Raw genomic sequence first — 144179 nt, 5'->3', positions numbered from 1 at the left:
GTTTCAATGTTTGTAGGCGCTTCGGCCGCCTCTTAGGGGTTCTCAGCAGGTCCCCCTCTGCTGTTTCAATGTTTGTCGGCGCTTCGGCCGCCTCTTAGGGGTTCCCAGCAGGTCCCCCTCTGCTGTTTCAATGTTTGTCGGCGCTTCGGCCGCCTCTTAGGGGTTCTCAGCAGGTCCCCCTCTGCTGTTTCAATGTTTGTCGGCGCTTCGGCCGCCTCTTAGTGGTTCCCAGCAGGTCCCCCTCTGCTGTTTCAATGTTTGTCGGCGCTTCGGCCGCCTCTTAGGGGTTCTCAGCAGGTCCCCCTCTGCTGTTGCATTGATTGTCGGCGCTTCGGCCGCCTCTTAGGGGTTCCCAGCAGGTCCCCCTCTGCTGTTTCAATGTTTGTCGGCGCTTCGGCCGCCTCTTAGGGGTTCTCAGCAGGTCCCCCTCTGCTGTTTCAATGTTTGTCGGCGCTTCGGCCGCCTCTTAGGGGTTCTCAGCAGGTCCCCCTCTGCTGTTGCAATGTGTGTCGGCGCTTCGGCCGCCTCTTAGGGGTTCTCAGCAGGTCCCCCTCTGCTGTTGCAATGTTTGTCGGCGCTTCGGCCGCCTCTTAGGGGTTCTCAGCAGGTCCCCCTCTGCTGTTGCAATGTGTGTCGGCGCTTCGGCCGCCTCTTAGGGGTTCTCAGCAGGTCCCCCTCTGCTTTTATTTGTGATTATTATTGTTTTATTTATAAGTACAGTGCGTAAAGTAATGTATTACTGTACAAATAGATTATTTATCACTGTCATCAGTTCCTGCCTAATTGGAGCTTGCACTCTACGTTCACTTTCTAAGAATGTATACACACTAAGGTATTGAGTCCCAACTCCAGTACACAGGAACCTCATCAGGGCATGTTTTACAGATATTTTCAGTATCACAAGTGAAATAATTTGCACCACTTGTGTGAGCCAGTAATTAATACACCTGTGCACTATCTAGGAGATCCATAAAACATGCACTGTCAGGGGCCACTGAGGAATGGAGGTGGGAAACAGTGCCATGGGGTACATTTGTAAAATACCAGTATGTTTTTGGTATGTGGGAAGAAACCAGAACAGCCACAGGAAACCCTTATATAAACACAGGGAGAATATTCAAACTCCACACAGATAGGGCCCTGGTCATCATAGTTTAGTAATGTAGTAAGAGGTGTTATGTTTTATTTGTGCTACAAAAAAAGAGGTGAAGTATATCCATCTTAATTATCACAGCTGAGCAGAAGGCTATCTAAAGCTATTTTAATATGTATCCTAATGTTTTGGGAATGGTCAGCCTTCAAGTACAATGTTATGACTGTTACATGAAATGTGCAGGAATTTCCCGGCTGCATTCCCCAGTGGAAGTGGAATAGATAGACAATCTGAGAAATAACAGATTCTTGGAAATGTCATACATGTTATGCACAATATAAGTAACTACTAACTATATTTTGCAATATTTATAGTAGACAGAAATTCTGTCTTACAGTCATTTTTAAGACTATAAATTGTAATGCAAAAGTTCACATATTATTAAACGCCCTCTGAAATGGCAAATCAGTCAGGAAAGTGAGTGCAAGCTCTTGGTTCTGGGACCCGAATAAGGGTTTGAGACAATTAGTTTCCCTGTAAGAGGTCACATATTAAAATTATGAAAATACAGAAGGATAATTATGATACACATAGTAACAGCTGCAATACAATTGCAATTCTTATTCTGTCCGATTAAAGATATACTCAGGATATCACAGATAAATATTAGAGATGAGCGGTTCGGTTATCTATCGGATCTTCCCCCCAAAATCAGATCTCAGAACGAGGCAAAATGTCATATTTCACGGACATCTTGGCACAGAACATAATGTTTTGCCTCGTTCTGGACTTAGCGGAAAGACACTAGCAGATGTACCCGGGTTTTGCATATGTAGCTATTTACTGTTTCCATTTCCAAGATGGAAACAGACCTCTCCAGTAACACATTAATCCTAGATGTGTGGTTCAGTTTTACTCGGATTTTAAAAACGACATCATATTGGCTATCCAGCTGTCACATGTTTTGGATAGCCAATAACATAAATCCAAACTAATCAGAACTTGCGGTAATGTGGCAAAAAGAACCGAGTAAATCCGAACCTGCACATCTCTAATAGTAATGTATCATTGCCATAGTAAGACATTACCCTCCCTCACCTATGTACTAACACATTCCACTCCCTCACCGCTGTAGTAACACATTACCCCTGCTCACCCCTTTAGTAACACATTCTCCTCTGTCACCCATGTTGTAACTCATTCCCTTCCTTGACCCCGTAGTAACACATTTGACATTTGCCTCTCACCTCTGTAGTAATGCAATCCCTTCCCTCTCTGTTGAAGTAGGGGAGCCACACCAACTGCCAGTGATGTTTAGCAGCAGTTGGAGTGACAGTTGGTGTTTGAACTCTGAACTGTGCTGCATACTCAATGATATATATATATATATATATATATATATATATATATGAATGTTTCAAACATGTGTATCGTATCACATATACCCCTTCCCGAATTACCCCAGCCTTTCAACAAGAAAGTCCCTTACTGGTCACTAGGTTTACATCAACTAAAAGATTAGTACATATAGTACAATGCACATATCCATACAATTATACAATTAATTGTCAACAAATTACTCTTAAGTTACAAAATACCTTTAGTGCAAAATTAACAATTGCGTCATCCTCACAACACTTTACAAGAAATAAGTTGCCTGATACACCAATTTACCTCACCACCAATAAATGAATGTAATACTGTAATAGAAGTAACCTTGCTTTTACCAAAATGTGCGCTATTTCTCTGTTTCCTCTAGTAATATACATAGAGTAATGTTTGACTGACGAGTGTAAGTGTAAGTGATGTAAGCCTGATTCACATTAGAATAAACTGCTGTTGCACGTCAGTGTAATGTTAGGCTTCTCCAATGAGTTTCTTAGTTACACAGCTGTTACTATAGCTAATGGTTTATACAATGAGGATAAGTAACTGAATTTGGGCACTGTACCCGAGGTGCGTCTCACAGCCGGAAGCCGTCCTCTTCTGTCTGACCACTCATCAGCGTTGATAGGGCCCAGTGTAACTTCCAGCACCGCCCCCTCAGTTGCCAGATATCTCCGCCCACAGCCTGTCACTCTCACTGGCTCCACCTCAAATCCTGCCCTCACAGCTCCGACACAGCCTTCTCCTGCGGGTGACCTCTTGAAGGATGGTGGTTCCCTATACAGCAGCGCATGCAGCTGCCAACTGCCGCCCGTGTGCTGAGAGTTCCGTCTGCTGCCTGCCCACTCAGGTCTCCCGCAGCTGCTGCAGCGCTTGCACAGTGGTGTAAAAGGAGCATTGGGTACTACCATTAATAGTATGGGGCAGCTCTCATAATTCCTATCCATATGAACCCCTTTTTAGTACAATTATATTATATACTACGGCTATTGGGTCATGATTCCAGCCGCAGGACAGATTAGATCTTCATTTGTGTATTTGTAAATTCATTTAGACAGAAAAAAATGCAAACAGACCGGCTCTTTTTTTGCCAGGTTATCACCCCCCCCCCCCCCCCTAATGATAAATTACCGGGGGGGAAAATCGTAAGTTGCATATTTTGGGCAAAAAAAAAAAACGTTGAAAAAAGATTGAAAGCTATTTTTTTTACAGGAAATGACTGTTCCACATAAGTTGGGGGTATGTGAAAATGGGTACAAGTATATTTTCGTGTTGTAAAATGTAAAAAACGCCTGCTGCGACTGCGTGCGATGTTTAAAACACTTTACGCATCCATACCGCCCATCAAAAAATCAGACCCAATACGTTAAAACCATTTTCAACTATTTTTTTTTTCAGCCCACAATTTGCGCTTCTTTTTTCACCAAAGTAGGCAACTTACAATTTTTTTTATGGTAATTATGATTAGGGGGGTATCCAAAGGGTTCTGAAAGAAATCCCCACATTTTTAGGCAAAAAGACACTAGCAGATGTACCCGGGTTTTGCATATGTAGCTATTTACTGTTTCCATTTCCAAGATGGAAACAGACCTCTCCAGTAACACATTAATCCTAGATGTGTGGTTCGGTTTTACTCGGATTTTAAAAACGACATCATATTGGCTATCCAGCTGTCACATGTTTTGGATAGCCAATAACATAAATCCAAACTAATCAGAACTTGCGGTAATGTGGCAAAAAGAACCGAGTAAATCCGAACCTGCACATCTCTAATAGTAATGTATCATTGCCATAGTAAGACATTACCCTCCCTCACCTATGTACTAACACATTCCACTCCCTCACCGCTGTAGTAACACATTACCCCTGCTCACCCCTTTAGTAACACATTTTCCTCCGTCACCCATGTTGTAACTCATTCCCTTCCTTGACCCCGTAGTAACACATTTGACATTTTCCTCTCACCTCTGTAGTAACGCAATCCCTTCCCTCGCTGCTGAAGTATGGGAGCCACACCAACTGCCAGTGATGTTTAGCAGCAGTTGGAGTGACAGTTGGTGTTTGAACTCTGAACTGTGCTGCATACACAATGATATCTATATATATATATATATATATATATATATATATATACATATGAATCTTTCAAAAATGTGTATCGTATCACATATACCCCTTCCCGAATTACTCCAGCCTTTCAAGAAGAAAGTCCCCTACTGGTCACTAGGTTTACATCAAGTAAAAGATTAGTACATATAACTGGGTATTCAATATGAAACGTTAACTTCACTATCGAAGTTAACGTTTCATATCAGAGTTTTTACCTGCATTAAAGTATCGGGCGCGCTCCCGCTTATCCCCGTATTCAATATAAAATTAACGAAAACGGGTACCTCCGAAGTTGGATTTGCGTAAAGTTACGAATTTTTCCTTAAAAAAATTGTAAGACCCCCCTAAAGTTGTAAATACATGGGGGATCACTATGGGTACCCCCATTTTAGCCTTTAAATGAAAGTCGGGGATTTAAATAGCCGCAGCAGGTGTTTTTTTCCCGACATTGAAAAAGTGTTGCAGAAGAGCACTTAGGTTATTTTTTTCGTTTTTTTAAGTGGTCCCATCAAATTTGGGGTACATGAAAATGGGTACTAGCATATTTTTAAGTCTCTAAAGTAAATTTTAAAAAATTCTGCATTTGTGCACCTGCCGCTATAATTCTATTCTTCAAAACACCTGCCGCATACTTGCAGAATAGCCCTGAACCTATTTCCCTATTGTTATACAGTTTTTTCCCTTTTTTTTTTTTTTTTTTTTTCACCCCAAATTGTAAATTAATTTTTTGGGGTGTCCCTATTTTTTTTTTAAACTTTTTTTGACACAGTTCTTTTTTAAATGTCATTCCCAGGGGTGCAGGCTATTTTTTTTAAGCCTGCACCCCTAAACCCCAATTCTGCACTTTTTTTCGACACCTATTCAATGGTGAAAAGTTATCCCCATTTAAGACTTTTCAAAACTGCGATAAGTCTTTGAAATTGAATACGGTGTAAAAGTAAAACCTGCGATAATGACGTCATACCTCCGATATTAACGCAAAAACGATGTTTTCGCTCCCATATTGAATACCCCTCATAGTACAATGCACATATCCATACAATTATAAAATTCAATGTCAACAAATTACTCTTAAGTTACAAAATACCTTTAGTGCAAAATTAACAATTGCATCATCCTCACAACACTTTACAAGAAATAAGTTGCTTGATACACCAATTTACCTCACCACCAATAAATGAATGTAATACTGTAATAGAAGTAACCTTGCTTTTACCAAAATGTGCGCTATTTCTCTGTTTCCTCTAGTAATATACATAGAGTAATGTTTGACTGACGAGTGTAAGTGTAAGTGATGTAAGCCTGATTCACATTAGAATAAACTGCTATTGCACGTCAGTGTAATGTTAGGCTTCTCCAATGAGTTTCTTAGTTACACAGCTGTTACTATAGCTAATGGTTTATACAATGAGGATAAGTAACTGAATTTGGGCACTGTACCCGAGGTGCGTCTCACAGCCGGAAGCCGTCCTATTCTGTCTGACCACTCATCAGCGTTGATAGGGCCCAGTGTAACTTCCAGCACCGCCCCCTCAGTTGCCAGATATCTCCGCCCACAGCCTGTCACTCTCACTGGCTCCACCTCAAATCCTGCCCTCACACCTCCGACACAGCCTTCTGCTGCGGGTGACCTCTGGAAGGATGGTGGTTCCCTATACAGCAGCGCATGCAGCTGCCAACTGCCGCCCGTGTGCTGAGAGTTCCGTCTGCTGCCTGCCCACTCAGGTCTCCCGCAGCTGCTGCAGCGCGTGCACAATAGTGTAAAAGGAGCATTGGGTACTACCATTAATAGTATGAGGCAGCTCTCATAATTCCTATCCATATGAACCCCTTTTTAGTACAATTATATTATATACTACGGCTATTGGGTCATGATTCCAGTTATACAGAAAAAAATGCAAACAGACCGGCTCTTTTTTTGCCAGGTTATCACCCCCCCCCCCCCCTTAAGATAAATTACCGAGGGAAAAAATCGTAAGTTGCAAATTTTGGGCAAAAAAAAAAAATTGAAAAAAGATTGAAAGCTATTTTTTTTACAGGAAATGACTGTTCCACGTAAATTGGGGGTATGTGAAAATGGGTACAAGTATATTTTCGTGTTGTAAAATCACAGTTTTATAAACTTAAAAAAACGCCTGCTGCGACTGCATGCGATGTTTAAAACACTTGACGCATCCATACCGCCCATCAAAAAATCAGACCCAATACATTAAAACCATTTTCAACAATTTATTTTTTTCACCCACAATTTGCGCTTCTTTTTTCGCCAAAGTACGCAACTTACAAATTTTTTTTATGGTAATTATGATTAGGGGGTATCCAAAGGGTTCTGAAAGAAATCCCCACATTTTTAGGCAAAAATAGGGATTTTGCATTTTTTTTTGCCTGGTCTGGGATGGAGAAAACTTTTCTCCAGTTTTTTTTCGCCTGTTGCCATTTTTTTGGCAGAAACGCTCGTTTTCACCAATGGCGAAAGAAACGTTTGTTTTCGCAACTAATTGATTCAGGCCCTGAGTGTCTATTACAGCATATTGCAAATATATATTTACTACTGCATCCTGGCACCCAATTTCATTTTTATATTTGGAAATCCTTAAACAGGCGGCACTTGTACAAATAAAAGAAACATGAGGCAGGGTAAAGTGAGTTAATTTGCCTCATGTTTGTTTTATACTTACAATATACCACCTATTTAAGGATTTTATTATGTCCTGTCACTATGTACAGTAGGAGCAATAAGACGTCACTATGACATTAGAGTATTGAAGGAGAGTACTGCTGATACAACATATTCTGTATCTATCGATATATACATATACAGGGCTGCTTAACTGGAAAAATAGGTTCAGGAAATGGGGGTGGAGCTATAGAAAGTTTTTCTATAGATATTATATACAGGACCAGATTAACAATGGGGCGGTTAGAGCTACAGCTCCAGGTCCCCAATGAAAATAGGCCCATATGAACGAAAATGCCAGTGCTGACAGTTTATTTCTTTTTTTCTGTCCCATCTGCTTTAGCAACATTGCAAAGTCTCATTCCTTCTGTCCCCCAATAGTCCTTAGCCATGTCCATTCAACCCACTAACCCTGGCTATCCTTAGCTTATACCCTGCCCATTCACCTCACGGAAGTCCCAAGCCTCATCTATTCAACTTCGCTGACCGAAGCCCGGCCACCCATGGCAACCGAATCCCCGCCCCCGTGGCTACCGAAACCCCGTCCACCTCTACAGGTGGCAGGCAACTGCGCTGAACCTTGGCAGCTGGGCACTGAAATTATTATTGGAGCCACATAGGCTGAGCTGCTGGTGGAAATACCAGGCAAAAGGACATATGGACACATGGCAGCTGTCACGTAGATCTACAGGTCGGTGTAATGTTTGTAAACTATACAGTATATATGTGTATGTGTGTGTATATATATGTATGTATGTATGTATGAGCATATGATGTGTATATATGTACACACAGATGCTCACACAAATACTTCCTCTGTCCAGCTCCAATATATTTATTTAGAATATATATTAAAAAAGATGGACGCTTAAAGTTGGTCAATGTCGATATAATTTACATGATGGGCCTGACAAGATGGATCTCTGTGGTGAGTTTTTGCATTGCAGTACATGCGCATATGTTAATTTATGCTTTATTGCGTATCCCATCATATCCTGAGTCAGACGAAACTTCGCTATCTTTCTGTGAAATAGGGTATTATAGGGCAGGAACTAAGCAGTGACAATGCACGTAACCTCACTGATATGTGGGAGTGTTATAGTGTTATGGGCATGTATCCGGTGCAAGTGCAGATGCTAATTAAGACAGTTGCAGAGGTTGGCATAAAATCAATGGGCACTATGTGTGTCCTCTTGTAGATGCACGAACTACCACATTAGTGCTACAGATTGTTTACTTGTAAAGTGGATGTACAGCCAATATGGATATGATGGGATACGCAATAAAGCATAAATTAACATATGTTTTGTGAATTTTCAGATCATGTCTTTGCAGCCTTAATGGAACTTGTGAAACCGTAAGGTTTTTTGTCTATGGAATTTCATAACTTTTTTAAAATGTATTAACTATCACGGTTTGGATGAGCAAACTGGGCCACCTGCAGGGGAGAAGGGCAACAAAATGGTACACTAACAAGTGGAAGAGGGGACAGCACACAGGAGGTTGGTTTGGGAGGTGCAGAGTGCGAGACGGCTGTAGGCATGTGGGGTAGCGGCAGCAGCAGTGGTGCAGAGCAGTGGCAGCGGTGCAGTGCAAAGGGGGCATCAGTGGGCGACAGAGGGCTCACTGGTAGTGCGTATGCACCTGAGAAAATCAAATCAATAAGTCACAGATGGATGAATGCAGCAGTGAGATCTACGCATCTGTTAAAAATTTAATGTGTAAAAGAAACAAAAACGTAGCCCCACCCCCTAGAAAACAACCAGCACTGGGCTTTGGAGCCCCAATATTGGTTTTGCTAAATACAGGGGACAAACAACATAGAGGTCCCCCGTATTAGGCGCAACCAGCACAGGGCTCTGAGACGGTCCTGGTTCTGGAAATACAGGGAGAAAAAAATCATAGGGCCCCCCTGTATTTCCCAGAACCAGACTCCGTCTAGCGCGGGGGGGGGTGATGCCACAGCCAGGGGAGCCCTTTCACCGGGCCCCCCAGCCGCAGCATCACCCCTGACCGCTAGATTCCTGGGGAGTTGGTGACCCTCCAAATAAAGGGGTCCTCCTCCTTAGGGCACCCCAGGTCCAGGCTGATAGCCCAGGGCTATCCCCAGCACTCCTGGGCAGTGGGTGCTGGGTTAATTGTGATCTGTGGTGCATAAGAAAATATATTGTCTTTTGCAGTAGTACTACAGGTCCCATCAGGCATCTCCGCATACTGGTACTTGGAGAACCACAAGTACCAGCAGGCGGGGCATTAAGGGCCTGCTGGCACCTACAGTACCCCTGCAAAAGAAATATTAAAATAAAACTAACACCGTTTTTAAAATTATTTAATTATGCCGCACCTTCGCCTAGGGGGCGGCAGCCTTTAAGCTTTTTTACATGGCTGCCACTCCCCCAGGACTTATACAGTGTCTTCACCTGGAGCGCGGTGGCCATTAAGCTCTTTTGCGCGGCCGCCGCCCATCCAGGGCTTCCCGGCGTCTTCTTGCTTCAGCTGGTCTCTCCAGTTCCCCGGCTGTTGGCTGAATGTGGACAGGGCTCGCGCTGGCTGTATTTAAGCCAGCCAAGGGGGCGGGGCGATGACGTCGCAAGCCATGTAAGGCTCGTGGTGGCCATCTTTGAATTTCAAAAATGGCGCTGAGGCGCCATTTTTGAAAAGGGTACGCTCACTTCTCACCATTGAATTCAATGGTGAGAACCGCTCATTGGCTGAGAGGCGGAAGGCTCGCTTCTCTCAGCCAATGAACGCTCCGCAGCAGGATTTCTGTACTGAAATCCCGGGCGGAGCTGTCATTCGGGTAGTAGTGTCCTTAGAGGACACTACTAAAGTTCGTGGGTCCGTGGAATCTAATTTTTTTATTTGCCAAGACCCTGGATTGTGTGCAGAGGACCTGATCCACACATAGGAGGAGGTGAGTATGAAATTTTTTTTTTTACAGGTAATCCATTTGATTGTCTACTGGAGAAGAGGACAGAATGGCTTCAGGGATACTAGGTGAGTATGTGAGATAGTGTGTATGCATGTGTGTGTGCATATATGTTTTAATAAAATTATACTTTTCTACGGTGTGTTGTGTGTTTTTTTTTAATATTGCTTTTGCTGTGGAACTAAAAGTACAAACAAGCCCGTAATGCCCCGCATGCTGATACTTGTGGTTCTCCAAGTAGTTCCACAGCAAAAGACAATATATTTTCATGTGCACCACACTTTACATAATCTGTATTCTCCAGGACCAGCACCGGATTCTTTCTAATGGGGGGCTGATGCCACAGCCAGGGGAGCTCTTTCACTGGGCCCCCCACTGCGCATCAACCCTGACCGCTAGTCAGTCCAAGCCATGGATCCCTGAGGAGCAGGGGACCCCCCCAATAAAGGCTCCTCAGGGATCCATGGCCTGGACTGACTAGCGGTCAGGGTTGATGCATGGTGGGGGGCCCAGTGAAAGAGCTCCCCTGGCTGTGGCATCAGCCCCCCATTAGAAATAGTCCAGTGCTGGTCCTGGAGAATACAGATTATGTAAAGTGTGGTGCATATGAAAATCCCAGGCCTAGGCTGATAGCCCGGGGCTATCCCCAGCACCCCTGGGCGGTGGGTGCCAGGTTGATTGTGTGATGTGGCGCATTTTAAAGAATATTTTCTTTTGCAGGTGAACTATAGGTCCCACCACACCTCCCTGCATGCTGGTACTTGGAAAACCACAAGTACCAGCATGCTGGGCATTAGGCCCCACTGCCACCTGTAGTCCACCTATAAAAAAAAATATTAAAATAACACAACACACTTTACTATTGTAATATTTTATTTTACAGGTCTTCACCTGGGGGAGGGCGGCCTTTAAGCTCTTTTACATGGCCACTGCCAACCCAGGGCTTCGGCTTATTTGCCTGGCGGATGCCAATCCGCCAGGGCTTTGGCATTTTCGCCTGGCAGATGCGCATTCTTGAGGTAATAGTTTAAAAACTGTAACTTTCTAATTTACCTGAACCCCAAAAGCACGTACCCTGGCACAATAGCTACCTAATAAAACAAACCCCAAGTCTAAATTCGCCCCCTACCCTACGTTTTGCCTTCCCAAAAAAAACCCATAGACTATAGCAGAAAAGTTGTCCTAATTGAGAATGTCAGAAAAATGTTACAGTTGGAGCTCTAGATTACTCCCATGTCCTCATTTTTTATGTTTTTACCCTGAAATTTGGCATGCAGCACCGTGCGACAGCTCTACCCACCCCTACCAAATTTCAACTCGGTACCGCCTATAACTTTTGAGGTGTAGCCCCTTAAACACCCTGCCCCCCCTCCAGAATTCTCTATGAAGAAATCTATTTTTTTAGATGCAGCCTTAATATAAGGGCACGACTGTGCCCTTATAATATATGAAAGATATATTGGCCAATCAATTGATCGGCCAATATAGCGTTACCTGATCGGCAGGTGTATACCAGAGATATGTCTGTGAACGACGTTGTTCACAGACATATCGCGTTGGCTCTGCTGCACAGCCGATGCCCAATACATTTGCAGATATATTGGTGCATTGTGCTGTGTGTATGGCCGACCAGCTGACCCACGATTGGTTGGTCATTCAGCGTGTCACCTGGATGGGCCGGGTTATTCAAGTCATTTTCCTGGAGTCCATGTGGGAACAACAGCAGCAGCTTCTGCAGTGCAGTGTGCAGATAGGATCCAGCTGCCATGACAGGTGAGTTTACATCCACATGGGGCCGGGACACTGTTGGAGGTGAGGCAGGTGTCGAGAAGAGGAAGCTGTCAGTGTCAGGCCCGGCCAGCAGGAACCGTGAACTGTGGTCACGGTCAGAGGGAGCTGTCTAGTTCCAAACAGCGGGGGCAGTGAGTCTCGTTCTTATCCTGGGCCTTTTTCAAGCATGGCTACCCATTGCCTGTAGTGTGTTCATGTCTCGGTGCCATATCCTGATTGTTTTTATGTCCAGTACAAGCCTGTAAACACCCGTCTCGGAGATTACTTTAAAGCCGCGGTCGCGCTACCAGAGGTGTTTGTGGGGGGAAATGTTATATCGCTTCTAAACAGCGGATTTCTCCGGAACAACTATGGTGTAGTTATCCACTCGTGGAGTTCAGTGGTAAGTTGTATAGCCGCAGCCGGATCCGGCGGCTTGTGTCCTTTATTTCCGCTACCCATAACGACATCGAGGGATGACGCAGCCTATTAGTTTGACGGATAAGCTCTCCCACTGCTCCACTCAGGCTTTCAGCTAAAACAGCACCGATATTCCTAAAAGTAAGCTGTGGGCATATTGTAACCATCTACAGGTACTATTTATATCATGATAGAAACATTCTTTACTATATTGTTACTCTAAGGCAACTGGCTTTTTACATTATATCCGAGACACACTACTCCTCAAAACTTTAAAAGGACATTACTAAGAGTATAATGAATTAGTAGCAATATTTCTATTCAAGTCGCATTATACTGAATTTGTGTTATTTCATATGGTCCATATAATTTTGTTGTACTTACTTTTGCATGCAATAAATGTGTATGTGTGCATATATGTACATGTATATGTATTTTTTATTGTAATACATCATTTATGGTATATGTATGGCCCATTTTCTATATTACATACATTTATCTGAATGGTTTTTGAAATAGATTTTATATATACACTATCGTGTACCAGCGCGGTCATTTTTCTCGTGTTGCCTGCACTCTTCGCAGTCTTTCTTGAGACAGGAGATAAGCCGGAGGAATCCAGCTCCCCACGCCCGACCCTGCCCATCCGCTCGCCTCCTCGTTCCCCCGGGCTGTCCCTGATGCCTGTCACCTGACCCCCCGCAGGGCTGCAGCGGGAGTCTGTGACACCCGCTCAGATCATGCAGCCCTGTCGTGTAGATCCCCCACTGCTGCTGCTGTACCCTCACCCTTGCTCCCGGCTTACAGGAGGAGAGATCAATCTGCTGTATTGAATGCTGTACGCCATCTCAGGGTAGCATACAGTATCACTGTCAATTCGGGACTTGATGAATGACATAATTTCCACATTCCCATATTATAGTATGGGGACTGTGGAATTTATCGAGGTAGAATTGTAACCAGTGATATCTCCGGCGTTACAAGAATAATGAATAACCCTAACACTTAATTTCTACAAAAATAGGTGAAAATCCTAATATTCCCCTACTTTTGTAGAAAGGAAGTGATGATGAATAGAGTCCTATGACACAGATGCTGAATCAGCAGCAGATGATAACAGGAGAATAGAGGACCTATTTCCTTTCCCTGTGTTTCTCTTTCTCAATAGGCCAGCCCACTATGTATATTACATGAAGATTTGGCACATTTCACAAAGACGATCTGCCAGTGTGTATGGAGTAAAAGAGTAATTGGCCAATGTCCTCACAACAGATATATCTTTAGTAGGCAGCGACGGTTGTTCAGTGTGTATGAACAACCATCATCTGCAGACAGGGCCGCCACCAGGGGGGGACTACCGGCACTGGAGTCCCGGGCCCGGTCTCAGCAGTCACAGAGGGGGGCCCGCCCGCAATCCCAATATCGAAAACAGTACCTATAAACCCCCCTAGCCGCCGATCCATCACCGCTGCTGAAGTGAGGGGGGGGAGCTGATGCAGTGCCACAGCGCTCCTCCCAGGCAGTTTCCTGTTATTCTCCCAGGCAGTTTCCTGTGCGGTGGTGATTCTGGTCAATCACTGCACTCCAGTCCTCCTTCATCCGGACGGCTGCAGGTAAGACACCCGCATCACCTATATAACTGGCACATGTTGGGGAGAATCATCTGAACCAGTAACTGTGGAGTATGTGTATATATATATATATATATATATATATATATTATATAGCAGTATGTGTGTGTGTGTGTGTGTATATATATATAGTATATATGTGTATATATATATATATAATACACACAGTATTTATGTATATATAAATAAATGTATAAATTGTGTATATATATATACAGTGTATATATATATATATATATATATATATATATATATATATATGAAGAGAGAGAAAATTGGAGAAGCGGCGTCACCCATGGGTACTTTCATGTAAGATTTCAAATGACAAACAGTGTCTGAGCCCAAAGTTTCAGTCCATGTGGACTTTTAGCAAGAATGTTATTGATAAAAGTCCGGATGGACTGAAACGGTGGACACAGACACGGTTTGTCGTTTGAAGTCTTAAATGAAAGTACCCATGGGTGACGCCGCTTCTCCAATTCTGTCTGTCTGTCTGTCTTAAAAACCCTATTGCAAATCCTGCATTTGCCCCTGCAATCTTGCTGCCCTCCCACTTCACCACTCTTCCACATTCCCGCCGTACACCGTGCCCCTAAAAAGAGAGGAGCAGCGTTGCATGGGGAGTAGGTCTAGGAGCAACAAAAACAAGGTAAGTGTGGGGATGGAGAGACAGAAGGGGGGATTGACTAGAGACACACCAGGAGAAGGGTGCAGGCTGGATAACCAGAAGGGTGACAGGGTGGGGAGACACAGAAGGGGTGCTGGCTGGGGAGACATAGAAGGGGGGCTCGCTGGAACTGGCTAGACTGCATAGCTGGAGTTGCACAAACACTGTAAGGGGGGGCCCTGCCTATTTTGACAGTCCCGGGCCCCACAATTTCTGATGGCAGCCCTGTCTGCAGATATATCTTTCAGGTGTGTACCCAGCTTTAGGGGCAGAAAACAGTCTGACATAGGGGTGTATTGATATGTCTGACACTGCAAATATATCAAGCATGCTGAGGATGAACTATACCAAAGATTCTCTTCTCTTTATCCTTTGTTATGTGACTGTGGTAGCCATGGTGATTGCACGACATTTAGCAATCTGTAAATCATTAATAGTAGCTTGAGGAAAACACTAAGGAAAAACAGAACAAATGAATGTGTCTTCTAAAACCTTTAAAGGAACTGCAGCTTTAAGATGCAAAGTATTCAAATAAATATATAAGATAATCCAGGTCAGTTAACATATTGTAAATATAGTACTGCTGCAAGACCCATCTAGATCTTACAGCTCATGAAAAGCTTAAATTAAACTATGTACATCTTGATGGTCATAATACTACATTGCACTGCACTGTACACACAGATTCAGCAGCCCATAACGAACATGTAATTGGATATTGTACTGAAATGCTGGAAAATGTTTCTCTTCACTAAATGGATGGCTAGTTAGGTTGGTCTAATGATTGTGATCACAGAAAAAAGAAATACATTTAAATAAATATATACGTATTTGTATTGCATGTACACCTTTTTGCTATATCAACTGATAGAAATAAGGTTCCATTCTTGTATGAAGCCTAATTGCTCATCAAAGAGTTCTGACAGTTGTTTCTTTCCAACTGTTTTTAGTAAATAAATAAAGAAATATTCTCCAGCACAATGTGTATGGTCAGGTACAAATGTAGCAGCTCATGCAAAATTTTATTTACTCTAAAGGGGCCTGTCGAAGCTGGATGATTGGCTGAGATCAGATCTTTGAAAATATCTGAAGACGCCATGTTTGCGTTGTCTGCACGACGCCATCTGGCATAGTCAGTATAATATCATTGTATACGGCGCTATTTTAGCGTTGTGTACATCTGCCATGTTACTGCACACTGTTAAAGTCTTTACATTATAAATGCGCACGGATACACATATATTTAAAGACTATATATATATATTTAAAAATGGAAGGTTTGGTCAGTGCTGGGGGACAAGTCTTGTGGACATGTCTATGACTAGTAATTGAAAAACACACACATATTGTGAGGTGCAGACGAGTGTTTTCAATGAACCATTGTCTTTAAGTTTGGCTATCATTGTATGCCTAAAGGAACTAGCATTTACAAATAGGCTGGAGAGGCCTTTGATTACATTGTGATTCTGTCAAGTATCTGCTGGCCATCTCTGATCAGAACAACTCCATTGTCTGTCATTTTTGAACTTAGGTCCTGATTCAGAGCAGGACGCTCTGAAAGAGCGCTCGCTCTGAATCTGGGCGGTTTTTTTTGTGCGGCCACCCACAGCTATTGCGAGCGGCCAGGATGATGGTCGCGATGGTCAAGACCATCGCGACCATCGGGCTTGCGACGAGACCCTTGTGGTAGGGTCTCGTGGCCGCAAGCCCCAGAGAGCTACTGGCTCTAAGAGAGCTGGAAGCTCTCCCACTGACATCACTTGTGATGTCAGTGGGGCCGCCCACAAACGGCAGGCGTTTGCTTGGGAACGCCTCCGTTTGTGAAGCCACCCCCGGCCACGCTTACCAAACGGGGCGAGCTGTCAATCACCATCGACAGCTCGCCCCCTTTGGTGCGAGACCCGTAGCGACGGAGCACCCGGCTCTGTCGTGCGCATTCCCAGTGGGCAAACATCGACCCGGTTGCGCGCGCTCAGCGCGCGCGACCGGGTTTGAATCAGGCCCTTAGTTCAGACAGAGGTAATGTCAATTACACCAGTTACTGGATAAAGCTATATATGTGTATATATATATATATATATATATATATATAAATCCATGACACTGATGCTCATTTGCACACACACACATACATATATATATATATATATACATACACTTAAACGATCGCATGTGTATCCACAATGCGTGCACACATATACACAGTTGCTATTGTAAACATAAACACACACAAATACAGCGCATGTTTGCGCTGTACACAACCCTTGCACACAGCGCACCTTTTACGCTGTGTGTAGACGCACAATGCATACTTACATATAATCATAAATATACACGCACTCATAACAGGTTCCTTCACATTAAACGTAATATTAGAGGTTTTTAGTAGCATATAATTATGTTGTGAAATGTTTGTGTATGATATTTAAGGTATACAACATGGTAGACATGGCATGTTTGGTACTATACTGACACTCTGTTTATTTCCAGATATTCTAATCTATCAGCGAGAGAGTCGCGTCTTGCGTTCTATGGTTATGGATTATAGGAAATTATTGGTTAGAATGTATATTCTGTAATGTAGTGCCTTTAGCTAGTTTAAACCAATTAAAGAAAGACGATGTAATCTCAAGAGACTGTGGAGAATTGGGACATACCCCTAGTGAACTGTCCTATGAACTACAGCGTACTACAAAGACCAAGAGCAAGAACCAATGGAATTATGTTTGTCTGTCTACATTGTTGTTATCATGATCTGTTAGGGTATATAACCTGTGTCCCGGTCCCAGTCAGTAGCCAATCTTCTTGGATGACCACAGGCTTCTGGAGTGACGACTGTTTACTGGGACCAGTGCGCATACGTATGTATCAAGCTGTACCTTTTATATTTAGTTGTCTTTGCGCTACTTGTGATAGATCAAAGCGTGTAACTTTTTGTTGCAATAAGAACTTTTTGTGCTTTGGAAAGAAACACAGTTGGGCTGGAAAGCAATTATTTCTTATGCAACAGGTAACGCTAAATAGCATCTTGCGATTATTTAGGGGTAACGACAATACGGTATTCATAGGCCCACACACGGTGCCATATACCAGCCGATCCGACGGATTGGTTTGATATCGCTGCTATATCGTACCGTGTGTGGGCATGGTATCGGCCAGTGTGCTCTCCCGTGGGATCGTACATCGCACCTCCAGATCTTACATGCTGCACATAAGATCTGGTGATGCGATGTACGATCCCATGCAGCACTATGTTTGCCAGCATGTCGGGCAGCGGAACGTTCCGTGTGTGGGGAACGCCTGATATGTCGGCCGTCGCAGCATAAGGTGCCTATAGCACCGTGTATGGGCTCCTTTAATTCTTCATAAGGTGCTCTGCTTACAAATGCTGCACAGTAGATGTAATACGTTTCGAGTTAATGGAACCACACAAATTGGCACATTGGTAATTAAAAAAAAAAAATATATATATATATATATATATATATATATTTATTTTCTTCTTGCAGGAGTCCAGTGCCTACTCTCTGTGACCACAGCTCCTCACTATCACAGCTCTCAGATAGGTGGTGTGGATGCTGACCATACGTTTGGAGTTGGTGAATACTCAGAAAGGAGGTGTGGAGTTTAACGTCCCTTCATGAAGGACCCCCCCCCCCTCCAAGGGGGTTTAGCCTTCGCTTCGCCTGAGAAGAAGGTCAGACCGAGTCAGACCCTCTGACTGAGTTCCATAGTACAGGCTGGTGGTATGAAGGAACTGAGACAGGCAGTGAGACTGGTCACTGTGAGGCGAACTGAAGTATAGTTGACTGGTATGGGTCAGAACCACACAGGCAATGCGGTACCAGGTGATTATCAGGATCGGGTCATAGAAATAGCCATGGCCAGACCCAGGAAGTCACAAGAAGCGATACCAGAGAAGCAGGCAAGGAGAATAGTCGAACCGGATCAAAACACAAGGAATCACACTAGGAGTTCAGTATGGGGCACAATACTCTGGCACTGCGCAGTGCCCAGAGACTCCATTTTATAGAGAGGGAGGGAATTTCAAATTTGGTACTAAACGTGACTTCACATTTGGCACGCCTTGTACTTGAAATCCCCGGCAGAGTGGTGCACGCGCCCCTAGGGAAGCTGCTGGACTACACAGCCACCCGCAGCAGCCAGCCCAAGAAGAGCTACCCTCCGCTGCAGCTGGAGTCACTGAGGAGACATTCACTGTGGTGGTCGCCGGCCAGCACCTGCCCATAATGGAGCTGGCCACAGCCCGGGAGACCAAAGCCGCCGGACCCAGGAGCGCACAACGTTCATTGCTTAGTGCATACACACTGGACGAGTTCAATGATATATAGTTAAAAGAAGTTGTTATCGTTCATATCATTCACAGGTATGGTCCAGTGTGTATAGGGCTTTATCTACACCGCTCTGTAGGAGCCTTGCATATACCAAACCTATGCAATATACTTGCTATATGTGGCATTTATAAAAATGATGTGGGATAATGTTATCCAGCAATACTTCTGTTATAAAGTACACCATATTATTTATTGCATATCTATTTGCATGAGTTCAGTCTCAAATTTATGTATGGACTATAAATAATTTGATTTGGTTCTGGACCATAAACCCAGGGCACCCCTGCAAGTGTCCCACAGCACCCCAGGGTGCCATGGCCCCCAGTTTGGGAACCACTGCCATAAACTGTTCTGACCTCAGAGATCCTTGAATAATATCAGACATTATGTAAAGGGAGCAGACAACTGTGTAGTTGGAGCAGGACACTGGCTAAGAGGTGCAGGACATTGTGTAACTGGAGTAGGACACCGGCTAACAGGAGCAGGACATTGTGTAACTGGAGTAGGACACTGGCTAACAGGAGCAGGACATTGTGTTACTGTAGTAGGACACTGGCTAACAGGAGCAGGACATTGTGTAACTGGCGTAGGACTAGGGGTTTGCACCGGCCACTTTTCGTGTTTTGGATCTGGATCTTTCTTCATGTTTTGGATCTGGATTGGTTTTGCCAAAAGCACCCTTCCGTGTTTTGGGTTCTGGGTTTTGGATCTGTATTTTTTTTTAAAAAGCCCTCCCACCCACCCTTATGTTGTATAAACAGGACATGCACACTTTAACAAACCAATCATTTCAGCGCCAGGGTCTGCCACACAACTGTGGCTGAAATGATTGGTTTGTTTGGGCCCCCACAAAACAAGCTGGCAATTAATCTGTCCCTGCACAAACTGGCTCTACGGAGGCAAGATGTCGTCCTCATCCACCGATTCCTCACCCTCTTCAGTGTTGTGTACATCTTCATCCTCACAGAGTATTAATTAGTCCCCGCTGGAATCCACAACCACAGGTCCCTCTGTACGTTCTGGAGGCTGGTCTCCCTGGAAGAGTTGATAATTCATTTTATGAACATCATCTTCTCCACATTTTGTGGAAGCAACCTCCTACGCCTTTCGCTGACAAGGTTCGCGGCTGTACTAAACACTCTTTCGGAGTACACACTGGAGGAGGGGCAACTCAGATAAAATAGAGCCAGTTTGTACAGGGACCTCCAAATTGCTTCTTTTTCCTGCCAGAACAGGTACGGACTGTCTGACATGCTGTCACCGATGTAATCCTTTAACAGACAGACGCACACTTGTCGCTGCTGCTTTGAGGATGCAGGTGCGGCTACAGCCCACACATTTCACAAAGACAGAAAAAAAAAGAAGAATATTTTTATTGTTTGTGGAGCACACTTTGAGGGTGTCACCACCCTTTAACAGACAGACGCATGCTTGTCGCTGCTGCTTTAAGGATGCAGGTGCGGCTACAGCCCACAAAATTCACAAAGACAGAAAAAAAAAGAATTTTTTATTGTTTGTGGAGCGCACTTTGAGGGTTACACCACCCTTTAACAGACAGACGCACGCTTGTCGCTGCTGCTTTAAGGATGCAGGTGCGGCTACAGCCCACACATTTCACAAAGACAGAAAAAAAAGAATATTTTTATTGTTTGTGGAGCACACTTTGAGGGTGTCACCACTTTTTAACAGACAGACGCATGCTTGTCGCTGCTGCTTTAAGGATGCAGGTGCGGCTACAGCCCACACAATTCACAAAGACAGAAAAAAAAAGAAGCATATTTTTATTGTTTGTGGAGCGCACTTTGAGGGTTACACCACCCTTTAACAGACAGACGCACGCTTGTCGCTGCTGCTTTGAGGACAGTATCATATGCAGTGACAGTAGACTTGTCAGAAATTGTTGGCACGTCCTTCCGTCCGGACCAGATGTCCAAACCGGCCCTTGACTTATGACACAGGCGCACGCTTGGCGCTGCTACTGTGTTGATGCACGTGTGGCTACATCGCACACAAGTCACAAACACATAAAAAAAATAGTTTTTTATTTTTTGGCGCACTTTGAGGGTTACACCACCCTTTAACAGACAGACGCACGCTTGTTGCTGCTGCTTTAAGGATGCAGGTGCGGCTACAGCCCACACATTTCACAAAGAAAAAAAAAAAAAGAATTTTTTTATTGTTTGTGGAGCGCATTTTGAGGGTTACACCACCCTTTAACAGACAGACGCACGCTTGTCGCTGCTGCTTTGAGGATGCAGGTGGAATCTAGACGGGATTTGGAACCGGGGACACACTACCTCCATCAATTGTCTAAATCCCACTGCACTAATGGCGGATACCGGACGCACGTGTAACACCAACATAGCAGTCAAGGCCTCAGTTATACGTTTTGCTTCAGGATGACTGCTGTCGTACTTCATCCTCATCGCTAGGGACTGTTGGAGGGTCAATTGTTTAGTAAAAGTAGTGGTGTTCCTACTTCCTCTCTGGGATGATGAACAACTCCCAGCAGCAGCAACAGCACTAGGAGGAAGTGGTTCTTGATCTTTCCCTATTTTATTTTTATCGGAGAAAGTTTGGTCCTCCATTTATGTTATATTGATATATACGTGCGGCTAAGGCGCACACAAACACAGAAAATATTTTTTTATTTTTGCTGGAGAGTAGTGCACTTTGTGGGTTACACCACCCTTTAAGAAATGAGCCAGCCGGCTCTTTACTTATGGGACACAGGCGCACGCTTGGCACTGCTCCTTTGTTGATGCACGTGCAGCCACAATGCACACAATTCACAAACACAGAAAATATTTTTTTATTTGGTTTGGAGTGTACTTTGGGGGTTACAGCACCCTTTAACGGTCAAACCAGCCGGCCCTTTACTTATGACACAGGCGCACGCTTGGCACTACTTTGTTGATGCACGTGCGGCTACTGCGCACACAATTCACAAACACAGAAAATATTTTTTTATTTGGTTTGGAGTGTACTTTGGGGGTTACAGCACCCTTTAACGGTCAAGCCAGCCGGCCCTTTACTTATGACACAGGCGCACGCTTGGCACTACTTTGTTGATGCACGTGCGGCTACTGCGCACACAATTCACAAACACAGAAAATATTTTTTTATTTGGTTTGGAGTGTACTTTGGGGGTTACAGCACCCTTTAACGGTCAAGCCAGCCGGCCCTTTACTTATGACACAGGCGCACGCTTGGCACTACTTTGTTGATGCACGTGCGGCTACTGCGCACACAATTCACAAACACAGAAAATATTTTTTCATTTGGTTTGGAGTGTACTTTGGGGGTTACAGCACCCTTTAACGGTCAAGCCAGCCGGCCCTTTACTTATGACACAGGCGCACGCTTGGCACTACTTTGTTGATGCACGTGCGGCTACTGCGCACACAATTCACAAACACAGAAAATATTTTTTTATTTGGTTTGGAGTGTACTTTGGGGGTTACAGCACCCTTTAACGGTCAAGCCAGCCGGCCCTTTACTTATGACACAGGCGCATGCTTGGCACTACTTTGTTGATGCACGTGCGGCTACCGCGCACACAATTCACAAACACAGAAAAAATATATTTTTTTTAGCACTTGGAGGGAGCACCCCTGACGGACAGAACACCCCCTGGACAACACTACAGCACCCCTTTAGGACTGGGACACTGCACAGGACTTTGGAGTGGACACAGCCCCTATGGACAACTGACTGCACAACACAGTCCAGCCAGCCCCTATGGACTTTGAAGTAGTGGACACAGCCCCTATTGACAACAGCAGCACAGCACAACACAGCCAGCCCCTATGGACTTTGAAGTAGTGGACACAGCCCCTATGGACAACAGCAGCACAGCGAATACAGGAACAGCACAACACTACTCTGCACTACACTACACTACACAGCCCAGCCAGCCCTAACTCCCACCCTCCCTCTTCACTGTCCACAGCCGAGTGAGAAAATGGCGCCGACGCGGGTACCTTATATAGGATCCAAAACCCGCAAGACCCGGAAGGCGGGATGATGACGTTTTGCCTCGATTTCAGATCCGAGTCAGGCGGGAAAAGTCGAGCCTGACTCGGATCGGCCTCGGATCGGGGGGGCTCGGGGGAGTTCGGATTTCAGAAATCCGAACCCGCTCACCCCTCCGTAGGACACTGGCTAACAGGAGCAGGACATTGGGTAACGAGAGCAGGACATTGGCTGATGGGAGCAGGACACTGTGTAACTGGAGCAGAACTCTGGGTAACAGGAGCATGACATTTTGTAACTGGAGTAGAACACTGGGTAACAGGAGCATGACATTGGCTGATGGGAGCAGGACATTGGGTAACGAGAGCAGGACATTGGCTGATGGGAGCAGGACATTGGGTAATGAGAGCAGGACATTGGGTAACGAGAGCAGGACATTGGCTGATGGGAGCAGGACATTGGGTAACGAGAGCAGGACATTGGGTAACGAGAGCAGGACATTGGCTGATGGGAGCAGGACATTGGGTAACTGAAGCAGAACTCTGAGTAACAGGAGCATGACATTTTGTAACTGGAGTAGAACACTGGGTAACAGGAGCAGGACATTGTATAACTTTAGCAGGACACTGGGTAACAGGAGGAGGGTACCATAACAGGAGCAGGACATTGCGTTACCGGAGAAGGAGAATGGGTAACAGCAAGAGCAGAACATTGGGTAACAGAAGCTGAAAACTAGGTAATGGAGCAGTATATTGGATAAATGGAGCAGGACATTTGGTATTGGGAGCAAGTTGGGAAAGGAAATTGGGTGAAAGGAATAGGACATTGTGTAATGGGAGCAGGACAATCAGTAACACGAGCAGGGCATGGGGTAATGGGAGCAGGACATTAGGTTATGGGAGACATAAATTGGGTCACCAAGAGATTGAGTAATGGGGCAAAAGATTGGGTAATGAGAGATGAACATGGTGTTACAGGAGTGGGACACTGACTGATGGGAGCAGGAGATTGTGGTTAATGGGAAATGCACATTGAGTAATTGGGAGCTAGATACTGTGTAACTGGATTGGGACATTGAGTAATGGGAGCAAAACATTGTGTAATTGATACAGGACATTGTGTAATGGAAGCAGGAGATTGTGGAACGAGAACTAGACATTGGGTATTGTGAGCTTGATACTATGTAACTAGAGTGGGACACTGAGTAATGGGAGCAGGACTTTGGGTATTTGGAACAGGACATTGTGTAAAGAGAGCAACACTTACTGTATATTTCTACTGCTATATTATAAGATGCACACTTGTCATAATGAACTTTACATCCAGCAAAGAGAGAGCTGTAATCATCATAAATTCAAAGAAAAATTTTTTAAGAATAGTTTTTTTAGCAAGGTTCTATGAAATGAATTTAAAATATAGTGGCTGATTCAGAAAAACACCCTAATCACACAGCCGCTGCGTACGACGTAATCACGCTGCCCTAGACAATGGAGCTATGGCCCTGATTCAGAGCCGGACGCTCTGACAGAGCGCTCGCTCTGAATCAGGGCCGTTCTTTTTTTTTTAGAGCGGCCACAGCTATAGCGAGCAGCCAGGAAGATAGTCGCGATGGTCAAGACCATTGCGACCATCGGGCTTGCGACGAGACCCTTGTGGTAGGGTCTCGTTGCCGCAAGACCCACAGAGATTTCGGCTCTACAGAGCCGAAATCTCTCCCACTGACATCACGAGTGAACGCCTCCTTCACATGGGAACGCCTCCGTTTGGGCAGCCACTCCCCCAGCCCGCCCACCAAAGGGGGCGTGCTGTCACTCAACATCGACAGCACGCCCCCTTTGGTACGAGACCCGGAGTGATGGATTGCCCGTCGCTATCCGGGTTTCGCGCATGCGCACGACAGACCCGGCTCTGTCGTGCGAATGCGCACTGGCCCACCATCGATCCGGTTGCGAGCGCACAGTGCTTGCGACCAGGTCAGAATCAGGCCCTACGTCCAATGATGCAGCTGCTGGTGTCGACGTGCCCAGAAAATAGGCCCGACATGCCCCTGTTTTCTGGACCACTTACCGTCGCCTCCCTGCCGAAGCAGCCAAATGGCAGCAGCATGTCAGTCATGCTGCAACTGTTGGGGCACTGCAAGCGACATTGCAGGCCCAGATCTGCACGTGCACAGTGCAGCTCCTGAGCATGTGCAGATCTAAAGGCGACAGAGATATCATTAACACTGAATGACATTTAATTAACATACATCTCTGAATAAGCCCCATAGGAAATATATCACTAATGTTGAAAATGTCTGCTTGACATGACTGATTTACAGGCTCGGGTTAAGGGCCACGTGGGCCAGGGGCTGAAAATGTTCAAGGGTCTATATTGAGAAAGGGAGGAGCTGTGACCAGTGCCACGGGGGTGTGACTAGTACTGTATGGGTGCGGCCAGTTCCACATGGGCGTGTACATCCACTACATTAACAGCCCCACTCTCTCCCTAAATACATACATCATTCTGCCGTGTGGATAGGCCTATTTTTATGTGGAGGCCTGGAGCTGGAGCTCCATCCGCCCCAGTGTTCATTTGGCCCTGCTAAATTATATTGTATTATTTATATATGACTTTAAAGTCCCACTTTCAGCAGCCATTATTCAAGTGTTCTAAGAGCAAATTCACTTAGTTCATCCTCCATGATTAAATGTTAATTGGTTACTATTATCCTTTTTAGACAGAGAAAAGAACCCGGTAATTTGGACCCGGGTTGACCAGGCAAATTTCTGGGTCCGAATGCTTGACCCAGCAATTTCATCTTTTGTCTGAAAGGGGGTACTGGCCTGGGACCTAAAACCAAGCCCCGGCTTCTGTGTGAAAGCAGTATATGTTAGTTGCTTTACCCTGGGTTGCAAGCTGCAGTATTTCACTGGCATATATTAAGTTCAATTCTGAGTTAAAAAATGGCCCAAACAAGACAGCCTTCTCTAGAAGCATGTCAGTCTGTTGTTGCTTTGGGAGATAAAGGCTATTCCATGCGTCAGATTGGAAGAAAATTAAGATTTCGTTCCAACTACTGTACTAACCACTTGACTGGCATGGTTGCATCAAATGCACCCACGCCAGGCTGTGCTTTCCCTGGCATGGTCGCATCTGATGCGACCAGTCAGATATGCTGCCTGGGCAGCTGCTGGAAAATAATTTTCCAGCAGCCGCCAATCCCAGAGGGACATCCCAGCCCAACTGCATCCTTGTATCCTCCCCAGTAGGTGCAGTTGATCTCAGCTGATCCGGCAGCCTGGCTGCAACCCGTCAACTGCAGAGAGGACATATAAACATAGAGTATCGATACAGGACCGCCAATTAGGGATGGTTAAATGGAATCGGTATGATTTACTGCCGGACGCAATTTACTGTCGGAAATCCCGACAGCGACTGCCCGACATGGGTGAAAATCCAGATCTTCCCTAAGGTAAGTATTCACTAACCTAATTCCCTCCCCTAACCCTTCTTAGGGGTGCCTAATCCTAACCTTCCCCCCAGTGCCTAAACATAATCCCCCCTCTAAGTGCCTAAACCTAACCCCCCCCTTCCCCGCCACCTAAACCTAAGTCCCTCCCGGGGGTACCTAACCCTCCCTTTCCCTAGCCTAACCCTAACCTCCTGGGGGGGTGCCTAACCCTAAGTCCCCCCCTGGGAGCCCTAAACCTAATACGCCCCCCCCCCGCGCGGCTGTCCGCGCTCGGCGCCTGGAATCACTTCGGTCGGGATGCCGGGCGCCGGTCTCCCGGCATCGGTAAAATGACAGGCATCTAGATTTAGACACCTGTCATTTAACCCTCGCCGGGATAAGGTAGTCGGGAAGCCGGCTGTCGGGATTATGTCCGCCGGCTTCCCGACTGCATACCAGTTAAATAGCTTAAAAGAGTTGAAAGTTGAAGTTCATGTACAGTGTACCATAAAAAATGCTATTTTTATGGTATAACGTGTTTTATAAATAGATGTTTTTAACTTAATCATGAAAAAATTTAAATTTCTGTGTGGTTTTTGGAAAAAAATATTAGCCAGTTAAGTAGTTAAGAGAATGTAGCAAACCGTATAGAAAAAGGATAAGTACATCATATTATGCAGATCCTGAGTTTGCAGCATTGTTAAATAGGGAATCGGTTTGAAATACCGCCGGCCGCATGCCCAGCAGCGGCAGCCCGACACTGGAACAGATCCCGGCAGCGGCAGCCCGACAGCGCTGGAATCCCGATCATCCCTAGGTAAGTATTAACTAACTTAACCTACCCCCCTAACCCTAACCATCCCTTAGGGGTGCCTAACCCTAACTTCCCCCCCAAGTACCTAACCCTAATCCCCCCTCTAAGTGTCCAAACTAACCCCTCCTTCCCCGCTGCCTACACCTAAGTCCCCCGAGGTGGGGGGCCTGACCCTAACCTCCCCCCCGGGAGGCCTAAACCTAACCCCCCCCCCCCCCCGCGGCTGTCCGCTCGCAGCACCCGGCATCCCTTCGATCAGGATGCCGGGCGCCGGTCTCCCGGCGTCGGTGAAATGAGCGGCGTCTACATTTAGACGCCGCGCATTTCACCCTCACCGGGATATGGCAGTCGGGAAGCCGGCTGTCGGTATAATGTCAGCCGGCTTCCCGATTGCATCCTGTTAAATAGTACACTTCAAATATCAGTGTCATCTGCCACAGCAAAATGACGATTCCGTGGTATTGGCCTTATCGGCAAAGTTGCTATGAAAAGGCCATATTTGAAACTGGCAAATTGGAAAATGGTCAAAATTGGATAAAGGATGTAGGACCCGGCTCCTGTTGGCTCCGCCCCCTGGTCATGTAGGCGGGAGTCACCTGGAGGGATGGAAAGGGGGAGAGAGGCAGTGACACGGAATAGTAATGGCCCTGCTAGGGCTGTGGCCACACGGCAGACGTGATCAAGCCTGACTATGCGGCTCTGCAGATGGCAGTTCACATCGGGATCTTGGCCTGTGCACATGAAGACGGCAGCCCGGCGTCCACATGGAGATGGCGGTCATTATGATGGGACCGCAGGACGGGAGGAGGATGATGCTGCAGTACCCTGGCATTCAGAGGGGGGAATGGTGGCTACCATGAGCCATGCCCTCTGCAAGTAGCCTTAGGCAACAAGGGATCCCAGACAGGGAAGCTCTTGAATACCGATAAAAGATGGTCCTGGTATGTATTGCTGCTCCTCATATATTATGCCCCTGCAACTAAGTACCGTGCTGGATAAGGCGTCTTAATGTGTTTCTGATGTAACCGATATGATTAATGTGCAGGAGGAGTCAGCAAGATATAAGGTTTAGGTCCAGTCTGAATTAGGTGGTGTGGTCTCTCAAAAAAGGGGCGAGTCGTGCCACCCCTGTTTTCATCACGCTGGGGGCATGCCCCCACTCCCTCTGTCCCATGAATAGCCGCTGTGCGCATGACATCTATTCACCGCTTATGCAGTGCATGACAAAGGGCCACAAAACCCCCCCTGGCGGGACATTGTGGCCTGCGGGTGGAACAGTGCCCAAAAAGCTGTACTATCCCACTAAAATTGGGATTGGTTGGAAGGTATGGAGTGAGAGAGTAAGCGCTGTGCTCCATACACTATGACATTGTGCACAATTTACACACAGTACCAGGGGGTTTTATACGGACAAAGACATTAGACGGTGGATAACTGGAAAAGAGTTTAGTGGACGGATGAGTCTTAAGTATAAAATGAATGCTGGAGGAGTGCTTGATACCATCTCTCAATCATGGCAGAGGAAACATAGTGTGGGGCAGTTTTTGTGCTGGTGTAAAGTTAACAAAGAGGGCAAGAATGAATGGACCAGAATGGTTACCACTCTATTGTACAGTGCCATGCCATCCACTGTGGTCAGCGATTCATTGGTGAAAATGTCATCATGCAGCAGGACAACGATCTTGAACATATTATCTGGTATAGACACAGGGAGCCGGAGCACTGCCTTTGACGGGCTGGCAGGCACAATCGCTAGATCTCGTCACCACTATTGAGCTCTTGTGGGATGAGCTTGACTGCAGTGTCAGGGAAAAATGCCTACAAGCCAGGCCAGCCTCTGGGAAGAGAAACAGAAGTCATGGGTACAGATTTCCCCTGAATATCTTTAAGAACTGACGGCTAGAAGACAAAACGTCTGCAAAGCTGCAACTGTTGCAAATGGAGGATTCTTTGATGAATGTAAAGCTAGATGAATAGCAGTTATATGAAATAATAATAAAAAAATAATAATATGACCTTGTGAATGTTTTGACTATAATTTATGAACAAAATAATTTCAGGTCAATTTAATAGTAATGAAATGAAAGTAGCAACTGTATGTTATACATATTGCTCATCATGCCGACTGTAACCTATGCAGTGCTCCCCTCTAGTACTTTCATGGGCAGAATGAACAACACGTGGAACTATCTATCTCTTCTATAGAATGTAAGCTTGCGAGCAGGGCCCTCTTACCAGGGGCATAGCTATAATGGGTGCAGGGTGTGTGGTGCACAAGGGCCCCTGGGTCCAGGAGGGCCCACACCACTTACCTCTCCAGAGTCCCGCGTCGGCGGTACCATCCCTCTACAAATCACCTGGAATATGGCCGCCGCGGCCATTTTTCCAGTGTATTGCGCAGGCGCAGTGAGGTGACTTGCGCATACGCAGTAGACTCCGGTATAGCACTAAAGTCTACTCTAGTGCCCGAAGTCTGCTGCGCTCAGTGCGCCGCTGGCAGCCGGGTGGGCGGGAGGGAGCCCTGGACGGAGACTGCACACGGGCCCCCTCCTCTCTTAATACTGCCTCTTACCTCTTTGTCTGTAATTACCCATTCTTGTTTTATTACTGTTTATTCCATACCTGCCTACTTTAGTAATGTCCTGCCCGTGGAGGAGATGCATGTAGGTGGTGATGGGGTGGTCGCAGTGGCTATTTTCCCGGTGACCTGCGCATGCGCTATAGACTCTGGGTACACTCTAGTGCCCAGAGTCTATAACTCCTGTGCTCGCCGCGCACAGTTCAGTGCGCTGCCGGCTGCCGAACGGAGAGGAAGAGGCCCGTGACGGAGACTGCACACGGGCACCCTCCTCACTAGAAACGCCCCTGGTGGTGCACCCAAGATGGCTGCCTCATCTGGTACTTGCGTGGGTAGGATAAATAATTATTGGAATTAGAATTAACTCTGTATTATCTTCATTGCTATCTGTATTTTTTGCAAATCTAAACCTCTCTGGGGGAATCCAATTAAGCATGGGATTTACCATTTCAATACAATTTGAAGTGAGTAATAACTATTGCACCCTGGTAAATATATGTGTGTATATATATATATATATACACACACGTGTATGTATATATAGTGTTGACTGCAGGTTCGGCGCCGTGCAGGGCTCCAGACCTAGAGAAAGGCTGCTCTGGTGCACGTCCGACAAGGGGGCGTGGTCACTGGAAAATGGGGCGTGTCTTTAAGACAACTTCCCCCTTCTCATTACTCTTGGGGGCGTGCCCGGCACTTACGGACATCCCTGGCTGCCCCCAAGCACTCATGTTTCTGTGAATAGATGCCGGCGGTAATCGCTATACCTCAATTTTCCCCACCCGTGGGACACTGCGGCCTGCGGGCGGGGACGGCACCCGCAGGCTGTTTTAGCGGGGCACTGTAAAGGGGGGCAGGGCGTGGTGCTCCGCTAAGACAGCTTAGCTGGAATGCTATCTATCTACTGTATCTATATACAGTAATTATGTACACACTCATATTATTATATATATAGTATAGTATAGTATAGTATAGTATTGTTAGCAGTAGCGCTTCAGTGCTGCCCCCTTATGGATTTATCTGCATGTTCTCTGGCAGATAAAGGAGTGCTAGCAATGTAATGGTAGAGACAGTTCTACATTGAGAGTATATTGTTCCATACCTCTACTTTATAGTTCTTTTATGATCTCTTATTTTGAGATATGTTCTTCTTATGGCACTTGTGATTATGTAAATAAATCTTAAAATAAAATAGCAGATTGGTATAGAGTGATCCACCCCTGAGGTGTAAACGACAAAAGGACACTGGGCCTTTTTCAGACCCAGTCGCAAGCGCTGAGCGCTCGCAACCGAGTCGATGTTTGCCCACTGGGCATGCGCACGTCAGAGCCGGCTCCGATGTGCGCATGCGCGAGACCCGGCTAGCGACAGGCGCAAAGGGGGCGAGCTGTCGTTGGTGATTGACAGCTCGCCCCATTTGGGAGGCGGGCAGGGGGGTGGCCGGCCAAACGGAGGCGTTCCCGACGGAACGCTTGCCGTTTGGGGGCAGCCCCCAGTGGCAAACGCAGGAATTTGAAAGCGGGGTTTCCAAATATGAAGAAAAAATAAATAAAAAATCTAGCCACAATTAATAAATAAATATATATATATATATCTCCAAAAAGCAAACGGCACTAGGACACTGGTGTAAAGAACAATAGATTGTCGTCAGGACATACAAACTGTTGATCTTTTTACAATAAAATCTATTGTTCTTTACACCAGTGTCTTGGTGCCGTTTGTTTTTTGGGGGTGTATGATATTGGATTCTGGCACAGGATCAAGTTGTCACAGTGTTGTTCAGAGTGCCAGCAGAACTGTGGAGATATATATATATGTACACATATACATACACACACACAGTATATATATATATATATATTTATATATATTATACACATATATTTGGATGATGGACAGTCAGTTCGGCATCTCACACACAATGACACAGACACACACACACACACTAACCTAGACAGACACACACACACTAACCTAGACAAACACACACACACACGCACACTAACCTAGACAGACACACACACACACACACTAACCTAGACAGACACACACACACACACACACTAACCTAGACAGACACACACACACACACTAACCTAGACAGACACACACACACACTAACCTAGACAGACACACACACACACTAACCTAGACAGATACTGACACACATACATACATACATACACACACCTCTTTCACAAAAAAACATAAGCACAGGCAAAGAAATACAGCGTCAGTTAATAAAGAACACCCCCACTGGCAACACCCCCCCCCGTGCGCGCTGGCAGTAATCCCCCGCCGGCGGACCCCCCACAAAACTTCACCTGGGCTCCAGGTCCAGGAGACAGCGCCGGGAATGAAGTCACCCGGCGGCAGCACCCAAGCTTGGCCTCTTGCAAGTCAATGCCCCATCCTTCCTGGGAGGAGCTGCGCGCTTCCGCAGCAGCTCCCCCTACAGTCAGCCAGCCCAGCTCCAGCCGCAGCTAGTATAAGAGAACTCCGGCAGCTCCTTTTAATAGAAATAAATAAAGAGTTGTTTAGCTGCACGGCGATGGAGCAGCGGCCAGGGGGGTTTCTAGGTACTCAGAAACCCCCCCTGCGTGCGCGTATGGCCCCCATGACATCAGCAATGATGTCAGTGGGGAGCTTTCTGCTCGATCAGAGCAGGAAGCTCCCTGGGGCTTGCGCTTGCCGAGACCCAACCTTAGGGTCTCGTCGCAAGCCCCGATGGTCGCCTTTGTCCTGACCTTCACGACCATCAACCTGGTCGCTCGCTAGAGCTGTGGGTAGTAACCCACAGCTTAGCTAGTGACCAGGAGGCCGCACTTCACACCACAAGCGGCTGCCCTCATTCAGAGTGACCGCTTGTATTTAGCGATCGACTCTGAATGAGGGCCACTGTCCCCCCCAACATAATTGGACCCGCAAACATGATCATAATCCAATTCAGCTTTATCTTACATAAAGTATATATGTGACATAAAATAAGATTGTGATATTGCAGTAATAAAAAGACAATAAAATTGCCAGTGGAAGTCTGGGGATTCCTAATATTGTGTTTGGAATGCGGGGATTGGAGTGCAGACGGGGCCTTCCCAGATATAGTGTATGCGGTAAGATTACGGGTACAGGATGTGGGAGCCCCTAGATATAGTGCATGCAGTGAGATTTGGGGAGCAGGAGGTGGAAGCCCCTAGACCCTTTAGAATGTAAGCTCTCACGAGCAGGGCCCTTTTCCCTAACGTGCTTCTCCTTCCCTCACTCATACGGTCATCTACTCCAAACTCCTCACAAGGGCACCTAACACTTGGTAGCTGCCGCCCTGCTGCTTACTCTGTTATGATGGCTATTGCAGAAATGTTTATAAACTTTGTCCTTGTCCTGCATTGTTTTGTACTGTAAGTCGATGTTTTTGTGTTTGCTCATTTGTTTATGTACTTTGTCAGGCGCTGTGGAACCCTTGTGGCGCCATATAAATAAAGGATAATAATAGTAATATAGTGCATGCAATGAGGTTAGGGGTGCAACAGCAGGGAGCGCCAGATATAGAGCATGCACTGAGATTTGGGGACCAGAAGGTGGAAGCCCCCAGATATAGTGCATGCAGTAAGATATATGGGGCCTGATTCAGAGGCACTCGTAAGCGGCAGCTCGTTCACTCCGAGCGATGTTTGCCCGACTGCGCATGCGTACGGATCGTTATACGCATGCGCGAACCAGTGTGGCCGAAATTCATGTGCTCGCAAAATAGCGAATGCCTGCTAATTTGAGTGACAGGATGAGGCGTATGTGGGTGGTAACAGGGGAAGGTGCTTGAAAACGGGGAGTGGAGATCCGAACGCAGGCGTGCTTAAAGGTCAAAACGGGCGTTTTATGGGCGTGCATATTTAAAACAGCAGCGTCATTGACCACGTCACTGGGTTTTTTTTAAGCCAGAACTGCTCGCAAAATTGTGGTAGCAAAAACCAACCACAAGAATAGCGAGCAGCTCATACCCTGTTCGATGTACTCGATTAATCTAATAAATGGCGGACATGACGTAGGATGCGAGCAGCCAAGACGACCGCAAGTTTTGTTCGCTCGTTCAGACCTAGAGGCGTGAACAGACCGCAAACAGCGAACGGTTCATTTGAATAGCCACCCCTATTTTCAGGACGAGCGAGCGCTATATGCGTCCGGCTCTGAATCAGGCCCATGGTTCAGGAGGAGGGAGCCCCAGGTATAGTGCACTCAGTCAGATTTGGGGTGCAAGAGGTGGCAGCCCCCACATATAGGGTATGCAGTGAGATTTTGGGTGCAGGAGGTGTGAGCTCCCCAGATAAAGTGCATGCAGTGAGATTTGGAATACAGGAGGTGGAAGCCCCCCAGACACAGTGCACAGAGTGAAATTTGGGGTGCAGGATGTGGCAGCTCCAATATATAGTACACGCAGTGAGGAAATTTGGGGTGCAGGAGATGGAAGCCCCCATACATAATGCATGCAATGAGAATTTGTGGTGCAGGAGATGGAAGCCCCCATACATAGTGCATGCAGTGATGAGAATTTGGGGTGCAGGAGATGGAAGCCCCCATACATAGTGCATGCAATGAGGAGAATTTGGGGTGCAGGAGATGGAAGCCCCCAGACATAGTGCATGCAATGAGGAGAATTGGGGGTGCAGGAGATGGAAGCCCCCATACATAGTGCACGCAGTGATGAGAATTCGAGGTGGAGGCTCCTTCCGTGATCTGTCCGCTCAGACAAGAAGAGGTTGTGCGGCAGCTTTGGCTCTGGCCCTGGGGGTGAGGATGAGGAGGGGGCCGGAGACAGACAAAGAGGGGAGAGGGGAGGAGGGGAGAGGGAGGGGATCAGCTCGGCTGCTTTGATCGCTCGGGCTCTCCGTAGCTGACTGGCATTTGGGGGGCATTTGGGGTTTATTATTTCACCCCCACAGCGCTGGAGCGGGCGGTGCCGGTTACTCACCCCATTCTGCTGCGAGGACCCGCGGGAGGCCGGGAGCAGCCCCCTCCCCGCGGCTGGCAGAGGAGACGGAGCGCCCGGCGGGGAGATGAGCCCGGCCCGGGGAAGAGCGCACAGCAGCGGGGAGCCGAGGTGAGCTGGCCGGGCTGATGGCTGCGGGGAGCAGGTGACAGACGGGACCCGGGGTGAGTGGGACCCCGATTATATATCTACGCTATATATCTACCGTATATATATATTCCATACATGTGCATGCGGCCAATATATATATGCATCTTTCATGGTGGGTTATGTATATATATATATATATATATATATATATATATATATATATATATATATATATATATATGTCACTTTATTATATTAGCTGAGTGTACAGATGCTCATATTCATCTTTCATGGGGGTTATGCATCCACCGTTGTACATTAAGGGGGCAGTGATACCCTGTATACTCTACTTATGTGTATTTATAGGGTTATTAGATATGTCTACTGTGGTTATACAGTTGCTGTATATTCCAGGGACAGTGATTACCCCATAAGAACACATGTAGAATATACAGAGTATATTATATATATATTTCACAGTGGTTATACATTAGCTGTATTTCGGGGACAATGAGAACCCTATGAGAACACATGTAGAATATACAGATAATATATATCTTCCCCAGTGGTTATATATGAGCTGTATGTTCCAGGGACAGCAAGAACCCTATGAGAACACATGTAGAATATACAGGGTATTATATGTATCTTCCCCAGTGGTTATACATGAGCTGTATGTTCCAGGGACAGTGAGAACCCTATGAGAACACATGTACAGTATACATATTGGTTATTTATTAGCTTTATACTGTACTCTGTTGACACTGTGATAACCCTTTAAGAACATATAGAGTATACAGATTATTATATGCATTCCATGGTGTTTCTCTATTAGTGTACTTTCTATTGACTGTGCGGTAACCTTATAAGAACACATATAGGTTATACAGATTATTATATACATCTTCCATGGTGATTCTATATTAAGTGTATATTATTTTTTTGAAACATAATTTAAGATTATAATTTAAGATTGTCCTACAGAAAGAAATTCTATACTTAAGGGCGGCATACATCTGCTGTCCGATTTACCGATCCTCCGACCAGACCGGAACCGAAGGTCGGAAATGCTGACCGACGGCTATTGATAGTTGCTGATCTGTCAAGGAATCGGTGAAAGTCTACATGTTAAAAAACCCTGATTTGTTGATTGTGATCATATTTTGATCGTGTTGGATTTCACCGATGCCCCGAACCCAGACGTCTGGGGATCGAAGAATTGCAGCAATCTTGCTAGTGTACGGAGACCTTAAGGTATATATTTTATTGACAGCGATAACCCTATAAGAACACAAGGAGGGTATACAGATTATTATGATATACATCTTTCATGGTGGTTCTATAGGTGTATAATCTATGGACTGTGGTAACTCTATAAGAACATATATTGAACATACAGATTATTCTATACATATTGCATAGTGGTAATAAAAATCTTATTTATATAGCGCTTTTCTCTGATAGCACCCAAGGCGCTTTACGTGAGAGGATATCGGCACTAAAACAGTGAATGAGTGGCAGCCATGTTGGGCGCACTGCGTAATTGAAATGGCTGGATAAGCAGTATGTAAACAAATAATGCAGAGGGCTTGAAATGCAGAAGAAATACTTAGATCACATCAATAAATAGCATTTCAGTTATATGTATATGACATATAAAAACAAAGCAAAAAAAGAGAGTATACAGTATGTAGTGCACTAGAGCACAGGTTCTCAAACTCGGTCCTCGGGACCCCAAACAGTGCATGTTTTCCAGGTCTTCTCACAAAATCAATGAAATAATTAGCTCCACCTGTGGATTTTTTAAAATGTGTCAGTGAGTAATGAATACACCTGTGCTTCTGCTGGGTGACCTGCAAAACATGACCTGTGTGGGGTGCTGAGGACCGAGTTTGAGAAACACTGCACTAGAGGAATATTAACTGTATTGTAGGCCCACTTGTAACAGTTGTTAGTGTTATTCCATGTATTCAAATGTTATCCCCCCATATAGAAAAATAATTTAAAACGTAACATTTATTAATATCATATAAAAAGTTTGAATACACCAATATTGCAAGATAGCAAATTAATATTATTTATTTTTTGGGTTAAAAATATAGAAAGTAGTGTTATTAGGTAGGAAAATAGTTATAAAATACCATAAATAACATAGGGATTACAAGATACCCAATGAATCAGCAAGTTCCATGTATTGTTCATCCCACTCACTAAGATACCAAGGTAGGCAGCCATTATGGGTGCACAACATAGGTTACACTGGGTGGGATAGACGTTACCTGGAGATGGGGTAGACAATGGGGAGTCACTGAACACAGAGGGTGAGATACATAATAAGATACCCACAGGGCCAACAGATCCACTGATTGTCCACTCTACCCACAAGAGTACCAGGCAAAGGTAGACATCTTGGGCAAACTACCTAGGTTACAGTGGGCAGCGTAAGCAATTTGTAGCAGTGTGATGGATGTGCAGAGTTGCTGAACATAACATATCAGACACAAGGAGCAGCCGTAACAGAGGTTTGAGGCAGACTACTAGTGTGGAGGCTTAGATTAGAATAGGAGCCAGGGTGGTAGAGGTAGAGCCTGGTATAAATGCCTAGATGGAGTAAGGGCCAGTATGGCGGAGAGCCCAAGAAGTGTATAGACCGGTGTGATGCGGAGGCCCATATGGAGCTGGTACAATGTTGGCCTGACGGTATAGAGGTGGGGGTGAAGGGTGGGGTCCTGAGTAGGGCCTTACTGTTGCATAGTCAGAGATGTAGTGGTTTTATATTAACTGTATATGCCAGAGACTGTATAGCCCTATAAGAACACATGTACAGTATACAGGTTATTATAGACTAGCCGGAATACCCAGCATTGCCCGGGTTGAAGACTGGACCCTGAGTACACCTGCAGCCTTTATTTGTTTAGTTTTGTCCTCGCCTATAGCCCCATTCTAGTGATCCTGAAAAGGACCCCACTGTTTGCTAACATGCATGCAAACAGTGATGTAACTACCGTGGGTGCAAGGGGTGCGGCTGTTATGGTGCCTGAGCTGCCTCTGTGGCTCGCTGCTCCCTCTACACCAAGTCATGCACACTTGGTGGGCCAGTCCAGTCAGGGCCGGTGAGGGGGCCATGACTGGACTGGCCCCCTCACCGGTCCTGACCGGGTGGAAGCTGTGTTGATTTGGTGCCGACTCGCCAGCTGATTACAGCTGGCGCACCGGTAGGCAGACATGGAGAGACTGCGCCGCCGGTCGTGACGCAATCAGGGATCGCGGATCGGCAGCCAATCAGCAGTTGCGGCTCCTATTTGGTTGCCGGTCTGCAAGCTCCAATTGGCTCGTGAATGGTGCCAGATTCATATTGCACCAGCGCTGTCTTTTCATGTCTGCCGCTGCTTGTCTGTGCTCCAGCTGTAATTAGCTGGCATCCCGGCCCCAAATCCACACCTGCTGGCTTCTGAGGGCACACAGGGGGAGGCGAGTGGCTGCTGGAGGGAGACTGGGAGGTGAGTTGCTGGGGGGGGGGCATAGTGTGTAAGGGGCATTACTGTGTGGCAAATGTGTAAGGGGCACTACTATTGTGTGGAATAATGTGTTATATGGGGCACTACTATTAAGTGACATAATCTGTAAAGGGCGTTACTGTGGTATAATGTGTAAGGGGCATTACTGTGTAGTGTAAGCGGCATTACTGTGTGGCATAATGTATAAGAGGCACTACTACTGCAAGACATAATGTGTATAAGGGGTACTACTGTGTGGCATTTCCTGTATGGGATCTGTGTGGCAATGAGCTCTGCGTGGGCGCAAATGTATGTGTTTTTTACCTCTGGGGGGCCCTTTTAAGATCTTGCTATGTGGCCCCCAAAGTTCTAGTCACTCTCATGCAAACACAGGGGGCTGACTAAAGCTGGGTACACACTACATGGTATAGTTAATAATTTGGCCGATACCGACGCATAGGAACGATAAATCGTTAATATCTTGCAGTGGGTATGCACTACCTTGTGTAGTGCGCGCTCCTATGGGGTCATCAGCCACATCACCTGATTTTTTGTACATGTAGTAAAATTAGCGATGCCGCTGACGATCCCATGCAGCGCTATGTGGCGTTGGCCACCATATCGGGTGGTCGGGCACCGGATTGCCCAGTGTGTTCGGATTGCCTGATATGTCGGTCCATCGACAGCCGGGTTATGTGTTTGCATCGCTGAGTACACACGTCGTTTAGTGTGTACCCAGCTTTATATATATATATGGTCACTTTAAGGACTAACTCTGGATTTAATATGAACGTGCATGAGTCATAAAGTTTGACACTTGCTCGAACTGTGAGGTTAAAAGGATAGTTTTGTAGTTTCACACAGGTTTTTGGCAGACTGTCAATTTCCACTGGAGCCAGGCCGGGAACCTTTGTAATTTAAGAGTGTTCCCATTTTTAGGGATTGTGTGACAGTGTGTGGCCCTGACAAAGAACAAACCTAAGCAAAAACTTAATCCTGGTCAAACTATACCACCATGCCAAGTTTGGTGGAGCTAGTTCTAAAAGCCACTGGCCGCGCAAATCGTGTGCCAAATCGTGAACAGGACTGCCGGGGAGCTGCCGGGGGAGTTTCAAGGGAAATGGTACACATCGTCGGATCATCAGCACATCGGCAAGAGTGTAGGCACCTTAAGACTCGGTACCACAATGTCCAACGGACCCAGCGGGTGTCATTCCGAGGTGTCAGCTTCTGGATGACTATAGACCTGATCAAATTCCAAGTTACTGTACATCACTACTTATTTTATATGGGCCAAAGCATGCCTCAGAATTAAACTGGGACGTGGGCTGTGCGGCTGCCTAATTTCCAAAATGATTATAGCAGTGTTCTTTTCTGCCACTCTCCGCACCATACCAACCTCTGGGTGTACATAGAGGCAGTCCCAATGTCTAGGTGTACATAGATGCAGTTCCAACATCTGGGTGTCCATAGAGGCAGTCCTAACATCTGGGTGTACATAGAGGCAGTCCCAACGTCTGGGTGTACATAGAGGCAGTCCCAACGTCTGGGTGTACATAGAGGCAGTCCCAACGTCTGGGTGTACATAGAGGCAGTCCCAACGTCTGGGTGTACATAGAGGAAATCCCAACGTCTGGGTGTACATAGAGGCAGTCCCAACATCTGGATGTCCATAGAGGCAGTCCCAACATCTGGGTGTACATAGAGGCAGTCCCAATGTCTGGGTGTACATAGAGGCAGTCCCAACATCTGGGTGTACATAGAGGCAGTCCCAACGTCTGGGTGTACATAGAGGCGGTCCCATCGTCTGGGTGTACATAGAGGCTGTCCCAACATCTGGGCGTACATAGAGGCAGTCCCAACGTTCCAGAATTTCCCCAGTGTGACTCACTATTTGTAGTACTTCCAGGTGGGGTTCTCCAACAGCATGCAGCAGGTCCATTCCCGCAGACTTATTATGTCATTTCTATTATATGTTCCTATATGTTCATTATATGTTTTTTTATTGCATGTTGTGCTCGTGATTAGAGCATATCGACATCTCTAATACTCTGGGCCTGATTCAGAGCCGGACGCTATTTGCGGATGGTCGTTCCAAAAAAAGGGGCTGGCTATTTAAATTGAGCGCTCGCTCTTTGCGGTTTGTTGACGCCTCTATGTCTGAGCGAGCGAACGAAAAATGTGCTCGCTATTTTGTAAAGACGCCCCTTTGCCGTTCGCATCACACGTCATCTCCGGTATTTATTAGATTAATCGGGTACATCGAAAGGCATCTGAACTGCTCGCAGTGCTTGTGGTAGGTTTTCCTTACCGCTATCACTGCGAGCAGTTCAGGCTAAAAGACAACCAAGTGACGTGGTCGATGACGCTCCTTTACTAATTATGCACTCCCATTAAACGCCGTTTTCACCATTAGACACGCCTGCGTTCGGATCTTCACTCCCCCGTTTTCAAGCACCTTCCCCTGTTACCACCCACAAACGGTTCATTCTGTCAATCAATTTGGCAGCCCCTCGCTGTTTTGCGAGCGCACGATTTCCGACCGCAATGACTGGTTTGCGCATGCGCATTACGACCCATACGCATGCGCAGTTGTGCGAACATCGCTCAGAGCGAACGAGCGGCCGCTTACGAGCGGCTCTGAATCAGGCCCTCTGTTATTTGTGGCTTCTCAGCTAATTAAATTTACCATATATCACCAAAGCGTTATTGCCACATTGTGCCTTTTTTCTATTTATCTCTTTACATGTACCTAGGAATCTTGGAAACATTATTGTCTGCTAGACGGGTACATTATTACTTTTTATTCATTGTTGCGCCCATGGGTGCTTCATTACTATATTTCTATTAGGAGGTAGGATGGGGTTAGGTTGGAAGTAGGAGGAGAGGCTATGTAGGACGGAGTAGGAGGCTGGGCACATAGTTCATGTAAAGTAACATAGGCAATATTGGTGATGCAGATAACATATTAGAATTACAGATAATTCAGATGGTGTAAGTGTGAAATATATTTTGACTAGAGCTAATCAGGAGATGTCAAATGGATGTAAGAATCAGAGACAGTGACAATAAAATAGGGATTAAGATATAACACAAAGAAAGGCAGCAGTGTGTATAATGGAATGGGATTGAAATGCCGGCGGCTGTTTAGCGCCTAACCCTAACCTACCCCCGGGGGTGCCTAATCCTAACCCCCCCTTACCGCTTCCTAAACCTAACCCTCCAGGGGGGTGCCTAACCCTAACCTCTCCCTGGGGGTGCCTAACCCTAACCCTCCCCCCTAGGGGTGCCTAACCCTAATCTCACCCTGGGGGTGACTAACCATAACCCTCCCCCCTAGGGGTGCCTAGCCATAACCCCCCCCCCTAGGGGTGCCTAACCCTAATCTTCCCCCCCCACAAACCTAACCCCGCTAGACTCCCTAATCCTAACCCTTCCCCCCTCTTACCTTCTAAAATTCGGGATGGCATCCTCTGTGTTCCGTTGTCGGGATTATGATAGATGTCGGTATTCCGCTGTTGGGATCATGACCGGTGGCCGCAAGGTATATAATAGTGTAAATAAAAACAAAACAATAGAAATAATATAATGTAATAGAAAAATATATATATTTACTTAATAAAACATAAAATAAATGATAAGATAATATGAAGACATAATGTAATAGTGTGTAATAAACAATAAATGAATTGAGTACATAATGAACCCACATCTCTACTACCCAATTACTCTTCCACAGCAATGCGCGCCCCATGCCCCGATGTAACACCGCATCATCCCACAGCCAGGACCCCGAGGGACTCTGCGTTCCATGGAAACATAACATATATCAGATACATATATCACCACCCACCACAGCGAAGGGCATGAAAGTATCTGCAACAGTCGCAAAAATACCTTCAGATACAAATCGTATGATACGTACAACTTGCAGAGCTCAGATGTGTCCATCACAATCCTCCACACATAAACCAGCCTCAGGCCTATGGGGCGCACAAATGTACGTCTCCTATATGGCATATTCTAAAGTTACATGTCAGTGGAAATTGGATGTGATGTTTTGTAAATTGCAGATTTATATTGCAGCATCTGATAGATGGAGGTTTAAAAATCGCATAATAAATTGCACTTTGATAAATCCCCCTTGGAGTATATATTGCGCTTATCGTGTCCTCATCGTTTCTACGCACGGTAAATGTTCTGTTTACTTTTTCTATACAAAACCAACAATCTCGGCCTTTAGATCTCTCTCTATTTAATGCTGCATAAAAGTTGACAATGCATTATCATTATCTGTTCCCGAGCTCTAATTGTGTTTATCATGCTGCATAAAACCCAGGCTTCATTAAAATCTTTCTGTTTGTTGTTTGTTTATGGGAAGAGTCGGAAACAAAGGGCCTAATTCAGAGATTGACGCTATTAAACTTTGCTGATGCCGCAGGAGGCGTCCGATGACAAAAGACGCCCACTTACGACATCGCAGATTCAAGTGCTGCATCCGAAGACGAAGCATGAGATCACCATCACGACCATCTGTCGCCTAAGGCCATCTTAGTAAGCCTAAGGCCAGAATGGCTGTCTCATCTCCGTAGTCGAGACCATTAAACCTGCGTCAGAAGAAGTAGACTCTGGCCTCGGCACTCCCACAAAAACGGCGCACTCACACGCCTCTGTTTTGGGAAACTGTTCCCGTTGCCGCCCCCAAACAGCCATGGTGTGACTTAGGAGGCATTTCGCAGTGCAGATCCTGTGCATGCCCAATCAAAAGCCATCGGAGGTATACGTTATCCATCGACTTTCTGAATGAGCCCCTATGTTGTAGAGGTGATTTGATCAGTTTTGCAAATGTAGGCGCTCGGTATGGTTTGTCGACAGTTATTATATGGACACCATAATGTTGACTTGTACATGTCAACAGCAAAAATGCTGACAACCTGTTTAAAATATCGTCAATCAAAATGTCGACTGATACATTATGACGACACCCAATTTTAACTGTTAACTTTAATCTTAACTCAACCCCAACTTCTATTGTTGACAATTTAAATGTGTCGACATTTCACATGTGTCGTCATTTCCATCATGTTGACATTATTATATTTGACATCACGAATGTCGACATGTTTGATTGCAGACAACATGACTACATCCCAAGCGTAGGTCCAATGTGTCTCAAGACGATATAGCAGACATGTGGAGAGATGTTTATAGTCCGCCTAGATTGTGGAAATATTAATAAAATATAATGAAAAACTGGCTCAGGAAATCTTTAACCAATATGACCATTCTATGAAGGATTAAATGACATATATATATTGAAAAGCAAAACTTCATCACCCTCATTGGCTTCTCAGAAGAAGTCTGCACAGAGAGATATTGTCATTATGACACCATATAAGTGAGGTGAATTTGGTTTGTGATAAAATGGCCGCTTGCTTCCCTCATTCAAAAACATATTTTTTTAGCATTTGTTTTATTTCCCTTCTTTATTTTAAGTTGATAATGGATAGCAAAGTCATGTACAGGAGTCTTCATTAATAATGATGCAAAATTGATTTACTTTTGTGGCACCACAGGTGGAGTTAATTATTTAACTTATGATTCTGTGAGGAGACCTGGAAAACATACACTGTTTGGGGTCCTGAGGACCGAGTTTGAGAACCTGTGAGACAGGTAATGGGCTTAGGCTCCGGACCATAGCCTGTTATAGGAGCGGTCTGTTAGTGGCAGGGGCCGGGAATAATAGAGGTTTTTTACACTAAAGATAATAACGCCTATCACTGTTTCATTAGGCAACATAGATAGCAAGGGGATGCAGTCACATACCGGTGGCCGCAATGTCGGCTGTCGGAAGCCCGACACGGGACTAAAGATAGACGTCGAAATCCTGATGCCTATCTGTATCCCGACGAAAAAACCCCGTCAGCCGCCATGCCGACCAAAGGTAAGCTGGTGCTGTTAGGTGATCGCCGTGTGGTGGGGGGAGTAGGTTTAGGCACCCCGAGGATGGTTAAGGTTAGGCTACGGGGAGGGAGGGTTAAGGTTAGGCTACGGGGAGGTTAGGGTTAGGCACCACTGGGGGGAGGTTAAGGTTAAGCACGACTAAGCGAGGGTTAGGTTTAGGGGGTGAGAGGGGAGGGTTAGGGTACTCACCGGCCCCTGTCGGGATTTGTCACGATCGGAATGCCATCGGTATATCATACCGATTCCACAGAAAGATAATTGTCAGAAATACATTCTCAGTTCTGGCGTAACTGATCCCAAATGAATATGTGGCACATATAGGCACATTGGATGGCACACAGATGTACATGTTTGATGTTGTATTGCACGGTCACTATGAATGAAATACTGGTGCTTTCGTAAAAGTGGTAGAAGTGGTAAATAAATTCACATTAGAAAGGTGTTAAATATTCTTATTATTATGTAATTTTTTTTTAGCAATTTGCAATGGATGGTGACAGCAACTATAAAATAGATACAAATTAAAAGTTCAACAACATTAACGTTCTACAGCCAGTTATATATGCTGTGAGTTCCCCACTCATGCACATTTTAAAACTTGTTCTGCAGAGGAATAGGGATCACTGATCCCGCTGCCGTACCGTGCGAGTTATTCCATGATTCATTTCCATGCAGCAATCCGTCCCTGTCCCTGACTGTGTGCATTCTCTGCAGATGGACACGTGTGTGAAGATGGCCTAAAGCAGGGGTGGGGAACCTCAGGCCCGGGGGCTGTATAAGGCCCACGGCATCATTTGGTCTGGCCCTCTGAGCTTTTTTCTGCTAGCCTCATCTGTCTAGCAGGGTGCCTAGAATGGCACCCTGCAGCCAGAATCTAGGCAGCAGTGCCGCTTGGAGTGTCCTTAGGATGCATCAGACGGTCCAACAGACGGTCCTGCCCTAACAGCTGCCCGGAACATCCTCAGGCATTGCTGTAATCACCGGCAATTGTGGCCCCAACACATGGAGGGGGCGTGGCCTGCGCCGAGCCCTCGAATAATGTTATAGATATTAAAATGGCCCTTAGACGAAAAAAGGTTTCCTACCCCTGGCCTAAAGGGTAACTTGTACTATTGATGTTGCGCTTCACAAACGCTGTGTGCACAATGTGGGAAATTTATTTTTGAAAATTAAAGCAATACAGTTGTTACTCCATAATTCCGGAATACTGTGGAGTATTATTTACACTACCTGCAAACAGCATGGTGAGTGGGTTGTATCCGCATAATAATTATCTTGCCATTTAATTCCACATAGCGCCTATTACTTATTTGAAACGCTCCTTCCTGTAGGTGCCCCAGGCACAGGCCTCAACTGGGGTGGGCGAGCGGTGCTGTCCTCCAGGCGCACAGCCTGGGGGGCAGCACAGTCGCTACCCAGTGGTGCTAGCCTTTGGCTCCCAGGATGCTTGGAATGGCACACTGCAGCCCAGGAAGTCACCAGGAGCATCCTTAGGGCACTCCAGTTGCAGATGCAAAGCCGCCCAAGTGTCCCTAGGATGCTTTGGTCGCTCAACTTCTTCCTGGCCCGGCAGCTCTGCTCCCTTATAATGACGTCACAAGTTTGGGGGCCGGGCTGGCTCAGGAAGTACTTTGGCTCTGCACAGTGGTTGGGTACGGGATCCCTGCGGTTGGGCTGCTGGCGGCTGAATATCCCGAATATCGTCAAAATTTAGACAGAATTTCATAAGTATCCTAACCCTCCCACTAACCAACCTTTCCCGTAGCGAGATATAGTCAGCATCCCGGCGTGCGGGATGCCTACGGTCTAAATACCGGCGCCAGTATACCCACCGCCGGCATCACGCAGATAAGTATCGGGGTTAGAAGAGGGTTTGGATTAAGCACTAGTGGGAGGGTTCGGGGTTAGGCACTAAGGGGGAAGGGTTGAGGTTAGACACTAAGGGGGGAGGAGGCTAGGTTTAGGCACTAAGGGGGGATGTTAGGTTTAGGCTCCGGGGAGGGAGGGTCAGGTTTAGGCACTAGGCGGGGAGGTTAGGTTTAGGCACCGGGGAGGGAGGATTAGGTTTAGGCATCGGGGAGGAAGGGTTAGGGTAGGGTTTAGGGTTAGTGGTAGTATACTTACATACGGGTCTCGGGATTCTGACTGTCGGGATGATGCTGTCGGTATTCTGACGGGCAGCATCCTGACCGCCGGGAACCCTTACCCAAGCTCCCGCAGCCTAACACAAACCCTCCCCCTCTCCTCTCACAGCCTAACCCTCCATCTAGTGCCTAACCCTAATACTTACCCGCGAGATGTCAGCGGTCGGGATTCTGACTACATCCCCTGCACAGCGGCTTTCATTATCCTGTCGACTGATACAGTAATTTCTGAGATGAAATGTCCTCAGCTGGTCCGTTACACTTGTCACATTGTATCTCTTTACATATGCACTTAGTAATAGTTTGGACCTTGCAATGTACTGTACATAGCAGTTATGGAATTTCATTGCTTTTATCCGTCCCGCCCTGGACATTGATGTCTTACAAGCTAAGGAGCCTGGGTGCAGAAGCAATAGATCTCCCGGCTCAGTTTCTGAATCAATATATTTGTATTAAGCCTGGAAGAGAAAATGGAATGAAGGAATTGTTAGTTGCTTTTCCCCGATACACGGTTTGTTACTGATCTCTGCGGCGGATGATGAGGCTCTATCACAGAGTATCTGCGCTTTCCGAGCGATTGTTTGTTTAATCTGTTTATTTTTTTAGAAGACCACATTAAAGCGGCTGTTTTTTCATTGGTTTAATTTAAACATATATATTATATCAGTGAGAGAATAAGCCCTATTTGATGACGGGGCAAACGCTGTAGAAATGAAAAATGTTATTAGTGTTCAAGGAAGGAGTGCGAGACGTGTACTTACCAATTCTGCCTTATTTCTTTTACTTACTAATTCATTCTTTTGTCAGCTGTCACTCGGGACGTACGTAAATCTGCATTCATCCAGGGTCAGACTAGCCCACAGGTGTACAGGGGAAATTCCTGGTGGGCCCCACTGCCTGAGGGCCCCACACCCTCCTCTAGGGGTTAGGGTTCAGACCGCACACTCATATCATACACTGTTACGCTACTAGAGGGTCAGTATCTCTTGGAGCAGGTTTGAGGATGATACAGAATATTTTATTTCTATGAAAACCAGGGCCGTAGCTAGGGTAGTGCGGCCGGTGCCATCGCACAGGGCACCACAGGTCAGGGGGCGCTGTTTGGGCCTGTCATATTTCTGTTTATTATCATTCTTGCTTGTAGCTTCCTCTTTATTTCATCCCCAGTATCTCCTGGCCTCTCCTATCTCTTCCCTGGCCCTTCCCCATGAGGCCATTCCCCTTTTTTGGGTGCATTATGTCCCTTTGAAAAAATGAGGGGGACGCCAATGCTCTTTCTGGCACAGGGCACCAAAAAGTCTAGTTACGGCTCTGATGGAAACTACACCAAGATTAGCCTTCTTGACAATCTAAGTGGGTGGTCCGGACAGACCCCTATGCCCTCCTTTTCAAAAAGAACCAGGGCTTCATTCAGAGGCAGCCGTACGGTCTACGACCGCACGGCCGCCTCGATGTTTGTCCAGTGCGCATGCGCACGAGGGAGCCGGCTCCTTCGTGCGCATGCGTGAGACCCGCTACGACCGACAGCGCCGGTCGTAGCGGGTCTCTTTCCAAAGGGGGCGAGCTGTCTATGTTGATTGACAGCTCGCCCCGTTTGGAAGGCGGGCCGGGGGGGGGTGGCAGCCCAAATGGAGGCGTTCCCATGGGAACGCCTGCCGTTTGGGGGAGGCCCCACTGACATCACTAGTGATGTCAGTGGAGAGCTTCCGGCTCCGGGGCTTACGACAAGTGAGACCCTACCCTAGGGTCTCGTCGTAAGCCCCGATGGTCGCGATGGTCTATGACCATCGCGACCATCACCCTAGCTGTCGTTAGAGCTGTGGGTGTAAACCCACAGCTTAACGACTGAAACAGAGGCGGCCGGTCAGGATGCAAGCGGCCGCCCAGTTTCTGAGCGACCGCTTGCATCCTCCGACCGCCTCTGAATGAGGGCCCCTGTTCTTTGCAGGCTAAATATGCCCTCGGCCAACTCCCTCTGTGGTGGCTGGCTACACCCCACCCCTCCCAGTGACTGGCAACACCCCTTAAGCTTGTGTCCCTACCACTGCATTACCGGGTGTGCCCTTCACGCCCCATTCCGCCACTGAAGATACCAATTTGAAAAATAAAAAACAGCATTAACTGATCCTACAAATGATCCCTGAATAGCAGCTCTCACTTGTACAATGTCTGATACTGTTGCTACTGACTTCTCGTAAATGTCAGCAAGGAACGCAGTTGCTTATACGCACGCAATCTGTCGATTAATTCGCACTGAGCATGCAAATGCTTTGTGCGCAAGACAGACGCTGCGATCGGAACAGCGATCGCAGAGGCCACGCAGACCCATGGCAGAGTGATTGACAGTAAGTGTCGTTTGTGGGTGGTGATGGGGGGGTGGCCGGGCAAACGCAGGTGTGCCAGTGCATTTCAATGCCATTTCAGGGGCGTGCATAAATTATCCACTGTGATACCAGATGCCGCCTGAGGCTTCATAGGGTGCGCAAAAGTAATCAATTCCTGAGTAAGGTCTGATGTTACCGATTGTTTCTCTATGTTGTCAAAGTATACGGATGTGAGTATGGGGAAGTGGGCTTCTTTATGTCAGGCTGTGATCGCAATGCGAATGCAAACATTTACATGTCGCCGCCGATATTAGCAACTGCGTTGCGTGCGTATAAGCAGAATAGCGATCCATAGTGACTCAGGCCCTCAGATCACTTTTGGGGTTCCGAGTCCCATCTCGGGTCTTCCCGCAAGTCGGATCTTGGATCACAAGTGTTTTTGATTGCATGTAAGTCCCACCCTCTTGATTTCAGGTGCCAGAATTGGTCAAAATTGACTGGAAATGAATGGAAATTAATGTTATTGATGTTAATAACACTATAGGAACAAAAAACGGACCAAGTTACATGTTTTTAGCTGCTTTTATTTATTTTTTAAAAAGAAATCCAAAACGGAACGCAGTTGCTAATATACGCAGATGCAGCCACAACCTTATCTGTACACAGAGACGGCCACTGCTGCCTTCTCTTCTGCGAGCTCCCACACAGACCAGCATACACATCAGGAACATCGACCACTTGTGGCTAGTCTGATCTGTCTCTAATTCTGCAAGTCTCTGCCCATGCAGAGGTCTCCTGTGCTGCGGAGGTGATCGCACTGGCTAAATTATGGACGCCCATTAAACGCTGTCCAAACCGTAAGACACACCTGAGTTTTTAAGAGCCTGGCTTGCGAGTGCCATCGCTATGCGATCGCACGCATGCGCTATTCTGCATATGCGTATGCGCACAGGATGAAAATCGCTCGGCTGCGATGATGTTTGCACTTGCGATCCAAGCTGAACCAGGCTCCGTGCTAATAGATGACTTTGACCCTATGGTGTCCTCACTCTGGGGTCATGGCATAGGATAAAGTGCCTCATTTTATATGTCGTTGCAAATATAAACGGTATATGTGAAGGTTTTGTCATGTTTAGCTCAGAGTTTCGGCAACATGGCTCATTTGTTACATAAAAGGAAAGTGTCAGCAGAGGGGCGGACAAAGGCAGATTCTGCTCATAAAATGAGACAATGCGTCATTCGGACAAGTTCGCTTTCAGTCAGGATATTAAATCAGGGTAATTTGACAAAGGCAGATTGCAGCCATAAATGTCTGCGGATCTCCAATTATAAATGTAGAATTACTCATGAAATCGGTAGACCTTTCTATAGCAACGCTGTATCTAATCTGATTAATAAGAAAAGGCCAAATTGGGTGCCTTTAAATTGTTGGCTTCACCCAATGAGGAGTCTGGCTGCCAGCGCCAATTACTCCATCATTCGGGAGCATCTGATAACTAACATGGCACCAATTTGCCACATGTAACTAAAGGCCGCAGAGACTTGTTTCCATCATTCCCTTATTTCCAACGCGCTGCAGTATTGTTTCATGGCAACCCATTAAAACCGGATTCCGGTGAAACAAATAAATAAAATCTATATATACGTATAAAAGGCTAACGCTGCACATCACCACTAGATGGCGCCCGACGGAGCAATAGGGTGCGCACAGCTTCCGGCACTGACATTTATACACTCAGCTATATATATATATATATATTAGGGATGTGCAGGCACGGATAGGTTCGAGTTTGCACGTTGAGTTCGGATTTTTCCCTCCAAAAAAACGGAACTCAGAAAGAGGCAAAACGTCATCTTGCATGGACGAACATCATCATTCCTGGAATATATACTGTATATATTTGGAGATTGTTTTTATTCTATTTGTTGCACATACTAAGGCGGTTTCTAGCCTATCTAGCTGTGAGTTTTCGCATCCCTGGACTTTGGGCCTGATTCAGACCCGTTCGCAAGGCTGTGTTGACACGCAGCCATCAGCAGCCAAAGTATGCAAATTCCGCTATCGCTAGCAAGACATAAGCACGCCCACTATGTTTTTCTGTGCGATCGCGGTATGTATTTAGACGCCCACCAGCCTGACACAAGACGCCCACTTTCCCTTAGTAATACACGTCATCTCCAGGAAGTGTATTAAACAATCGGTAACATCGGCTGACATCAGACCCATACGCACCACTTGTGGTTGACCATACCCTAAAGCAAGTACTGCAAGTGCTGCTGTTTTTAATTGAGCCATATGACGTGTATGCTGACGTTGCATCTTAATTATGCATGCCCCTGAAATGGCATTTAGATGCACTACACGCTTACGTACGCACCCCCCCCGTTACCCTCGACCACCCCCTGTCACCACCCACAAATGGCACGTCCTGTCACTCATGCTTGCGGAGCATCTGTGTACAGGCTGTGAACGCTTCCTGATCACATTGACTGGTTCTCGCACACACACTTCTTCTTGTACGCATGCGCAGATTGCAAACATCGGCAGGCTGAGTGCGAACGCAGCTTTGCAAACGGGTCTGAATCAGGCCCTTTGTTCTCTACTCACGACAGTAACATTACTGCTGCACTCTGCAGTCAGTAATCCCTTCGTACTGATCAGTTTAGTCAGCGGAAATGAATAGCAATATTTGCCAATCGTAATGAGCAATGGGGGAGATTTATCAAATTTTGGAGAGAGGTAACGTGTAGACGCTGCCCTTACCAACCAATCAGCCTCTGTGATTTTACAGGCTGCGCTCGAAAAATGACAGAAACTGATTGGTTGCTATAAGCAACTTCTGACCTTAGGGCCTGATTCAGACCCGCTCGCGAGCGCATAGCGGGTCGATGGTGGGCCATTACGCACGCGTGAGCCCCGAGGCAAGTGAGAAATCACTCGCTCCGGAGCTCGCTACAAGATGGGGCGATGTTGATCGACAGCTCACCCCGTTTTGTAGGCGGGGAGGAGGGGTGGCTGCACAAACGGAGGCGTTCCCGAAGGAACGCCTGCCGTTTTTGGGAGGCCCTACTGATATCACTAGTGATGTCAGTAGTGGATTTCCTGCTCTATTAGAGCAGGAAGTCCACTGGGGCTTGCGGTGGACGAGACCCTACCACAAGGGTCTCGTCGCAAGCCCGATGGTCTTGATAATCGCGACCATCGGCAGGCTGCCTGCACACGCTGTGGGTGGTCGCCCACAGCTGTGCGAGCGGCCTGGAGGCCGGTCAAAAAAAAAAATAAGGACGCCCTGATTCAGAGCGAGCGCACGCAAATAGCGTGTATGAAATAGATCTAAAATTGACAAATATTAAACAGGTAGCATCAGAAATATATAAAAAAAATATATTTGTTCAGAGCAGTCACCGTGCCTTGTCATTTTATTTAATGGTGAAGATTATGTATGCAGCATTTATTTTATTTTTAAAAAAATTCTATTTTTGGAATATAGGGAATAGCTCATCTTATATAGCAGGGTGTGAAGCTTTATCTTGTATTCTTATATTACACTCTACTATTTACTCACATTTCACACATACGGAGGAAAAAAGTTATTATTTATTTGTTTTATATTAGAATTGGGCCGATTCAGACCCGTTCGCTGCCGCAGACAGCTCGCAGGGTCTACACATAGAAACAAAGAAAATATTCCCAGCGCACTCCTGCTTGCACATCAACCGTGATAATTATAGAAAATATACTAATATCAAATTAATGGAGATCCTTTGATATATAATAAATAAATATGATGAATAAATATAATATACTCAAATTAATGGAGATCCTTTGATTGTATTGAATAGAATAATGATACCAATATATTTATATGAGCGTAATTTATTTCCAAAGCACTGAATAAATAAATACAATTTATAAAATCATATGTATGCAATAAAAGATTATTGATTAGGCGATGGATACTGCCTAATTTGAAATTATTATAAAGTGATATGTGTGAAGTAAAAGGTTGTTATTAAGGCGATGGATACTGCCTCATATAGAGATATTAAAATTATTGAATACTATATGTATAATCTATTGCAATGGAAATATGTGAATGGATGCTGGTAGTGCCTAATGCCGGTATACACAACAGATATACATTAACAAATAGACAAACACATGGACCTTACGGTCTCAGGGTTGTGGTCACAGTATTGAGAAAGGAATACTAGATATATACTTGAATGGATATATTGGACTGATCGTCCTCCAGGAGAGATGGAAATACGCTCTCAGCGTTTTACTTTCTCCCGTTATAGTCTAACAGGCTTGGGACAGTTGCAGTATGTCCTATTGCAAGTTCCGATTGTAACTGGTGGTACAGTCTAGGCTACTTGCTGTACTTTTAGTAACCATCGGGTGTTGTAAGTCAGGGGCTATACCCAGCCTTTTCCCGTGAGCCGAACCTGGGTCTGTCAGGTGCCCTCGGTCGGTGGGTGACGTAAGCACCGCTCTGGTGCGGTGAGAGATTCTTAGATGTCTGGGCGTAATAAGAGTAATCCGCTGTGGCGGTATATGGAAGGTGTCTGCCGGCAGACTTACCCGTTTCTCCGTTCCCTGAACGTATCAGTCTGTAGGGGCGGTGGAAGCGGGATCGATGTAGTCCTCGTCCTCGACATTTCACCTGGTCACAGGCTTCTTCAGGAGTGTAGAGGTAATCGATCTCTCCCTCTATCCGAAGTGACCAAACAACAGGGGCATCTGTCTCCTTGTCACAGTTCACTGTGGCAGAGAGTAGTAGAACGTAATTTGCAACTTCAGAGGGCAGGAACACAGTATAGCTTGCAGGGTCTGTGGGCATTTATTTTATTTTTTTTTACTCCAGCCCGCTCGCAAAGCTGTGGGTGTCCACCCACAGCTTGTGCGAGCGGGCTTGAGACCGTCGCGATTATCGCGACCATCGGGCTTGCGAAGAGACCCTGGGGTAGGGTCTTGGCTGCCGCAAGCCCAAGTGGACTCCCTGCTCTAATAGAGCAGGGAGCCCACTACTGACATCACTAGTGATGTCAGTAACCCCACCTACAGTGGGGAACCATTGAACCACTTGCGAGCGGCTCTGAATCGGGCCCTTAGTTATTAATCCATAGTGATCAGCTGTTGCCGTGGCTCTGTATAATATCTATATTATACCTGGTGCAGTATTATGCTGATCTGTCCTCTTCTACAGAGCTAAAAAGATGCACGCGGGCCCTCCTGCCTGTATTGTATATCATGTCCAATTACAGCATTCTCAAGCTGTATGTAAGTGATCATTATATCATACAGCAAACTTTAAAGTGTTCCCCTCCTGGATAGTTCCCCGAGGGGAGAAGCAGCAGGACGCGGAAGCTGCTGCTTACTGTGGGGGATGGCGGAGAGCGATTATCTTCTCCCTGTGCTTGCGTGGGTTTCCTCCGGGTACTCCGGTTTCCTCCCACACTCCAAAAATATACTGGTAGGTTAATTGGCTCCCACCAAAATTGACTGTATGTGTGTGAGCATGTGGTAGGGAATATAGATTGTAAGCTCCACTGGGACAGGGACAGATGTGAATGGTAAGATATTCTCTGTAAAGCGCTGCGGAATATGTGTGCGCTATATAAATAACTGGTAATAATAATAATAATCTTCAACAGGCTTTGCTGTTGCTGGGTACACACTATGCGATACGTCATTCGTAAAGCCGATGAACGACATATGGCATAGTGCGTCGGTCAGTGTATGCAGACAACAAGTCTATGAGCTACGTCATTTGCAGACATATCAGGTCGTCTCTGCAGCACAGCCGATGTTGATAAATCTTGCAGATATATTGGTGCATCCGCCTGTGTGTACGGGCGACCCGCCGCAGGAACCGTTGACACTGGCACCACAACTGAGCGGGCATTTAAATTTCAATGCCCGCCCAGTTGTGATGTATGGCTAGACATATCGAGCGGACGATTGGTAAGTGTGTATAGCTTACCAAATCTTACTGGTCGGCCAGTGGGTCGCTTAAGTGTGTTCACAGCAAATCGCAGGTCTGTGAAGAGAAGGTGGGGCCAAATCATCGCACACCTATCCCGACTATTTTCCTTAGAAGCGTGCAGGGTGTGTAAAAGTGCCCTACTCTTATTGGAGTTCATGGGACTCCCCGAAAATTCGGGAGTCTTTTACCAATCCTATATATTTTACTGGTGGTGCATGCTATCATATGACAAATAACTGTGTTATAAAAAAACATTCAATGGAACTATGACAATTGTTTCTACTTTATATGTGAAAATAACTGTGTGTGCGCGTGCGTGTGTGCGTGTGTGTGCGTGTGTGTGTGTGTGTGTGTGTGTGTACAGAACAAGGCAGCCTAGATAGGTAAAACATCTAAATCTGGGATTGCTTCTCATAATTTTTTATTTTGCGAAACAGGAAATTTGCACTGATAATCATTAATGTCTGTTTAAATTAGCTAATAAATGCCTCTTTGCTGCTCTCGCCTTTGCATTGTGAAGCCTTCTCTGATGTGGAGGGTCGGGGTGGGGGGTCTGTTGAATTAGTGAATCTGCTTTCCCTCTCAGGTTGCCTGAGAGCTGTGCTGAATTTGCGCCTCAGAGGGACTGAAGCATGGGTTTCCAGCTAGAAACATGCACGATAATTAGTTACAGGGACAATTTGTTCCATCCCTGATAGTGCACCACCTACAAATTACATCCCCTGGAGGTTCTGGGCTCTGGTAAAGAAAATATAAGACTCGCTCCACATTCCAGATAAATAGTCATCATCACCTGAGCTGCTTGATAAGGATAAATATCAGTATGTACATAACCTGATGATCAGACTTTGGGCTGTATCCAATTAGACGTGATAAAGTGAAAACTTGACGTCGGTGAAGTTTTTGCACACTTCAGGGCTTTGGGGGTGATCTTTTTGTGTCGTTTGTCTATGCGCACTCCCGTTTTTCGCACTGTCCTATTACAAAAGACGCAAAGCGGCATTCGGCCGAAAACGGTCTGTGGTGTAACCTGTGAAAAGTACAGCAAGAATTGGGAAATTTGTCTGTACCCCATAAAAAGCAATTAGTTTAGGACAAACTAAATGCTGCAGTTAAATTAGGGGTACATTAAAGAGGGTGCCAGTATGTTTTTGTGTCATAAAAGTGCGCTTTTAAAAACTGTTAAAAATGCACCTGGTGCAGCCCCCTGCAATGTTTAACACACATGTCCCATCCATACAGCCCCCAAAGTACCAGACCCACGACTTTAATGCTACAAACCCATTTTCCAACACTTTACATTTTTTCACCCCAAAAATGACGTCATTATTGGACAAATTAATCTAATTTGTTATTGGGGGGTCCAAAAAGGTTCCTAACCAAGGTCCTGATTCATCACGGATCGCGACAGCGTACGCAGATAGGCCGAGGGTGCGTACTGCAAATGTGTATGCACCGTGCGTGAGTTAGCATTGCGATCGCACTGAGATCCCCTATGTAGATACAAAGCCATCGCAACCCGAGGGACGACAGGTCAGCGTTTGGGGGTGGTGCCGGGGGAGTGGTAGGAGAAAGGCAGGCGCGCCTGTACGTTTGAATGCCGTAGCATGGGCGTACATAAATTAGCCACTGCGACGGCATACGCAGCCTGAGGTTAGCAATTTCTGAGTAAGGTCAGACCTGTTGTAATTGTGCGCGAGGGGCCGATGTTACTCGATGTTCCCAATGTATACACAGCACTGCAAGATATTATGGATGTGAGATAGAGGTAGTGGGTGGTAGCGGGTGCCTCTATGCTGGCTGTGCGATGGCTTTGCGATTGCGTGTGTAATTGCTGCTGCGATCGCAATAGTGATCCGTAGTGAACCAGACCCTAAAGCTGCATACACACAACGATTTTGTAACCAACGATTATCTGTCAGATTTTCTGTAAGATTTTCCCTTGAAAAGTGAACGATTTTTTGAAGTGTAATAAACGATTTTTACAACGATGAACAAAAAATGTTCCTTCCCTTAATGAAAATCATTTTGTTGGACAGTCTGAAATGAACTACAAACGGGAGCGCGCGTGAACGATTTTCGTTCATTGATATAACTCAGAAACTGAGCGTTTTGTTGAACGATTGAACGATAACAATGTCGTTATAGTTAAATCGTTCAAAAAATCGTAACGTGTGTACGCACCGTAAGTCCCCACATTGTTAGCCCAAAATAGGGGTTTTGCACAACTTTTCACCCTCTCTGAGATGGTGGAAAGTTTTCACCGGTTTTTGTCTATGGAGGATTCGCATATGTGCAAAAACTCTAGCAATAGGATTGCACAATCGGCGAAAACTTTTTGCAAAACCGTGGCTTTTATACGTCTAATTGAATACGGTCCTTTGTACGCATACAATTCATGTTCCTTCTGCTGAAATATACCGTCCTACTTCCCGCTTACACCTGCCGATATCCGGCAAGGAATGATTGTCCATCCGCTTTCTTATTTCCTCTGTTATCCTCACTGTAGTATTGTTTTACCATGAAAAATGGGGCTGTGTCTTTTTTTTAGTCCCTATATCTGCCAAGAGTCTTTATGGGAGAATTATCAAACCTTCTAAAAGGGACAAGGGGCCTGATTCAGACCCACTCGCAAGCGGCTGTCCGCTCGCAAGTGGGTCGATGTTGTGCACTGCGCATGCGCACGACGGCGGGAGCTCCGTCGTGCGCATGCGCCAGACGCGACGAGCGAAGGGCTTTCCTTCGCTCATTGTGTCTGATCAAAGGGGGCGTGCTGTCGATGTTGATTGACAGCACGCCCCCTTTGGTGGGAGTGCCGGGGGCGTGCCTCCCTGACGGGGGCGTTCCCAAGGGAACGCCTACCGTCAGAAGCCGGCCCACTGACATCACTAGTGATGTCAGTGGGAGTGATTTTGGCTCTGATAGAGCCAAAATCACTCCGGGCCTTGCGGTTGAAAAACTCAACCGCAGGCTCCGGCTCGCAGTGGCGATGGTCGCGATGGTCAAGACCATCGCGGCCATCAAACTGCACGCTCGTATAGGCTGTGGGTGGTGACCCACAGCTATACGAGCGTCCAGGAGGACGCTCCATAATTATGGAGGGCGGCCCTCATTCAGAGCGTGCGCTCTGCTCAGAGCTTACGGCTCTGAATGAGGGCCAAGGTTTGTTGCATCTCCCACCCAAACAGTGGGCCTGATTCAGAGCCGCTCGTAAGCACATCTGCGCATGTGTATGGGTTGTAGTACGCATGCGCGAACCAGTCATTACGGTCGAAAATCGTGTGCTCGCAAAATAGCGAATGCATGCTAATTTGAGTGACAGAATGAGGCGTTTGTGGATGGTAACAGGGGAAGGTGCTTGAAAACGGGGAGTGGAGATCCAAACGCAGGCATGCCAAACGGTCTAAACGGGCGTTTTAAGGGTGTGCATAATTAACAAAGCAGCGTCATCAACCACGTCACTTGGTTGTCTTTTAGCCTGAACTGCTCGCATGATTGCGGTAGGAAAATCCAACCACAAGCACTGCGAGCAGTTCATACGCCTTTCGATGTACTCGATTAATCAAATAAATTGCGGAGATGACGTAGGATGCGAGCGGCCAGGGGGCGTTTTTTCCAAAATAGTGAGCGCATGTGTCGTTCGCTCGTTCAGACATAGAGGCGTCAACAGACCACAAAGAGCGAGCGCTTAATTTAAATAGCCAGCCCCTTTTCTGAACAAGCGTCCGCAAATAGCGTCCGGCTCTGAATCAGGCCCTGTATACCTAATTTTATTCCTGAAAAATGATGACTGCTGAGAATCTGGAAAATGGGGGAAAGGCGTATATACAAGCCAGCAACATGCAAGGTAGCAACAGTACAGAGCCAATTATCTGTGATCAGTGAGGCTCAGGCTAATTAAGAAGGACTTGCAGTGAAACTGAAGATCTGTAGACTGTTCCAGCTTCTGTTACAGCCTGCAAGTCTGTGTTTAGGTTTCGGCCTGCTGACTCCTCATATCCTCATAATATAATAATGTTCTCTGCTAGTAATATAATAATCTCTGCTATTTCCTCTCCTCCATGTTTCCTCATTATCTGAGTTTTTCCATTATAAATTTAGTGGAACATTTTATAATTCTCTAATGTTGTGTTAATATCCGATTGATTTCTGCAGAGTATATTACATCAGAAATGGCTCACGCTGACAGATATTATCATTATTATTTTTAATTATAGGGCACCGCCAGGGATAATTACACAAACAATACAATACAAAAAAGTTCAAACAGGCTGAACAGGGGGAAATTTAATGTGCGAGACTAAGGGGGACGATGCAGCATTGAACACCAGTCCGTGTAGTTGCTCCAGGTTTGCGTGCACGGTACTAAATGCGTATAGGACAGTATGCTATGTTGTACACAACTATGTGATTGGACGACTTGGATGTCATTGTCATCGTCATCAGTGCACACTGGCACCATCCTGGCACACAACTTTGCATAGCCTGCAATTCCGTCATTGTGCCCTCATTAAACTTACACTGATGCCCCGCTACCACTTAGTTACGCCCCTTCAACCACAAGTGGAGAAGAGACTAAGGGGCATATTCAATTGGCCGCAAGTTTTTCCAGCAAAAATGACCAGGAGATTCGCAACCAATTTTCTATTACCCCGAGTATGCGCTCCCCTGATACACACGGTCTCCAATAGAAAGCAAATCGGTGCGATTTTTTTCGGGCAAAATTTCAAAAAAATTATCATTTGAGAACAGCCTGTACCCTAAAAAAAGTTTTGTTGTTTTTTTTGTCAGAAATAATGGTTATAACTGTACCACATAAAAATATATTGTTTTTTGTTTTTTAAAAAGCATTGTATGACTGATCTGTGCATTTTTTTAAAGTACATTTTATTTTTATAAAAAGCAGACTTTGTTTTATTACAAACTAATAAACAAAAAATGCAGAAAAAAAGCTGATTTTGGGGGTAATTTTAGGCCAATTTTTTTATTTTTTATTTTGTTTTAAAAGATAAATTTATTTTGGTTCAATTCTTTAATTTAATTTGAGGTGCATCAATTAATGAACAATTTGATTTTGGGGTAATTTGAAGCCATTATTGGTTTTAATAATCAATGATGACATGTAATTCACATGGGACCTGGTGCGCCGAGATGGGTTGTTTGGCGTGACTGCATTAACAGTGTAACAGGGTATATCTGTACTATTGTTCTATGTGAATCTAATAGACTGTTGTGCGGTCTGTATTTTTCAATGTACCTAAAGTAAACGTTGTCTTGTGGGTATTGGCCAGTATATCTGATAGAACATTGTTCTCTGGGTATTAGTCAGTCTGCTGCCACTTGTGGGCAAGGAGGGGGCGGGACGGCTTCCGTTTCCCAAAACAGAGGCGTGTCGCCGCCGCTGGGGGTGAGGGAAGAGGCCAGGATCTCCGTTGGTAGACAGAGATTTCCCGGCCTCTTTCTTGTATCTGCGGCGGCCGGCTTGCATGACCCCGTGGGTTACTCGGCCGGCCGATGTTATCGCAGATTATCCAATGCTGCATCTGTGGACGCAGCTAGGATAAGTAATGCATGCAGGAGGCGTGACTCCTGCTGCATTACCAAAACTGCAAGGACGGAATTGCGTGCAGCTTTGCAATTCTGTCCTGTGCTGAATCAGGCCCTCAGCTCACTAACATGTATCATCTTCCCTGCATAATGTACTCTGTACTTAATTGGCACTTCCATAGAGCACCATTGCATCTCATCAAACTGTGTGCACAGGTCGGACAGTCCACATCTCTGCTTTGGGAACACACAGTAATTTCTTGAATATAATTAAGCCCCTGTGTAAGAGCCAGTCTGGTGCCTCTAAATCTTTCACTGGATGGATAGTCAGCCCATGATAACACTAGGAGAGAGCAGCTCTGATCACATGGGTGGTGTTATTTCCATGTAGTGCGCTCTGGGGCCGCTCTGATCTAACAAAACCAGGTGCAGCGGAACTGGATTATTATGTAACTCCTAAGTAATAAATACACATTGAAATGGCAGTATGTACAGGAACGTGTGCATTCTAATACCATTCACCTGGCCGATAGCCTTCACTGCTTCTCGTTTCCCTCTCCCCTGCCCAGTATATCTGAGGGCTGGATGTCATTCCAATTTGTTTTATTTATCGTTACTAATATATCACCAATTAATTAGCTTGCTTTGTCAATTGCATAATTTAAAGTCAAGGTGATATTACAGCTTTAAAGAGTAGACAAGACTACTCTTATAGTTGTTCTGCATGCAGAACAATGCTCCTTCATATCAGTTCCTGCCCCATTGTAGCTTACAGTCTAAATTCCCCGATATACAAGTGCACACACATACACACTAGGCTATTTCATTTATTTTTTGGGCAGAATCCAATATGTTTTTGGAGTGTTTGAGCAAATGTGAAACGTGATACGTTGCTGTACGGGAGATGACTTGCACAGGTACACGTGCTGCCAAAGCAGAATATACTTGTATATCCAGATGTACTATGCTCTGCCTTTGGTTGGAAATACACAAATTTTCCTTGGTGTCTTCTTTTGAGAGTCATTTGCGTGAATTTTGCCATGAACAGCCCAATAATAATGCCAAAGTGTATTGTAGAGGTGTGTTAGGCCACACCCCTCCTCCCATACCCCAACACCGTAAATTGGGGTTTGCATTTTACATCTCTAGCCCCTACAGCACAGAATGGCTTCTACACATGAAAACATTGTACCCAGTAGCTGTTTTTACCCCTAATTTATAAACAGCTCTGCGGATTGTGCAACAGTATTAGAACCCATTGTCCTGATTGTGCTATGGGGTAACACACCACTTACCGGATTGTGCTACAGTATTATACCTCACTGTCCAGATTGTGCTATGGGGTAACACAGCTCTTACCGGATTGTGCTACAGTATTATATGCCACTGTCCGGATTGTGCTATGGGGTAACACACCACTTACCGGATTGTGCTACAGTATTATACACCACTGTCCAGATTGTGCTATGGGGTAACACACCACTTACCGGATTGTGCTACAGTATTATATGCCACTGTCCGGATTGTGCTATGGGGTAACACACCACTTACCGGATTGTGCTACAGTATTATATGCCACTGTCCGGATTGTGCTATGGGGTAACACACCACTTACCGGATTGTGCTACAGTATTATACCCCACTGTCCGGATTGTGCTACAGTATTATATGCCACTGTCCTGATTGTGCTATGCGGTAACACACCACTTACAGGATTGTGCTACAGTATTATACCCGACTGTACGGATTGTGCTATGGGGTAGCACACCACTTACAGGATTGTGCTACAGTATTATACCCCACTGTCCGGATTATGCTATGCGGTAACACACCACTTACAGGATTGTGCTACAGTATTATACCCCACTGTCCGGATTGTGCTATGCGGTAACACACCACTTACAGGATTGTGCTACAGTATTATACCCCACTGTCCAGATTGTACTATGGGGTAACACACCACTTAACGGATTGTGCTACAGTTTTATACCCCACTGTCCGGATTGTGCTATGGGGTAGCACACTACTTACCGGATTGTGCTACAGTATTATACCTCACTGTCCGGATTGTGCTATGGGGTAACACACCACTTACCGGATTGTGCTACAGTATTATACCTCACTGTCCGGATTGTGCTATGGGGTAGCACACTACTTACCGGATTGTGCTACAGTTTTATACCCCACTGTCCGGATTGTACTATGGGGTAACACACCACTTACCGGATTGTGCTACAGTTTCATACCCCACTGTCCGGATTGTGCTATGGGGTAGCACACTACTTACCGGATTGTGCTACAGTATTATACCCCACTGTCCGGATTGTACTATGGGGTAACACACCACTTACCGGATTGTGCTACAGTTTCATACCCCACTGTCCGGATTGTGCTATGGGGTAACACACTACTTACCGGATTGTGCTACAGTTTTATACCCCACTGTCCGGATTGTACTATGGGGTAACACACCACTTACCGGATTGTGCTACAGTTTTATACCCCACTGTCCGGATTGTACTATGGGGTAACACACCACTTACCGGATTGTGCTACAGTTTTATACCCCACTGTCCGGATTGTACTATGGGGTAACACACCACTTACCGGATTGTGCTACAGTTTCATACCCCACTGTCCAGATTGTACTATGGGGTAGCACACTACTTACCGGATTGTGCTACAGTTTTATACCCCACTGTCCGGATTGTGCTACAGTATTATACACCACTGTCCAGATTGTGCTATGGGGTAACACACCACTTACCGGATTGTGCTACAGTATTATATGCCACTGTCCGGATTGTGCTATGGGGTAACACACCACTTACCGGATTGTGCTACAGTATTATATGCCACTGTCCGGATTGTGCTATGGGGTAACACACCACTGTCCGGATTGTGCTACAGTATTATACCCCACTGTCCGGATTGTGCTACAGTATTATATGCCACTGTCCCGATTGTGCTATGCGGTAACACACCACTTACAGGATTGTGCTACAGTATTATACCCGACTGTACGGATTGTGCTATGGGGTAGCACACCACTTACAGGATTGTGCTACAGTATTATACCCCACTGTCCGGATTATGCTATGCGGTAACACACCACTTACAGGATTGTGCTACAGTATTATACCCCACTGTCCGGATTGTGCTATGCGGTAACACACCACTTACAGGATTGTGCTACAGTATTATACCCCACTGTCCAGATTGTACTATGGGGTAACACACCACTTAACGGATTGTGCTACAGTTTTATACCCCACTGTCCGGATTGTGCTATGGGGTAGCACACTACTTACCGGATTGTGCTACAGTATTATACCTCACTGTCCGGATTGTGCTATGGGGTAACACACCACTTACCGGATTGTGCTACAGTATTATACCTCACTGTCCGGATTGTGCTATGGGGTAGCACACTACTTACCGGATTGTGCTACAGTTTTATACCCCACTGTCCGGATTGTACTATGGGGTAACACACCACTTACCGGATTGTGCTACAGTTTCATACCCCACTGTCCGGATTGTGCTATGGGGTAGCACACTACTTACCGGATTGTGCTACAGTATTATACCCCACTGTCCGGATTGTACTATGGGGTAACACACCACTTACCGGATTGTGCTACAGTTTCATACCCCACTGTCCGGATTGTGCTATGGGGTAACACACTACTTACCGGATTGTGCTACAGTTTTATACCCCACTGTCCGGATTGTACTATGGGGTAACACACCACTTACCGGATTGTGCTACAGTTTTATACCCCACTGTCCGGATTGTACTATGGGGTAACACACCACTTACCGGATTGTGCTACAGTTTTATACCCCACTGTCCGGATTGTACTATGGGGTAACACACCACTTACCGGATTGTGCTACAGTTTCATACCCCACTGTCCAGATTGTACTATGGGGTAGCACACTACTTACCGGATTGTGCTACAGTTTTATACCCCACTGTCCGGATTGTGCTATGGGGTAACACACCACTTACCGGATTGTGCTACAGTTTCATACCCCACTGTCCGGATTGTGCTATGGGGTAGCACACTACTTACCGGATTGTGCTACAGTATTATACCTCACTGTCCAGATTGTACTATGGGGTAGCACACTACTTACCGGATTGTGCTACAGTTTTATACCCCACTGTCCGGATTGTGCTATGGGGTAACACACTACTTACCGGATTGTGCTACAGTTTTATACCCCACTGTCCGGATTGTACTATGGGGTAACACACCACTTACCGGATTGTGCTACAGTTTCATACCCCACTGTCCAGATTGTACTATGGGGTAGCACACTACTTACCGGATTGTGCTACAGTATTATACCCCACTGTCCGGATTGTGCTATGGGGTAACACACCACTTACCGGATTGTGCTACAGTTTCATACCCCACTGTCCGGATTGTGCTATGGGGTAACACACTACTTACCGGATTGTGCTACAGTTTTATACCCCACTGTCCGGATTGTACTATGGGGTAACACACCACTTACCGGATTGTGCTACAGTATTATACCTCACTGTCCGGATTGTGCTATGGGGTAACACACCACTTACCGGATTGTGCTACAGTATTATACCTCACTGTCCGGATTGTGCTATGGGGTAGCACACTACTTACCGGATTGTGCTACAGTTTTATACCCCACTGTCCGGATTGTGCTATGGGGTAGCACACTACTTACCGGATTGTGCTACAGTATTATACCCCACTGTCCGGATTGTACTATGGGGTAACACACCACTTACCGGATTGTGCTACAGTTTCATACCCCACTGTCCGGATTGTGCTATGGGGTAACACACTACTTACCGGATTGTGCTACAGTTTTATACCCCACTGTCCGGATTGTACTATGGGGTAACACACCACTTACCGGATTGTGCTACAGTTTTATACCCCACTGTCCGGATTGTACTATGGGGTAACACACCACTTACCGGATTGTGCTACAGTTTTATACCCCACTGTCCGGATTGTACTATGGGGTAACACACCACTTACCGGATTGTGCTACAGTTTCATACCCCACTGTCCAGATTGTACTATGGGGTAGCACACTACTTACCGGATTGTGCTACAGTTTTATACCCCACTGTCCGGATTGTGCTATGGGGTAACACACCACTTACCGGATTGTGCTACAGTTTCATACCCCACTGTCCGGATTGTGCTATGGGGTAGCACACTACTTACCGGATTGTGCTACAGTATTATACCTCACTGTCCAGATTGTACTATGGGGTAGCACACTACTTACCGGATTGTGCTACAGTTTTATACCCCACTGTCCGGATTGTGCTATGGGGTAACACACTACTTACCGGATTGTGCTACAGTTTTATACCCCACTGTCCGGATTGTACTATGGGGTAACACACCACTTACCGGATTGTGCTACAGTTTCATACCCCACTGTCCAGATTGTACTATGGGGTAGCACACTACTTACCGGATTGTGCTACAGTATTATACCCCACTGTCCGGATTGTACTATGGGGTAACACACCACTTACCGGATTGTGCTACAGTTTCATACCCCACTGTCCGGATTGTGCTATGGGGTAACACACTACTTACCGGATTGTGCTACAGTTTTATACCCCACTGTCCGGATTGTACTATGGGGTAACACACCACTTACCGGATTGTGCTACAGTATTATACCTCACTGTCCGGATTGTGCTATGGGGTAACACACCACTTACCGGATTGTGCTACAGTATTATACCTCACTGTCCGGATTGTGCTATGGGGTAGCACACTACTTACCGGATTGTGCTACAGTTTTATACCCCACTGTCCGGATTGTACTATGGGGTAACACACCACTTACCGGATTGTGCTACAGTTTCATACCCCACTGTCCGGATTGTGCTATGGGGTAGCACACTACTTACCGGATTGTGCTACAGTATTATACCCCACTGTCCGGATTGTACTATGGGGTAACACACCACTTACCGGATTGTGCTACAGTTTCATACCCCACTGTCCGGATTGTGCTATGGGGTAACACACTACTTACCGGATTGTGCTACAGTTTTATACCCCACTGTCCGGATTGTACTATGGGGTAACACACCACTTACCGGATTGTGCTACAGTTTTATACCCCACTGTCCGGATTGTACTATGGGGTAACACACCACTTACCGGATTGTGCTACAGTTTTATACCCCACTGTCCGGATTGTACTATGGGGTAACACACCACTTACCGGATTGTGCTACAGTTTCATACCCCACTGTCCAGATTGTACTATGGGGTAGCACACCACTTACCGGATTGTGCTACAGTTTTATACCCCACTGTCCGGATTGTGCTATGGGGTAACACACCACTTACCGGATTGTGCTACAGTTTCATACCCCACTGTCCGGATTGTGCTATGGGGTAACACACCACTTACCGGATTGTGCTACAGTTTCATACCCCACTGTCCGGATTGTGCTATGGGGTAACACACTACTTACCGGATTGTGCTACAGTTTTATACCCCACTGTCCGGATTGTACTATGGGGTAACACACCACTTACCGGATTGTGCTACAGTTTTATACCCCACTGTCCGGATTGTACTATGGGGTAACACACCACTTACCGGATTGTGCTACAGTTTTATACCCCACTGTCCGGATTGTACTATGGGGTAACACACCACTTACCGGATTGTGCTACAGTTTCATACCCCACTGTCCAGATTGTACTATGGGGTAGCACACTACTTACCGGATTGTGCTACAGTTTTATACCCCACTGTCCGGATTGTGCTATGGGGTAACACACCACTTACCGGATTGTGCTACAGTTTCATACCCCACTGTCCGGATTGTGCTATGGGGTAGCACACTACTTACCGGATTGTGCTACAGTATTATACCTCACTGTCCAGATTGTACTATGGGGTAGCACACTACTTACCGGATTGTGCTACAGTTTTATACCCCACTGTCCGGATTGTGCTATGGGGTAACACACTACTTACCGGATTGTGCTACAGTTTTATACCCCACTGTCCGGATTGTACTATGGGGTAACACACCACTTACCGGATTGTGCTACAGTTTCATACCCCACTGTCCAGATTGTACTATGGGGTAGCACACTACTTACCGGATTGTGCTACAGTATTATACCCCACTGTCCGGATTGTACTATGGGGTAACACACCACTTACCGGATTGTGCTACAGTTTCATAGCCCACTGTCCGGATTGTGCTATGGGGTAACACACTACTTACCGGATTGTGCTACAGTTTTATACCCCACTGTCCGGATTGTACTATGGGGTAACACACCACTTACCGGATTGTGCTACAGTATTATACCTCACTGTCCGGATTGTGCTATGGGGTAACACACCACTTACCGGATTGTGCTACAGTATTATACCTCACTGTCCGGATTGTGCTATGGGGTAGCACACTACTTACCGGATTGTGCTACAGTTTTATACCCCACTGTCCGGATTGTACTATGGGGTAACACACCACTTACCGGATTGTGCTACAGTTTCATACCCCACTGTCCAGATTGTGCTATGGGGTAGCACACTACTTACCGGATTGTGCTACAGTATTATACCCCACTGTCCGGATTGTACTATGGGGTAACACACCACTTACCGGATTGTGCTACAGTTTCATACCCCACTGTCCGGATTGTGCTATGGGGTAACACACCACTTACCGGATTGTGCTACAGTTTTATACCCCACTGTCCGGATTGTACTATGGGGTAACACACTACTTACCGGATTGTGCTACAGTTTTATACCCCACTGTCCGGATTGTGCTATGGGGTAACACACCACTTACCGGATTGTGCTACAGTTTCATACCCCACTGTCCGCATTGTGCTATGGGGTAGCACACTACTTACCGGATTGTGCTACAGTTTTATTCCCCACTGTCCAGATTGTGCCACAAGGTGACAATGCACCATTCCGGTTGTACTATGGGGCACTGTGCAAAATGATTGCAGCTTTGTTTTCTAACTCTGTTGTCCCAATAACTGCATTGCGTCCTCATCCTGATCCCTTTTTCCCATAAGGGATAATGTGAATGTTTCTCTACGTTGTTATTACAATTCCCAGGGATTCAAGATTGCAGAGATTTTATTGCTTTACTGCTATTATTATCCTATTTTTATACTGAGGCACAAGGTTTAAGATTCACTTCTTGGCAACTGAGTGAAGTGTTAGTGAGGACATGGCTGCATGTGACAGGGGCAGTGACATGATGTGAGGAGGGGAATGGAGACAGCAGGAAGCCACAGGCTGAGTTGCATAGTGTAAGGAGCAGGGTTCCCCAGCAGCACAAAGTATATCAGGAGAGCGTGTGCCATAAAAGATCTACAGGTAATAGGTCGACAGGTACACAAAGTCGACGGACAACTGATCGACATACACATGGTCGACACAAAAAATGGTCGGCACTTTTTTTTGTTTTTTAAACCTAATGGTGCATACACACGGTCAGATTTTTCTTCAGAGCTGAACGATAACTATTTTAAAAATCGTTCATATCTGAAAGAAAAATCTGACATGTGGGCAACGATGAACGATGCGCGTTCCCGTTTGTCAGATAACGATATCTGACATCTGATGTGTTTGCAGTCAGATTTGGTCGATTTCATTCATTTTAATAGGAGGCTGAAATCGTTCAATCATTTGCAAATCGTCTGCAAATCATTTTCAAATCGTTCATCTGACATATCTGACCGTGTGTATGCACCATTACCCTCCCTCTAGTACTTAACCCTCTCCCTAGTACCTAGCCCTAACCCTCCCCTAAATGCCTAAACCTTACTGTAGCCTAACCCTCTCCCTAGTACCTAATCATAACTGCCCCCTCTGGTAGCCTAATCATCCCCGAAGTGCCTAACCTTAAAAATGTTTTAAAAAATAAATAAATCATTTGTCGACCATTTTTGTGTCGACTACTGGTGTGGCAACCATTTGAATCGGTCGACCGTTTGCATATGTCGACATTTTTCACTGTCGACCATTTATCAGTCAACCTCGTGTTCCTGACGACCTTTTGACTCTGTCAACCTATTGCCTGTCAACCATTTGGTGTCAACCTTTGTACTGTCGACCTGTCATCTGGATAACATCAGGAGATTAGTGATGTGTTCGTGTGGACTAGGCTACATGTGACGGAGTAGTGTTATACTGTGAGGAGGAGTGTGGAGGCAGCAGGAAGCCACAGACTGAGAATTATATAGTGAAAGGAGCAGGGTCCCCCAGCAGCACAGAGTATATCAGGAGATCCGTAATGTGAAGATGTGTGTTCCCAGAGGGATGTTTATAACACACTGTTATTGGTGAAGAAATATCACATAATTGAGTAAAGATACGTATAACCAGATTTAAGGTTATCTAAACACATCAGTTTATTATCAAAGAACAAAACAGAGGTAGAAATAGAGTTTATTGGTGCAGCAATACGCAACTTATATGTGGTCACACATGTCCTTCATATTGTCATTCATGGGAGGTCTGCTTCATTTCAGTAATGGATGGTCACACTTGCAGACATCTAAGCACAGGTGCATGTCGTTCCAATGCCTGACACAAATCCCCCATTCTTCCTTCTGATGGATTCCCTTCCTCCTGACCTCCCTTCAGACAACTCTTCATATACCATTCTCTGTGCTGGCCACACTTATCTGTGTCTCTCTCACGGCATGTGGTTTGCTCACACCATATAAGGTACTTCTATTGCCAACTGTTTCAAATGAGCTCACCACTGTACCTAGGTCCCTTAATGTCCTGCTCGACCTAACACTAGGTCATTCTCTAAAAATAAACATGTATGGTACATTTGCTGCTTGAAACATGTAGAAATGACCTTATTAAACTTATGGTTACAATGTGACAAGTATAGTGACATGACGTGAGGAGGGGAATGGAAGCAGCAGGAAGCCACAAACTGAGGGTTATATAGTGTAAGGAGCAGGGTCCCCCAGCAGCACAGAGCATTTCAGGTAATGAGGAAAATGTTGGTAAAGTTAGAGCTGCATGTGACAGGGGCAGTAATGTGATGATTGGTGGAGGGGATTGTATACAAACGGGAAGCCACAGACTTTGCATTATAGAGTTGAATTAAAACGGGTCCTCAACAGCAGCTGTTTCTATTCTATTCTTTCATTAATTCCATAATTACCTACTATCCCGGCACAGCCAGAAGACTCGGGTGGCTCTTCCAGACTCCCGTAAGAGTAGGCAAGTCTCCTGCAAGCCCCTCGCTGTGCCCACTTTCCAAGTGAAGTAGGCAGACCAGCCGGCTTGATGTTGGGGTTCACCTTGAATCATATCATTGTGTCTCCCTGGGAATCCCATCTTTGTATATCAGAGGGCGGTACCATGATGACACAAGAGCCACGCCCTCCCCACCTCGCATATCTCACCTTGCCAAGCCACGCCCCCTGTGCACCTCCCACAAGACAGCCAGTGGCAGCTGATTAATTCTCACTTACTTTACAGTGCATTTACAAAACCTTATTCCTAAACATGGTATTTTAAAGCAAGAAACTCAAAATGTAAATATACTCTTATATAAGTTTAAGATTACATGCTAGCTGCCTCACAATCATGAGCAATTAATTTTGACAGATATGATTTAGTTGCTTAATGCATGATGTTGCCTGGATTAACATTATCTACGGCTTGTGGTGGCTTTACAGTGACTCCAACACATTCTAATCTCAATAGGTGTTATAAAGATTTCTTGATTATTGTTACACAAGTATATGGCAGTAGCTTCTTACATGGAAGATCGGAATTGGTATGAAATACCGCCCGACAGGAGCAGAGTGCGACGCAGCGGAAGCCCGACAGCGCTGGAAATCCCGATCGTGGATAGGTAAGTATTTACTAACCTAACCCCCCTAACCCTAACCCTCCTTAGGGGTGCCTAACCCTAACTTTCCCCCCCAAGTGCCTAACCCTAATCCCCCCTCTAAGTGCCTAACCCTAACCACCCCCTTCCCCGCTGCCTAAGCCTATGTCCCCCGGGGGGTTGCCTAACCCTAAGTCCCCCCCGGGGGTGCCTAACCCTAACCCTCCCTCACCCTAGCCTAACCCTAACTCTCCCGGGGGGGTGCCTAACCCTAAGTCCCCCCCGGGAGCCCTAAACCTAACCCTCCCCCCCCCCCGCGGCTGTCCGCTCGCGGCGCCCGGCATCCCTACGATCGGGATGCCGGGCGCCGGTCTCCCGGCGTCGGGGAAATGCGGGCGTCTACATCTAGACGCCCGGCATTTCACCCTTGCCGGGAATTGACAGTCGGGAAGCCGGCTGCCGGTATTTAGGCAGTCGGCTTCCCGATTGCCTCCCGGAAGATCCAACCAGCTCTCATACATCCATATTTGAAGGAGTAGAAAGAGATTCTTAGGGTGTTCTAGGTAAGTGAAATGTAACCTGATTTATTTTCAGAGGCTAGTAAAATTAAGCTGTGTTCTTTGTGAGTTTACATTAATTGCAAAATATATAGAGGAGTCGATTTATCAAAGGCAAATAAGCCCTAAATAATGGATTTAGCACTTCTGGCTGTTTATCAAAGCCCCCTCCTGGCAGAGTGAATTGCAAGTTTATCTCTCCCCTTCCGGCTGCTAAACTGCAAAGTTTGCGCCATTTTGATTATATGAGTCACAGCGAATTACGGCTCAATCCCTTAATCTCATTGCAGTGGTGGACGTGACCCAGAGAGGATGTCTACCCAATTTGGGAGACTAGGAACATAACAAACAATTTGTGTTTTAAGTTTATTAATCTCTTCATGAAATCCTTTAAACCTGCATCAGCTATGTTTTACTGTCAGTTATGTCTTTATTTATGACTACACCAATATGCAGTGTGTTTTGTTACCTATGAGACTGCGAGCTATTACTACAAGCTCTTGCCCCTGATAAGCAGCTAAGTGATGTGAGATACAAATATTGAATAACATCATTTTATAATATATAGTAATACACAGCAGGAGAAAACTGTACAGGTATGAATAATTCAGGGCAATACATTTTCTACTGAATCGAAATGGAAGAGTTTGATAAAGAGACCATATTCTACTGTTCATTTAGGTACATCAGTAGAAGAACCATCATTCAGAGTCACAGAATATCGGTATGGGAAATCTCGTTTGTCCTGATAAAAGCAGAATATCCACACCTTATCTGTAATATAATACATCACCTCCATTAAAGATAAAACACAAGAGAGAAGGGGTTTATCTTCCACAAACCTTCGGTATTGCAGTGGAGAACATCTGTAATTGCATAAATAACCAATATTGAAAATTATATTGTTTCACTTTGTACATCTTTGGTTGTATACATATTGTAACACATAATGAGAACTAACCTATGGTAAATAAAAGGTGACCATCTCTGGGGAGCCCCTTGAATGGGAGTTTCACCCTCAGAATGATTGGATGTTTTCTGTACAGTTCTGCATAACCTGTTTGGCACTATATAGATAAATGATGATGATAATAATAATAATAATAATAATAATAATGCCTATCTTTGAGGTTGCTACAGTACTGCTGCAGACCAGGCATGATGACAATATCCTATTGTTCTGTTCTCTTCTCCAGGACTTGTACCTTTTCTGGACGGTGCTGGACTCCCACCCCTTGGGGGCACATGCTGTCCTGCCTGACCACCATCACTCCAGAAGATGACCAGACTGCTGTTGGGAGTCACCCTAGAGAGGATCTGTAAGGCCGTCCTCCTCCTCTGCCTCGTGCACTTTGTCATTATCATGATCCTCTACTTCGACGTCTATGCTCAACGCTTGGACTTCTTTAATAGGTTCAATATCAGGAACTCTTCTCGGGTGCATCCTTACTACAACTTCTCAAGGCCCAATGGCACCGTCCACAGCTATGCTGCCGTCACATCCGGTGGAGAAGCGTTTACACCAAGTGCCAAACTGGAATCCAATCAGACGGTCACAGAGAAGCCTCTTCTGCCCTGCCCGGACTCCCCACCTGGCCTTGGTAAGCGGTAAACATGGTTAAATTTGTTGTGTGATGGCGGCGTTGTAGACTAGTATCTGATGCTGGGACAGATCTGTAGAAGCCAGGTCTTCTCCGGCCACACACAGTAAACCTTCTCTAAATTCTATAATATCTTCTGCACTTTATTTTCCATCAAACTAAAGTGTAAAAAAAAAAAAAATCATCATACTGATTATCTGTAGTTATAAACCCCCAGAATTGATGCCCCCACCTCATCTACTCTTATATATAACATCATGGAATCGATATGAAATATCTCATACCGATGCTGGAAGCAGGAGGTGGTAAATAGTGTAACCCTCCCCTGTCCCCCCCCTAACCCTAACCTTCCCTTGGTGGTGCCTAACCCTAAACCTCCAAGGGTGGTGCCTAACCCTAAGACCCGCCGGGGGTGCCTAAGCCCAACCCCCTCCCCGCACCCCAAACCTCCCGGGGGAGGGTGCCTAACCCTAACTTTCCCCCGGGGGTTGCTTACCCTAGCTCCCCCTCCCCATAGCCTAACCCTAACACTCCCGGGGGAATGCCTAACCCTAAGTCCACCCGGGAGTGGCTAAACCTACCCCTTCTCCCCCCGCGGCTGATGCTACCCATTCCCCACGTACCTTCGTTCGGGATGCCGGCTGTCGGGATTTCGGCATGGGGCTAAAGATAAGCATTGGGATTTCGATGCATATCTATATTCCCGGGTCTGGATTCCGACGGCTGGCATCCCGGCCCCCGGTAATGTCACCGCATCCCAACATCTTGGTTTAGTGGTTGGAGGTGGATTACAGGAGCAGCTGATCGGTATTTCATTTCTGAAAGTATAAGACCACAGTATTCAGTTTAAACCCTATGGGGCATATTTCCTACAATGAGAGTTTTTAGAAGTGGAAATGTTGCCCATAGCAACCAATCAGATTCTACTTAACATTTATCTAGCACCTTCTAGAAGATAATAGCTAGAATCTGATTGGTTGCTATGGGCAACATCTCCACTTCTAAATACCCGCACTTTAGTGAATATATCCCTATGTCAGGTAGATTTAAGTTATAGGAGTTCTCATTAAGAGATACTAGTTATATAAGCTCTGCAAGAGACTACATCTAATCAGTGGTTTTCCAAAATGACAGATCCAATTTATCAGATCGGATCTGCCAGGATTGGACTAAACACTGTTTAGCAGTTGGAAAATTTGGTCAGAAATGACCAATGAACTTACCAAATCTGCATGTGTGGCCACTTCGCTACAGTTCCAGAGCATTTGAGATCTTTTCCATTTACGTTTGTTAAGGGGCCTATCCATTAGCAGATCTTTCTCTAACGATGAAAGACAAAAGATTATCCCTTGAAAATTCCTGGGGCTGCGGTGACAGATATCTGTGATGTACATGACAGATTTTTGCAAACGACGAACGATATTGCATGACATCATTCAGGAAGTGGATTTTTTTTTAATGTTTCTATGAATTTTCATTAAAAATATCGTTCGTCGTTTACCACTTATAAACTGCCAGATATTTCTAATATCTGGCAGCGATAAGCGATAATTGACCAACATGTTGGAGAGACGAAAGACACAATTTATCGGCCGCGGGAGTGCGCATCTGTCATCGTTCAGGTCCTATCCATTAGCAGATAAATTGAACAACTGAACGATATATCGTTCAGTCGTTCAATTTATCTGCTAATGGATAGGCCCCTTAACAAGCATAGTTACACTTGCCACAGGGAAAGTACCTGTGGCAGAAAACTATATCTGCATGCCTTTCAAAATAACATATCGTTACATTTAACAGATATTAGGGTAAAGTGCACTATCGCTCACAGACATATCAGTTCGGCAGTATACGTATATAGGTGCATCTGCATGTGTGTACAGGCCACACGGCGACCGCCTGTACAATGGGCCTGATTCTAAAATTTACGCAATGCAAATATTTTGGCAGATTGAGCGATTTTTGTCATTGCACATTCATGAAGGCCGTACTGCGCACGCACAGCGATTGTTTTCAGATTTCGATTGCACAGAGGAATCATTAATAAAGTGAGGTCAGGTAGTGAATGTTTAGGTTTGGTAACATGGGGGCGGTTAAGGAAACGCCGGTGTGCCTGACCGTTTAAACGCCGTTTCCTGGACGTGCATAAATTAGCCATTGTGATCTCCTTCGCAGCGTGAAAGCTGTCAGCGTATCAGGACGCAGTGTGTGAGACGGGTCAGACTTCACTTAGAGGCTGTGTGGCTGCCAGATCTGCGTCGATGTTCCCGATGTTTGCGCTGTTGCACGTCGTCGGACGGATATGAGAAGGCAGCAATGGGCCCCCCTATGTTGGGGTAAGCTTAGGATGACATTAGCCTATTTTCGCTATTGCGAACCGTGAGAGGTCTCAGTTGCGTTTGCATTTGAATAAATCTCTTGATTCAGGCCCACCGGCCGCAGGGACCATCGACATCACAACTGTAAATTTAAATGCCCGCCCAGTTGTGATGTCTGGCTAGACATATCGAGCAAGTGGGTATAGCTTACCAAATCGGCCACTCGGTCAGCACGCCGGCCGGTCATCCCCTCTGTCGGGTAAGTGTGTACCCAGCTTTAGTCTTCTATGGGAAATATTTACGCTTTTACATAATATTCTATTTCTGGGAGTTCACATTGTAGCAGAGCGACCTAAATTGTATACCATGTAACCTCCAGAGTTCGCCAATATTTCTTCACATCATCATCCAGCCATAAAATGTGTCAGACTGAAAGCGGCGTAACCTCCTTGCAGGAAGATCTGCACTATATTATCCCAGATTGACACGAATGATTGCTGAATCTGAGCTCAGAGGCCTATTTGGGAGCAGACCCAAAACCACTTTATTTCCTGCGCTTTCCTGCATCTCGCACAAACACATAAATATAGAGTTTCGCTCAGTATCGGTATGAATGGAGGCAGAACCCACTGCTGTAGCCGCAGGCTATATTATGGGAATCTTTACAGCACATCTCCCAGCAGATGGTTCAGTTACCTTTATAGAGGCTGTTGATGAGACACAGTTAGATTCCCCCTACCCCAGGAAGACAACTCAGTGACAAAATAATGAAAGTACAGATAGACGCTTCTGGAAAAATCCGCTTTCCCACTCGATGAAGCGCATACTGTAAGTATGAATAATCGGTGCGTCAATGAATCAGGTCCACGTTCTCTAGGGAAGTTCCTGGTCTACATAACTCTTTCCATCATCAGAAGATGCCAAATTTCCCATCCCTGTTTTGTTGTGGAAAATATTTGTGTGTTGCGTAAATATTGGGCGCAGTGCTCATTGAACTCAGTGATCCATTGAACTCCTGAGAGAGTAGCCCACCCTCCTGGATCCAACTCACTTCCCCCTTTGATGTGAGCAGGACAGCAACATGAGGACGCAATATGCTGCAAAACGCGTCTTTTTAGTCCTGCTCCCAGCAGTGTAATGACATGTATCGCAACATTATGTAGTGTAATATAGGGCCATAATGATACTAAGCACATCAACCTACACCTGTCTCTTGGATCACCAAGTAGGAAAATGTGGATGAGTATTTTCTTTCTGACTTTGCATTCTGAAGGGCAGTCTGCAGTGACATCCCGTGCAGTGACTGTGGGCCTGATTCAGAGCCGCTCGTAAGCGGCCGCTCGTTTGCTCCGAGCGATGTTTGCCCAACTGCGCATGCGTACGGATCGTTATACGCATGCGCGAACCAGTCAGTGCGGTCGAAATTCATGTGCTCGCAAAATAGCGAATGCCTGATAATTTGAGTGACAGGAGTAGGCGTATGTGGGTGGTAACAGGGGAAGGTGCTTGAAAACGGGGAGTGGAGAACCGTACGCATGCGTGCTTAAAGGTCAAAACGGGCGTTTTATGGGTGTGCATAATTAAAACAGCAGCGTCATTGACCACGTCACTGGGTTATTTTATAGCCAGAACTGCTCGCAAGATTGTGGTAGCAAAAACCAACCCCAAGAATAGCGAGCAGTTCATACCCTGGTCGATGTACTCGATTAATCTAATAAATAGCGGACCTGATGTAGGATGCGAGCGGCCAGGGGGCGTATTTTTTCAAAAAACGACCGCAAGTTTTGTTCGCTTGTTCAGACCTAGAGGCGTGAACAGACCGCAAAGAGCGAACGGTTGATTTGATTAGCCACCCCTATTTTCTGGACGAGCGAGCGCTAATTGTGTCCGGCTCTGAATCAGGCCCTGTATCCATAAACTACAACGCCCATCGTCCATTGCCTCAATACATTAGCGCACTGAGGGCCTCATTCAGATATGTATGCAAACCCGATGGTTTGCGTACATTTCCAGTGGTGGGAGGCCTGCACATGCTCTCGCAGTATCTCCAAGCTGCAGCCTGATTGACAGGCTGCAGGTGGCGCCGGCCTGCTTTCTCAGAAACGAGGGGCGTGTCGGAAGACTCAGATCTCCTGGCCTTGGCTACGCAGGTAAGACGGCTATTCTGTGTAGCCATTGGCTTTCTCAGATGGCCGATGCTGCACTCAGATCTGCCGTGCTGTCAGGAGGTCCCTCTTCTCAGACGCCTCCCTCTGCATTACCGTATTTTCACATCGCTGCTGCGTCCAAATACTTAAGCTCTGTGAACCCTTGTGGGGGAAACTGTTGTTTGAATCCTACCTGTACCCAGCTAACAGCAGCACAGAAGGTAACAGAGATTCATGTGTGAAGTGAGGAGGGGACAGACATGGTTGTACAGCAATGTCTGTTACCTGAAGCAACCAAACTAAAGAGTATTGCTTCACGGGAGGCCGGCCATAGCTGTATCATATAATCTGCACAGGGGGTCCAGGCAGAGCTCTCGTCTCTAAACTACACAGGTTTACTCCATATAAATCCGGGGAGTTCTGTATATTCTGAGCTACACAGTATTACTCCATGGGAGGCCAGGCAGTGCTGTTTTATCTAAACTACACATTATTACTCCAGAGAAAGAGTCCCTGCTGTATCATGTAAACTACACAGCAGGGCCGTAACTAGGGTAGTGCGACCTGTGCCATGGCACAGGGCACCGCAGGACAAGTGGGTGCTGTTTGGGCCTGTCAATTTTTATTATCATTCTCACTTGTAGCTTCCTCTTATTTTATCCCAAGCATCTCCTGGCCTTGGTTGTAGCAGGTATTACCGCTGGCCGCATGGTTCAAATCCCGACAGCGGCAGCCCGGCAAGGGTGAAGATCCCAATCATCCCTAAGGTGAGTATCGCTAACCTAATTCTACCCCCTAACCCTAACCCTCCCTTAGGGGTGCCTAACCCTAACCTCCCCCCCGAGTGCCTAACTTTAATCCCCCCTCTAAGTGCCTAAACCTAACCCCCCCTTCCCCGCTGCCTAAACCTAAGTGCCCCGGGGGAGGATGCCTAACCCTAACCTCCCCCCGGGGGTGCCTAACCCTAACCCCCCCTTCCCCTAGCCTAAACCTCTTTCCAGGGGGGTGCCTAATCCTAAATCCGCCCCGAGAGCCCTAAACCTAACCCTCCCCCCCCGCGGCTGTCCGTGCCAGGCGCCCGGCTTACCTTCCTTCGGTATGCCGGGCGTTGGGCTCCCGGCGTATGGATAATGACAGGTGTGGAGTTTGCAACGCCTGTCATTAGTACCACGCTAGGATTAGAGAGTCTGGAAGCCGGCGGTCGGCGTTTAGACCGTCTGCTTCCAGACCACATCCCCCGGGCCTCCCCTATCTCTTCCCTGGCCCTTCCCCATGAGACCATGCCCCTTTTTCGGGTGCATTATGTCCCAATTTGAAAAATGCCAATGCTCTTTCTGGCACAGGGAACCAAAAAGTATAGTTACGGCTCTGCTACACAGTATTAATCCATAGGAGGCCAGGCAGTGCTGTTACTCCACAGGAGGCCGGGTAGTGTTGAATAATCTAAACTAAACTGCATTACTGTACAGGAGGCTGGGTAGTGTTGTATAAACTAAACTAATCTCAACTAAACAGAGTTATGCCGGGTACACACTGGCCGACAATTAATCGTCCGATACATGTGTGCATCAGTCAGTCAGGGGCATTTCTAGAGAGGAGGGGGCCCGTGTGCAGTCTCCGACACGGGCCCCCTCCTCTCCGCCCGGTGGCCGGCAGCGCACTGAGCTGTGCGCGGCTAGCGCCGGAGTTACAGACTCTGGGCACTAGAGTGTGCCCAGAGTCTATAATGTATGCACAGGTCACCGGGAAAATAGCTGCGGCGGCCATTTTCCCTGTACTGCGCATGCGCAAACGATGGGAAAATGGCTGCCACGGCCATTTTCCAGTCTTTTTACAGCGCTGGACCCCCGCGCCGACGTGGGACTCCGGAGAGGTAAGTAATATTATGGGTGTAGGGTGTGCGGTGCGGGGCCCCCCTGGACCCAGAGGCCCGTGTTCCCCGCACACCCTGCACCCATTATAGATACGCCCCTGCATTCAGTGTGTACAGACGATATCACTGGCAGCACAGCCAATGGCAATATATCATGGCGATATATCTGTAGATATATTGGCTCATCGTGCTGTGTGTACACTTGCTGCAGAGGCCGCGGTTGACTGACTACACAACTGGGCGGGCATTTACATGTGACGCAGGCATGACTCATCGGCCCAATGATCGGTATGTGTGCATGCACTTACCAATCGTCCGATAGGACGGCAAATCGCCGGGAGGTCCAGTGATTCAGCTAACTCCATGCTGTTAAATGAAGATCCCGCCGATAGTCGAGCCACCTCTTCGCCTGTCGTGCGTTCCGCCGGATCATCTGCACTATCGTACAGCCTATGGCCAGCTTAAGGCATAGGGAGCATCAGTGGGATAACAAGGGGATGGCCACATTGCAGGGCCGCAGAAACCTGGTGGCTGAAACTTGATTACATTTCTATTGTCTGTCAGCAAATTTACTGATGGTTGTCAAGTTACTCTGGAGCTCCCTGCCCTAAATGAATCCACCCTTCTTGTTCCCTTGTATTACACATACACACTCCTGTTTATTAGTGCAAATTCAGCATTTGGAAGTGTAAACGTTCTCTGCGAGTCCCTGGTGATGTCGGAGTTTGCAGCTCTCGCTGTGTCATTTTTGCTTATTACAAAGCTGATCTTCCAAGTTGGGGTGCAATGAATCATATTGGCCTATAGTTGCAGCAGTTATACGATGACCTGTGGCCAGAAGGCAAATGTGGCGACTATCGCCGTGTCTAGGCTGACAAACCACAGAAAGCGTGGACACTTTGGGCACGGCCTGTGTCACGTTTGCACTATCCTTCTCCTTATTGAACAGGAGGAAGTCACTTAACTCCTTCATCACAGAGGCAAGAGATGTATCGCCGAGCATCAGCTCCATGATGAATCCTGTTCCGCATATCCCTATCCTGCCATTGCCCAGCACAAATGATTGTCAGCTCTCATTTTACAGTCACATCCAGTGAAGTGCCCTGTATTAAGCCTCCTGGAATGGCTGTGCAAGGGGTTAATATCATGCAGCGTCCAGCGGCATGATTGGAGCAGTCAGCACACAGCAGGCGGGGTGGTAATAAGCTGTAGCGTCTGTGCTGGATAATGCATTAATTGCTATGATTATTGCTGCCCCCTGAGTTCTGCCACCCTCCTTCTGCAGGCTGGTGCCAGTGATGGATGTGCAGATGGATTTGTGTGTAAGCCACAGTCTGTAAAATGTTCTCCACTGGAAACAAAACAGGATGCCAACTTCAGAATTCTGCCATCTTCTTCTGGGTCCCCCATTAGTGCACCTGTGCCTCATGCCTCAATGAAGTCACTAGTTCCTTGTGCCTCATACGTATGCCTCAGTGATGTCACTGGTTACTAGTGCCCCATAGGTATGCCATAGTGATGTCATGGGTGCCCAGTTCATCATAAGTATGTGTTATGCCTCAGTGATGTGAGGGGTCACTAGTGCCTCATAAGTATACCTCATGCCTCATAGATGTCACTGGTTACTAGTGCTCCATATGTACAGTATGCCTGAATGATGCCACTTATTCCTAGTGCCCTATATGAATACCTCAGTGATGTCACTGGTTCCTAGTGCCTCAGTGATGTCATTGGTTCTTAGTGAATAGTTCCAATTTCACAAATATTGTTTGAGGTTACAACATGGCAGCCTCCAGGGTCTGTGGGCACAATTTAAATGCAGAATTCTTTCCCTGCACTGTGTACAGACCCTCTCAACTGGTGTAGCCAGCAAAACAATTTCCCCCCCACTCAATATGGCCCTCCCAAGTCTCCTTACTCGTGCTCTGTACCTGTGTGCTGTGGAGAAAGTGTTAATATTCTTTTCGAGTTTGTTTTAGTTGTGCTGGCGTTGTTTCCTGTGAGGTTTGTGAGGCCCGAGCTTGTATGTATGTCACATCTTCTTATTTGGGACATTTGAGAAGCAGGAGATAAGCAGAAGAGAATATTTCATTCTGCTGAACCTTTTGAAAAGAGGGAACATTATCTGTGAGCTGAATTCTTCCAATGTAATTGTGCAACCAGAGTCGGGGGGATGAAAAGACTTTCTCCACAAAACATCTGCTCATTTCCACTTCAAAGCTCCCAACCTCCCTTTCACCGGCTGTTCGGATTGTCCCTTATGAAAGCTCCCTGTGATATGTGAACGCTGCACGGATGGCTGTGCCTGTTTGAAGCTATGGGTTTCAGCTCTCGCAGGGTGAAATCATCCGGCATAGGAGCTAAACTGCCGATAGCTTTGAATATAAACTTGAACTGTCAGACTTTACCCGTGCCGTCAGTTGTGAACAGACTGCCATCTTGGAAATTGGGTCCATATTCTGTAACCCGCTCCAACACTAAAGCTGGCCATCCACTATACAATTTTCTGTCAGATATCTGTCCAATCTGGCTGGTTGGAAGGAAAACCTGGTAATGTATGGGGGTAAATGGCAATCGATCATATGGTTTTAAACACTGAAAAAAGGACAAAAATATTGTTCAAATTGGTTACATTTGTGTGTTTTGACCAGTTTGTCCGAACAACCATTTTTCAGTGATTGTGAGCAAATAGACGATTGTCATTCCCATACATTACCAGGTTGTCATTCCAACCAGCCAGATTGGACAGATATCTGACAGATAATTGTATAGTGGATGCCCAGCTTAACTGTAACTAAAATTCGGGTAACAGCAATTTCATTATACCGGGTCCATCCTGGCCAGATTTGTGACAGTGATTTCATCTGACCAATAGATCAGATTCCCCTTTAAGACTCCCCATAGGTATGCCTTATACATGCCTCCCAACATGACTCTCTCCAGGAGGGACACAATGCTCTGGTCCTGGGCTTCCCTGGTAATTTATGTTTGGTGGAGGCTCCAGGGGTGGGGCTGCAGTACATTCCAAAATTCAAATAGGGGAGTCACACCAACTGCCAGTGAGTCCCAGCCAGTGATGTCTGGCAGCGTGTGAAATGACAGTTGGTGTAGCTCCTCTATTTGACTTTTGAACTGCGCTGCAGCCCCACCTCTTACCAGGGAAGTGCAGGACCAGAGCTCTGTGTCCCTCCTGGAGAGGGTCATGTTGGGAGGTATTCTTATACCTCAGTGATGATGCTGGTTACTAGTGCCCCATAGGTATGCCTTATACCTCAGTGATGATGCTGGTTACCAGGGACTCATAGGTATGCCTTATACCACAGTGATGATGCTGGTTACCAGTGCCCCATAGGTATGCCTTATACCTCAGTGATGATGCTGGTTACCAGTACCTTATAGGTATGCCTTATACCTCAGTGATGATGCTGGTTACCAGTGCCCCATAGGCATGCCTTATACCTCAGTGATGATGCTGGTTACCAGTACCTTATAGGTATGCCTTATACCTCAGTGATGATGCTGGTTACCAGTGCCCCATAGGTATGCCTTATACCTCAGTGATGATGCTGGTTACCAGTGCCCCATAGGTATGCCTTATACCTCAGTGATGATACTGGTTACTAGTGCCCCATAGGCATGCCTTATACCTCAGTGATGATACTGGTTACTAGTGCACCTTAGGTATACCTTGTACCTCAGTGATGATGCTGGTTACCAGTGCCCCATAGGAATGCCTTAGTGATGTCACGAGTGACCAGTTCATCATAAGTATGTGTAATGCCTCAGTGACTTGAGGGGTTGCTAGTGCCTCATAGATGTTACGGTTGCTAGTGCTCCATATGCATGACTAAGGGGCCTATTTACTAAGCCTTGGATGGAGATAAAGTGGACGAAGATATAGTACCAACCAACCAGCTCCTAACTGTCATTTTCCAAACACAGCCTGAGATGTGGCAGTTAGGAGCTGATTGGATGGTACTTTATCTCCATTCATTTAATCTCCATCCAAGGTTTAGTAAATAGACCCCTTAGTCATACATATGGAGCAATACTAACCAGTGACATCTGTGAGGCATGAGGTATACTTATGAGGTACCCAACGGTTTCTGTGCTGTTGCAGTATCTGTCGTCAAACCCTGACAGCATTGTCTCCTTTGTGGAAAGGTTCTATATTTGGGCCAGAATATCTTGGGAGGGAAAAGTGTGTCTGTTGGTTATTGCCTTCCCCTATCTCTGCAATACTGCACTTACTAAACATGGCCAAGTCGTTTTAATCCAAAGGCTCCAAACTGAATATGATTGCAAGCTCTGTGGGCCAGAGCCATCCATTTTTTTTTTTTTATAGCCTTGCACAACCATTTATTTCAGTCTAGTGCGTGGTAGATCAATGATAGCAAGGGTCTTGTTGCTATGGTTACTGCACGTATGTGTCTTCCCCTGCTTTATTTTGCACCCAGTTGGCATCCTAGAGAATATGTCATATTTGGTTATTCGATTTTTTTTTTAGTAAATCCGACGTCTTTAGCGGGATTGATGGACGGCCATTGGCCCCATCCATGGGAGCACACAATGTATTATGTTGCGTGCTTTACAACATGGGTATCCTCCTCGTATAGTTATCGGTGGAGAACTGCCATGTTGTTTCTCTTCCTGTGGGGTCCGTGTTTCATACACAGATTAGTGCGTCTGCTCCTGTAATTACTTCACAATAATCTTGAAATTACATTAGCCAAATCCAGCTCTAATGCTGATTGAGGCAGTTTATGTTTCTGTAGCAGTTAGATCGTTTTTCCTTCGTTAGCTGAGGCGATGAGAAACTAAGGGGGTGTTTCCAGTCAGATATCGCAGCATATGGCTGACAGGCTGAAGTAAAGGGGAATGCTCACCACTTGTTATAAAATGAGGATTCAGCAATGAGGGGTCTATTTATGTAGCTTCACCATAATGCTTACTGCCGCTCTAATGAACAAGTGACTGTTGCAATTCAATAATTTCAACCCTTCCTGCGAAAGCAGATGAAAACATTCCACCTACACGAAGGCCCTGACCGGCAGCGCAATGCTCCGGCATATGGCTTTGTGGCAGTGACATTTTAAAATTATAATAGTCAGGCGGGAGAGCCTGTGCAGTAAACAATTCCCTATATATCTTAACACTGAGCTTGTGAGAGCGCCAAAAACGTACCCCCTGTTCTCTCTACTGCGCATGTGCGCAACACATAGCAAATAGGCTAAGCACTCCATCACAAAGGGAAAGTGGCATTATATTTTCTTCAAAAACTGCGGTGAGCATAGTATATTGCAGGGCTATAAATTGCACATAAATCAGTTGGGCAAATGTACTAACACTTGTAGAAAGAAAAAGTAAAGCGAGCTAAAGGAGGAGATGTACTAAGCTCTGGAAAGTGATAAGCTGCAAAGTGATAAACTACCAGCCACTCAGCTCCTAACTGTCATGTTACAGGCTGTGTTTGAAAAATGACAGTAGGAGCTGACTGGTTGGTAGTTTATCACTTTGCAACTTATCACTTTCCAGAGCTTAGTACATCTGCCCAAATGTACCAACCAATCAGCTCCTGTCATTTTTTCAAAGACAGCCTGCAAAATGATAGCTATGAGCTGATTGGTTGGTCCTTTATCTCTCTCCACTTTATTTCTCTCCAAGGCTTAGTACATCTCACCTTAACCTTCTACAGGGATGCGATTTTAAAGTCACCATGGCCGGGATGTACTAATGTTGCAGTGACCATTCCACCAGTCACCGCAACCTCACTAATCGCATATGTACCTTCATATGCCATTAGTATCGCAAAGGACAGCTTTTGCGATAAGAGCTGCCCTTTGCGAAGCAGCCGACGTCGGGTGACGCCCGCCCCTTCCTACCACCGGGAGCTTCCTGCTGGTTACCTGTGCAGGAAGCCCCGGGCTCCTCCTCCTCCTCCTCCCTGCACCCGGAAGAAGATTAGGAGGAGGAGGAGGCGGAGGACCCAGCAGGAGCACGGGCCAGCGACCATGGAGAGCAGGTGAGTGGGGGCCCGCGCTGGGTGACAGCGGGGCAGCGAGGCGGTGGCGTAAGCGTCGGGTGCGGTAAGAAGGTTTATATAGGGTAACGCCAGGTTTTTCTGGCGTTAATGTCCACACCAAAAAAAGGGTGGCCGGGGCTTAGTACCTATGGAAAAACGTTTTTTTTGCCACATATTTCCTTTAGTACATCCCGGCCCATATGAGAATTCATTGATTTCTCTGTAGTGGTCCTTTTCATGAATTGCACGAACTGATAATAATCTCTTTTTCCATCTAAAAATATCAAAAAGGGTCGTCAGTGCTTTATCGGTAGAGCCCTGATTTGCGTTTCCCCCTCACTCTGTGATAAAGTAGTGTTTAAGCACCCACGGAGTGAGAGCAAAGCATAAGTGGGGTGATTTGGGAATCATACAAGTTTTGATCATATATGTAAACTTCTGTAATTACCTGTGCAAACTATTACTTCTGATGCCTTCTGAAGCCATCACTGCACTGTTCATTGGGAACACTTGTGTGTTATACAGCCTAATGCACGTACTGTAATTGTTTAGTATTTTTGAAAAGTTTTTTTTTTTTATTCAATTTCTGATGTCTGTATAATTGAAGTAGATATATTATTCTACTGAAGAGAATCATACGCCAGGCTATAAAGAATTAGGTATGTGCCCCCCACTTTCTAGACTGATAAATAGGATAGCTTAGTCATCTTTTTTAAAAAGTGGTTGAAGGTAAGGAAATGGCGTAATTTCTCCCAATAGATTATACAAGAAACAGTTCATACTAACATGATTCGCATAGGTGTTGTGTTGGGGGATATCCCACCCCTATGTCACATGTTGTGCATAAGACCAAAAACACCAACTTTACACCACATCAGCCATTCTCCGAACAATATAAATCAGTGTGGATGGGTTTCACCACTACACAAACTAGAATTGTTGTATTATGACATAATAGGGCATCACATTTAAATGATACAGCGGGCAAAATTTACTAAGCCGCGGGTAGTGACAAAAGACGGCGGTTTGGTGGCGGTTTACCAGCGAGTTCTAAACCCCGGATTTTTGCTGGCGGTTTGCGGCGGTTTCTAAATGACAACCCTATTGTATTCTATCATGATATTTGTTTTGACGGCGGTTTTGCAGCGGTTTTGGCCTTAGTAAATCTGTGGTTAGCCAAACCGCTGGGGTTTAGAACCCGCCGATTGGTCAATTTTGCCCAGCAAATCAATTGAGTATAGGAAGCGATATTACTAGAAAATGTATTTGCCAATCCCAACACAGGTCCTAAATCAGAGATGGACGATATAGTGTATTTGTACGCAGCGTCTGTGCTACAATATGCAATAGCCGCAGGAAGCGTCCTAGGTAAATAGACACCCACCTGCCGGCTTCTCTGTTTTGCTGCTGCTTTCTAAGATGCAGCGTTGGATCACTGCGACCAACGTTGTAGAAACTGATCTGCACACACGTGACTCAATGCGGCTCCTGTGCATGTGCAAAGATCGGAGATTTATGTATATCTCTGAGTTTACGTAAATCATGTAAACGTTAGTAGTCCCGAATTTCATTTATTTCAACATATTGCACAGAAAAGGTAGTAGAAATGTATATAGAGTAAAATAAAATAAAAATGCAAAAGACTGAAGAGGCTTAAGCCGCTAAGAGGGTTGAGAGGGTCTTGGCAATGCCAGGTCGTCCCCCACTACAAGGTCCCCACTACCCTGCTCTGTTCTCATCATCAGGACCCCTACCCATATTTTGCCACGGGACCTGGTTAGTTAGTCCACACCTCCTGTATCAGTGTGATACAAACCCTTAACATGAAACTGTTTCCCTGTATTTCTTATTATCAAGCTTTGGGCTGACGGTTTTATCGGTGGGCGAGTCGCACATCTTTTGTCACTACGTCCTCACGCCGTTGGTTTTTAATTCTCACCTACAGTTGTCGTTTCTGCAAAAACACTGTTAGACCATATATCAGAGACACACAGAGTTCCTAATTACGCTATTACATGGTAAAGAAAATGATTAATTGTTGTGAAGAGCAATGAACCCCAGGCCCTCAGCTGTATAAATGTAATAGACTGAACACACAGCTTTTTGAAAAAGCTCAGAAAACGAATGAACTAAAATTCTAGATGAATATATGGGCTTGTGTGTAGAATTAAAAAAAATTATACATTTACTGATAAAATAACAATAAAAAAACTTACGGTCAAACAATATGTTAACTTTGTCCATAGATATTGCTATGCAACATTCCGTATAATATCCAATAGCAGAGTTGTCCAATAAAGACATACAGAAGACTTCTATAATGCCTCACTATTGGAACTATATTATTACCCTTATTATCAATGAGTAAAGCTTAATGTGAAACAATTAAAAGGAGTGGAGAGTGGAGGATAATAATATCAACAAAATAGCAATAGGTATCTGTTTGCTCCTTCTTATAAATCCCATTATTCCCTTCAGTTATCAAAACAGAGTATCTCCAAAATGGCAGTGGGGTGGTCTCGATGTTTAGTAGTGGATACCAAAAGTGGTCCATGGCAGGACAACTGGTTAACTGGCGACAAGGTCATGGATGCCCAATGCTCACTGATGTGCATGGAGGTGGGGGGGGTGGCGTAGGCTAGCCTGTCTTCTCCTATACCACGGAAGAGCTACAAGTTTAGTGCTCCTTATGATCACACAGTGCATTGTAGCTTGCTGCGTAGCCTCAGACCAGACAGAGTACCCATTCTGACCCCTGTCCTTCGCCGAAGTCACTTGCGATGGGCACGTGAGCATCAGAACTGAACCATGGAGCAATGGAAGAAGGTGGCCTGGTCTGATGTATTACATTTTCTTTTACATCATATGGACGACCAGGTGTGTCGTTTACCAGGGGAAGAGATGGCACCAGGATGCACTATGGGAAGAAGACAAGCTGGCGGAGGCAGTGTGATGCTCTGGGCAATGTTCTGCTGGGAAACCTTGGTTCCTGACATTCATGTGGATGTTACTTTGTATACCCCTTTCATGGCAGCGGTATTTCCTGATGGCAGTGACCTCTTTCGGCAGGATAATGCGACCGGCCACACTGCAAACATTTTTCAGGAATGGTTTGAGGAACATGACAAATAGTTCAAGGTGTTGACTTGGCCTCTAAATTCCCCAGATCTCAGTCCGTTTCAGCATCTGTGGGATGTGGTGGAAAAATAAGATCCAGCCATGGAGGGCCTCACCTCACAATTTAAAGGATCTGCTGCTAACGTCTTGGTGCCAGATACCACAGGACACATTCAGAGGTCTTGTGGAGTCCATGCCTCAACAGGTCAGGTTTACAGTATATGCACAGAGAGGCGCTCCTCTGAGATTATGGGGTCTATTTACTAAGCAGAGTTAGGAGAAGTGAAAAGTGATAAGGTGCCAACCAATCAGCTCCCAACTGTCATTTTTCAAACACAGCCTGTGAGATGGCAGTTAGGAGCTGATAGGCTGGCACCTTATCACTTTTCACTTCTCCTAATTCTGCTTAGTAAATAGACCCCTATATATTGCCAGTAGCCAGTGCTCTCTTGGACATGAGAGAGAATCCTTGTCCAGAGTATCTTCCAGACAGATGTCTTTTGACTATGTTACAAATGTCATGGTAATCTAAACTGCTATCTGTTATTGTGAGCAACAAGCAATTACAGTCTGCGCTATCACGCTCTGAGCCCTGTGTAGTTATTTTTAGAGAAGTTATTTGTTGAAATGTGTACCCTGGATTTGTTCCCTGCTCTCAGCATGGCTGTATCTGCAGCTTCTCTTGTGTAGCATATAGTCAAAAAAATCATCTACAATGGTGAACAGAAGTCCCCCAATTAGAACTTTGGAGCCTCAAGAATTGTCCCATCTGGACATCTCCAATCGATGTCATGCGATAAGAACGTTGTTACCAGTCGCTTTGCTAATCAATCTGCCTGAATCCCTTTGTTTCCATTACCCGGTACAGTCAAATTCAGAAGCTGTATTTTATTCTAAAGTGACACAATGGTGAATCTCAAATGTAACTTGTTGTCATTCAGTAGACCTAAAAGTATCAGGCTCATCTTAAGTGTATCTCCAAAATGAAATAATCAATAAACCTGTACCATAAGATGAGCACAACTCTCACTCAACATGTGTACAGGTTGGTGTAGGTGGAAGCAAGGCTTGCCCCCATTACTGTTCCCTACGCCTGTGTGTATATAAAAAATCATCAAACAGACTTGTAGCTGGTACTAAGGTGTCAACATGTAAAGTGGGCAGATCAGAATAACTATCCAGACGGTGGATAAGAGTCTGGATACATAAATAGTGAGGAATTGAAGAATAAAATGACGCAACATCCATCATAACCCATCTATAGTGTGAGATCCGTATATAAGAGCAAAGTAATGTGACCAAGGATGATTTATGTCTCTATATAGATAACGGAAAAGTTTTTCGTACTTTGACATGTATGTAACATCAGCTGAAGTGGATTCTATGTATGTGTTGGTTGTTTGTGTGCTCGCCAAGTGTGTATTCTGGTTGGGTATGGGTGTGTGTGTGTGTGTATAAATATGTGCATGTGCTGGGTGTGTAATTCTTCACGCTACAAACATTTCTGTTGTATCTGATATATGTGTGTTGTATGTGATATGTGTGTGTGTAATATGTTCTGGATGAATGTGTGTTTAATGCTGCATACTTTTCTGATGTTTGTGTGTTGTTTGTGATTTGTGGGTATACTGTGTGTATATGCGCTGGTTTTGTAAGTGTGTGTAGTGTTCACTCTAGGTACGGCTCTGGGCAGGGCACCGGACCTTGAAAGGGGGCGTAACCATGATAAAAGGGGCGTGTCTTTAAGATGCGCCCCCTTTTCATCACTCTTGGGGACGTGCTCAGCACTTATGGACAAGCCGGGTTGCCCCCAAGCATGCGCCGGACATCCATTCACCGGCGGTGATCACTGCATCGCTGTTTTTCCCACCCGCGTGACACTGCCATGTTGTAGCGGGGACACCACCAAAAGGGCAGGGCGCATTCTGCCCTTTTGAAATCGGGCAGGGCGTGGGGCCCCGCTAAAACAGCCTAGTAGCAACGCTAGTGTGTATGTGATGGGTGTGTGTGCTGGGAGTTTATGGTTGTGAATATATTTTCATGTTGTGTAAATATATATATATATATATATAGCATGTAGTTATGAGACCGGCGGACGCATGGCCGTCGATCTCAATACCGACAGTGTAATCCCGGAAAGGGATCTATCATAGGCTACGAAATATCAACGCCTATGTTAATCCCGAAGCCGGAACTCCGACAGGATGCTGGACCAATCATCCAACGCCAGGGGTAAGTATCCATGTAGCCGGGGATGGGGGGGTTAGGATCAGGGACCCCCCTGTGGGACTTAGGGTTAGTCACCCCCCCGGAGAGAGCTAGGCTAGAGGAAGGGGGGGTTAGGTTTAGGCACTAAGGTGGGATGATAGGGTTAGGCACCCCTAAAGGTGGGTTGGGGGTGGGGAGAGGGTTAGGAATAGTAAACTTACCTCCGCTGTCGGGATCTCCTCCATCGGGCTGCCGCCACCGGGATTTGAACCGCCGGGCTCACGTCCAGCGGTCAAACATACTAATTCCTATATAATGTGTGATTGTTGTATGTGATATGTGTGTGCATTGTACAGATATGTCCTTCCTCGTCAACCCTCCCTGCGGTACGAGTCGCGTCACACAGGGTGCCTGAGAACCGCTGGTTTCCGTGCGATTTCGCTGCGCCGTGAGTCTTATTCGCCGTAATAAACTGATACGCGGCATGTGTATGTTCTGTGTGCGGCCGAGTCTGTAAAATCATCACAAGGGAACGAGGTGCGAAAAAAGGCGCCGACTCTGTAACGTAGCATTTCCTGTACAGATACAGCTGCAGCCGCACACAGAACGTACACATATAAACATATTATTAATCAGCAAAGTCTGATTATGCATCTTATTCACATCGCATTGCGAATAAGACACATTTGCGGCAAATAAGAAGCACGAGATGATGCTCGCCATGAGTAAAGTCCCACGGGACTAGGCGCGACTAGAAGGTCTGTTTAACACGACGGCAGCAGCAACAACGAGGGAGGACACATCTGTATGTGATATATGTGTGCGTGATGTGTGCAGGCTGTATGTGTGTACACACTGCGTGTCTCTGATGTTTGTCCGTGTGTGACATTCTGTAAGCCTCCGGTGATTGGATGACGCGTGTTTTTAGTTGCTTAATCCCCAGGACAGATTGGTTTTGTGTTGGTGTCTTGCTTGTGAGAAATCTGAGCTCCTGCCGGAATAATTAAAGTCTGAACATATTATTTTTCCCTGTACAATTTAATTAGCTGCTCAGAGATGTGACTTGTGCTATATCACATTGAATCCTTGTATAGCACAGATGTGCTTTCAACGTATTCTTAAAGAGGACTAATTGATGTTTCTTATACATACATACATAAATATGTACACGCAGATCTATACCCAAGGCTCAGAGTGAAGGCGGGTGTGTGTGTGTATATACAAGCGGGGTATATAGAGTACATAGCAATTATTTTCTGTAGGAGTTTATCAGCCTCTTACAGTGTATGTGAAGATTTCTGATCCATTCCTCCCTGTAACATGCTTTAGCTCTATAATCTTTATATATAAAAATACACATTTTTTTTTTTAAGCATTCCTTATTTAGGGTGACAAACGTCCAGTTGTTATGGAGTGGAGCCATCTGCCAGTTATCATCAGAGCTTCCATTACTAAACCCTTTTCCCTATTCCATTTCCCAATTGTACCTAATGTGTACTGTACTGTAAGTGCATAACGCTACAATACCTACATTCATCTGCCTTTTTCCTGCCCAACATTCCAGTGTGCCTGCGCTTTTACAGTGAGATACTGTTCTCTTCTGTGTTTTATAACTCTTCACTGCTTATTATCATCATTTGCAGATATGGACACTGTCCTGAGATCTGGCTCTGTAGTCGGTCATTGTGATGCTCTAATCCATGGGTGGGGAACCTTTTTTCTGCCGTGGGCCATTTCGCTATATATAACATTAGCCACAGGCCCAGTGCATGCCACATCTCCTGCATGTGACGTCACAAGGTGGCGGGGCCACAATTGCTGGTGATTACACTCAGCAATGGCCAGAGCATCCTGAGGATGCTATGGGGAGCTGTAAGGGCAGCGATGTGACCGTCTGAAGCATCCTAAGGACACTCAAGGTGGCACTGCTGCATAGATTCTGGCTGCAGGGTGCCATTCTAGGCACCCTGCTAGCCAGCTGATGTTAGCAGAAAAAAGCTCAAGGGCCAGACCTAATGATTCCGGGGGCCTTATACGGCCCCCGGGCCTGAGGTTCCCCATCCCTGCTCTACTCATTTCCTGTGTATCGAAGCAAATTAGTTAATATTAGGGGCTTGCACATGTATAGCGTACGGGGGTAGAGAATGCAAGGCAGTGAGGTCACTGGAATACTGGACAGTGATGTCACTGGACTACAGGGCAATAAGGAAGGTCACTGGAATACTGGACAGTGATGTCACTGGAATACAGGGCAATAAGAAAGGTCACTGTTTCTGTGTATTCATGATCATTGCTGTGTGTAGAGGGCATGGGGTTAATAAAACAACACCATTGCTTTTTAAAAAATATGTACTAAGTAATTTCTCATTCCTGGAACCAGAATAAATATTGGCTTTGAAACATTTGGTTCAGTTTTCATTTACTAATGTATTTGCTCTTAAATACTTTGGGAAAATGAAATAAAAAATATGATTCATTAGTGGAGTATTTGCTAATACAGGAAAAAAAAGACAATTATGTGGACTTATATTATGGGTGATGACCTGCAAGTCATCTGTTTCTGGGGGTCCCCAGGCTATAAGGTACGAATACATTCTGTTTGAGACCACAAAATTTGCAGCACAGTGACACATGGGGTCCCAACTAAAAAAAACAACAACTGGCAGTTCTGGTCTGGATCATGTAATATTAATGAAAGAGATAAAGGGGTAAATTTACTAAGATGGGAGTTCTATTTAAGAAGTGATGTTGCCCATAGCAACCAATCAGATTCTACTTCTCATTTATCTAGCACCTTCTAGAAAATAATACCTGGAATCTGATTGGTTGCTATGGGCAACATCACTTCTTAATAGAGCTCCTATCTTAGTAAATTTACCCCAAACTCACCGCTATGACATCATACATCCTTTTTAGTCTGCCAGAAGGGTGCTCAGCCTGTCTCCACCCTCTGACTGGTATACTGACGTTTCTGGCATTAGGTAGAGGCTGACGATGTTGATGGAAGAAATGAGCATGGTATATGGTTATCACATTGAAACTTCATCGTGTGTTAAAGCCCCAACATAATACAGCGGTACATTATCATTTATAGATGTTGAAGCTGCTCCAGTGGAATTGTTTGTAGAAAGTCCTTAGCACTCAGTGTCTCTAGTGGGGTGGGAAATGGCTTCTGAGGCGTATGGATCCCTGACCACGGTCTTCTCCTTTCTCTCCTCCAGTTGGACGCCTGCTGATTGAGTTTAGTTCCCTCATGAGCATGGAGCGAGTGCAGCGAGAGAACCCTGACGTGACAGAGGGTGGAAAATACACACCGAGTGACTGTCAACCCAAAGAGAGAGTGGCTATTATCATCCCATTCCGACACCGAGACCACCACCTGAAGTACTGGCTGCATTATCTCCACCCCATCCTGCGGCGCCAGAAGGTGGGGTACGGGATTTACATCATCAATCAGGTGAGCTGCACGCAGGCGCCCATGTGACGGGCGCAGCCAGAGTATATCTGTAGACAGCTGCCACACAGTACCCCCACCAGTGCCACCACACCTGTACAACGCAGTCTAGAGTATATAAAAGTTGTGTTACATTACCTGGCACTCTAAAACCACCTAAATAGAATTCAAGACAAAGCATAATAAATTCTAAATATGCAAATAGGAAAAAAGCGATAATACATATAATCAGGATTGATCGCCTACTTTTTGCTCCATATGTAAAGATGATAACTCCGTTTAATTTAAAAAAAAAAAAAAAAAAAAACATTTATGGTACATTAAATCAATGCAACTGTTTTCCCATCTTTAGTAAGAGCGTTGGTAGCGAGTATTCTGGTAGCCTGAGGACTTTTGCCACTAACTGAGTGACTGTTCCCATTCTGTACCCGGGAACTATCTGTAATTACTAGCATCAATCTAGTAGGAGGCCATATTGGTTGAAGCAGAGAACTCATAGGGGTATATTTACTAAGGTGCGGGTTTTTAGAAGTGGAATTGTTGCTCATAGCAACCAATCAGATTCTACTTATCATTTATCTAGCACCTTCTAGAAGATAATAGCTAGAATCTGATTGGTTGCTATGGGCAACAACTCCACTTCTATGAAGAGTGAGGTTATACCCAAGTGGTCACAGCAGGGTCTTGCCTTACTAAAGGATGTTATGTATCCAGCTGGGGTATCTCTGGTACAGGAATTGGTATTTAAAGCTGGCTTTCGGGATGCCTCCTGTTAAAATACCGACAGCGGCATCCTGATGGTTGGTATCCCGACAGGGGTCGGGTAAGAATTCTTACCCACTCCCCCTAACCCTCCCTTCCTGTAGCCTAACCCTCCACACCCTGCACCCTAACCCTCCCCGTTAGTGCCAAAACCTAAGTCTCCCCCCTTGGTGCCTAACGCTCCCCCCTAGGGGTGCCTAACCCTAACCTCCCCCCCAAAAAACGAACTATATCCACGCTATGCTATCCAAACCAACCCCCCCCCCCCCCCCTGCTGCTAACACAAGGGGTACCCCTACCTTAACTCCTTCGGTCTGGCATCCTTCTGTTTACCGGTGTAGGGATTAAGATAGGCATCGTTATATTGACGCCTATCTTAAGTTCCGTGCCGGACATTCAGCATTGGGATTGAGAACGGTGGCATGGAGGCCGCTGGTCTCATAACTACATCCCCTGATACACTGTGTGTGCCTGCAGTTATTTATTTTATTACACTATAATTTTCCCTAATGCGCACAATACATACGCTTATATCGGGATGTAGTTGTCTTGTCGACACTTACTATGTCGACAGTTAGAATGTGGGCATCAAAATTCTGGCAAATTATGCCAACACGGTACTAATGCAAATAAAAGTATTTTTACCGTGTCGGCAATATACCTTTGAACATGATGCTTTACCATATTGTTTGAAGCTATACTGCTGACAAGGTTAAAATGGTTTCATTAGTAACATTATGTAGAGAAGCAAAAGTATCAGGGACTTCTCAGAACTGAAGAACTGAACACAGTGATTGTGGAGGAAGACATTTTCCTGCGCACAGCAGACTTCCTGTCTGTAGTCCCACTGTATGAAACTGCAGTCAGCCTCAGCCTGAATAATTTGATAATAGAGAACAATAGCTTAGATGTCACCATACAGAAAATGTTAAAACAATGTGTGGCGTTTTTTAAATTATGGTTTTAATATAGGTGACAGTGCTCTGGTTGCAGATGGGGACACTTTTTTCTTTACCCGTACATGGATATCATAACCAGCTGTCACACCTGAGCTATTCATGTCCTCATAGCACCACTCATGATGACATTTCCATCCTTACATAATGCAGAAAGTTCCCATCTCTACATAGTAAACTCCCTTTTGTTACAGTAACTGGTGCTTTACCAGCTCAAGGAGATTATGGACCTCATTGTGAGTCGGTTGCAAGCGCCGATGCACTCGTAACCGACTTGATGGTTAGTCCTGCGCACGCGCAGCGGCCGCACTGCGCGTGCGCAAGCCCCGGAGCGACAGTGAAACTGTCGCTCCGGAGCTCGCTACCAAAGGGGCGGCTGTCGATGTTGATTGACAGGTTCTTGGCACGTTCCGGCTTTTCCCTATTGAGCTGGAAAGTCCTTCTCTTGGCCTATCTTCAGCTGAATTCTGTTAGTATAAGAAAGATGGGCCCAGGCAGTGTATCTTGGAGTAGGTTAGAGAGTGAATAAAGCAACTTTCTGTATTTCCACCCTGATTCCTTATGTCATGATGTAAAGGCACCAGGGACGCTGTATTACGTGGGTGTGTGCTGTATACGGGGGTGTCCGCTCTAGGTTATGTAATGCATGATCAGCCTTAAAGAGAAACATAAGTTTTGTTGCATGAAATGTGTCCGTGGTGGGGTCTCTCCTAATGCTGAACGGGGGAGAACACACCCTGTATATGTCTATACTATAAACAATCAGAATGATCTAAAGGGCTGGGATTCTGGAGGGGAATTGTACCCCAGTATGATGAGAGATCTATGTATAAGCATATTGGGCCCACAGAGACCTTTTATATATTGTGCCTTTTCCGTGTTTATTACCCGTAATCCACTAAAGGGATGTGTTAGGAATCCCCATCTGACACATTAACTTATACACTTCCCTACAGCTCTGAGAAAATCCCACTGTGCGGATGTATATAATTATCCCGGCCATCCCTGTTACGCTCCCCATCACTGAGCTATTCTGCTGGAACACTGTTGCCATGACAACAGCTACTGTAAGTTACACAGTGTTACTCTATCAGTGACTGGAGCCCTCTGATATTCCTGTATCAGTGCTGCGACCTGCTGCCACATCCAGCCTGGGGCAATCTGTTCCATCTCTGCATCCAGTAGCTTTTACCTTAAATTTGTATAAAATATTATCGTCTCCCCCCTGATATAAAAATGAAAACTAGGTACACAGTAGCCTGCCAGCTTTTCATAATCACTCTGTTACAGCTGACCGTGACTCTTCACCGTAACGCTGAGTATGGTCATTTTCAGCTACTGCATGCTCCTGAAACACAGGGGTGAATGCTTCACTTACTGTAGAACCACTGCTTCCCTGTATATGATCTGCTTCTACACTCTGCATTTCCACGGACAGAGAATATTGATCTAGTGTGTATGTTAATAATAGGGGTGAGCTCAGTCTGCCCTGAAGCCGGGGCATCTTTACAGTTCTGTAACTGCAGAGCCATAAGGGTATTCAGTAGCACTTTTGTAATATGTGAGTGATACATCAGTAAAAGCATAATGTTAGTAATAATAGTATTATATGTGCATGCTGACAGAACATATACTGTTTCTTGATATTTACAGTATAATGTTTCTGTGAGACCACTTCTTCTGTGTATCTGGGCTACAAGTAGAGGCCGAGGCAGCTGTGTGTGCAGTACAGTATTTATAGGTGGATGTACAGATGATTGGTAATTATAATTAGTATAGATATATAGATGATAGGTAATTAGTATTGTTAGAATTTAGGCCCTGATTCAGACCCACTCGCGAGCGGCTGTCCGCTCGCAAGTGGGTCGATGTTCTGCACTGAGCATGCGCACGATGGAAGGGAGCTCCGTCGTGCGCATGCGCCAGACGCGACGAGCGAAGGAAAGTCCTTCGCTCGTTGTGTCTGATCAAAGGGGGCGTGCTGTCGATGTTGATTGACAGCACGCCCCCTTTGGTAGGCGTGCCGGGGGCGTGCCTCCCTGACGGGGGCGTTCCCACGGGAACGCCTCCCGTCAGAAGCCGCCCCACTGACATCACTAGTGATGTCAGTGGGAGTGATTTTGGCTCTGATAGAGCCAAAATCACTCCGGAGCTTGCGGTTGAAAACCTCAACCGCAGGCTCCGGCACGCAGTTTCGATGGTCGCGGCCATCAAACTGCACGCTCGTATAGCCTGTGGGTGGTGACCCACAGCTATACGAGCGTCCAGGAGGACGCTCCATTTTTATGGAGGGCGGCCCTCATTCAGAGCGTGCGCTCTGCTCAGAGCGTACGGCTCTGAATGAGGGCCTTACTTTCTAACACTTTTTTCCTTTTAAATAGTCAGTGATTATAATATGTAGCATTGCACAATGTAAGCAGGGGAATCCCAGCTCAGATTAATGGAACATCTGATAAAGGTCTAAGAGAAGCAGTAATCGGCATATGCTGGCTTTAGTGGAACAATAGTCAATCAACGAAGAGCTTGGGGGAGAGAGATAGAGAATCTGAGGGCACACTTGGGGAAAAGAGATAGAGAAGCTGAGAGCGCACTTAGGGAAGAGAGATAGAGAAACTGAGGGCACACTTGGGGAAAAGAGATGGAGAAGTTGAGAGCGCACTTAGGGAAGAGAGATAGAGAAACTGAGGGCACACTTAGGGAGAGAGAGAGAGATACTGAGGGCACACTTGGGGGAGAGAGATAGAGAAGCTGAGGGCACACTTGGGGGAGAGATAAATAAGCTGAGGGCACACTTGGGGGAGAGAGATAGAGAAGCTGAGGGCGCACTTAGGGGAGAGAAGTAGAGAAACTGAGGGCACACTTGGGGGAGAGAGATAGAGAAACTGAGGGCGCACTTAGGGGAGAGAGATAGAGATACTGATGGCACACTTAGGGAGAGAGATAACGAGCACATACTTAAGGGAGAGCGATAGAGAAACTGAGGGCACACTTAGGGAGAGAGAGAAAGATACTGAGGGCACACTTGGGGGAGAGAGATAGAGAAACTGAGGGCACACTTGGGGGAGAGAGATAGAGAAGCTGAGGGCACACTTGGGGGAGAGATAGATAAGCTGAGGGCACACTTGGGGGAGAGACGTAGAGAAACTGAGAGCACACTTGGGGGAGAGAGACAGAGAAGCTGAGGGCACACTTGGGGAAGAGAGACAGAGAATCTGAGGGTACACTTGGGGGAGAGAGATAGAGAAACTGAGGGCATTCTTGGGGGAGAGAGATAGAGAAGCTGAGGGCACACTTGGGGGAGAGAGATAGAGAAGCTGAGGGCACACTTGGGAGAGAGAGACAGAGAATCTGAGGGTACACTTGGGGAGAGAGAGAGAGAAACTGAGGGCTTACTTGGGGGAGAGAGATAGAGAAGCTGAGGGCACACTTGGGGGAGAGAGATAGAGAAACTGAGGGCGCACTTAGGGGAGAGAGATAGAGATACTGATGGCACACTTAGGGAGAGAGATAACGAGCACATACTTAAGGGAGAGCGATAGAGAAACTGAGGGCACACTTAGGGAGAGAGAGAGAGATACTGAGGGCACACTTGGGGGAGAGAGAGAGAGAAACTGAGGGCACACTTGGGGGAGAGAGATAGAGAAGCTGAGGGCACACTTGGGGGAGAGATAGATAAGCTGAGGGCACACTTGGGGGAGAGACGTAGAGAAACTGAGAGCACACTTGGGGGAGAGAGACAGAGAAGCTGAGGGCACACTTGGGGAAGAGAGACAGAGAATCTGAGGGTACACTTGGGGGAGAGAGATAGAGAAACTGAGGGCATTCTTGGGGGAGAGAGATAGAGAAGCTGAGGGCAACTTGGGGGAGAGAGATAGAGAAGCTGAGGGCACACTTGGGAGAGAGAGACAGAGAATCTGAGGGTACACTTGGGGAGAGAGAGAGAGAAACTGAGGGCTTACTTTGGGGAGAGAGATAGAGAAGCTGAGGGCACACTTGGGGGAGAGAGATGGAGAAACTGAGGGCGCACTTAGGGGAGAGATAGAGAAACTGAGGGCGCACTTAGGGGGGAGAGATAGAGATACTGAGGGCACACTTGGGGATGAGAGATAACGAGGACACACTTAAGGGAGAGCGATAGAGAAACTTAGGGCACACTTAGGGGAGAGAGAGAGAGAGATACTGAGGGCACACTTGGGGGAGAGAGATAGAGAAACTGAGGGCACACTTATGGGAGAGAGAGAGATACTGAGGGCACACTTGGGGGAGAGAGATAGAGAAACCGAGGGCACACTTGGGGGAGAGAGATAGAGAAGCTGAGGGCACACTTAGGGGTGAGAAGTAGAGAAACTGAGGGTACACTTGGGGGAAGGGACAGAAAATCTGAGGGCACACTTGGGGGAGAGAGACAGAGAAGCTGAGGGCACACTTGGGGGAGTGAGACAGAGAATCTGAGGGAACACTTGGGGGAGAGAGATAGAGAAACTGAGGGCACACTTGGGGGAGAGAGATAGAGAAGCTGAGGGCACACTTAGGGGAGAGAAGTTGAGACACTGAGGGCACACTTGGGGGGGATAGATAGAGAAACTGAGGGCACACTTGGGGGAGAGAGATAGATAAACTGAGGGCACACTTAGGGGAGAGAAGTAGAGAAACTGAAGGCACACTTGGGGGGGAGAGATAGAGAAACTGAGGGCACACTTGGGGAAAAGAGATAGAGAAGTTGAGGGCGCACTTAGGGGAGAGAAGTAGAGAAACTGAGGGCGCACTTGGGGGAGAGAGAGAGAGATACTGAGGGCACACTTAGGGGAGAGAGAGAGATACTGAGGGCACACTTGGGGATGAGAGATAACAAGGTCATACTTAAGGGAGAGCGATAGAGAAACTGAGGGCACACTTAGGGAGAGAGAGAGATATTGAGGGCACACTTGGGGGAGAGAGATAGAGAAACTGAGGGCACACTTGGGGAAAAGAGATAGAGAAGCTGAGGGCACACTTGGGGGAGAGAGATAGAGAATCTGAGGACACACTTGGGGGAGAGAGATAGAGAAGCTGGGGGAAGACTTGGGGGAGAGAGATAGAGAAGCTGAGGGCAGACTTGGGGGAGAGAGATAGAGAAGTTGAGGGTAGCACTTAGGGGAGAGAAGTAGAGAAACTGAGGGCACACTTAGGGGAGAGAGATAGAGATACTGAGGGCACACTTGGGGATGAGAGATAACGAGGACATACTTAAGGGAGAGCGATAGAGAAACTGAGGGCACACTTAGGGAGAGAGAGAGAGATACTGAGGGCACACTTAGGGAGAGAGAGATACTGAGGGCACACTTGGGGGAGAGAGATAGAGAAACTGAGGGCACACTTGGGGGAGAGAGATAGAGAAGCTGAGGGCACACTTGGGGGAGAGATAGATAAGCTGAGGGCACACTTGGGGGAGAGACGTAGAGAAGCTGAGGGCACACTTGGGAGAGAGAGACAGAGAATCTGAGGGTACACTTGGGGAGAGAGAGAGAGAAACTGAGGGCTTACTTGGGGGAGAGAGATAGAGAAGCTGAGGGCACACTTGGGGGAGAGAGATAGAGAAACTGAGGGCGCACTTAGGGGAGAGAGATAGAGAAACTGAGGGCGCACTTAGGGGGGAGAGATAGAGATACTGAGGGCACACTTGGGGATGAGAGATAACGAGGACACACTTAAGGGAGAGCGATAGAGAAACTTAGGGCACACTTAGGGGAGAGAGAGAGAGAGATACTGAGGGCACACTTGGGGGAGAGAGATAGAGAAACTGAGGGCACACTTGGGGGAGAGAGATAGAGAAACCGAGGGCACACTTGGGGGAGAGAGATAGAGAAGCTGAGGGCACACTTAGGGGTGAGAAGTAGAGAAACTGAGGGTACACTTGGGGGAAGGGACAGAAAATCTGAGGGCACACTTGGGGGAGAGAGACAGAGAAGCTGAGGGCACACTTGGGGGAGTGAGACAGAGAATCTGAGGGAACACTTGGGGGAGAGAGATAGAGAAACTGAGGGCACACTTGGGGGAGAGAGATAGAGAAGCTGAGGGCACACTTAGGGGAGAGAAGTTGAGACACTGAGGGCACACTTGGGGGGGATAGATAGAGAAACTGAGGGCACACTTGGGGGAGAGAGATAGATAAACTGAGGGCACACTTAGGGGAGAGAAGTAGAGAAACTGAAGGCACACTTGGGGGGGAGAGATAGAGAAACTGAGGGCACACTTGGGGAAAAGAGATAGAGAACTTGAGGGCGCACTTAGGGGAGAGAAGTAGAGAAACTGAGGGCGCACTTGGGGGAGAGAGATAGAGATACTGAGGGCACTCTTAGGGGAGAGAGATAGAGATACTGAGGGCACACTTGGGGATGAGAGATAACAAGGTCATACTTAAGGGAGAGCGATAGAGAAAATGAGGGCACACTTAGGGAGAGAGAGAGATACTGAGGGCACACTTGGGGGAGAGAGATGGAGAAACTGAGGGCACACTTGGGGAAAAGAGATAGAGAAGCTGAGGGCGCACTTAGGGGAGAGAGATAGAGAAGTTGAGGGTGCACTTAGGGGAGAGAAGTAGAGAAACTGAGGGCGCACTTGGGGGAGAGAGATAGAGAAACTGAGGGCACACTTAGGGGAGAGAGATAGAGATACTGAGGGCACACTTGGGGATGAGAGATAACGAGGACATACTTAAGGGAGAGCGATAGAGAAACTGAGGGCACACTTAGGGAGAGAGAGAGAGATACTGAGGGCACACTTGGGGGAGAGAGATAGAGAAACTGAGGGCACACTTGGGGAAAAGAGATAGAGAAGCTGAGGGCGCACTTAGGGGAGAGAAGCAGAGAAACTGAGGGCACACTTGGGGGAGAGAGATAGAGAAACTGAGGGCGCACTTAGGGAGAGAGATAGAGATACTGAGGGCACACTTGGGGATGAGAGATAACGAGGACATACTTAAGGGAGATCGATAGAGAAACTGAGGGCACACTTAGGGAGAGAGAGAGATACTGAGAGCACACTTGGGGGAGAGAGATAGAGAAACTGAGGGCACACTTGGGGGAGAGAGATAGAGAAGCTGAGGGCACACTTGGGGGTGAGATAGAGAAGCTGGGGGCACACTTGGGGGAGAGAGATAGAGAAACTGAGGGCACACTTGGGGGAGAGAGATAGAGAAACTGAGGGCGCCTTAGGGGAGAGAGATAGAGATACTGAGGGCACACTTGGGGATGAGCGATAACGAGGACACACTTAAGGGAGAGCGATAGAGAACTGAGGGCACACTTAGGGGAGAGAGAGAGAGATACTGAGGGCACACTTGGGGGAGAGAGATAGAGAAACTGAGGGCACACTTGGGGAGAGAGATAGAGAAGCTGAGGGCACACTTGGGGGAGAGAGATAGAGAAGCTGAGGGCACACTTAGGGGAGAGAAGTAGAGAAACTTAGCGTACACTTGGGGGAGAGAGACAATGAATCTGAGGGCACACTTGGGGGAGAGAGATAGAGAAGCTGAGGGCACACTTGGGGGAGAGAGACAGAGAATCGGAGGGCACACTTGGGGGAGAGAGAGAGACACTGAGGGCACACTTGGGGGAGAGAGATAGAGTAGCTGAGGGCACACTTGGGGGAGAGAGATAGAGAAGCTGAGGGCACACTTAGGGGAGAGAAGTAGAGAAACTGAGGGCACACTTGGTGGAGAGAGACAGAGAATCTGAAGGCACACTTGGGGGAGAGAGATAGAGAAGCTGAGGGCACACTTGGGGGAGAGAGACAGAGAAGCTGTGGGCACACTTGGGTAGAGAGATAGAGAAGCTGAGAGCACACTTGGAGAGGGATAGAGAAGCTGAGATCACACTTGGGGGAGAGAGATAGAGAATCTGAGGGCACACCTGGGGGAGAGAGATAGAGAAGCTGAGGACAGACTTGTAGGGAGAGAGATAAAGAATCTGTGGGCCCACTTGGGGGAGAGAGATAGAGAAACTGAGGGCCCTCTTGGGGAAGGAATAAAGAAACTGAGGGCACACTTCGGGGAGTGAGAAATAGATGATGAGAGCACACGAGGGAAGAAGAGATAAACAACCTAGCGGCACACTTGGGGGAAGAAGAGATAGAGAAGCTGAGGGCACACTGAGTGAGAGACAGTGGATGTATTTTTAGAGCTCGATCTACATTAAGAGTTTATAGATAGAGAAGTCCGGGCATAGTTGTAAGCTCAGAAGTGTGTGTGGTGCATGCGAGAGGTTTTGGATGTGGCAATGTATGACCATCTTGAGATCCTCCAGCAGCAGCTAATTTTCTTACGTATGGGCACTTTAACACACATGACATTTGTACTCGTACTCTTCAGTCGTGTCAAGCAGCCTCTTTCCGGACGTCGTCTTTGCTCAAAATGTGCGTCTTATTCGCATAAATAAAACAACTGGAAGCAACAAAACTACTTTGCTAGATTACACTGATCAATTTGATGTGCAACAAGTGTACATCTGTGTGCAACTGAGTCTAAATCTGCATACGAAGCGTCCGCGGCTTTTTCTCACTCCATGTTACGTTGTGCCTTATCTGCGACTTGTTTAAAACTAATTTCTGTGCTGTTGAAGTTGCAGCCCAGAGTCTATTGTTTTGCTGCATCTGCAATGTGTATAAGATGCAAGATTTACAGAGAAAGATAGTATGTTACACCTCTTGGAACGTCTCACTTAGCCGGACGTCTCGTGCAGTATGGCGTATAGATGCTAGGTGTATCAGGACACCTGTATTTGGTGGCTGATTCTTTACATTTTCCAAGTAAGGAGCAGCCATAGTGTTTAACAGCTGTAGAATAGAATTAAGGGGTGGCAGAATATAATAGAGAGGGTTAATTGGGTGGAATAGATTAGAGCAGGGGCAATCAGGTAGAATAGAATAGAGGGGGATAAACAGGTAGAATAGAATAGAGGGGGTAATCGGATAGAATAAAATAGAGGGGGGTTAATTGGGTAGACTAGAATAGATGTGTTGGAGGGACAATGAGATAAAATAGAATGGTGGGGGGTAATTGGATGGGATGTAGTTATAGGCCGCCGGTCTCAATACCGACATCCGAATCCGACAAGGGATTTAAGATAGGCGTCGACATGCCGACGCCTATCTTAATCCCGATGCCGGAACGCCAAAGGATGCCGGACAGAACGAGGTAAGTCCGGGCACCCTTAGCGTTAGCCGCGGGGGGTTAGCTTTACGGAGCGTAGCAGGGTTAGGTTTTGGGGGGGAGTTTAGGGTTAGACACCCCTAGGTGGAGCAGTTAGGGTTAGTCACCTCTGGGGGGAGGTTAGGCACTAGGTGGGGAGGTTAGAGTTTGGCACCACTAAGGGAGGGTTAAGAGGGAGAGTACTTACCTGCCCTGAACCTATTCAGCCACCGGGACTGTATACCCATTCCAATAGGATATAATAGAATAGAACAGGGTTTAAAAAAAAAATAGAGCGGGGAGGTAATCCTGTACAATAGAATAGAAGGGGTAATCAGGTCCAAAGAGGGATGGTAATTAGGTAGATTAGAGTAGCGAGAGGGTAATCGTATAGAATAGATGGGCTGGACGGATGTTGGGATAGAATAGAATATATGGGCTTGTAATTGGGAACAATAAGGGGGTGGTAACTGAATATAATAGAAGGGTGCTAGTTAGGTGGAACAGGGGTCCCCCTGATTCTTCTCTAACCATCACTAGGCGGAGACAGGAGTGAGAGGTGCTTATCAGCTGGGAGGAGAGGTGGCAGTCACCAGCTGACCTGATAGGGCAATAGAGAGTGTAGAAGGAGATGAGGTTGGAGATGTAGGTAGGAGAAGAGATAGTTTTGTAGTTAAGGATGAGGAGTTTAAAAAGTGGAGTGGAGGGATTGACAGGAGTGGGGAGGCAGGTGAGAGTGGCATTAGAGAAAGATGAGGCTGGTAGCAATGTTAAGGAGAAATTGTGGGGGTGTAGAGGCAAGTATTGAATTGCCGACTAAAAGTTCCGGACGTTTCACATGGAGCACTTTCCGCCGTGACACCTGGGGCATACTTGGGGGACCCCCTGGAGTCTATTTCGCTAGTTTTTAAACTTTGTCCCCTAACTTTGTTTTTTTTTCGCCCCCAAAACGAAAGTACTTTTTTGGGATGTTCTAAAGGTTTTTTTTGTTTTTGTTTTACGCAGTTTACCTTTGGGGGACTGTCCAAAGTGTGCTGGGGGTTTTTCAGAAGTGTGTACCCCAAAACCGCAATTCTGCACTTTTTTTCCGACCCCTATTCATAGGCAAATCTTTTCCGCTGGTTACAAGGCGCAGACGTCACCGGCGAAACTTTCTTGCCGAAAAGTTTTTTCGCCGGCAATTGAATATGGTCCAGAGTAGCAATGGTTAGAGGGATTGGAGGAGAACCAAGAGAGGACTTTGTCGCACAGGCTGAGTTAATGGAGGGTGCGGAGAAGAAGAGTGTCCCACAATGTTAAAGGTTGCAGAGGGCAAGAAGGACAAGGACAGAGAAAGTAACCTTTAGCAATGCCAGGATAATAGAGTGTTAGCTCTATGGTATCACTGTGTCAAGTGATGCAGATGGACAGGGGTCACATGTGGAACAGTGCCACTGAGCCTCACAGGAGCTGCCGTATTACCGCTCCTGTCCGATTTTCCTGATCATCTGTCCTAGTTTATTTGTCCCAAGTGCACAATGTTCACATTTCACCGCTCTGACAGGTCCGGGGATGGGAGGTAAATGGGATCAGTCATTTCTGGATTTATGTCTTCCCGAGATTGAAATGTAAATTGCATTTTTTTTGTCTTTTACCTATTGCAATTCATAATTAAAAAAGCTAATTAAATCTTTCTATCATATCGTCGTCCCTTTCACAGGAGCTCGGGCTGCACGCTAAAATGTGGATTATTCATGCTGTCTCATTTCTTTCTTATTCAGTTTCTTAATTGTTAATGTGTCTGTCAGTCTTTGATTTTTTTGCATATTTAATACCTCTAATCCTATGAGATGTGGTTTTTACGACCGGAAAATCCTCTGATTCATAATCTGCCGTCTGTCTTTAGTGCTTCTACGTTGTCCTGGCAGATGTTCCAGCCCAAATATTTAAATTATTTATGTTTGGTCCAACTGTAGGGTCCCCCTATATCTCTTTAAGCTCTCCCTGTGTCACTCCAGGCCTCCATTATGTCACTCTAGGCCCACCCTGTGTAGCTCCTGGCCCAACCTATGTCACTCCTGGCCCAACCTGTCTCTCTATGCCTCCCTGTGTCTCTCTTGGCCCCAATGTGTCTCTCCATCTCCTCTGTGTCTCTCCAGGCTCCCCTGTGTCACTCCAGACCCCCCTGTGTCACTCCAGACCTGCCCATGTCACCCCTCTGTCTCTCCTGGCCCCCCATGTCACTCCTCTGTGTCTCTTCTGACTACCCTGTCTTTCCATGAGCCTCTTCTGTATCTCTCCAGATCCCCCTGTGTGTGTCTCCAGGCCCCCCTATGACACTCCAGCCCCTTACATCCCTCCGGCTCCAGCCTAGTCATTTACCTTATACTCTTCTGGCTGCTGCTCTTGTTCGCGTCAGGCCATGGCTCCTCTCCTTTTCAACAGCACGGCGTGACACTGCGGTGCTATAACACTTGGATACATATAAACAACTGCTCACCACTTCACACTGATTCACAACTCAATTTAGACTTAAGGATAGAAAAATAAATACATTTAAAATAAGTCAATTAGCAAATCCTTTCCATACTGTTAATCACAATTATCTAAGTGGTGAAGAAACTCAGCGAGATCATCCCAGCGCCAGAGGGAAACTTTAAATGGAGCATCCGAGATCCCATGAGGCCTTAATGAGAGAAATAATTATTTGTTTTTTATATTGACGTTGTCTTTTATTTATTGTATTCTAGTGCAATCAGTTGTGAGATCTGTCATAGTTGATTTAATCCTATTTTTAATTTTGTATTTGTCTGATGGAAATATTTACGAATTAATAGATAATAATTGTATTAAAGGACTTCTTACCTATTTCCCGTGAAGCTGCCGCTGTCGGTGGCTTGTGGTACGTACCGTTCAGTTATTAGCTTAGATGAATTTCCCAGAATAAACCCAAAGACAGTCCAATATATTTCTTCATTTCATCTCCCCTATGGCACTTTCTTCATTTCATATGTTCTTGGCTTCTCCTTATTGTGTTTATTACTTTCAGTGACACACTTCATACTATATCTATTTATAGAGTATGTTATAAACGCGTAGTATGGCACTCAGATTTTTTAGGTTAGAATTAGATGTTACTGATGAGAAGGTGGCATGTTATACGGGCCATACACGGGGCGATTTGAAAACGTACAACACATCGGTACGTTTTCAAATTCAGCCCGATGCATCGCATGCTGCTGTGAATGGTAAACGATGCATCTTACAAGATGCTCCGGTTACCTATTTAACAGCATGACGGATCGCAGTTCTTATGGTATTTCCATAAGATCTACGATGCCAATGTACGATGGCAGGGGCGCATATCGCCGGCGTACAGCATGCCAAACCACAGACGATGTGCATGATTGATCGTTACAATCGATCAAAATCGTGCACATCGTCTAAAAAATCTTGCCGTGTATGGCCGGCATTAGTTATACCTTCCTCTGTAGACTATGTAGCCACTTACCTGTTGTATTGTACTGGCCTCCTGTCCTAAACCTTCTCTAGTTCCAGATCTGGTTAGAGGGTTCTTCAGCCTCCTTGGTGCCACCTTTCTCCATGTGAGGTGCCCCATATATAGAATGCAGTGTGGCATATGCCTTGATTCAGGGGTGCACATTATGTCGATGCCACCCGCAAGCGCCCATTGTTTTCAGTTTGCGCATGCATACAAGTTGTACTGCACATGCACATCTGTAGGTAGTGTCAAGAGCCGCAAAACAAATTTGTATGCCGGGCGAGGAAATTTCAGGGGGCGTTTCTGGGTGGTAGCAGGGGGTGGCTAGCCAGACGCGGTCTGCACTGATTTTGACATCCATGTTCAGATTGACATTCTGCTCCTCCACAGGGCTGGTGTGATGTTCGATGGTGCGACCAATGTTTGGCCGATAGTGTGTCTTAATACAGAAAGCGGCGGATTCTGATCAACTTTCCTGGTGCCATCAGAAGAAATTTGCTTAAATAAAACATTTTAGGGATAATGATGAGTTGGATGTACGCAAGTTGGCGTATAATATATGCACGTTGGTTCTACACATGCCCACTAACGGTATATGCTGTACAGGGCAGGGAAACTGAGGTCTAATATAGGCAGATTATAGTAAAGCATGTTCTCATAATTGGTAACAGGCACATAATCTAATGCGGGTGCCAGGGGACTGGGGCAGATCTACAATGTCATGATATTGGTCACCACCCAGGCTAGCCGCTTGTGATTGACTGATTACCAATTATTATTATTACTATTATCATTTATTTATATGGTGCCACAAGTGTTCCGCAACGCCTTCCAAAGTATATAAACAAAAAGTTGACCAGTGACTTACAGTACAATACAATACAATACAGGACAAGGACATGGATAATATACATTGTTACATTAGTGACCATAACATCCACATAAGCAGCAGAGCATAAGCAACCAAGTGTTAGGTGCCCTAGTGGGGAGTAAGAAGTAGAAAGTAAAGTAAGGAGAAGCACAAGAGGGTAGAGGGTCCTGCTCGTAAGAGCTTACATTCTAAAAGGGAGGGGCAGACAAACAGGTGTGCCACAGATGGGGTAGATGGGGAGGAAGGAATATGTAGCAGCAAGTTAGATGAGGGTAGGCATTAATGAAGTAGTGGGAGCCTGTTTGAAGGATTGTAGAGAGGTGGAGAGTCTGATGGGGAGAGGGAGAGAGTTCCAGAGGTGGGGAGCAGCTTGGGCAAAATTTTGGAGGCGGGAGTGGGAGTTAATCTCTCAAGCACATAGGTTGCTTTCTTCAGTGGCCGTGTCTGTACTGTATGATTTTCTGAGAATATTTTACCCAGTGTTATTTCTTTTATTCATACACAGGAGGGAGATTTTTTTTTAATATATAAAAACCTAAAAGCAAATGCACATTTCACAATCAAAAGAAATGTGTAAACAAATTGGGCATGTTTGTAACTTATGTCTGATGTTACCCACTCCCGGAGCAGAGCGACTTCTCCAGTTTTGCGTATACGTGCAATTGTATATTTCACGTGAACCCATCGGGGCCTGATTCAGAGTTGCACACACTGTCGATGTCGAGCAAAAGTGGGCAATGTTTATGCCAGCGTGCGAGTCGCACGTGTGCATGTGTCCCGTTGGTTGCCACCAGGGGACGCAGAGCGAATTTGGACGCGATAGGCGTTCCAGGAATGTGACAGTGGAGTGGTTGGCCAGACGCGGACGTGTTACTGACCGCGACTGCATCTCTTGCCGCAGTAATGCATACACAGGGCACTATATTTGGACAGAGAACTCGAATCTGCCATAGGATTAGCGCAGGCTTCCATGGTACAGCGCTGGCGCGTGTAAAGAAGCTCCGAGATGGGTTAGTGCCGCAGCCATTGGGTGCCTCAGTAGCAAGCGCATTGATCACGGCAACATAAATAGACGCAAATGCAGCTCCAGCAATAGTCGCAGCCGTGACTGTCTGCACCCCGGATCACGCCCTTTATGTCTGCGGTTCTTGGCGCAAATGCCTTCAAGCTCAGCATCGTTCCTTTGTGTTTTCCTAGTATCATTCCATTTTTATCTGGAACCCTCATGTATAACATAATGTGCTGGGGCTTATTTATCAACGCCAGAAATCTGGCACACAAATACATAGAATTAGGACTCCGGCTCATACATGAAGATAAAGTGATGCCTTTATATATTTCTCACTAGAGCTTACAAACTAAAACTCAACGACCTTTTATCCCCCCCATATAATTTTGTTAATAGTAACCATGTTGCTCAATTCTAACATTGACGGACCGGTTACAGCTCTTATAAGAGGATTGGAACGGTTATATATTGTACTGTAACGTGACCGATTAGACTCGATTCCACGTGATGGTTTCCTAATGACTCCATTGTCTTCTCCCCACAGTACGGCGAGGAGACATTTAATCGGGCCAAGCTGTTGAATGTAGGTTTCCTGGAGGCATTGAAGGATGCAGAGTACGACTGTTTTATATTTAGTGACGTGGATCTTATCCCCATGGATGACCGGAATCTCTATCATTGCTACGAGCAGCCGCGGCACTTTGCCATCGCCATGGACAAGTTTGGGTTCCGGTAAGTGATGGGCGTTGCTATGATATAGCCTTGTGCACCCACAACTTCAGCCCTCTGTGAATCACCTCTATGCGAGAGCTTTGTGATAGGCGGACACACAAAGGCGCCTCCCAGCGCCTAATAGCGCAGCTGAAAGGTGAATGGACGCAGAAATCGGTAATGGTCATTCTGCCACCAGATGTACCAACATGCCTGATTACAATCTGCTTCTTGTCTGTCAGATGACAATAGTATTTTCCGGGATAATCGATCTGATAGTGTCAGTGTTATATTGGGGGCAGATGGTGCGCTGTGGCTGTTATTGAGGAACAGTGATGCAGTGTGTCTATGCCTCTCAGGGGTGGCATGAAAAGTCGACATTCAGAATGCAGACAGGATCAGAATGTCAACAATCTGAATGTTGACATGGACGTTAGGTTGATGAGCTACATGCCAACATTTACGAACGTCGACATGGTTAAAACGTTGACATGTTTATAATGTCGATATTTTTTTTTTTAATATATTTCTTTATTGAAGCATAATTGTGTACAACAATATCATAGTTCCACAAACACAATTAGCATTAATAACAACACATTTATAACATATAGGTAGTAAAGATAACATCTTGAAAATGATATCTTAACTAATCAGTAAATATCTCCATCAATATAAAAATATGAATGTAAACAATATTGTTAACAAGTTTGTGTATTTGTGAGCCCGGGTTCTCGACATCACATCATAACTCTCATTGGGATAACTATGGGCCTGATTCAGAGCCGCTCGTTAGCGGCTGATCGTTCGCTCCGAGCGATGTTTGCACAACTGCGCATGCGTACGGATTGTAATACGCATGCGCGAACCAGTCTGTGCGTCGGAAAATTGTTTGTTCGCTAGATAGCGAGTGCCTGCTATTTTGAGTGACAGAATGAGGCGTATGTGGGTGGTAACAGGGGAAGGTGCTTGAAAACGGGGAGTGGAGATCCGAACGCAGGCGTGCTTAAAGGTCAAAGCGGGTGTTTTATGGGAGTGCATAATTAATACAGCAGCGTCAATGACCACGTCACTGGGTTGTTTTATAGTCAGAACTGCTCGCAAGATTGTGGTAGGAAACACATCCCAGTTGTAGTGCTCCCAATAGTGCCCCCAGTAGTAAGGCTACTGCAGTGCCCCCAGTAATTCCCCCAGTAGTAAGGCCCCTGTAATGCCCCCAGTAGTAAGCCCTCTGTAATGCCCCCAGTAGTAAGCCCCTGTAGTGCCCCAGTAGTAAGCCCCTGTAATGCCCCCAGTAGTAAGCCCCCGTAGTGCCCCCAGTAGTAAGCCCCCTGTAGTGACCCCAGTAATGCCCCCTGTAGACCCACAGTAGTAAGACCCCTGTAGTGACCCCAGTAATGCCCCCTGTAGTAAGCACCCTGTAGGCCCCCAGTAGTAAGACCCCTGTAGTGACCCCAGTAATGCCCCCTGTAGTAAGCCCCCAGTAGTAAGCCCCCTGTAGTGACAACCGTATTGCCCCCTGTAGGCCCCTAGTAGTAAGCCCCCTGTAGTGACAACCGTAATGCCCCCTGTAGGCCCCCAGTAGTGAGCACCCCCCGCGCGTGTGCACACACACATACACAAAAAATAAAAACAAAATACTTACCTTACTCCCCACTCCAGTGCTGCTGCTGTCCGCCCCGGCGCCCGCTCCTCGGAACTATGGGAGTGACGTCATGACGTCACTCCCATAGTGCATTGCGGGGCCCGGAAGCCGGAGCTCAGGAATGAGCTTCGGCTGCTGCTGGCGTCGGGGGGAGGGAGGGAAGAAGGAGCAGGCACCCGCTGGTAACACACTCAGTGGGAGCCCGGCAAATGGAGGGTGCAGGGGGTGCGACCACACCCCCTGCACCGCCCGCAGTTATGCCACTGAAGGTGGAGCGCCGATCAGCGGCGCTCCTTCTCCATGCAGTGCCCGGAACGGCCGGGGGACAATGGAGCCAGGTGCCCCCTTCAGGGCTGGCACCTGGCGGAAAATGACTCCATTGTCTCCGGGAGTTCCGACACTGGGTGAGATAGGTTCTGTGTAATATGTTCAAGAAGAGGTCTGTGTAGGAAGTTGCTGGCATTAGTTTGACCGATTGTTCAAATGAGCGTAATAAATACTCCATGGATAAAGATGGAAAATGTTCTCTCCACTGTGCCAACCCTGTGTGTTGCGTATTATAATCTATAATGTCGACATTTAACATGTCGACACCATAATATCAAATTTTTTGCATATTGTAGCCTAAAAAATAATACAAAAAATGTACTGTCGACATTCTGGTGTCAATGTATTAAATGTCGATATTATGAACATGTTGACATTTTAACCATGTCGACATTTGTGAATGTCAAAATTTTTCTTGTCGAAACTATGTCCATGTAGGCATTCTGGTGTTGACATTCTGACCGGATACCCTCCTTTCACAGTCCAGCGATACATCTACTGCCTAAGCAGCTGCTGGTGTGCGTGCCTGTGGTAGGGAAATGAGATTGTTAGCACACTGAGACTGTGACTTATTATGTGCCTGATGAATATGGCTCTTTGATTGCCCAGCACGGTGTAATACAATGTATTATGATATATGACTTGGCAGTGAGCGTTGGCTGCCTGCATTGTGGTAGGAAACGCATGCGGGTTTCTGGCCTGTTGTTGTGGATATTGTAACGATCAATCATTATTAGAATAGAGGGGACTGTGGCCCTGATTCAGAGACGGACGCTCTTTCAGAGCGCTCGCTCTGAATCAGGGCGTTTTTTTGTTGTTGTTTGTTTCGGACTCCTGGACGCTCTTTTGTGAGCGGCCAGGTGATGGTCGGCTTGCGACGAGACCCTTGTGGTAGGGTCTCGTTTCCGCAAGCCCCAGTGAGCTTCCGGAAGCTCACCACTGACATCACTGGTGATGTCAGTGGTGCCTCCCACAAACGGCAGGGGTTCCTTCGGGAACGCCTCCGTTTGTGTAGCCACCCCCCTGCCCGCCTCCAAAACAGGGCGAGCTGTCAATCACAATAGACAGCCGCCCCGTTTTGGTGAGAGACCCGTAGCGACGGAGCGCCCCTTCGCTGGCCGGGTCTCGCGCATGCGCACGTCGGAGGCGGCGCATGCGCAGGGGGAAAACATCAACCCGCTTGCGAGCGCATAGCGCTTGCGAGCGTGTCTGAATAAACCCCTGTGCCTCTTATTGGCTGTCTGTGGCATCCAGCTAATATTTCCTGTAACAGTTCCTTGTGTGGCAATGTGTGAACAGTAAAACAGACCCATCTACAGCAGAATTGCAGAATACTGTATCTTCCTAGAGTCTGGTTGTCCAGGAAGTCGCTGAGAGACGTCGCCTGTCATGGGTTCCTAGAGCTTCATAGACATGGTGAGAACAGAAATAGTGGAACCGTATGATGATGGCACGAAAAAACAATAACAGCTGCTAATGTGCTGTAATTGTCCTTCCGATGAATCTGCCCAGAGCGGCTCTGGAGAGAGAGAGGGATCACTGCTCATCCAGCTATGTCTGGGACATTGCCTGGAGGGGACATTGATGGGCAGCTGCAAAGCCACCAGCATGTCCGTCTCTGGGGACCTCTGTACCCAGCCAGGGGAGTCTCACTAATCATAGCCAGAGGATTCATACACCCTGCTGTGCCAATCCACGCTATGCTCTCACACATAGACACATACATACATATCTACACATATACACACATACATGACCACATACACATAAATACATACACTCTCATTCATATATAATCGCACATACTTTACATACACCCTTACATACTTACATGTTCACATACATTTACATACATTCATACAAATATACATGTGTACACATGAATACATGCAATCATACACAATCACACATAGATATAAACACACATGCATACATATATATATATATATATATATATATATACATGCAATGGATGTATACATACAGTCAGGTGCATAACTATTGGGACATTGACAGAATTTTCATATTTTGGCCTCTATTCACCACCACAATGGCTTTGAAATGAAACAAACAAGATGTGCTTTAACTGCAGACTTTCATATTTAACTTGAGGGTAATTACATCCAAATCAGGTGAACAGTGTAGGAATTACAACGGTTTCTATATGTGCCTCCCACTTTTTAAGGGGCCAAAAGTAATGGGACAGACTAAACAATCCCAAATCTAACTCACTTTTTAATACTTTGTTGCAAATCCTTTGCAGGCAATTACAGCCTGAAGTCTGGAACGCATAGACATCACCAGACGTTGGGTTTCATCCCTGGTGATGCTCTGCCAGGCCTCTACTGCAAATGTCTTCAGTTCCTGTTTGTTCTTGGGGCATTTTCCCTTCAGTTTTGTCTTCATCAAGTGAAATGCATGCTCAATCGGATTCAGGACAGGGGATTGACCTAGCCATTGCATAACTTTCCAAGTTTTAGCCTTAAAAAACTCTTTGGTTGCTTTTGCAGTATGCTTTGGGTCATTGTCCATCTGCACGGTGAAGCGCTGTCCAATGAGTTCTGAAGCATTTGACTGAATATGAGCATATAATATTGCCCGAAACACTTCAGAATTCATTCTTCTGCTTTTGTCAGCATTCACATCATCAATAAATACAAGGCAACCAGTTCCATTGGCAGCCATACATGCCCACGCCATGACACTACCACCACCATGCTTCACTGATGAGGAGGTATGTTTTGGATCATGAGCAGTTCCTTTCCTTCTCCATACTCTTCTCTTCCCATCACTCTGGTACAAGTTGATCTTTATCTCATCTGTCCATAGGATGTTGTTCCAGAACTGTACTGGCTTTTTTAGATGTTGTTTGGCAAACTCTAATCTGGTCTTCCTGTTTTTGTGGCTCACCAATGGTTTACATCTTATGGTGTACCCTCTATATTCACTCTTGTGAAGTCTTCTCTTGATTGTTGACTTTGACACATATACACCTACCTCCTGGAGAGTGTTCTTGATTTGGCCAACTGTTGTGAAGGGGTTTTTCTTCACCAGGAAAATAATTCTTCTGTCATCCACCACAGTTGTTTTCCATGGTCTTCCGGGTCTTTTGGTGTTGCTGAGCTCTCCGATGCGTTCTTTCTTTTTAAGAATGTTCCAAACAGTTGATTTGGCCACACCTAATGTTTTTGCTATCTCTCTGATGGGTTTGTTTTGATTTTTCAGCCTAATGATGGCTTGCTTCACTGATAGTGACAGCTCTTTGGATCTCATATTGAGAGTCGACAGCAACTGATTCCAAATGCAAATGTCACACCTAGAATCAACTCCAGACCTTTTACCTGCTGAATTGATAATGAAATAACGAGGGAATAGCCCACACCTGTCCATGAAATAGCTTTTGAGTTGATAGTCCCATTACTTTTGGCCCCTTAAAAAGTGGGAGGCACATATAGAAACCGTTGTAATTCTTACACTGTTCACCTGATTTGGATGTAATTACCCTCAAATTAAATCTGAAAGTCTGCAGTTAAAGCACATTTTGTTTGTTTCATTTCAAAGCCATTGTGGTGGTGAATAGAGGCCAAAATATGAAAATTCTGTCAATGTCCCAATATTTATGCACCTGACTGTACATATACTGTCACATCATTACTTATGTATACTTATGTTCACATGTAAACATTCATGCACACATATATATGTATACATATAGATACATGCATATGTATGTAGTACATACATACATGCAGGGCTGTTTTTCAGCAGGAACTCAGGAGCTCATTCAGACCCTCTCGCTAGATGTGTTCGCTCGCTCCAAGCGTATGCAAATCCAGCGCACGCCCAGCAAGGCAGGCGATCGCATGGCAAGGCATCAGCACGCCCACTATGTCTTGGCGTGCGATCACTTTGTGTATGCAGACGCCCACCAGCCATTCATAAGACGCCCACTTGCGCATGTCATCTCTTGGAAGTGCATGAAAACATTGGTACATCGAGCACCATCGGATGCGATCGCAGCGCTTGAGGTTGACTATACCCTGCGATCACTGCAGGCTGAAATACAAGCAAGTGACGTGAACAGTGACGCTTCTTTGCTAATTATACACACCCATAAGACGCCGTTTTGATGCCCAGGCACGCCTGCGTTCGCACCACCACTCCCCCATTCACAAGCACCTTCCCGTTACCACCCACAAACAGCGCTATCTGTCACTCAAAATAGCGTCCAGTCTGTGTACTACGAGCGCACGATTCCCGGACGCATTGACTGAATCCGCATATTATGATGCATGTGCAGATGGGCGACAATCGCCCATAGCGTGCGTCCTCGGCTTAGCGAACGAGTCTGAATCAGGCTTTCAGTTCCTGAATCTCTCATAACTATGGTGTAATGTCCTGGGCCAAAGTGTATTTTCTATAAGATAAGTTTTATTTTAAAGTTCCTTTTGAGTGCCTTCTTTTCTAAATAGTATATATATGTATATATATATATATATATATATATGTATGTGTGTATATATATATATATATATATATAGTATGTTTTTCTACAGCATCACCGCCAGTAGCTCCACCCACAGTTCCTGAACCTAGTTTTCCAGAAAAATAGCCCTGCATACATACATAGCATACATAATACATACATGCATACATACATACATACATGCAATATAGACACACAGGGCCTGATTGAGAGCCGGACGCTATTTGCGGACGGTCGTTCCAAAAAAGGGGCCGGCTATTTAAATTGAGCGCTCGCTCTTTGCGGTTTGTTGACGCCTCTATGTCTGAGCGAGCGAACAAAAAATGCGTTCGCTATTTTGTAAAGACGCCCCTTTGCCGCTCGCATCACACGTCATCTCCGGTATTTATTAGATTAATTGGGTACATCGAAAGGCATCTGAACTGCTCGCAGTGCTTGTGGTAGCATTTTCCTACCGCTATCACTGCGAGCAGTTCAGGCTAAAAGACAACCAAGTGACGTGGTCGATGACACTCCCTTACTAATTAGGCACTCCCATTAAACGCCCTTTTTACCGTTAGGCACGCCTGCGTTCGGATCTCCACTCCCCCGTTTTCAAGCACCTTCCCCTGTTACCACCCACAAACGGTACATTCTGTCACTCACATTAGCAGCCCCTCGCTGTTTTGCGAGTGCACAATTTCCGACCGCAATGACTGGTTTGCACATGCGCATTACGACCCATACGCATGCGCAGTTGTGCGAACATCGCTCAGAGCGAACAAGCGGCCGCTTCCGAGCGGCTCTGAATCAGGCCCACAGGTTATTGTGCTTCTGCAGATGTGGGCTTTATAGATTTCCTTAAACTGTGAATTCCTTGCAATGTGTAGTCCCGATCATGTGTCCTATTACCGCAGTTGTCTTCTCTCCAGCAATGATCTTGGAGGTGGGCAGTAGGTGGGGCCTTACAGAGGGTTCAGGAATGTTTTACAGGATTGGTAACAGGGTGTAATATTGTTCTTATGAAATGTGAGATGGGACTGGGAAATGTTATCTGTTGTTCAGTCGTTCAATTTACCTGCTAATGGATAGGCCCTGAACGATGACAGATGCGCACTCCCGCGGCCGATAAATTTTATATTTCGTCTCTCCAACATGTTAGTCAATTATCGCATATCGCTGCCAGATATTAGAAATGGCAGGTTATATGCGGTAAACAACGAACGATATTAACAGCAGCTACAAAGCACTGGAGAGAAAAAAATCCACTCCCTGAATGATGTCATGCGATATCGTTCATCACTCGTCTTTTGCAAAAATCTGTCATGTACATGACGGATATCTTTCAGCAAAGCCACCGGAGTTTTCAATAGATATCTTTTGTCTTTCATCATTCAGAAAAACATCTGCTAATGGATAGGCCCCTTAAGGAGTAGAATAAAGTATAAGGAGAAGCACATGAGGGAAGAGGGCCCTGCTCGTGAGACCTTACATTCTAAAGGGGAGGGGCAGACAAACAGGCGTGACACAGATGGGGTAGACAGGGAGGAAAGAACATGTAGCAGCGGGTTAGGATGAGAGCTGAAAGGCTTTGATGAAGTAGTGAGTCTTGAGAGCCTTTTTGAAGATTTGTAGAGAATCTGATGGGGAGAGACAGAGATTTCCAAAGGTTGGGAGCAACACGAGCAAAATCTTGGAGGCGGGAGTGGGAGGAAGTAATCATTTGGCAGGAGAGACAGGATGACGCCAGATACACAAGTAATGGCAAACACGGTAACATCAGAGTAACACGGACTCCTTTCGTGTCGCTTCTAAACTTCACTGGAGCGTGTTAATGATGAATCTATAGGACGTTTTACTCCTGCGCGTGTTACTGCTGTTGATTAATGTCCTATGTATATCCTAAGCACGTCTGTCTCTTTGAAGACTTCTTTACATGTTTATACCTCTGTTCATCATGACCAATTCCAATAGCCTTCACTACTGCCGTACACATATGTGTATATCCTTGTATGATGACCACATCCATTAGCCTTCAGTACTGCCGTAAGCGTATGTATAGCCTTGTATGATGACCACATACAATAGCCTTCACTACTGTAGTCCACATATGTATATCCTTGTATGATGACCACATCCAATAACCTTCACTACTGCCATACACGTGTGTATAGCTTTGTATGATGACCACATCCAATAGCCTTCACTACTGCCATACACGTATGTATATCCTTGTATGATGACCACATCCAATAGCCTTCACTACTGCCGTACACATATGTATATCCTTGTATGATAACCACATCCAATAGCCTTCATTACTGCCGTACTCCTTGCGTGTCGCTTCTAAACTTCACTGGAGCGTGTTAATGATGAATCTATAGGACATTTTACTCCTGCGCGTGTTACTGCTGTTGATTAATGTCCTATGTACATCCTAAGCACGTCTGTCTCTTTGAAGACTTCTTTACATGTTTATACCTCTGTTCATCATGACCAATTCCAATAGCCTTCACTACTGCCATACACATATGTATATCCTTGTATGATGACCACATCCAGTAACCTTCACTACTGCCGTACACGTATGTATAGCCTTGTATGCTGACCACATACAATAGCCCTAAATTACTGCCATACACGTATCTACTCCTTGTATTATGAGTGTCCAATCCAATAGTCTCCACCTATACCTCCAGCAATGCAAAGACTGATCCCGTTGCGGCTGCGAGTTTGTACACAGCGGTACTGAGAAGTAATGCTAGTGGCGTTGCCGCTGTAATGTGTACAGAGACGCCCACCAGCTGCGTCTTTACAATCCACTTCTTGCGTACAAAGACAAACCATCGGTCACACATCGTACTTCTGAGCGATCCCATTGGCTACTCAGAATGTCCGTTGGAAGTATACAAAGAGGCAGTCGCTGGCTGCAACACAACCACAACGACATGCCCGTGTTTGACTAGCCAGCCTCCATTACCTCCCAATAATGCACACTGTCACACTCTGGACCTCATTCAGAGTCGGTTGAAGCGGCCGCACGGTCGTACGCCACCGATGTTCGCTATACTGCGCAAGCGTAAAGTTCGCAATGCGCGTGCGCAAACTAGCCACTACGATCAGAAATTTCTCTCTCCTTGAACACAGCCAGGTCGGTAGTTTGAGTGACAGACTGAGGCGTTTGTGGGTGGTAACAGGGGAAGGTGCTTGAAAACGGGGGAGTGGAGATCCGAACGCAGGCGTGCCTAATTATGCGAACGGCGTTTTGTGGGAGTGCATACGGATTATGGGAGTGCATACGGTTTATGGGAGTGCATAATTAACAAAGTAGCGTCATGGCACATGTAACATGGGAGGTTTTTACACTGACTTGATCGTAGAGCTTAAGAGAGGGTATGGTCAACCTTAAGCTCTACGACCAGTTCCGATGGTTCCCGATGGTCTCGATTAATCCTTATATGCCCGGAGATGACGTGTAATGCGTACGAGAAGGGGGCATATTTTTTGTCTTCCGATCGCTTCCTCCCCTTGGTCGGCCAGCTACCGTTCCGAACTTAGGGACGCAACTTGCGAGGGAATCATTTGCATATACGGCCCCTTTTCCCGTACGACCGAGCGGCCGCTTCGACCGACTCTGAATGAGGTCCTCTGTGTGCAAATACTCACTACGGCTGTCATTGGTAAACCATGGCGACGCTTGTGCAGTGCGACACAGACGAATGCACAGTTCAAAAAACATCGTCCAACTGCGCAAACATCGCCATTGTGTCCATCTCTGAGTCAGGCCTACAGTTATATGACAGAAGGCAAATACAGTAGGTAGCAGCCATAAGCTCAGGTTTGCTCTGCACAGGGGAATAACCAAAATTTCTAACACAGATTTGGTTTATCGAAATGTGGGGCCAGAGGTGACAGTAATTTGTGGTCACTGATACCACAGAAGCAATTGTATCATCTTTAGTGACCAACAAATTGTTCTCAGCAGGTCCTAAATATCACTGCCAGCATATCCTGACCAGCGCTACCAGGCTATCATCTCCAGTGGCACTGAGATTATCATAACCAGCAGTGCAAACAGTCCATGGAAATTATTAAATTAACAGCTGTAAATAATTAGGGGCCTGATTCATAGGTGCATGCAGTCACCGCAGCGGCTATAATATGCAAATGCTAATTACAGCCTTCCCCTTGTGTACTAGAGTGCGCCCAGAGAGGCCTGCCTTCAGTGCCCCTGAACAGTGTACCACCGCCGGTGGTTCTGAACAATCCACCATCAAGTGCACCCTCGACACTTGCACCTACTCTATGCCAGGTGCAGTGTCTCCGTCTGAACGTGGCCTTTGTGGCTGCGGCTCTGCGCCTGAGAACGCAGCAGCTTTCACTGACACACCCACAAAACTCCCATAACATGCCCACACAATGCGTTCACTTCAGGCCACGTCCCAGTCCCCACCCAGGAACGCCCATGGATTTCTCTTGCCATTTCTGATACCACCGTACTCGTACGCAATAGCACATTTGTGCGTACACTCAGGGTAACACATGCGCTTTAAGGGTCTTCAGAATATTTTGTAGTGCAAATAATCGCAGTAGCCAATAATCACTCAAGTAGTTGAACATCGCCATTGCGTGCACCTCTGAATCCGGCCCTTGAAGTACAATGACCAGTAACTCATTATAAGACAGGATACACACAGTTCACATGTGGCACCCATGTACGGTGGTCAACAAGTCAATAAGAATATGATCTCTCCCTCCCCTCTGATTCCCTCTTCTCACTCCCACCCGCAAGACTTCTCTCGCGCTGCTCCTCACTTCCGGGAACCCACTCCCACGTCCACTCAGAAGAATATCCGCCCTTCTCCACACAGACACACCCTAAAAATGTACTTATTCATAAAAGCTTACAGCTCCTATCCAACTTCCTTCCATCCTCTGGTTATTCTCCCTTCTCAGTATCACCTATGTAGTACACCCCTATCCTTTAGAGTGTGAGCTCTCACGAGCAGGACCCTCTTCCTTTGTGTATGCCTCTATTTCAGTTTAATGCACAACTCATGTGACCCCTTAAAAATAACTTATAATAGTAAAATTCCTGTTATTAAAAGTTCCATTCTTATTTGTCCTTTACAGGCTGCCATACGCCGGATACTTTGGAGGCGTTTCTGGGCTGAGCAAGGTCCAGTTCTTGAAGATAAATGGATTCCCTAATGAGTACTGGGGCTGGGGAGGAGAAGATGACGATATTTACAACAGGTGTTTAACCTTACCTTAACAGGTCACCATGCCGTTCACATTCATTTACAGGTCACTTTAACGGATTGTAATAAAATTATTAAGAGTTTTACACATGTATGAACTGTATTACAGGCATTTGAAAAGTATATGATATATTTATTAAATACACAGTGTGATATCAGCATATATTATGCAGATATTACAGATCATTATTAACGCAGCGCATCAAAAAAAATAAAGGCCTCCTACTCGTGACAACGCGTTTTACACCAGTTTATGAGGATGAAAAGGATGCACATAAATGATAGCATAGCTGTACTGTATATGTTTTCGCAATTGATACAGATACTGCACCTGCCCCAGCCATTAAAGGGACATTAATTAGTGGTATAGACGGAATGGGATTGAAATACCGGCGGCACAAGCCCGACGGGGATACCACGACTGGGGCTGGTTAGTATTCTAACCCTGCCCCCCCCTCCCCCTAACCCTCCCTTGGTGGTGCCTAATTCTAAAACTCCCGGGGTGGTGCCTAACCATAAGTCTTCCTGGGGGTACCTCATCCTAAACCCCCCCTTCCCGCACCCTAAACCTAACCCTCCCGGGAGGGTGCCTATAACTCTAACCTTCCCCCAGTGGTGCCTAACACCCCGCCCCCCCTTCCCCTAACATAACCCTAACCCTCCCTGGGGTGTGCCAAACCCTAAGTCCCCCTAGGGGTGCATAAACCTAACCCCTTCCTGCTAACAGTTTGGATTTACCATGATCGGTCCGGCGTCTGTCTAACAGCGTCGGGTTTAAGATTTCGACGTCTATCTTAAGTCCTGTGTCGGGCTATAGGCGTAGGTATTTAGACCGGTGGCATTCAGTCCGCCGGTCCAATAACTGCCTCCCGTACAGACAAGTGTGTCTATGGGATTGGGCAGTGTCCTTTATAAACAAAACCCAAAACTTTATTTTCAGGATTATTATTTCCCACTTAGCTCCTCTAATAGCGCTGGCTTTGATCAGTCGCTTGTCAGCCTGCATGCTGCAATAGTTGCTGAATCCAGAGGATTATTTCCTCAATAAATGCAGGTTTTGAATCCTCCTCGGATCCGTCATGTTCCTGAAATCCTAGACCTGCTCCTCCATGTGTTTCGCCCCCAGTAGCCAGTGACAGATGGTGGCAGAGACAGGCTCCTTCTACAAGTTACTCTGATCCTGCACCACAGAGCTACAGCTCATTCCATGGCACCTGGTCCCCGCAGTCGGGTTCAGTGGGGAAGAACACTGCTTCGGGGCCAGAGATGAATCGACAAACAAAATCAGGTATTATGAACACATGTAAAGGCCAGTAGCTCATTAACGAGATGGAAGCTGGGGCCTGACTGACAGCTCCTCTCCCCTCATTCCGATACAATATTTATTCCAGCTCGGATACATGCAGCAGATGGAAACGCTGGTGATTGTGTCCTGATTAACTGATTTGATGCGGTAAAATCCAGATGTCCCCTGCTGTAAATCACATTGTAATTCAGTCAGAAGTGACCTGTATAACAGTGTATTTCACATTCATCCCCGGCCCTGAGGTGAATCCTGCAGCAGGAGGAAGCCTGACCCCACAATCTCCTCTATACGGAGTTTCATATAGTGTCACCATCCGCTACAGAGTTCACACATCTGTTTATTAAATGTCTATGGGGCCGATTCAATTGTTCAGCCGGCAGCTATATTTTTAAGGCGTCCGACGGAGCAATTCAGTTGTCTCTCCGTCTGGACCATCACGACCATCAACCTGGTCGGTCGCTAAAGCTGTGGCCGCCCACATTCAGAACGACCGCTCGCATTTTGCGACCTCCTCTGAATGAGGGCCAGTGTCTCTTCTGGGTTAGTGTGACTGGTGCCACAATGTTCTCATACTTTCAGCATTTTGTTAGTCTAGTACAGGTGAATTACTTGCATAGTTCTACAAGATGAAATGTTGAAAGATTTGTCTGTTCTGGATTCGTAATGTGTTCTATAGATCAGATTGTTTTCTAGTTTTGGATTGTAGTAACTTTATGTATATTAAGTACCATTATGTAATGTGTATTTCAGATTAATGTGTTTAATAGTGCTTTATATGTATCCAAGGAAAAAAATCAGGATCTTTATGTTCTAAATCAGCATTTCTGAGACCGTGTGTGTTCTAGATTGATGTGTCTAGGGATGTGTATATGCTCTAGATAAGGATGTCGGGGACTGTGTTTGTTTTAGATTCACGTGTCTAGGGCGGTATGTTCCAGATCAGCCTGTCAGGGACTGTGTATGTTCTATATATATTGACATGTGTGTGTGTTTAAGTTTGGCATGTTATTGGATATGTGCGATCTAGATTTTCAGGGAGAGATGTGAGTTCTAGCTTGGCATGTCAGGGGATGGGAGTTCTAGCTTGGCATGTCAGGGGATGGGAGTTCTAGCTTGTCATGTCAGGGGATGGGAGTTCTAGCTTGGAATGTCATGGGACGTAAGTTCTAGCTTGGCATGTCAGGGGACATGAGTTCTAGCTTGCCATGTCAGGGGATGTGAGTTCTAGCTTGGCATATCAGGGGATGTGAGTTCTAGCTTGGCATGTCAGGGGATGTGAGTTCTAGCTTGGCATGTCAGGGGATGGGAGTTCTAGCTTGGCATGTCAGCGGATGTGATTTCTAGCTTGTCATGTCAGGGGATGGGAGTTCTAGCTTGGAATGTCAGGAGATGGGAGTTCTAGCTTGGAATGTCATGGGATGGGAGTTCTAGCTTGGCATGTCAGCGGATGTGAGTTCTAGCTTGGAATGTCAGGGGATGTGAGTTCTATCTTGGCATGTTAGGGGATGGGAGTTCTAGCTTGGAATGTCAGGAGATGTGAGTTCTAGCTTGGAATGTCAGGGGATGGGAGTTCTAGCTTGGCATATCAGCGGATGTGAGTTCTAGCTTGGAATGTCAGGGGATGTGAGTTCTATCTTGGCATGTTAGGGGATGGGAGTTCTAGCTTGGCATGTTAGGGGATGGGAGTTCTAGCTTGGCATGTCATGGGACGTGAGTTCTAGCTTGCCATGTCAGGGGATGTGAGTTCTAGCTTGGCATATCAGGGGATGTGAGTTCTAGCTTGGCATGTCAGGGGATGTGAGTTCTAGCTTGGCATGTCAGGGGATGGGAGTTCTAGCTTGGCATGTCAGCGGATGTGATTTCTAGCTTGTCATGTCAGGGGATGGGAGTTCTAGCTTGGCATGTCAGGAGATGGGAGTTCTAGCTTGGAATGTCAGGGGATGGAAGTTCTAGCTTGGCATGTCAGCGGATGTGAGTTCTATCTTGGAATGTCAGGGGATGTGAGTTCTAGCTTGGCATGTTAGGGGATGGGAGTTCTAGCTTGGCATGTTAGGGGATGGGAGTTCTAGCTTGGCATGTCAGGGGATGGGAGTTCTAGCTTGGCATGTTAGGGGATGGGAGTTCTAGCTTGGCATGTTAGGGGATGGGAGTTCTAGCTTGTCCTGTCAGGGGATGTGAGTTCTAGCTTGGCATGTCATGGGACGTAAGTTCTAGCTTGGCATGTCAGGGGACGTGAGTTCTAGCTTGCCATGTCAGGGGATGTGAGTTCTAGCTTGGCATATCAGGGGATGTGAGTTCTAGCTTGGCATGTCAGGGGATGTGAGTTCTAACTTGGCATGTCAGGGGATGGGAGTTCTAGCTTGGAATGTCAGGGGATGGGAGTTCTAGCTTGGAATGTCAGGGGATGGGAGTTCTAGCTTGGCATGTCAGGGGATATGAGTTCTAGCTTGGCATGTTAGAGGATGGGAGTTCTAGCTTGGCATGCTATTGAATATGTGTGTGGTTGAGATCAATGTGTCAGGGGCCGGTATCACTTTAACCCCATCTCTCTCTGTGTTCCCTAGAATTACATTAAACGGCATGAAGGTTTCCAGACCTGACATACGCATTGGTCGTTACCGGATGATCAAACATGAACGAGATAAGCACAATGAACCCAATCCTCAACGGTAATATTTGTTTATCAGTGTCCTCCGTCTTTCATCTCTCTAAGGGTCTCTAAGGAACGCAGATACAAGCTTTTGATCCACCTCCCTGACATGGTAACCCGTGTGTGTTCCCGTATAGATGGGCACAAAGGTACAAGAAATAATATAAAAAGAAAAGACAGCAAGAAATTGTGCTGCGTCTCCTGCAATTTTCTGCATTGGAAAACGACCCTTTGTGTTGCTACATTTTTAGTATTTCATTAGAGAAAATGAAGATACTAAATTATCAAATTTCATGTGACAGCTGCCCAATACCCATCCTCCTAGTGCCTAACAGCTGACCCTCCTGGCAGGAGAATTCCGAGGCGCCCCTCATGAACACTTTGCAGGTTGTGTTGCGTCTAGAGCATGGATTGGTCAGTTAGCTGCGAGGGGAGGGTGGGGTGCCCTGAGCCGCCAGGGGCCCTAACATTGGATACTGCCATTCTCACAATGAATGTATTAGTAGATTTCTCTATAGGTGGCTATATCCTTTGCATATAGGGCCTGATTTTAGTTTCAGCCTCCAGGCTGCTTGCATTGCTGTGGGTGACCACCCACAACTTTTGCCAGCGGCCTGGCGATGGTCGCGATTATCGCGACCATCGGGCTTGCGAGGAGACCCTGTGGTAGGGTCTCAGGTCTCGCAAGCCCGAATGGACTTCCTGCTCTAATAGAGTCCACTACTGACATCACGAGTGATATCAGTAGGGCCACCCACAAACGCCAGGCGTTCCTAAGGGAACGCCTGCGTTTGTACAGCCACCCCCGAGCTGTCAATCAACAACGACAGCCGCCCCGTCTTGTAGTGAGCGACGGAGCTTCCGTCGCTCACTGGGTCTCGCGCATGCGTATGCCAGAGGCGGCGTATGCGCAGGGGCCAAACATCGACCCGCTTGCAAGCGCCATGCGTTCGCGAGCGGGTCTGAATCAGGCCCATAGTACATTACATTTCCAGTGGTTAATATGTCATACTCTAATGCATTTTGGTCCACATTTCAGACCGAGCCAGTGAATCAGTACAGACATTATTCTAACATATAAAAAGATGTCACAACATATTCTACAGAAATGTAGTTTATATGTAGAAATGACCTATGCTTTCCTTCTATAATGTGGAGAATACATTCGTAGCCACTACTGACCCCCTCAAAATAGCAAATAGTGGGGAATCGAAAATCTATACTGCAGCGCTGTACATCCAACATAGGGCCTGATTCAGAGCCGCTCGTAAGCGGCCGCTCGTTCGCTCCGAGCGATGTTTGCCCAACTGCGCATGTGTACGGATCGTTATACGCATGCGCGAACCAGTCAGTGCGGTCGAAATTCATGTGCTCGCAAAATAGCGAATGCCTGATAATTTGAGTGACAGAAAGAGGCGTATGTGGGTGGTAACGGGAAGGTGCTTGAAAACGGGGAGTGGAGATCCGATCGCAGGCGTGCTTAAAGGTCAAAACGGGCGTTTTATGGGTGTGTATAATTAAAACAGCAGCGTCATTGACCACGTCACTTGGTTATTTTATAGCCAGAACTGCTCGCAAAATTGTGGTAGCAAAAACCAACCACAAGAATAGCGAGCAGCTCATACCCTGGTCGATGTACTCGATTAATCTAATAAATAGCGTACATGACGTAGGATGCGAGCGGCCAGGGGGCGTAGTTTCCCACAAAACGACCGCAAGTTTTGTTAGCTCGTTCAGACCTAGAGGCGTGAACAGACCGCAAACAGCGAACGGTTCATTTGAATAGCCACCCCTATTTTCTGGACAAGCGAGCGCTAATTGCGTCTGGCTCTGAATCAGGCCCGTAGATATGTCATTTAATTGTTTTTATTTGTTAATAAAACCACATCCCTTTTTCTTTTTAATATGCAGTTTAGTAAGTTGTGGTGTTTGGACATGAAAATGTTGTTTTCTTTGTATTATTTCAGACAGATGCTCTCATCTATCCATCTATCCCAGTATCTCTAGGCGGCGTGTTCTTTGGTATTTCTAGAGAAATGGCTGCAGTTATACAGCACAGAGAGAGATGGATTCTGGGTTGATAACCCAGGCTCCAGGGATAAAGCACATTACATTGCTGTGTCATTCTAACAACATACAACATACCGCAGCTTTGAAAGTGTAAAAGTTTCAGATCTTTGAGAAATAATATGTCCAATTACTGGAGCCATGGCTGAGACCATTGTAATAACGTCACCGTTTATATCATGTGATCAGCGTGTTATACAACAACAGTACATTCTCACCATGTGTGTCCTGCAGCTGGAGCTCTAGGACTCTGCACTGAATCAGCATCATCTGGTGGGGTCTCCGGGGACAGACCGTGCTCAGACAATGCAGAGAGTCAGCACTGATAGCAGCATGTGGTCAGATAATTATTACCTCCGCTGCTGTATAATCACCGGTCAGTATGACTGGCTGCAGGAGAAGACATGGCAGCTGCATGCGCTATATCAGATTCACTGCACTGTAGCTTGTCTGTGCTCAGTGTTTCTTATCCCATTAGTACTGTGCTGACCTATTCAGCAGCATCGTACAGAGGTGACCATACCAAGCACACGTACAGAGGTGACCATACCATGCACACGTACAGAGGTGACCATACCAAGCACACGTATAGAAGTGACCATACCATGCACACGTACAGAGGTGACCATACCATGCACACGTACAGAGGTGACCATACCAAGCAAACGTACAGAGGTGACCATACCATGCACACGTACAGAGGTGACCATACCAAGCACACGTACAGAGGTGACCATACCAAAATACCAAACACACGTACAGAGGTGACCATACCAAGCAAACGTACAGAGGTGACCATACCAAGCACACGTACAGAGGTGACCATACCAAAATACCAAACACACGTACAGAGGTGACCATACCAAGCAAACGTACAGAGGTGACCATACCAAGCACACGTACAGAGGTGACCATACCAAGCACACGTACAGAGGTGACCATACCAAAATACCAAACACACGTACAGAGGTGACCATACCAAGCAAACGTACAGAGGTGACCATACCAAGCACACGTACAGAGGTGACCATACCAAGCACACGTACAGAGGTGACCATACCAAAATACCAAACACACGTACAGAGGTGACCATACCAAGCACATGTACAGAGGTGACCATACCAAGCACACGTACAGAGGTGACCATACCAAACACGTACAGAGGTGACCATACCAAGCACACGTACAGAGGTGACCATACCAAGGACACGTACAGGAAAACCATATAAAGCAGAGAACGCATCCATGGGAGTGTAATTAAAGTATCAGAAATGAGAGGTATCTGATTGGGTGTTGTATACGAGCTTGACATTCATAATGTTGGTACAAGAATGTCGACATGTGGAATTTCAGCAGGGTTTGAAAGTCGACAGTTGTCACTGTCGACACTATGCATGTTGACATGCGAATGTCAGCAATCCTATCTAACCCTAACGCTGATCTGTACATAATGTAGACATGCATAATGTCTGCATTTTGTCGACATTCAGAACCATTCGTCATTTCAGTGTCGGCATTGTGAATGTCGACAGTATGCCAATATACCATATTATTTACTATGTGCAATAAGCCTGCACGATAATTATATTTGCACCATCTTATGGAGCCTGTGTGTATGTATGTATGTATATATATATATATATATATATATATATATATAATATATATTTATGGTCCCGACTATGTTGGAAATCCCTAGCAGCAAACAATGTGATTATAGATTTAGTGGGGGTATTGTCAGTTGTGTTACACAGAGTATATGGCATGTGACAGCAGTACAGTACGTGCCTTTCGGTGCTGGGGGTGCAGACTAAGCATTGTCCATATGGTGACACTAGCAGGGTAATTGTGTCCTTACTGTTATAGGTTCTCTATGCTGTGTGTTTGCACAACCCTCTGACATCCTGTGGCTGTAACATTGTGCCAACTGCTCTAATTTCCAGACACAGTCTCCAGTTTTAAACATATGTTGCTTAAAATGTCCCTATTTTTTGGTATTGACAAACTGTAAAGTGCCATTATTCTGGCTCTGCCTTATTCTCGCAGCTGTATATGAGAATAAGCTTTCAAGAACACCATCTAACATGGAGGAAATGACATTATAACCATGCCCAGCATACAGATTGCTGGCAGTACAGTCCTGCTCCTCAGTACAGTGCCATTTAGAATAACTGATCCTGTTACAGGACCCTCTGGGTCACACAGAGTAAACAGACTGGCAGCCACATTTAATGGGTTACGGGATTTCCGAAACTGTCATGATTTTTGGAGTTAGCAGAATTGTGTCGCTCTCCTTTCTGCTACTGTCACCGGAGTGGCCGGTACGTCTTCTATCAAACTCCACTGGTGTCATTCCCATCAACCTGTCAATTATTCCAGCCTAACAAGGGTTTCAAATGACTGTAGCTGCAGCAAAATACAGCATATAGATGTACAAATATGAGACCTCACAGTAAATTTTCCCAGTCATGTCTGCCTGGAGACTGTCCCATAGAGCTACGAGATTCTGTCACATGTCAGTCCCTCTCCTTCTCTTGGAGCATGAGCTTAGGGTGAGGGGAATATTGTATATTGGGGATGCGGTCATAATACTGATGCCGGCCCCGGAATCCCGACGGTAAGTACTGGGGTTAGGGAGAGGGTTAGGGTTAGTCACTAAGGGTGGAGAGTTAGGTTTAGGGTGAGGGCGGGGTTAGGTTTAGGCACAGGGGGCTGGGTGAGGTTTAGGCAGTGGGGAGGGAGGGGTAGGTAGAGGGGGAGGGTTAGGATTAGGCACTAAGAGTGGAGGGTTAGGTATAGGGCGCGTGGGGGTTCGTTTTAGGAACTGGGGGGAGGGTTAGCTTTAGGCAGGGGGGAGTGATGGGTAGGGAGAGGGGGAGGGTTAGGATACTGACTGACAAGTATCGGTAACCTAACCCTGTCGGGATGTCGGGGTCGGGATTCTGACACTACAATCAGGGCCAGTGGAAGCTTAATCCAAGAGAGAGAGTGATCAATATAACCGTGTGCAGATGTATGTTGTGTGTGAGTCTGTATGTATATACTTTAGCTGAATTTGGGTTGTTCTTGATAGTTTTTCTGTGGTTCATTCTCTTCCCGCTCTTTTATGTTCCAGATTCACAAAGATCCAGAACACAAAGGTTTCCATGAAGAGGGACGGCATCCACTCCTTGCACTACCGCGTCATCCACTCTGCCAAATACCCCATGTACACCAATATCACAGTGGACATCGGGAAGCCCCCGCCTCGGCCAGCCCGAGGGTAAGCTCATTCATTGACTGGCACTTTACCCGACCCACATCCTCAGTGGCGTCCGGGGGGAGGTCTTCTGAGCATAAATGGACCTGACACCGACTTGTACAACCCCCAACGGCTGCGTTTTCTGGCGATTTTAATCGCGGGACGCCAGCGCCTTGTCTGGTTTCACAAACCAACCAACAAAAACAAAACAATCGCCATTATGTTGCTGGAAATTGCCCTCAGGAGCTCATGGCAGCTTCCTGCTGAGGAAAGGTGATCTACTGGGATCTACTGTGATCTGCTGGCCATCGTTTGCCACGCACAGAGGCAGACTACACTGGAAACAATTCCTGACTTTCCATTTCTGAAGTTACTGTACAATAACGTGAGGTTTTACTTTTCTTCTATCCGTCTTTTTTCAGATATAATGGGGTTTAATCCAGGAACTTTTTCGTTGTGTTTTTGGCTTTTTTCTAGGGCCGCGGGGGTGTGTGGGTGGGGTTGCACTCGCTGGCGATGTAGTATGTTCAGGCTCAACCCACCAGTGCCATGAGAGAATATTATTCTGCAGGCTGGTGCGTTACAAGTAATAAGCAAACTCACTATGATCTATCACTGGCCTCCGGAGCAGATTAAACATTTATCCCTTGCATGTCTGGGGATGGAAAGGTTAGTTACCACTTTCTATAGTATATACACATATTATTATCCAGAGTGATTTGTAACTGTAACGACGGGATACACAACACTTAATCTTTTTTTTTTTGGTCATGTTTTTTCAAAATAATTCCGTTATCATTCATAGACTGGAGGACGATCATTCTGCAGGACACAAGGAGAGAAAAAAACGCCTTATGCAATATGACATCATTAATGGTCTTCTGGTATGTGAGGATAGCAGGACGATGTGCATCTTATTGTACGTGGCAGGCGGCCGCCATCTTAGTTTACAGGGTGCAGAGAACACAGTTTGTGTAATTACAGGGTCAGATCAGCGCTGCGTGGAAACTCTGTCTGGAGATTCATGCGGGGTTCTCCTCAAGGTTGGGGTGAGCTGAGGGCGAGGACCAATTAGAGGTAAACAATGTGGGCAAGGAGGAAAATGGTTAGAGAATATGGAGTATATTTCACACATTCTGCTTTCATAGTATAATTCACCAACTCCCCCCCCATCGCTTCCTTCCCTCCAGGATCTATTTTGTGTGCTAATCCATGTTATCCACTGTGTCGCTATGGCTGTGAAATACGTATAATTACTTTTGCAACATCCCCCTAATATGCAGTGTTACTTTTTCTCTTCTCCCTGTAACATGCAGCCGGCTAGGGAAATCGGTTTGGGCGCTTCAGGTCAGGAACTTGCAGAGCAAACATTTCTGCAGGGCGACTCCTGCAATCCCACAGTTTGAGAAATCAGAGTTTTAGTACTAAAGATGTGTGACCCTTGTAGTGAGCGAATCACGCGCGTTTCAGCTGGTGGTGGTCGGCTTTCTGTAAATGGAAAGATATTGTGTTTTCTCAGCCTAGGGAAAGAGGAACATTAACCAAGATCTGCATGTGAATCCCTCTTCCAGGCAGAGTGCGGACCCTGCATGTAAATTATACACACATATCAGAGAGGTGGAAACTGGGCCTTATATCAGTATCTGTACGCGAGCAATGACTGAGCAGAATCCGTAATGTAGGTTGGCAGCTACCGGAGATTCGATACCTTAGCTCCGACGACGAGCAAATATGGAGGCACTCGGGGAGCAGAGTGCACTATGGACTATTTACAATACTTGAGCCGACTGGGGGAAATAAAGGGACAGCGCAGGGTGGGGAGGACAACCAGAAAATTATCCTTTTCATGCAGCAATTCGAGGACTGTAAATTCTAATTCATCAAATCACAACGTTATCTTGCCTCCTATTGGCTGTAATTGGCAAGTGATATCACCACAGCCGATAGGAAGATGTTTGATTGGTGTAAACTTCAGAGAGCAGGAATCTCTATCATATTAAAGGGACATGAGCAGAAAAGTGTCATTAAAATGTCACAAACTGTCCACACAGGAAAAGTGAGGGAACAGGAGTTGGGCCCATGGTCGTGTCCGTACTTCAAGCTCCCACATTGTCTAAACGTATAGCCAGCTTTACCTGAGCGCCATCAGCTGAGATATGTAAGTATAGGGGCTGATTCTTAGTTGGGAGCAAAGCAAAAAAAAGCCAGTAACTTTACACCAGGGCAAAACCATGCTGCACTGCCGGTGGGGCAGATGTACAATGTGCAGAGAGATTTAGATGTGGGAGGGGTGCGTCCAAACTCAAATCTAAATTGCAGTATAAAAATAAAGCTGTCCAGCATGCTACATGCAAATGCAGCCAGTATTTACCATGCATGTAAAATAAATAAATAATATATTTGCACCCGTTACATTACATCATGGATTGTCCAGGAGCAAAGTTGCTCCCTTTTTTTTGTTCTTTGCTCCCAACTCAGAATCCGCTTCCTAGTACTCCAAATGCCGCATACAGTACTGACTATTCTAGAACGTACATAAAAACCATAACAAATGGACACATGCATTTATAGCAGTACTGGATGGGAACCTAGAAATGATATCATGTACATGCACAAATATTTACTCAGACCTGTTTTATATACTATGTACTCTGAGACTTGTGTTTGCTAAACATGTATTTATTGGGAGCTGATAGGGTCTGATTCAGAGATGGGCGCAATACCGGTTTTAAACAAACGGCTGATAATTTTTCTACTGCGCATGAGTCTGGGTCGCGCATGTGCCGCCATGGTCTTGCGACGTCAATCGCAGAGAGGATTTGCAAAGTGACCGACAGTCAGGGACCGTTTGTGGGTAGCAACAAGGGCGGAGTGGCGACTCAAATGCCGGCGTTTCGCGACCGTATCTGGGGCATGTCACAGCCCTCAACTGCGATCCCGTACGCAGTTGCTAAGGTTCCGGCGCCGTAGTTCCCTCTGCCATTCTGCAGGGCTATAGGGTTGCTCAGAAGTTTGATGATCGACCATTGTGTGTCCAATGGCTGCGGCTTTGTACACAAGAGGCGGACGTCAGATGCAGCAAATGGGGGTCTCAATGCATATCCCACCGACTGTGACATTTGCATATGATATTTTCACTCAGTCAATGAGACTGGATCGCAGCAGTGACAACATTTGTTCCCTGCTCTGAAGCAGACCCAGAGTCCAAAATGTTTTTCCTCGAGATTAGATATTAGAGGACATAATTTGACAGAGTTCATGTATGGTATTTTCCTGTATATCCAACACCCCTCATTGTGGCTGTATTTGGGATTACATGTTAATTAGCCACAGAATGGTTGGAATAAGCTCCTTCGTGAAATACATTTTGGTGCCATGTCCCTTATAAATACACCTTTCAGGCTCCAAGAATTGCTGCCAAGTCCTCGGACGGTTCAATTCCAGAATTTATATAGAGCAGCCTCGGTGCCGAAGGAGAGACTGTGTTACGCCACAGCGGCGAGGCGGAATCCGCATCCTTTATACGTTTGTGTGAGACGAGGGGCCGGGCGGAGGATATGTCCACTTTGGATGCTTCTTGTAATTATTTTTCTATAACTGTGTGAAGGGGGTTTGAAGACAATATTATTATGGCCTCAACCTTTACAGATTTCATAAAATAATCATTTAAAAAAAAAAAAAAACACTCTGTATAAGAGTCTTTCATTTCTCTGGTCCATCTTTCTTAAGTGTTTATAATACGTCCTCATGGGGGAAGGGGCTTCATGGCGCTGCCTCTTGTGGATCCACATCTGCTGGTGATAATAGAGGTCATTCTAGTGTTATGGTAACAACGCCACACGGCGAATCTTGTTATATAAGGTATAGAAAACCAAGGCAGGTTCCGATACCCCAATGTGTTATTATTTATATAATATGTCACAATGAATAATATAGCAGGACAAGAAACCGCACTGTCAGCCAATAGGCTGAGAGATGCCCTGAGCAAGGTCTAATGGGAGAAAGCTGAGGGTCGGTAACATTACACTTCAGCACCAGATATGGCACTGTGTACCAGGTGTTACCACATTCTGCTGATTTGCCTGTGTATGCTTGGTGCCAGGTACAGCTCGGCCTACATTGCTGCTAAATTTTGGACATATTTGTGTAGATAATGCTCATCGGTAAGCTCCCCGCCAGAGCCTGCCATACCAGCTGTCGCCTGAGCTAGACGTAAACCAATAGCTGCATACACACACAACGATTTTTATGAACGATTTTCATGAACGATTATCTGTCAGATTTTTTAAAGTGTAATGAACGATTTTTTGCATATTCCCTTAATGAAAATCGTTCAGTTGACAAGTCTGACTGAACTACAAACGTGAACGCGCATGAACGATTATCGTTCATCATTTAACTCAGAAAGTGAACGATTTTTGTTTAACGATAATCGTTCAAAAAATCGTTGTGTGTGTATGCACCTAATGAAGCTGATGTGCAGAGATATTTTACATTCAGCCCCACTTCAGTGAACATAGAGTAAGGTAGGCTCCGTGGGGCACCGAGGTGGGACCTGCAGTAACTCACCTCATCTCCAAGGGGCGTAGTTAAAATATGTAGTATAACGAAGCACGAACATCGGTGGGTCTGCAGAATATTGAGGTGAAACAGAGTGAGAGGGATTTCTTCTTTGGAATCTATATAAATAATGTACACATAGTGGACAAATAAAAGTTGGAAACCGCAGTACAAAGCCAGTATGGTGATGAACTACCACATGCAGGCAGTAAGGTATGTATGCACCATGGCATTGAGTCTAGCAATCTCTGGCACTGTGCAAGAGGAATGCAGCATCCGTCTTCCAACCCAGCTAGAGTTTGGTTCATGGTGAGAGATGGCACCAACTTCCTTAGCCAGTGACAGATCTGACAGGAAAATGTTGCCTCATGCATTCCACAATATGGCTGATTGGATACAGACCTGAGGGCTGCAAAGGCCATGACATACAGAGGATAACATCAGTCTAGTGGTTATTAAACCAGTCATATGACACATGTATGCTGTAAAAGGCACATTGTCATTATTAACAGTTATTTGTAATGTATGTTACACTTATTAAGAATATGAAATCATGACCTCAGTGTTGAGGCAGTAATGCTAACCACTAGGCAACCGTGGTGCCCATCCTGTCAGGAAATAAATGCTGCAACATGACGGTGATCAGTAAGTGCCATTAGTAACAACTAGCATTACGTATGAGGGAATAACAGCACCCAAACTATGCCTGCAGCATATTTCACACAGTATTACAGAACCCTTCATTGCAATCTGGCTTCAAGATCTTTACGGCAGCATCGTACATGCACTAGTGATCTTCAGGACAACCACACATCTGCACTACAGTGGTGATCTTCAGGACAACCTCACACAAGCGATCTTTAGGGTGGCCTCACACGTGCACTAGTTATCTTTACGGTGGCCTCACGTGCACAAGTGATCTTTACGTTGGCCTCACACGTGTACTAGTGATATTTGGGGCGGCCTCACACCTGCACTAGTGATCTTCAGGACAACCTCACACGTGCTTAAGTGATCTTTAGGGTGGCCTCAGACATGCACTAGTTATCTTTAGGGCGGCCTAACATGTGCACTAGTGATCTTTAGGAGCACCTCACATGTGCACTAGTTATATTTAGGAGGGCCTCACACGTGCACTAGTGATCTTACACAAGGTATATGTGTGCTACAGCGGCCATCTTGACAGCAACCACAGTATAGTTGGGCAGTACACTGAGCTGCTTCATAATCATGAACTCCCCACTGCAGACCCAATCTCTGTGACCAGCAACCACAAAGGGAATACCTGTGATAGCTAATCTCTATATACATTAGTAATAGTAGACAATGAGGCTTGCCTTAGGGTGACCAAGGACCGTTGGAAAGGGCAATAGACCAGCACCCAGGAGAGTGGACCTAACAAGCAGCAACTGGAAGCCAGCAACAACCAGCACTGGAGTGACTTTCTATCAACCTGGGTGTGCAGTACATCTTATCCAAACGCCTCGATACCCACACTGCCAGCTCCCACAGCCCCTGTGAACATGTTCTTGTTTTGGAATACAGCACTTACAGAATTACACTTTCTATCAGAGTGTGCTGTAAAATGGTTACACGACTGGAGCGTTAAGGGTTTTGAGACAAATAATATCCATAATTTCATCTGGAAAGTAAATGGAATATTTTTAGGCTAAGCCCCAATACTGCCATCTCGTGGTTATAAAAGAGAACTGCTGACAATTTATTAAAAGAAATATATACACGTTGAATGTAATCAGTATTGTTTTGCATCTTAAATTAGCAGTACCCAACCTGAGACAGGGATCATTACTCTTAATAACCACCATAGTGTTCACAAATCAACCATCACATCATTTGTATTGAGGGTTTATTCTTCCTTCTAGTTGCAAATAAAAAATGTTCGCTGAAGCGTAGGTAATTTGACCTTGCTTCAAGGTATCTGTGAGATGGGTTCATTAAAGCGGCCCAAAGTAGCGCTGCTGCATAATGTACTCTGTATTTTACATAATGCATTCCCATAGAATTCCATTATATTTTACCAAGCATCAACAATTGTGCATGCTGCAGGCAATGTTAAAATTGACTCAACGCAAAGCAAATGCCTGCCATAAATAGTGTGTACAGGTCCAATCACTGGAGCCCCAGCATCAGAGAACATTTACTAGATAACCCCAAACATAGAGCGCTATGTATATGTATAACCCCATGTAGATAAGTAGGTAACTGTGTGTGTGTGTGTATATATATATATATATATATATACACACACACGAAAACTGAAAATAGATAACTGTCTAAATCTGCATACAAATAACTACATACACATAATTCTGCATTACCCTGCAGAGATAACTCTGCACATACATAACTACGCAGCAGGGCCGACTCCAGGGGTCTGAGCACCCTGTGCCGGCCCGTTACGCTGCGCCCTGTAATCGCGGGCGGCTGAAATTGGGGGCGTGACCTCATTACCATGGGCCACGCCCCCTAAGTGACGTTATTTGGAGGCATGCCCGCATGGCACGCCTCCAAATAACGTCAGGCTGGGGTTAGCCCAACCCTCCGTCACTGGCTGGGCTTCCCCCAGCACTCCCGTCAGTGAATGGATGCCGCGCGCATCATCCATTCACACTTCAGGGGTCCGGCACCGTGGTGGTGGTGGTTCCCAACCTCCCGATTTGACCACACGCGGGATGTTGAGGAGGGGTGGTTGCACTGATCGAACACCCCTAGAGCCGGCCCTGCCACGCAGTTACCCTGCACATAGATAACTGTACAGAGATCACCCCACACAGAGATACCTCCGCAAAGAGATAACCTCTCACATAGATTACCCTGCATACTTTATAGATAACACTGCACAGTCAAGTAGCCATTATAGAACACTTTACACAGTACCCGGCTTTATGAGGCAGCAGCTACTCATGTAGTCTGGGGGGCGGAGCTTGTGAGTGTGAGTGACAGGCTCAGTCAGGACCTCGTATACGAAGAGAGCGGAAGGGAGGGGCGGCCACCACACTGCCTGCACGGATCTGCGAGGGAGTTCAGGACTCAGGTGAGAGTGCTGGAGCCGGAGGAAGGCTGCTGGCAGTCTGTGACAGGAAAAGGTTTTTTTTCCTGTCAAAACCTGGAGCTGCAGCCCCATCCGTTCCATTGTTAACTTCATTGCGTGAAGTGATCAGAAATAATCAAACATTATCAACGGGCGCTGCTTTCTTACGTTCCAAATTGTCAACAAGTTTCCTGAAAGCTCCAGTTAGTCAAAAATGGCCAAAAAGAACTGTGAGTTAAGTGTGGAAAGGAAACACGTGCTCAAATCATTGTTTTGAGGGAAGAAGGTTTTTCTTTGTGGCAAATCCACGAACGGTTGAAGGTATGTGTTGGGGCCGTGCGTCGGGCTATTGAATGAATGTCAAAAACTGGTCAATATGTTACAAGAAAACGAACTGGTCGTCCAAAGCCAATAATACAGGTTTTATTTAGTTAGTCTGCAGTTAAATTGAAAATTCCTTAAAATGTACTGGTGTGCTCAGACTTTTGATAAGTACTGTAACCCCGCACATAATCCTGCATATAGATAGTTCTGCATATAGATAATCCTGCATATAGATAATCCAGCATATAGATAACCCTGCATATAGATAACCCGTCACAGAGATAATCCTGTTTATACTGTAACCCCGCATAATTCCGCACAGAGATAACCCCGCATATAGATAACCATAGATAACCCCACACAGAGATACCCCTGCATATAGATAACACGTCACAGAGATTACCCTGCATATAGATAACCCTGCACAGAGATAATCCTGTTTATAGATAACCCAGCACAGAGATAATCCTGCATATAGATAACCCCGCACAGAGATAATCCTGCATATAGATAACCCCGCACAGAGATAATCCTGCATATAGATAACCCCGCACAGAGATAATCCTGCATATAGATAACCCCGCACAGAGATATTCCTGCATATAGATAACCCCGCACAGAGATATTCCTGCATATAGATAACCCCGCACAGAGATATTCCTGCATATAGATAATCCGACAGAGATTACCCTGCATATAGATAACCCTGCACAGAGATAATCCTGTTTATAGATAACCCAGCACAGAGATAATCCTGCATATAGATAACCCCGCACAGAGATATTCCTGCATATAGATAACCCCGCACAGAGATATTCCTGCATATAGATAACCCCGCACAGAGATAGTCCTGCATATAGATAACCCTGCACAGAGAATACTCTGCATATAGATGATCCCGCAGAGATTACCCTGCATACAGATAACCCCGCAGAGATAATCCTGCATATAGATAACCCCGCAGAGATAATCCTGCATATAGATAACCCCGCACAGAGATAGTCCTGCATATAGATAACCCTGCACAGAGAATACTCTGCATATAGATGATCCCGCAGAGATTACCCTGCATACAGATAACCCCGCAGAGATAATCCTGCATATAGATAACCCGGCAGAGATAATCCTGCATATAGATAACCCCGCACAGAGATAGTCCTGCATATAGATAACCCTGCACAGAGAATACTCTGCATATAGATGATCCCGCAGAGATTACCCTGCATACAGATAACCCCGCAGAGATAATCCTGGATATAGATAACCCGGCAGAGATAATCCTGCATATAGATAACCCTGCACAGAGAATACTCTGCATATAGATGATCCCGCAGAGATTACCCTGCATACAGATAACCCCGCAGAGATAATCCTGCATATAGATAACCCGGCACAGAGATAATCCTGTTTATAGATAACCCCGCACAGAGATATTCCTGCATATAGATAACCCCGCACAGAGATACTCCTGCATATAGATAACCCGGCACAGAGAAATTCCTGCATATAGATAACCCCGCACAGAGATACTCCTGCATATAGCTAACCCCGCACAGAGATATTCCTGCATATAGATAACCCCGCACAGAGATACTCCTGCATATAGCTAACCCCGCGCAGAGATATTCCTGCATATAGATAATCCGACACAGAGATAGTTCTGCATATAGATAACCCCGCACAGAGATAGTCCTGCATATAGATAACCCCGCACAGAGAATACTCTGCATACAGATAACCCCGCAGATAAATCCTGCATATAGATAACCCGGCAGAGATAATCCTGCATTTAGATAACTCCGCAGAGATTATCCTGCATATAGATAACCCTGCATATAGATAACCCCGCAGAGATTACCCTGCATATAGATAACCCCGCAGAGAAATATTCCTGCATATAGGTAACCCCGCAGAGAGATATATCTGCATATAGATAACCCCGCAGAGAAATATTCCTACATATAGATAACCCCGCACAGAGAATACTCTGCATACAGATAACCCCGCAGAGATAATCCTGCATATAGATAATCCTGCATATAGATAACCCGGCAGAGATAATCCTGCATTTAGATAACTCCGCAGAGATTATCCTGCATATAGATAACCCTGCAGATATTACCCTGCATATAGATAACCCCGCAGAGATTACCCTGCATATAGATAACCCCGCAGAGAAATATTCCTGCATATAGGTAACCCCGCAGAGAGATATATCTGCATATAGATAACCCCGCAGAGAAATATTCCTACATATAGATAACCCCGCACAGAGATTACCCTGCATATAGATAACCCCGCACAGAGATAATCCTGCATAGAGATCACCCGGCACAGAGCTAACCCTGCATATAGATAACACGTCACAGAGATTACCCTGCATATAGATAACCCTGCACAGAGATAATCCTGTTTATAGATAACCCAGCACAGAGATAATCCTGCATATAGATAACCCCGCACAGAGATAATCCTGCATATAGATAACCCCGCACAGAGATAATCCTGCATATAGATAACCCCGCACAGAGATAATCCTGCATATAGATAACCCCGCACAGAGATATTCCTGCATATAGATAACCCCGCACAGAGATATTCCTGCATATAGATAACCCCGCACAGAGATATTCCTGCATATAGATAATCCGACAGAGATTACCCTGCATATAGATAACCCTGCACAGAGATAATCCTGTTTATAGATAACCCAGCACAGAGATAATCCTGCATATAGATAACCCCGCACAGAGATATTCCTGCATATAGATAACCCCGCACAGAGATATTCCTGCATATAGATAACCCCGCACAGAGATAGTCCTGCATATAGATAACCCTGCACAGAGAATACTCTGCATATAGATGATCCCGCAGAGATTACCCTGCATACAGATAACCCCGCAGAGATAATCCTGCATATAGATAACCCCGCAGAGATAATCCTGCATATAGATAACCCCGCACAGAGATAGTCCTGCATATAGATAACCCTGCACAGAGAATACTCTGCATATAGATGATCCCGCAGAGATTACCCTGCATACAGATAACCCCGCAGAGATAATCCTGCATATAGATAACCCGGCAGAGATAATCCTGCATATAGATAACCCCGCACAGAGATAGTCCTGCATATAGATAACCCTGCACAGAGAATACTCTGCATATAGATGATCCCGCAGAGATTACCCTGCATACAGATAACCCCGCAGAGATAATCCTGGATATAGATAACCCGGCAGAGATAATCCTGCATATAGATAACCCTGCACAGAGAATACTCTGCATATAGATGATCCCGCAGAGATTACCCTGCATACAGATAACCCCGCAGAGATAATCCTGCATATAGATAACCCGGCACAGAGATAATCCTGTTTATAGATAACCCCGCACAGAGATATTCCTGCATATAGATAACCCCGCACAGAGATACTCCTGCATATAGATAACCCGGCACAGAGAAATTCCTGCATATAGATAACCCCGCACAGAGATACTCCTGCATATAGCTAACCCCGCACAGAGATATTCCTGCATATAGATAACCCCGCACAGAGATACTCCTGCATATAGCTAACCCCGCGCAGAGATATTCCTGCATATAGATAATCCGACACAGAGATAGTTCTGCATATAGATAACCCCGCACAGAGATAGTCCTGCATATAGATAACCCCGCACAGAGAATACTCTGCATACAGATAACCCCGCAGATAAATCCTGCATATAGATAACCCGGCAGAGATAATCCTGCATTTAGATAACT

General features: G+C 46.0%; 1 protein-coding gene across 3 annotated transcripts; it reads left to right on the top strand.

Annotated features, from left to right (window-relative positions):
* The first annotated feature begins 34689 nt into the window (after window positions 1-34689).
* Window positions 34690-136120, top strand: B4GALT2 (beta-1,4-galactosyltransferase 2). 3 transcript variants are annotated; one of them, XM_088460663.1, is made up of 7 exons: window positions 34690-34929; window positions 73010-73414; window positions 94321-94556; window positions 111343-111530; window positions 123080-123202; window positions 127078-127182; window positions 132346-136120. In XM_088460663.1, exons 2-7 carry the CDS (start codon window positions 73093-73095, stop codon window positions 132494-132496), a joined length of 1125 nt encoding a protein of 374 aa, XP_088316789.1. In that variant the 5' UTR covers window positions 34690-34929; window positions 73010-73092; the 3' UTR covers window positions 132497-136120. The 3 variants fall into 3 exon arrangements, with proteins under 3 accessions (XP_088316789.1, XP_088316788.1, XP_088316790.1); XM_088460662.1 differs by having other exon boundaries at window positions 34690-34982; XM_088460664.1 differs by lacking the exon at window positions 34690-34929 and adding an exon at window positions 70383-70402.
* The last annotated feature ends 8059 nt before the right edge of the window (window positions 136121-144179 follow it).

This window comes from Taudactylus pleione, unplaced genomic scaffold (genome assembly GCF_031769625.1).
Source record: "Taudactylus pleione unplaced genomic scaffold, aTauple2 ptg000969l, whole genome shotgun sequence".
NCBI classification, from domain to species: domain Eukaryota; kingdom Metazoa; phylum Chordata; class Amphibia; order Anura; family Myobatrachidae; genus Taudactylus; species Taudactylus pleione.
This window is presented reverse-complemented; position numbering and strand designations above follow the sequence as displayed.

What these genes read in the sequence shown, in the direction of transcription:
- B4GALT2 (XM_088460663.1), top strand. Translation starts at nt 73,093, where the DNA reads ATGACCAGACTGCTGTTGGGAGTCACCCTAGAGAGGATCTGTAAGGCC. An exon ending in GGATTTACATCATCAATCAG is followed by an intron (nt 94,557 to 111,342) that starts GTGAGCTGCACG and finishes TTCTCCCCACAG; the next exon opens with TACGGCGAGGAGACATTTAA. An exon ending in ATGGACAAGTTTGGGTTCCG is followed by an intron (nt 111,531 to 123,079) that starts GTAAGTGATGGG and finishes TGTCCTTTACAG; the next exon opens with GCTGCCATACGCCGGATACT.